At 47.6% G+C, this 141810-nt stretch overlaps 5 protein-coding genes across 10 annotated transcripts; 4 read left to right on the top strand and 1 right to left on the bottom strand.

Annotated features, from left to right (window-relative positions):
- The first annotated feature begins 33310 nt into the window (after positions 1–33310).
- Positions 33311–34439, top strand: LOC133251932 (olfactory receptor 1361-like). Its single transcript, XM_061424706.1, has one exon. The coding sequence runs from the start codon at positions 33471–33473 to the stop codon at positions 34416–34418; it is 948 nt and encodes a 315-aa protein (XP_061280690.1). The 5' UTR covers positions 33311–33470; the 3' UTR covers positions 34419–34439.
- A 23898-nt stretch (positions 34440–58337) lies between these two features.
- Positions 58338–83520, top strand: TPM4 (tropomyosin 4). Of its 4 annotated transcripts, none has more exons than XM_061421756.1 (9): positions 58338–58521; positions 64979–65104; positions 69629–69762; positions 73472–73589; positions 74152–74222; positions 75201–75276; positions 77493–77555; positions 77642–77711; positions 78699–82070. In XM_061421756.1, the coding sequence occupies exons 1-9, from the start codon at positions 58408–58410 to the stop codon at positions 78779–78781; spliced, it is 855 nt and encodes a 284-aa protein (XP_061277740.1). In that variant the 5' UTR covers positions 58338–58407; the 3' UTR covers positions 78782–82070. The 4 variants fall into 4 exon arrangements, with proteins under 4 accessions (XP_061277740.1, XP_061277738.1, XP_061277739.1 ...); XM_061421754.1 differs by lacking the exon at positions 78699–82070 and adding an exon at positions 82077–83520 and having other exon boundaries at positions 58345–58521; XM_061421755.1 differs by lacking the exons at positions 58338–58521; positions 64979–65104; positions 78699–82070 and adding exons at positions 65340–65632; positions 82077–83520.
- A 3915-nt stretch (positions 83521–87435) lies between these two features.
- Positions 87436–108029, top strand: RAB8A (RAB8A, member RAS oncogene family). Its single transcript, XM_061421758.1, has 8 exons — positions 87436–87623; positions 92923–92983; positions 95222–95282; positions 99376–99453; positions 101677–101766; positions 102326–102391; positions 103886–103936; positions 106680–108029. Exons 1-8 carry the CDS (start codon positions 87500–87502, stop codon positions 106770–106772), a joined length of 624 nt encoding a protein of 207 aa, XP_061277742.1. The 5' UTR covers positions 87436–87499; the 3' UTR covers positions 106773–108029.
- Positions 108030–108121: 92 nt separating this feature from the next.
- Positions 108122–120719, top strand: HSH2D (hematopoietic SH2 domain containing). Of its 3 annotated transcripts, none has more exons than XM_061421753.1 (6): positions 108122–110763; positions 114580–114727; positions 116784–116873; positions 118506–118671; positions 119139–119273; positions 120075–120719. In XM_061421753.1, exons 2-6 carry the CDS (start codon positions 114603–114605, stop codon positions 120585–120587), a joined length of 1029 nt encoding a protein of 342 aa, XP_061277737.1. In that variant the 5' UTR covers positions 108122–110763; positions 114580–114602; the 3' UTR covers positions 120588–120719. The 3 variants fall into 3 exon arrangements, with proteins under 3 accessions (XP_061277737.1, XP_061277735.1, XP_061277736.1); XM_061421751.1 differs by lacking the exon at positions 108122–110763 and adding an exon at positions 110945–112421; XM_061421752.1 differs by lacking the exon at positions 108122–110763 and adding an exon at positions 112059–112252.
- Positions 120720–122943: 2224 nt separating this feature from the next.
- Positions 122944–133553, bottom strand: CIB3 (calcium and integrin binding family member 3). Its single transcript, XM_061421759.1, has 6 exons — positions 133323–133553; positions 133061–133095; positions 131028–131139; positions 129731–129878; positions 128297–128492; positions 122944–123073 (listed from the first exon to the last, which is right to left on the bottom strand). Exons 1-6 carry the CDS (start codon positions 133371–133373, stop codon positions 123052–123054), a joined length of 564 nt encoding a protein of 187 aa, XP_061277743.1. The 5' UTR covers positions 133374–133553; the 3' UTR covers positions 122944–123051.
- Between the last annotated feature and the right edge of the window lie 8257 nt (positions 133554–141810).

Genomic DNA, 141810 nt, shown 5'->3' with positions numbered 1-141810 from the left:
GAGGAACTAAAGAGCCTCTTAATGAAAGTGAAAGAGGAGAGTGAAAAAGCTGGCTTAAAACTCAACATTCAAAAAACTAAGATCATGGAATCTGGTCCCATCATTTCACAGCAAAGAGAAGAGGAAAAAATGACAGGCTTTATTTTCTTGGGCTCCAAAATCACTGCAGATGATGACTGCAGCCATGAAATTAAAAGACTCCTGCTCCTTGGAAGAAAAACTCTGACAAACCTAGACAGCATATTAAAAAGTAGAGACATTACTTTACTTACAAAGGTCCATCTAGTCAAAGCTATGGTTTTTCCAGAAGTAATGCAGGGATGTGAGAGTTGGACCATAAAGAAAGCTGAGTGCCGAAGAACTGATGCTTTTGAACTGTGGTGTTGGAGAAGACTCTTGAGAGTCCCTTGGGCTTCAAGGAGATCAAATCAGTCAATCCTAAAGAAAATCAACCCTGAATATTCATTGGAAGAACTGATGCTGAAGCTGAAGCTCCAATATTTTGGCCACCTGATGAGAACTGACTTCTTAGAAAAGACCCTGATGGTGGGAAAGATTGAAGGCAGGAGGAGAAGGAGGGGATGACAGAGGATGAGATGGTTGGATGACATCACCAACTCGATGGACATGAGTTTGAGCAAACTCCAGGAGTTGGTGAGGGACAGGGAAGCCTGGCGTGCTGCAGTCCATGGGGTCACAGAGTCGGAAACAAGTGAGCAACTAAACTGAAACTGAAATATGTGGTATATACATACAGTAGAGTACTACCCAGATGTACAAAAAAAAAAAAAAAGAATGAAATTTTACCATTTGCAGCAACATGGATGGTTGCAATCACATGGTTTAAGTTATTAACTGTATAGAGTATGTGGTATGGGTTCCCAGGTGGCGCAGTGGTAAAGAGTCCACCTGCCAAAGCAGGAGATGCAAGAGACACGGATTTGATTCCTGGAGAGTGAAAATTCCATAGAGTAGGAAACAGCAACCCTCTCTAGTATTCTTGCCTGAAAAATCCCATGGACAGAGGAGCCTGGCGGGCTACAGTCCATAGGGTCCCAAAGAGTCAGACACGGCTTAGCGACTGAGCACACAATATGTGGCATAAAAATAATCTAAGGACAAATGTGATAACTGAAGAATACCTATTGAATTCACCTTAGCAATCACTTCAAAAAATAAATCCAAGAGATGTACCTAAAAATGTAAAAGAGGAGATAAACAGGAAATTTTAAAGATGTTTAATTACTTGAAAAGGGGCCTAAAAGGAAATAATAACAGATAATACAAATAGAAAGCAGAGAGCAACATGTTCAACATAATGCCTATTTTTTTTTGCAAGTTACATCAATATTTAGTAAAATAGATCCATATGACGGGTCATAAATCAAGTCTCAATGAATTCCAAATGACTGAGATAACTCCCAGTATAATCTCTAACTATGACATAAGTAAATTAGAAATTAATCAAATGGTTAATTAGAAAAATCTCCAAATCTGTGGAAATTAAATAACACGTTGCCTAAAAACAAAACAGGGACTTCCCCAGTGGTCCAGTGGTTAAGAATCCGCCTTGCAATGCAGGGGACGTGTGTTCAGGTCCTGGTCTGGAACTATGACCTGACATCCCACAGAACAACTAAGCCTGCATACCACAACTAGAGAGTCTGTGCACCACAAGGAAAGATCCCGCATGCCGCAACTAAGTCCTGACACGGTCAAATACATAAATACCTTTAAAAACAAAAACAACAACCCATGGGTCAGAAAAAGAATCACATGAAAAATAATTTTTAATTATAATGAAAACAATATATCAAAATATATGAGATTCTCATTAAAGCTTAGGTATGAATTTATAGCTTTGGATAGATACCTGGAAAAATAAAGATTTAAAAACATTGATCTAAGTGTCCATATTTTTTTAAAAAAAGATCAAGTTAAACTTAAAGTAAGAGTGTGTGCTCAGTATCCGACTCTTTGCAGCCCCATAGACTGTAGCCCTCCAGGCTCCTCTGCCCATGGGATTTCCCTGGCAAGAATACTGGAGTGAAGTTGCCATTTCCTACTCCATAAAGTAAGTAGAGACAGTAAAAAATAAAGAAAAGAGCATAAATCAATAAAGTATGTGGGAGGCAAACAACAGAGAAAATTTATAAAGCTAAAAAATGGTTTCTTTAAAAGAGTAATAAGATAAATAACTCAACAATATACTGACCAAGAAAAAAAGAAAGAGAAAACACAAATTACCAATACCAGTAATGAAAAGAGAGTCCATCATTACAGCTCCTCCAGACATAAACTGTGTATTATCAACAACTCTCTTCCAATAACATTAAGTAGATAAATTTTATTTATTTATTATTGAAGTATACTTGATTTACAATGTTGTGTTAGTTTTTGGTATGCAACAAAGTTATGTATACATATTAAACTTCTTTGACCAAAAAATTCATCCCTGTTTTCCCATAAGATGTTATAGGAAAACTCAAATTAACTTTTTGGCCAACCCAAAATATATATAACTCAGAATATTTTTGATTATAATTTATTACAGGATCTTGAGTATAGTTTCCTGTGCTATACACACAGGACCTTGTTTTTTAATTTATTTATTTATTTTAATTGGAGGCAATTACTTTACAATATTGTGGTGGTTTTTGCCATAAATCAACATGAATCAGTCATGGGTGTACATGTGTCCCACCATCCTGAACCCCTTTCCACCTCCCTCCCCACCCCATCTCTCTGGTCTGTCCCAGAGTACAGGTTTTAAGTGCCCTGTTTCATGCATCAAACTAGGACAGGTCATCTATTTTACATACAGTAATATACAAGTTTCAAACTCTCATATTGTCCCATTCTTGCCTTCTCCCACATAGTCCAAAAGTCTGTTCTTTACATCTATGTCTCTTCTGCTGCCTTGCATATAGGGTTGTCATTACCATCTTTCTAAATTCCATATATATGCATTAATATACTGTATTGGTGTTTCTCTTTCTGACTTACTTCACTGTGTTTAATAGGCTCCAGTTTCATCCACCTCATTAGAACTGATTCAAATGTGTTCTTTTTTATAGTTGAGAAATATTCCATTGTGTATACGTACACAACTTCCTTATCCATTCATCTGCCAATGGACATCTAGGTTGTTTCCATGTTCTGGCTATTATAAACAGTGCTGCGATGAACACTGGGGTACACGTGTCTCTTTCAATTCTGGTTTCCTCTGTGTGTACACCAGCAGTGGGATTGCTGAGTCATAAGGCAGTTCTATTTCCAGTTTTTTAAGGAATCTCCACACTGTTCTCCATAGTGGCTGTACAAGTTTGCATTCCCACCAATAGTGTAAGAGGGTTCCGTTTTCTCCACACCCTCTCCAGCATTTATTGTTTGTAGACTTTTTGATGTCACCCATTCTGACTGGTGTGAAATGGTACCTCACTGTGGTTTTTATTTGCATTTCTCTGATAATGAGTGATGTTGAGCATCTTTCCATGTGTTTGTTAGCCATCTGTAAGCCTTCTTTGGAGAAATGCCTGTTTAGTTCTTTGGCCCATTTTTTGATTGAGTCGTTTATTTTTCTGGTATTGAGCTGCAGGAGCTGCTTGTATATTTTGGAGATCAATTCTTTGTCAGTTTTTTCATTTGCTATTATTTTCTCCCATTCTGAAGTTTGCCTTTTCACCTTGCTTAACAGACTGGTTCCAAATAGGAAAAGGAGTTCGTCAAGGCTGTATATTGTCACCCTGTTTATTTAACTTATATGCAGAGTACATCATGAGAAATGCTGGACTGGAAGAAACACAAGCTGGAATCAAGATTGCCGGGAGAAATATCAATCACCTCAGATATGCAGATGACACCACCCTTATGGCAGAAAATGAAGAGGAACTAAAAAGCCTCTTGATGAAAGTGAAAGTGGAGAGTGAAAAAGTTGGCTTAAAGCTCAACATTCAGAAAACGAAGATCATGGCATCTGGTCCCACCACTTCATGGGAAATAGATGGGGAAACAGTGGAAACAGTGTCAGACTTTATTTTTCTGGGCTCCAAAATCACTACATATGGTGACTGCAGCCATGAAATTAAAAGACGCTTACTCCTTGGAAGGAAAGTTATGACCAACCTAGATAGCATATTCAAAAGCAGAGACATTACTTTGCCAAGTAATGTCTAGTCAAGGCTATGGTTTTTCCTGTGGCCATGTATGGATGTGAGAGTTGGACTGTGAAGAAGGCTGAGCACCGAAGAATTGATGCTTTTGAACTGTGGTGTTGGAGAAGACTCTTGAGAGTCCCTTGGACTGCGAGGAGATCCAACCAGTCCATTCTGAAGGAGATCAGCCCTGGGATTTCTTTGGAAGGAATGATGCTAAAGCTGAAACTCCAGTACTTTGGCCACCTCATGCGAAGAGTTGACTCATTGGAAAAGACCCCGATGCTGGGAGGGATTGGGGGCAGGAGGAGAAGGGGACGACAGAGGACGAGATGGCTGGATGGCATCACTGACTCGATGGACGTGAGTCTCAGTGAACTCTGGGAGTTGGTGATGGACAGGGAGGCCTGGTGTGCTGCAATTCATGGGGTCACAAAGAGTCAGACACGACTGAGCGACTGATCTGATCTGATCTGATAGTTTCCTTTGTTGTGCAAAAGCTTTTAATTTTAATTAGGTCCCATTTGTTTATTTTTGTTTTTATTTCCATTACTCTGGGAGGTGGGTCATAGAGGATCTTGCTGTGATTTATGTCAGAGAGTGTTCTGCCTATGTTTTCCCCTAAGAGTTTTATAGTTTCTGGTCTTACGTTTAGATCTTTAATCCATTTTGAGTTTATTTTTGTGTATGGTGTTAGTGTTCTAGTTTCATTCTTTTACAAGTGGTTGACCAGTTTTCCCAGCACCACTTGTTAAACAGATTGTCTTTTCTCCATTATTTATTTTTGCCTCCTTGGTCAAAGATAAAGTGCCTATAGGTGTATGGGTTTATCTCTGGGCTTTCTATTTTGTTCCATTGATCTATATTTCTGTCTTTGTGCCAGTACCATACTGTCTTGATGACTGTAGCTTTGTAGTATAGTCTGAAGTCAGGCAGGTTGATTCCTCCAGTTCCAGTCCTCTCTCTCAAGATTGCTTTGGCTATTCAAGGATTTTGTGTTTCCATGCAAATCGTGAAATTATTTGTCCTAGCTCTGTGAAAAATACCATTGGTAGCTTGATAGGGATTTCATTGAATCTATAGATTGCTTTGGGTAATATACTCATTTTCACTATATTGATCCTTCTGATCCACAAACATGGTATATTTCTCCATTTATTTGTGTCATGTTTGATTTCTTTCATCAGTGTTTTATAGTTTTCTATATATAGGTCTTTTGTTTCTTTTGGTAAATTTATGCCTAAGTACTTTATTATTTTCATTGCAATGGTGAACTGGATTGTTTCCTTAATTTCTCTTTCTGCTTTCTCATTGTTAGTGTATAGGAATGCAAGGGATTTCTGTGTATTAACTTTATATCCTTCAATTTTACTATATTCATTGATTAGCTCTAGTAGTTTTCTAGTGGTGTCTTTAGGGTTTTCTATGTAGAGGATCATGTCACCTGAAAACAGTGAGAATTTTGTTTTTCTTTTCCAATCTGGATTCCTTTTATTCTTTTTCTTCTCTGCTGTAGCTAGAACTCCCAAAACTATGTTGAATAGTAGTGGTGAGAGTGAGCACACTTGTCTTGTTCCTGATTTTAGAGGAAATGCTTTCAATTCTTCACCATTGAGGATGATGTTTGCTGTGGGTTTGTCATATATGGTTTTTATTATGTTGAGGTATGTTCCTCCTATGCCTGCTTTCTGGAGAGTTTTTATCATAAATGGATATTGAATCTTGTCAAAGGCTTTCTCTGCATCTATTGAGAAAATCATATGGCTTTTATCTTCCAATTTGTTAATATGGTATATCACATTGATTGATTTGTGAATATTTATGAGCTTGCCATTTATCTATTTTATATGTGGTAGTTTGTATTTGTTAATCCCAAAACTCCTAATTTATCTCCCTCCACCTCCTTTCTCCTTTGGTAACCTTTGTTTTCTATGTCTATAAGTCTGTTTCTCTTTTATAAATAAGTTCACTTGTGTCATATTTTAGATTTCACACATAAGTGACATCATATGGTATTGATTTTTCTCTTTCTGACTTACTTCACTTAGTATAATAATCTCTAGGTTCATCTGTGTAGCTGCACATAGTATGATTTCATTCTTTTTATGGCTGAATAATATTCCATTGTGTCTAGTCAAGGCTATGATTTTTCCTGTGGTCATGTATGGATGTGAGAGTTGGACTGTGAAGCAGGCTGAGCGCTAAAGAATTGATGCTTTTGAACTGTGGTGTTGGAGAAGACTCTTGAGAGTCCCTTGGACTGCAAGGAGATCCAACCAGTCCATTCTGAAGGAGATCAGCCCTGGGATTTCTTTGGAAGGAATGATGCTAAAGCTGAAACTCCAGTACTTTGGCCACCTCATGCGAAGAGTTGACTCATTGGAAAAGACTCTGATGCTGGGAGGGATTGGGGGCAGGAGGAGAAGGGGCCGACAGAGGATGAGATGGCTGGATGGCATCACCGACTCGATGGACGTGAGTCTCAGTGAACTCCGGGAGTTGGTGATGGACAGGGAGGCCTGGCGTGCTGCGGTTCATGGGGTCGCAAAGAGTCGAACACAACTGAGTGACTGATCTGATCTGATCTGATCTGTTTATATATACCACTTTATCCATTCTTCTGTCAATGGACATTTAAGTTGCTTCCACATCTTGGCTAGTATAAATAGAGCTGCTATGACCATTGGGATCCAATGTGTGTTCCCACCAACAGAGTAGGAGAGTTCTATTTTTCCACAACCTCTCTGGCATTTGTTATCTGTAGGATTTTTAATGATGACCATTCTAACTAGTGTGAAGTGGTACCTGGCCATAATCTTGATTTGCATTTCTCTAATAATCAGTGATGTTTAGCATCTTTTCAGGTGCCTATTGGCCATCTGTATGTTTTTGGTAAAATTTATTTAAAATTTTTTTAAAACTGACATAAGATATAGAAAACTTGAACTGCTCTATATGCTTTCAAAAGTATAAGGAAGAAATAATACCAATCTTACACAAATGCATCTAGTGAAGATAAAAAAAGATTTTAAAAAAAGTTTCACTTTGTGAAACCAGAAAACCCTGATACTAAAAGCTGGCAAAGACACTGCAGGAAAATAAAATTTAAAACTCAACATTCACATGAGCGTAGATGAAAGTTTTAAATAATTACAAACACAATCCAGTCATATATTAAAAGGTTAATACACCATAGCTATGTGAGGTTTATTTCTAGAATGAAAGTATGGTTTAATATTTGGAAATCAATCACTATAATTCAACACATGCAGAGAATAAATGAGAAACACGTGTTATCATCTCATAGATGTAGGAAAAACATTCGACAAAATTCAATACCCACTCCTCTTTAAAAACAAAAACAAAGCAAAAACAGTGCTCAAACCAGGAATAGCAGGGAACTTCTTAAATCTGATAAAGGATAGATTTTTAAAAAACATATCTAACATCAAATTTAATGTGAAAAACTGAATTATTTCCTCTTTAGATTGGGAAGAAAAGAATGTCTGCTCTCATTTATATTTGACATTGTTCTGGAGGTTCTAGGCAGAAAAAAAATAAAGTGATTAAAAACTTAAACTGCTTTTGTTTGCAGACAACCCGATTGTGTACATAGAAACCCGCCCCCCCAAAAATCTACAAGCTACTGGAACTAATAAGTGAATACAGCAAAGTTGTAGGAGACAAGGAAGCCTGGCATTCTGCAGTCCACAGGGTCTCAAGAAGTTGCACACTACTTAGCTACTGAACAACAAAGAGACAAGGTTAATATATTAAAACATCAATTGTATGTCCTCTTCTGGCAGCAAACAATAGGAGGGGAGAAAAACTTTATCAAAAGACACAATATGACATCTTAAAAACAATACTCAGTTCAGTTCAGTTCCATCGCTCAGTCGTGTCCGACTCTTTGCGACCCCATGAATCACAGCATGCCAAGCCTCCCTGTCCATCACCAACTCCCTGAGTTCACTTAGACTCATGTCCATCGAGTCGGTGATGCCATCCAGCCATCTCATCCTCTGTCATTCCCTTCTCCTCCTGCCCCCCAAAACAATATCACTTAACATCAAAAATATAAAATACCAGCAATAAATCTAATGAAATATGTGCAAGACCACTACAGTGAAAACTGCTAAGCTTTTTTGAATAAACTATTTTAAAAATAAATGACAAGATATACCATTTCCTATATAAGAAGACTCAAAATGGTTAAAAACGACAATCCTCTCAAAATTAACTTATAGAGCCAAAGCAACCCCCAACCTAATTCCCACCAGGGTTTTAATAGAAATTCACAAACTGAACCTAAAATTTTTATAGAAATTTCAATGACCATGAATAAAATAAGGCAATCTTGCAAGCGATGAAGTTGGAGGAGTCACATTATCTAATTTCCAGGCTTACTACAAATTTACAAAAGTGAAGATGTTTTCTCACAAATATTAGAATGGACAAATATATCCAAGAACAGAATGGAAGGACTTTTCTGGTTGTCCAGTGGCTAAGACTCTGCTCTTCTCAGTCAGGAAACTAGATTCCACATGCTGCAAAGAAAGATCCCTCATATCACAGCTAAGACCCAGAACAGCCAAATGAATAGACAAATCAATTTTTAAAAATAGAATAGAGAATCCAGAGATAGTCCCATGCATGTACAGTCAATTGGTCTTCTGCAAAAGCTCTATAGTTAAGGGAAAGGAAAGTCTTTCAACAAAGTGGCTAGACTTTGAAAGAAACCAGACACAAAAGAATACACAACCATTCAATTTACTGGAGTTTCCCCCAAAAAGCAAAATTCTGATCCACAATGGTAAAAACTGTAACAGTGGTTTTAGGTGATGGTAGGATGGGCTTGACTGGAAAGAAGGCAAGAGAGAGGCTTCTGCAGCAATGGGAATGTTCTATATCTTGATTTGGATGATAACATAGATAGATAGATTTGTCTAATTTTAGCAAGCTTAAGTTCGGTGCATTTTACTGTATATAAATGATACCTCAAAAAATTGAAGGATGGAGGAAAGGACAGTAGGTAGGAATGGCAGGTCAAAGACAAAGAACCATAAAATTAAATAACATATTGGTGCTTGAACAAAGTCTCCGTTCAAAGCGTCTGGAGCTGCACAGGGAGGGAGTGAGGATAAGGTGGCAGCAGCAGTGATTGATACCATCACTGAGGTGTCTTTCAAACATAGCAGGTAAGTTTATTCCTGAATCCCACTTGGGCTTCCCTGATAGCTCAACTGGTAAAGAACCCACCTGCAATGCAGGAGACACAGGAGACGCTAATTCAATCCCTGAGTCAAGTCAGGAAGATTCCCCTGGAGTATGGAAAGGGAAACCCATGCCAGTACTTTTGCCTGAAAAACCCCATGGACAGAGGAGCCTGAAGGGCTACACTCTAAAGGGTTGCAAAGAGTCAGACATGACTGAGCACAACCCCATTTACATTAATGCTCAACTCTTCTGAGGTGTGTATTCCAAATGGCTTGGGGGTGATAGTGTTTCAAAAATCCAGTACACTAGGTCATTTAGGAAGACTCTCCGGGGCATATTTCACCACTGGGCATTGATCCAGGCCCAGCTATTTCTTTCCTCAAGAATCAAAGCTGGGCAGTGCCTGCCCCTACTCTGAAGCTTCCCAGGAGAATCTGAAAGTAATTGCAATCAAGGGATGAAAAAAAAAAAAAAATGAAGCAGAGTTTTGTCCCAAAGCACAAATGGAAAACCACAAAACTGAAATCAATAAATGTTTAAAGAAATGACAACCAAGTGAAATGTTATATCAACTTCACTCATTGTTGGCTTTGATATTTATAAAAACGTCATTGCACCTACTCATATAAAAACCTGCACACAAGAAAGATAAATACTGTCTGATTTCAATCATTTGTGAAACTTAAAAATATCAAATTTATTGAAACAGAGGAAAATGGTGGTTTCCAGATTGGAAGGCAAAGACAGGGGAAATGTTGGTCAAAAGGTGCAACTTTCGGTTGTAAGACAAATAAGTTCCAGGGATCTAATGTACAGCATGGTGACTGCAGTAAGTACAACCATATTGTACTTGTGATTTGCTAAAAGAATAGGTCTTAAGCATTCTCACCATGAAAAAAAAAAAAAAAGATCGCTATGTGAAGTGATGACTGTGTTACTTACCTTGCTTGTAACAATCATTTCACAATGTATGTGTGTGTGCTACATTGCTTCAGTCGTGTCCCACTCTTTGCGACCTCATGGATTGCAGCATGCCAGGTTTCCCTGTCCTTTGCTATCTTCCAGAGTTTGCTCAAACTCATGTCCATTAATTCAGTGATGCAATCCAACCATCTCATTCTCCATCGCCCCCAGCAGTAGACATACATAATTTATGGGTAAGCATAAATATATGGTTCACATGCTTTTACTTATAAAGTCTGTGTCAAAAAATTAAAGTGGCCTTATCTAGGGATGGGAGCAAGGGTGGGATTTTGAGCAAGAGATGGGCACCACTGGCTTGCCACCATTAACCCAGAAGCACCAACCGAATTCTGTCATTTCTAGGACCCTTGAGGCGTGTTCTCCCCAAGATATGTGCCCTGGAGATAGAGGTCTCTTGCTACACCAAGCCTTGCAGAAGTGAAGGAGAAGGAAAAAGAAAGAAATGCTGGGTGTTGCTCTCTTTCCCCAAGCTGCTACATCCAGGAGTGGTTCCCTTTGGGGCAAACATTATTTGGCATCTGGATCCCTAACAAGGCATTTGGGGGCTAAGCCTGGCCTACAGGGATTGAGGTATAAATGTTAAAAATCTTTCCTAAGAGCCCTCAGACCCACTTCCCAATCCTTCAAAGCCTCCAGACCCCATTCTCCCTGCAGCCCAGCTTGCCACCCAACAGATACTTCCAAATCCAAAGAGCAGAGAAATATGTTCTACCCTTGGCTTAGTGCCTGGCATCATAGCTCACCTGCCAGGTAAGTGGGAATGAAGTAGAACAGTTGGAAGCTTAAAGAAAGAGCAGGAGTTCTGGGGTCTGCCAGATTTTAGTCCAGCAAGACTAAATAAAGTACTTGAGGAAATAACAGCTAACATCTTCCCAAATATGGCAAGAGAGAAAGCCTGGAAATTGAAGCTCAGTGAACCCCAAGCAAAATAAACCTATAGCAATCCAAACCAATATACATCACAATTAAATTTCTGGAAACTACAGATAAAAAATCTTGAGACTAGTCAGAATAATTATGCCTTATCTATAGGGGAAAAGCAATGAGGGATAGTGGATTATTCATCAGAAACCATGAAGCCAGAAGGAAATGGCACAGTATTTGGTTCAGATGCTGAGAGGAAAGAATTGCCAGTTCAACAAAATATCCTTCAGAAATGAAAAGGAAATGAAGACATTCTCAGATGAAGGAAAACTCAGAAAATTTATCTTTAGCAGATATATAGAAAGGATATAGAAAGGAAGTTCTCTGAACACGAAGGAAAATACATGCTTACTTGTGCATGCTGAACACGAGTATCCACAGAGATACATTTAGACAAAGAGTATTTTATCTGAGTACGCTCATCAAAGAGTAGCGACCCGACTTGTTTGCATCCAACAAAAATGAAAATATAAAATACTGCTAAGGTTTAAGACAGATGCTCCTCCACTGTGGAAAACAGCATGGAGGCTCTTCAAAAAACTAAATGAATTACCATATGACCCAACAATCCCACTCCTCAGCATGTATCTGGACAAAATTATGACTCAAAAAATACACACGCCCCTATGACCACAGCAGCACTGTTCACAATAGCCAAGACATGGAAGAATTCTAAGTATCCATCAAACAGATAAGTGGATAAAGAAGATGTGGTACATTCATACAACGGAATACTGCTGCTGCTAAGTCGCTTCAGTCGTGTCCGACTCTGTGCGACCCCATAGACGGAAGCCCACTAGGCTCCCCCGTCCCTGGGATTCTCCAGGCAAGAACACTGGAATGGGTTGCCATTTCCTTCTCCAACGGAATACTACTCGGACCTAAAAAGTAACGAAATAATGCCATTTGCAGCATCACGGATGGAACTAAAGATCATCATACTCAATGAAGTAAGTCAGAAAGAAAAAGACAAATGTCATGGGATATCACTTATACGTGGAATCTAAAACATGACACACATGAACCCATCTACAAAACAGAAACAGGCTCACAGATGCCGAGAAAAGACCTGTGATTGCCAAGGGGGATGGAGGGGAGGGGCAGACTGGGAGTTTAGGGTTCAGTTCAGTTCAGTTCAGTCGCTCAGTAGTGTCTGACTCTTTGTGACCCCATGAATCGCAGCACGCTAGGCCTCCCTGTCTATCACCAACTCCCGGAGTTCACCCAGACTCACGTCCGTCGGGTCGGTGATGCCATCCAGCCATCTCATCCTCTGTCGTCCCCTTCTCCTCCTGCCCCCAATCCCTCCCAGCATCAGGGTCTTTTCCAATGAGTCAACTCTTCGCATGAGGTGGCCAAAGTACTGGAGTTTCAGCTTTAGCATCAGTCCTTCCAAAGAAATCCCAGGGCTGATCTCCTTCAGAATGGACTGGTTGGAGCTCCTTGCAGTCCAAGGGACTCTCAAGAGTCTTCTCCAACACCACAGCTCAAAAGCATCAATTCTTCGGCGCTCAGCCTTCTTCACAGTCCAACTCTCACATCCATACATGGCCACAGGAAAAACCATAGCCTTGACTAGATGAACCTTTGTTGGCAAAGTAATGTCTCTGCTTTTGAATATGCTATCTAGGTTGGTCATAACTTTTCTTCCAAGGAGTAAGCGTCTTTTAATTTCATGGCTGCACTCACCATCTGCAGTGATTTCGGAGCCCCAAAAATAAAGTCTGACACTGTTTCCACTGTTTCCCCATCTATTTCCCATGAAGTGATGGGACTGGATGCCATGATCTTCATTTCCTGAATGTTGAGCTTTAAGCCAACTTTTTCACTCTCCACTCAGAGGGATGGTATGGGGAGGGAGGAGGGTGGAGGGTTCAGGATGGGGAACACATGTATACCTGTGGTGGATTCATTTTGATATTTGGCAAAACTAATACAATTACGTAAAGTTTAAAAATTAAATTAAATTAAAAAAATAAAACCATTTCAGTATTAAATAAATAAATAAATAAAAGTCAAAAAAAAAAAAAAGAGGCTTTTTAGTTCCTCTTCACTTTCTGCCATAAGGGTGGTGTCATCTGCATATCTGAGGTGACTGATATTTCTCCCAGCAATCTTGATTCCAGCTTGTGTTTCTTCCAGTCCAGCATTTCTCATGATGTACTCTGCATGTAAGTTAAATAAACAGGGTGACAATATACAGCCTTGACGTACTCCTTTTCCTATTTGGAACCAGTCTGTTGTTCCATGTCCAGTTCTAACTGTTGCTTCCTGACCTGCATACATATTTCTCAAGAGACAGATCAGGTGGTCTGGTATTCCCATCTCTTTCACAGTTTTCCACAGTTTATTGTGATCCACACAGTCAAAGGCTTTGGCATAGTCAATAAGGCAGAAATAGATGTTTTTCTGGAACTCTCTTGCTTTTTCCATGATCCAGTGGATGCTGGCAATTTGATCTCTGGTTCTTCTGCCTTTTCTAAAACCAGCTTTAAGGAAGTTCACGGTTCACATATTGCTGAAGCCTGGCTTGGAGAATTTTGAGCATTACTTTACTAGCGTGTGAGGAGTTTAGGGTTAGCAGACGCAAATTATTACATATATAATGGATAAACAAAAAGATACTATTGTTTAGCACAGGGAACTATATACAATATTGTGAGATAAACCACAAAGGAAAAGAATATAAAAAGGAATGTATATACATACATGTATAACTGGATCACTTTGTTGTACAGCAGAAATTAACACGACACTGTAAATCAACTATACTTCAATTTTCAAAAAAGATGCTGCAAGGTCTTTGTAATAAGAATCGTGCAAACTTCTTATAGATAGAATTCCCAAGTTTCACTTAGGGCATCAATTCTTAACTTTAACTATGATTCTAATCATTGTAGTTTTCTGAAGTTATTGATATTCCCAACGCTTCCTATTTCCTCGTTTGTGTGCATTTCTTTGTGTGTGTGTGTGTGTATGTGTGTAATAAAATTTTATTAAAGTATAAAGGAGAGAAAGCTTCTGACATAGGCATCAGAAGGGGGCAGAAAGAGTACCCGCTTGCTAGTGTTCACAACGAAGTTATATACTCTCCAATGAATCCAAAGAATGTCTGGAGGTTGTAAAGACCTCATCAGACCTATTCCCATAAGTTACATTTTAAGATAACAGAATTGGCCAGAAGGTTTAATCCAAAGACTGTCCTTAGGCAAGATACATTATTGTTATATAATCCTAAGGAATGTGGAGAAAGAAAAAAAGTTTGTCCTTTCTTCCTCCTTGAGAATTCCAGACCCCTCTCTCCTTGGGGACCCCTAGACTCTTTATCAACCTGCCTAGGAAATGACTCTCTCATTCCCCCCTTTTCTTTTAGAATTATGTTGCCTAGGGAAAAGGGGCGTCGTTCTCGTTCCATAACTGCTTCCGAGCTGACAAGGAGCGTTGTCCCTAAATTGGTGAGGCAACATATTCTCCTAATCCTCATATTGAGGATATCTGATCCAGGAGCCCCAAATAGTAGCTGGAGGAAGTTACAGCAGTAGCAGGAGTTTGAGCAACCATTTGTAACTTAAAAGTTTTCAAGCGGCTAGAAACAAATCCAGTTATACAGTTACAGAAGTTAGAGATCAGATGTAAAGCACACATATGTTTAGCACACATCAAACGCAAAATAAACTATAGCAATATTATGATGGCTATTGTTCCCTGCTTCCCCAGCCTAAAGAAAAGAACATTAGAAAATGTGTAGGACTTCTCTGGTGGTCTAGTGGCTAAGAATGTGCCTGCCAATGCAGGGGTTATGAGTTCGATCCCTGGTCCAAGAAGGTCCCACACACCTCGGGGAAACAGCCCACATGCCACAACTACTGAGCCCACGTGCAGCAACTACTAAAGTCCGAGCACCCTAGAGCCTTCTGCAACAAGAGAAGCCCCCAGCTATGTGCACCACAGCTAGAGAAGACCCACGTGCAGCAACAAAGACCTACTGCGGCCAAAAATAAATTTAAAAATCAATTAAAAAAAAATGTGTAGGCGAACAAACTAAGTAAATGAGGTTTTGGGGGCGGGCGGTGGGGGTTGGCTGCACTGGGTCTTCACTGCAACATCTGACCTCTCCAGCTGCAATGCACAGGCTTAGTTGCCCCACAGCATATGGGCTCTTCGTTCCCCGACCAGGGATGAAACCCGTGTCCCCTGCAGTGGAGGGCAAATTCTTAACCACCGGACCACCAGGGAAGTCCCAGGAAATGATTTTTTTTTTAAGGAACCTTGGAACCTCAAAAATAAAGAACCTGGTAAAATAATATGAGTAAATAAATATACTTTCCTTCTCTCCAGGAGTCATCTAAATTATGTTTGATGCAAAAATTATGACACTGTGGAATGCAGTTCTAAATGTATTCTATGTGGAGCATTATTAATTAATGTATTAAATATTAATACAGCATTAAAATCAATAATCCTTTTTCACATATATATGAAAGTATACTCCCAGCCTGTAAAGTTTTTCACAGATGCTCATGCCATCATTACCAAGGCATTCCTCAATTCCTAATGGAGGGGGTGTTCTCTGAAACCTCTTGGGGGTTTAAGGTAATGATGAAAAGTGGAAGAATTCCACATAATAAACACACTTTAACTTTCCTGTTTCCGTATGCTCTTTGATTCTTACCTTTATGTCGTATCAAGCTCCTGAATTTCAGTCTTATTAAATGTATATCACAGTGGTGTCCAAGTTTCTGTTACGCAAACTATTATAAAATTCTTGGCTACTTGAACTCAGTGTCTCTGATAATTGTTGCTATTGTTGTTCAGTCACTGTTTAACTCTTTGTATCCAACTCTTTGGATACATGGACTGCAGCATACCAGGCTCCTCTGTCCTCCACTATCTGCCAGAGTTTGCTCAAACTCATGTTCATTGAGTCGCTGATGTTATCCAACCATCTCATCATCTGCCACTCCCTTCTTTTACCTTCAATCTTTCCCAGAATCTGGATCTTTTCTAATGAGTCAGCTGGCTAAAGTGTTGTAGCTTCAGCAACAGTCCTTCCAATGAATACTCAGGGTTGCTTTCCTTTAGGACGGACTGGTTAGACCTCCTTGCAGTCCAAGGGACTCTCAAGGGTTTTCTTCAACACCACAGTTCAAAAGCATCAGGTTGCCATTTCCTTCTCCAGTGGACCACGCCTTGTCAGAACGCATCACTGTGACCTGTCCGTCTTGAGCAGTCCTGCACGGCCTGGCTCATAGCTCCACTGAGTTAATGCAAGCCCTTTGCCGTGACAAGGCTGTGATCCATGAAGCGGTTCTGATAACTGCATTCATATAAATAAATGCAGATTCATCCAACATTATTTTCTCTCTTCCTTGATATAGAACATTTAGAATTGTTCCCCAGTCACATTCCCCTAGGTTTCTTCTTTTTTTTTCCTCTCATTTTTTATTTTTATTTTTTTAATTTTCTTTATAATTTTAATACATTAACATCAATATATATAATACAAATGCTCTTTGACATTCTAATTAATTTTTTTAATTTTATTTTATTTTTTAACCTTACAATATTGTATTGTCCCCTAGGTTTCTATAACATAAATTAGCAGAAGTTTATGGCTATTTTGATGTGAAATCATCTTCTTCCAGATCAGACACTTCAGTAAAATATCTCTTGCTAGCCATACCTATTTGGTTTCTGTGTTTCTGTAATGAGTTTGGGGTGACTCTAGAAATAAAAAAACAGCACAGTATCAGAATCTATCGAGTCTCTGAGTCGTGGATAAGCAGAATAACGACCCTCATCCAAGAGGCCCACATTGTAATCCTCAAATTCTGTGAACATGCTAGGTTACATGACAAAGAGGAATTAAGATTGCAGATGGGATTGTTTGCTAACCAGCTGAATTTAAAATAAGGAGATTACCCTGGATTGTCCAGGTGGGTCCAAATGTAATCAAAAGTGTTCTTAAAATTTTGAGAGCTGTTGCATTTGAGTGATAAACATATTAAAGTTCATTGTTAAACTCTCTCAATGTTTGTATCCATTAAAAAGTTTTATAATAAAAAATTAAAAATAGTTTTAAATGTTCAGTGTCATGAAAGACCAAGAAAAGTTGAGGAACCAAGAAAAGGCTCAGATGAAAGAGATATAAGAAACATGACAATTAGATGTACCTGATACTGGACTTGGATCAATGAGAAAAAAATATTGCTACAAATTATAGACATTTGGGAGACAGTTGGAGATACTGACGTCTAGATTATCTATTAGAAAATAAAACTGTCAATGATTAATTTTCTGTACTTATTATTCTGTACTTATAAATTTATTGTAGTTTTTAGGAGAATACTCTTGTTCTTAGGAAATACACAGTAAAAGTATTTAGGGATTAAAGGGTAATATATCTGAAACTTTCCCTATTATATGTATGTGTATGTGTGTATATATATATATATGTATATATATATATATAGTGAGAGAAGAGCAACTTAAAAAAGCGGGGAAAAAAAGACTGACAACTGGAGAAACTGGGGGGGGGGGGGGACAGAGAAGTTCTGAGTAATATTATTGCAAATCTTCTGTGAGTTTGCAATTATTTTAATTTTATATTATTTATATGTTATCCATCAAGTTACTAGATGTACATCAAAACTTATCTGATTGTTCAAATTTGTGTGGTTTCTCATATACTGATGACATCTAGGTAGTTTAGAAATTAAATAAAAAATGAGGAGGGAACATCAGGCACAAAGGCAGAAAGGGGTGTGAAAGGAATGCTGTATTGGGAGGGAAGGACACTTGCTTCTAGTTAGAGTTTGGGTTTCATGGAGATAGGACAACTGTGAGAAGAGTGGGGGAACTGGGAGGTCATCATGGTTGTCCAGTTCAGTTCAGTCTCTCAGTCGTGTCTGACTCTTTGCGACCCCATGGACTGCAGCACGCCAGACTTCTCCGTCAGTCACCAATTACCGGAGCTTGCTCAAACTCATGTCCATCCAGTCGGTGATGTCAACCAACCATCTCATCCTCTGTTGTACCCTTCTCCTCCCGCCTTCAATCTTTCCTAGCATCAGGGTCTTTTCCAATGAGTGAGTTCTTTGCATCAGGTGGCCAAAGTACTGGAGTTTCAGCTTCAGCATCAGTCCTTCCAATGAATATTCAGGACTGATTTCCTTTAGGACTGACTGGTTGGATCTCCTTACAGTCCAAGGGACTCTCAAGAGTCTTCTCCAACACCACGGTTCAAAAGCATCAATTATTCGGCGCTCAGCTTTCTTTATAGTCCAACTCTCACGTCCATACACCATGGCTGTAGGTTGACTTTTCAGCCGCACTACGTAGGTTATGATCTACACGCTCACAGAACGTATTTCCCAGTTCGGACGCTCGGGGGCGCCAGGACAACACCGCGCCAGTAGGTTTTCTAGAAGACTTGGAAAATAATCCATCACCCGAAGAAAAAATTAAAAACCACACAATCTGATGATGGGAAACATAAAAGGAAGCTGAACAAAACAAAATCAATAAATATTTGAATTAATTGTCTTCTTAAACTCATAGGACATCGATTTCATTCATTGTTGTCTTTAACACCAGGACTTCCCTGGTGGCTCAGACGGTAAAGAGTCTGCCTGCAGTGTGGGAGAACCGTTTAGACCCCTGGATCGGGAAGATTCCCCTGGAGAAGGCAATGGCAATTCACTCCAGTATTCCTGCCTGGAAAATCCCATGGACAGAGGAGACTGGCAGGCTACAGTCAATGGGGTCGCAAAGAGTCAAGACACGACTGAGCAACTTCACATTCTTAACATTCTTACAAAATGTCACGAAGTTGGAAAGTTACTTGTGGGTTAGGAGTGCTCCGTTTGCAAGCATTCCTGCAAATGCAGGATGAATGATGCTGTATAGGGGTCCTGAATGTAAAAAAAAATGAAGACCTTTCATTTTGCATTCATTTTTACCTCCCAAAAACTTTTAAAATAATAATTATTAGAGAACGGACAAGGACTTGAACACCTGTACACGTCACCAAAGACAATACACAAAGAAGGACATGAGAAGATGTACAACATTGTTAGTCATTGCTGCTGCTGCTGCGGCTAAGTCGCTTCAGTCGTGTCAGGTCACAATGAAATGCCATTACACACCTATCAGAATGGTTAAAATATAAAACACTGACAAAATCGAGCATTAACGAGGATGCAGAGTAATCAGAAGTCTCATAGGTTACTGGTAGGAATGCAAAATGGTTTGGAAAAGAGTTTGACAGTTTCTTATAAACTTACATCTACCATGTAACCCAATAATCTTAATCCTAGGTATTTACCCTGAAGAAATGAAAGCTTGTGCCTATGAATATTCAGAGCAGCTTTATTTGTAATAGCCAAAAGCAGGAAACAACTTAAATGTCTTCCAACAAACAGCTGTTCATCCACGCAATGAAATGCTACTTGGCATTAAAAAAGATCGAACTACTGATAACATATAATGACCCGGATGATTCTCTAGGGTTGTTGAGTAAAAGAAACCAACCTCAAAGGTCACAAGTCTGTACAAAATTATTTACATAACATTCTCAAAATGACAAAATTATGGGGGTTGTGATTGCCAGATTATGGTTGCCAAGGGTTAGGAAAGTGTGGGAGTGTTGATTACAAAGAGGCAGCGTGAGGGAGTTCCTTTGGAGGATGGAACAGTGTTGTGTCCTGATTGTGGTGGTGGTTACTTGACTGTGACAAAATTTCACAGTGCATTTCACAGCAGTTGCGTGAATATTAAAATTGGTGGATTCCAAATAAGGTCTTTAGTTAATTATTAGTGTCAGTGTCAATGTCCCGGTTTTTATAACTGCCTATAATCATGTAACTACACATGATATTTATATGTAAATATATAATGCATTATTATATTTAAATTCATTATATGTAAACATATGTTGTGGTGGTTGTTTTAGTTGCTAAGTTGTGTCCAACTCTTTGTGACCCCATGGACTGTAGCTCCTCCATCCGTGGGATTTCCCAAGCAAGACTACTGGAGTGGGTTGCCATTTCCTCCTCCAATGTATATATATATATATATAAAATGATATAATTGTAAAAAGTTTTATTGGAGGAAGCTGAGTGAAGGATACACAGGACCTCTCTGTATTATGTTTTTGACTTTCATGTGGGTCTAAAATGATTTCAAAATAAAAAGGTGTAAAAAAAATTAAAATAGTATGTACTTTACTAACAGTTTTTATTTCTACCAGAGTGATTCTAGCTTTCAGCCTATTTTGGTGTGCATAACACAGTTTCCGTGTGCCCAAACAGGTAGACCTATACATTGCATTATCCATTTTTATCTCAATCAATCATCAAAAATAACTCCTGTGACATAAAAGAACACAGGTTGACCCTAATGCCAGCCCAAAACTGTGGGCAGAGACTTCTCGACCCCTAAAATGTCTTCTCTCTACGTTAGACACATTGTGAGGAGGAAAGGCAATGATGAAGAATCCAGTAGCGACCAGAAACAATCAAACATTTTTCAATTATCAAAAAGCACATTTGTAATAGAGGTTTCCATCCATGACCCTTAATAATGAATTTTGTCCCAGGATACCTTGAAGTATTAGCTAATATTAGTGTTACTGGTGGGCTTCCCAGGAGACACTAGCGGTAAAGAACTTGCTCGCCAATGCAGGAGTCATGAGATATGGGTTCGATCCATGGGTCTGGAAGATCCCCTAGAGGAGGGCATGGCAACCCACTCCAGTATTCTTGCCTGGAGAATCCCATGGACAGGGAAGCCTGGCCGGCTATACTCCACACCTTTGCAAAGAGTCAGACATGACTGAAGCGACTTAGCAGGCAGGCAGTGTTACTGTCAGGGTGATTTGAAACAACCAAGAGTTTATTTCATTCTAATAGCTTCCCCTTTTCACTTAAACTTGGGAGCCCTGTTTTATAATGTTGATAATGCTACTAGTTTTTAAATATTCACATAGTCGGGGGTATGTGCCCAAATATATTTTATCAATAGATATGCAAGTTCAAAATTATTTGGAATATAAAAGACGGTCAAAGTGATTATTCATCAGGGAAATGAGAACCACAACCACAATGAGACACCACTTCATACCACCCATTAGGGTGGCTGTAATTTTTTAAAAAAATGAGTGTCAGTGAGGATAGGAAGAAATTGGAACTCTTGTGCATGGTCAGTGGAAATAGAAATTGGTACAGGCACTGCGGCATACAAAATTAAAAATAGAATTACCATATGACCCAGCAATTCCACTTATGGGGGTGTGTGTGTGTGTGTGTGTGTGTATGTGTATATATATATATATATATCTCCAAAGGAAGTGAAAGCAATGTCTTGAAGAGATATGTGTATGCTCATGTTCGTAGCAGCATTATTTACAATAGCCAAAATGTGAAAGCAATTGCTACATGAACCAGCAATCCTGGTTCTATGAATGTACTCAAAAGAACTGAAAACAGGGACTCCAACAGATGCCTGTAAGCCAGAGTTCACAGCAGCACAAGTCACAGTAGCCAAAAGTGGAAAGTACCCAAATGTCCATCAACTGGTGAATGGATAAACAATGTGTGGTCCATTCATACAATGCAATATTTTTCAGACAGAAAAAGGAATGAAGCATTGGCACATGCTACAATGTAGATGTGGAGAAGGAAATGGCAACTCACTACAGTATTCTTGCCTGGGAAGTCTCATGGACAGAGGATCCTGGCAGGCTACAGTCCATGGGGTTGCAAAGAGCTGGACATGACTGAGCACGCACACACACGTAAGGTAGATGAACCCAAAAATGTTATGTTAAGTGAAGGAAGTCAGATGCAAAAGGTCACACACTGTACGATTTCATTTATGTGAGATGTCCAGAATAGGTAAATCCATGGATCTGGATTCAAGGTTGGGGGGATGGGAAATGGGGATTGACTGCTAATAGGTATGAAGTTCCCTTGTAGGAGGGTTAAAATGCTTGGGAACTAGACAGACTTGGTGGTTGCCCAACATTGTGAGTGTGCTAAATGGCACTGAACTGTTTACTTTTAATAGTTAATTACTTTTTAATGGTTAATTTTATGTCATGTGAATCTCACCTCAATTAACAAGTAATGTTTGCAGAGAAGGAGAAATAACACATGACATCCCTTATATGTGGAATCCAAAAAGAAATGATACGCATGAACTTACTTACAAAACAGAAAGAGACTCATGGACATAGAGAATAAACTTAGGGAGCTTACAGTTGCTGGAGGGGGAAGGGTTGGGGAGAAGGGATAATTAGGGAGTTTCGGGTAAACATGCACACACTGCTATATTTAAAATGGGTAACCAACAAGGACCATACAGCACATGGAACTCTGCTTAACCTTATGTGGCAGCCTGGATGAGGAGAGTTTGGGGGAGAGTGGATACACGCATATGTATGGCTGAGGCCCTTCACTGTTCACCTGAGACTGTCACAACCTTGTTAATTGGCTTGCTGCTGCTGCTAAGTCGCTTCAGTCGTGTCCGACTCTACTCGACCCCATAGACGACAGTCCACCAGGTTCCCCCATCCCTGGGATTCTCCAGGCAAGAACACTGGAGTGGGTCGCCATTTCCTTCTCCAATGCATGAAAGTGAAAAGTGAAAGGGAAGTCGCTCAGATCTCGAAGTCGCTTCTCGATCCCATGGACTGCAGCCCACCAGGCTCCTCCATCCATGGGATTTTCCAGGCAACAGTACTGGAGTGGGGTGCCATTGCCTGCTCTGGTTAATTGGCTTACTCCAATACAAAATGAAAAGTTTTTTTTTTTTAAAGAAATAATATCTGCAAACCATTGTTCCCATCAGTAGGAAGTCAAGGACATACACTAGCGGTCAAGCAGGTCCCCCAGAGCTGGGGGAAGTCTTCTGAGCCCAGAACTTACAGAGAGTTCCCCCAGAGAGGCCCAGAGTCACCTTGATCCTGAGCTCAGGGGTAAAAGAAAAAGCCCAGAACAAGATGTGGTCGCCATCTTTCCCAAAGAGACGAGCCATCAGGGACAGAGTGTAGAGCAGACAATTAGCAGGTGCCCTAACAAGACACGAGGGACTGAGCCTGAGGTGTGAGGATGGACGGGTAAATTGGGCTCTGCCGGGTTCTCCTGCTCTCTTCTGTGGGGCCAAAGACCTCACTCCATGTGGCAGGCAGCCCAGGAGAATCCCAGCAAAAGCTGTGTCACCTCCTGCCAGACATCTCCAAAGCCAGAGGAGACACCTGCCACAGGTGAGTGGGGAGAGAGGGAAGCAGACAGGAAAAGAAACTAGCAAGATGGGGGCTGTGCCTCTCCAGCCAGGCTGCTATATGACCTTGGGAAAGTGACTTTGCCTCTCTGAGCCTCCGTTCATTAGTCTGGATAATGAGTACCAAAAAAATGGGAAGCAAATGTTATGTGGCAGCCCGGATGGGAGGAGAGTTTGGGAGAGAATGGATACGTGTATAAGTCTGGCTAAGTCCCTTTGTTGTCCACTTGAAACTATCACAGTATTGTTAATTGACTATACTCCAATACAAAATTAAAACTTAGGGGAAAAAAAAAAGGAAGCATCCTGTGTGCACAAGGCCTGCTAAGAGGTTCCAACTTCTGAGTCCTTCATCGCAGAGTTTTAAGAGCTTTGGAACAAGTTCAGCTCAGTTCAGTAGCTCAGTCGTGTCTGACTCTGCGACCCCATGAACCGCAGCACGCCAGGCCTCCCTGTCCATCACCAACTCCCAGAGCCCACCCAAAACCATGTCCATTGAGTCAGTGATGCCATCCAACCACCTCATTCTCTGTCGTCCCCTTCTCCTCCTGCCCTCAATCCCTCCCAGCATCAGGTCTTTTCAAATGAGTCAGCTCCTCACATCAGGTGGCCAAAGTATTAAGCTTCAGCATCAGTCCTTCCAATGAATATTCAGGACTGATTTCCTTTAGGATGGACTGGTTGGATCTCCTTGCAGTCCAAGGGACTCTCAAGAGTCTTCTCCAACACCACGGTTCAAAAGCATCAATTCTTCGGCGCTCAGCTTTCTTTATAGTCCAATTCTCACATCCATACATGACCACTGGAAAAACCATAGCCTTGACTAGACGGACATTTGCTGGCAAAGTAATGTCTCTGCTTTTTAATATGCTGTCTAGGTTGGTCATAACTTTCCTTCCAAGGAGTTAATGTCTTTTAATTTTATGGCTGCAATCACCATCTGCAGTGATTTTGGAGCCCAGAAAAATAAAATCAGCCACTGTTTCCACTGTTTCTCCATCTATTTGCCATAAAGTGATGGGACCAGATGCCATGATCTTAGTTTTTTGGATGTTGGGTTTTAAGCCAACTTTTCACTCTTCTCTTTCATTTTCATCAAGAGGCTCTTTAGTTCTTCTTCACTTTCTACCATAAGGGTGGTGTTGTCTGCATATCTGAGGTTATTGATATTTCTCCCAGCAATCTTGATTCCAGCTTGTACTTTCTTCCAGCCCAGAGTTTCTCATTATGTACTCTGCATAGAAGTTAAATAAACAGGGTGACAATATACAGCCTTGATGTGCTCCTGTTCCTATTTGGAACCAGTCTGTTGTTCCATGTCCAGTTCTAACTGTTGTTTCCTGACCTGCATACAGGTTTCTCAAGAGACAGGTCAGATGGTCTGGTATTCCCATCTCTTTCAGAATTTTCCACAGTGTATTGTGATCCACAGAGTCAAAGGCTTTGGCATAGTCAACAAAGCAGAAATAAATGTTTTTCTGGAATTCTCTTGCTTTTTCCATGATCCAGCAGATGTTGGCAATTTGATCTTTGGTTCCTCTGCCTTTTCTAAAACCAGCTTGAACATCTATCTGGAAGTTCACGGTTCACGCGTTTGGAACAAGAAAGACTGTAAAATGTTGGGTAATGGGTTATTCTCTCCAAGCCTCCTTATCCTATAAGTGTGCCTATCTTGGATTAAGCAAGAGGAAGCATGTAGAATTCCTTGTCTTGGTGTTGGGTGCAAAAGGAGCATGTGAGAAATGTTAGCTAGGCTTTCCCTGTGGCTCAGTGGTAAAGAACCTTCCTACAATACAGGAGACACAGGAGACCTGGGTTTGATCCCTGGGTTGGGAAGATCCCCTGAAGGAGGGCATGGCAGCCCCCTCCAGTATTCTTGCCTGGAGAATCCCATGGACAGGGAAGTCTGGTAGGCTACAGTCCATAGGGTTGCAAAGAGTGGGACACTACTGAAGCAACTCAGCACACGTGCATGCAAGAAATGTTAGCAAGGGACTTCCGTGGTGACCCAGTGGTTAAGAATCCACCTGCCAATGCAGGAGACACGAGTTCAGTCCCTGATCCAGGAGGATCCCACATGCTGCAGAGCAACTAAGCCTATGCACCACCACTTCTGAGCTCAAGAGAAGCCACAGCAATGAGAAGCCCATGAACGGAGCTAGAGAAACCCTATTTACAGCAAGCAACAAGGGCATGGTAAAGATAAACAAATAAAGTTTTAAAAGAACTGTTAGCTATTGGTCGCAGAGTAATAGGGATCCAGTGCAGGATTTTAAGCTAGGGAGAAGCAGGTCATCTCATCCTGGTAGAGGCCATTGTGGAGGTTGAACCAAAAGAGCCAGCCTGGAGCCAAAGTGACCAGAGAAGGAATGGGTTTGGAATCTAACAGTGACAAGATGAGAATCTGGTAGGATGCTGGGAACGAGAGGAGGAGTCAGGAAAAAGAGGGGGGCAGGTTAAACTGTAAGTTTGATGTGAGTGGGGTTGAAGGAGACCTGGCTGCTGCCCAAATCTCTGGCCCAAGTGACGGGGTAATGAGCAGGGTCACTGCTAAGCTTAGCATATAAGTGAAAGAACAGGACTGAGGGTAGACGCTGAGCAGGGTTTGCTACAAGGTTTGTGGGGACCTGGGCACGCTCGACAGAAACAGACACCCAGGAGGTGTGTCTGGACCCTTGGGATGGGAGTTCGAGAGACAGTGATCTTGACCACAGAACAGGGTGGCATCCATCACTACTTGCCCACTCATCTGGGGCCTCTCTCTCCTAGTGAGTTCCTTGAGGATAGGAGGGGACCATGATAGGTTTCCCAGATGGCTCAGTACAGAACAATCAGCCTACCAATGCAGGAGACGCAGGAGACCCGGGTTGGATCCCTGAGTCAGGAAGATTCCCTGGAGAAGGAAGTGGCAACCCACTCCAGTATTCTTGCCTGGAGACTCCCATGGACAGAGAAGCCTGGCAGGCTACAGCCCATGGGGTTACAAAGAATCAGACACAGCTGAGCAACTGAACATGTGGACCGTGGTGTGTGTGTGTGTGTGTGTTGTATGTAATATATCAGGCATGCAAAAAAAAAAAGCATAGATCATAACTCATGCTGGAACACAGCTGTATTCACCACTCAACTTAAGAAGTAGAGCATCCACGTGCATCTCCCTACTCCCATGTTCTTGTTTGCCTCCTTCTCCCTCTTCTCCCTCTCTGCTTGTCTGTCTCTCTCTCTCCCCTCCCCTCTCCCCATCTCTGAAATAACCAACATCCTACATAGAGTCTTTATAACTCCCATGCACATTTTTCATCTTTACTACACGGGATGTGTCCACCAACAACATATAGAATTGTGCTGCATGTTTTAAGCTTTACATATACATGGCATTATTCTGCATGGATTCTTCTGTGATGGTTTCCTCATGCTTTTGACATTCATCCAGGTTGGTGCGAGCTGTCCCACATTTGCCCCCTTTCTGTGACTTATAGTGTGCGCTAAGTACCAAGTCGCTTCAGTCATGTTCAACTCTTTGCAACACTTTGGACTGTAGCCTGCCAGGCTCCTCTGTCCATGGGGTTTTCTGGTCAGGAATACTGGAGTGCATTTGTCGTGCTGTCCTCCAGGGAATCTTCCCGACCCTGAGATTGATCCCACGTCTCTTTTCTCCTGCATTGGCAGAGGGGTCTTTATCACTAGTGCCACCTGGGACTTACAGTAGCATCCACCGAATGGGAACATGGTAGCTGATGGATGCACCTCTATCATGAACGAATGCTTCTCTTTCCAAACTTCCTCGAGCATGCCTTAGAGTGCACCTTCAGAAGAATTCCTCTGTGGTAGAATTTCAGGTGGAGAGAGGTACTCTGTCTTTGTCACCAGCTCAGAATTACTGGCCACATGCTGGGGAACGCCTCAGTGAAAATGTGCAACAAGTGGTCAGTGAGTCAACAAGAAAGTGAAATAGGACATGTAGACTCCCGGGGCAGGAGAGGAGAGGAACAGAGCAGCAGGCAGATGGGCTCAAAGGGAAGGTTCCTCCCCCAGGCCCAGAGAACACAAGTCGTCAGAGGACCAAGGAATGAGCAGTGACTGCGCACTGATCTATAGGAGAGAGAAGGATTTGAGATGACTTGTGGAAGCCAGAGCTAAGTCCTGAAGGAAGAGCCTTTGAGGCAGAGAAAACAGCAAGTGCAAAGGTCCTGAGGTAGAACCAGTCTTGGACCAAGAGACCCGTGTGGCTGGAAGACAGTGAACAAATGGAGATGGGAGAGGTCAACAGGGGCTAGACGTCACAGAAGTTGAGATTTTTTTTTAACTTTTCCTTTTTAAGATTCCACATATACGTGATACCATGAAGTATTTGTCTTTCCCTGTCCAGCTTATTTCACTTATCATAAGGTTCTCAATATATCTATATTGTTGCAAGTGGCAGGATGTCCTTCTTTCTCATAGTTGAATAATATTCCATTGCATATATATATATATATATGTATATATATGTAAAACACCACATCTTCTAGAAGTTGATCAACTTCTATCCATTCGTCCACTGTTTCCATATCTCAACTATTGTAAACGATGCTGCACTGAACATGAGAATACAGGTATCTCTTTGATGTCCCATTCTTATTTCTTTTGGATGTATAACTACGAGTGGGATTGCTGGATCATATGCTAGTTCTATTTTTAATATTTGAAGAAACTGCATATTGTTATCCTTGGCAGTTTCACCAGGATTTGGAATTTTACTCCAAACTTTGTGGGGAAAAAAGTGCGATGTGAAGTCAGTCAGTTCAGTCGCTCAGTCGTTTCTCACTCTGCGACCCCGAGGACTGCAGCACGCCAGGCTTCCCTGTCCATCACCAACTCCCGGAACTTGCTCAAACTCAGGTCCATTGAGTCAGTGATGCCATCCAACCATCTCATCCTCTGTCATCCTCTTCTCCTCCCACCTTCAATCTTTCCCAGCATCAGGGTCTTTTCCAATGAGTCAGCTCTTCGCATGAGGTGGCTAAAGTACTGGAGTTTCAGCTTCAGCATCAGTCCTTATGAATATTCAGGACTGATTTCCTTTAGGATTGACTGGTTGAATCTCCTTGCAGTCCAAGGGACTCTCAAGAGTCTTCTCAACACCACAGCTCAAAAGCATCAATTCTTTGGTGCTCAGCTTTCTTTATAGCCCAACTCTCATATCCATACATGACTACTAGAATAAACCATAGCTTTGACTTGACAGACCTTTGTTGGCAAAGTAATGTCTCTGCTTTTTAATATGCTGTCTAGCATATTAGTCATAGCTTTTCTTCCAAAGAGCAAGCATCTTTTAATTTCATGGCTGCAGTCACCATCTGCAGTGATTTTGGAGCCCCCCAAAAGTGAAGTCTGTCACTGTTTCCATTGTTTCCCCATCTATTTGCCATGAAGTGATGGGACTGGATGCCATGATCTTAGTTTTCTGAATACTGAGTTTTAAGCCAACTTTTCACTCTCCTCTTTCATCAAGAGGCTCTTTAGTTCTTCTTTGCTTTCTGCATCTCTTGCATCTCCTGCATTGGCAGGCAGATTCTTCACCACTGTGCCACCTCAGCCTAAAACGTAAAATAAAAAGTTAAACTAGAAAGCAAAAACAAACTTGTACTTTTCAGAAACAATTAAAAAGTATTGAACACAAAAAAGTAAGTGATGAAACAGAAATGCAAGGTAATTATAGAAATGAAGAAGTGTGATATACCATTTGAAAACCAACAAAATAAATATCAATCCCAGGTATGTGGTAGGGGAAAGCTCTTAGGGGGTCTACTACTAAATCTTAGGAAAATGAATTTATTGTTTAATGACAAGAGTAAATTTAATCTATTGAATCCTAGAAGTTGATCAAAGTATATCCATGAAGCTCTATGGAACAAATCTTAATGAAATTAAGGTGATTAAATAAATAAGACAACTAAACCATTCTTAGGCTTCCCTAGTGGCTTAGACTGTAAAGAATCCACCAGCAGTGTGAGAGACCTGGGTTCGATCCTTGGGTTGGGAAGATCCCCTGGAGAAGGGCATGGCGACTCACCCAGTATTCTTGCCTGGAGAATCCCCATGGACAGAGGAGCCTGGGGTCCATGGGGTTGCAAAGAGTTGGACACAACTGAGCCACTAAGCACAGCACAAACCACTCCTAGGACTTAATTGCACCAAGAGGCATTGAATACATAAAATTCTCAGACAGGGTTATGAGAGGTAGGACTTTGCTTTTAATTTTAATTCTGTTAGTTTAGTAGAAATTAAGAGAGAACTCAGCACCTTCAACAATGCTATTGACATTAAAAAAAAAAGCAAGAATTTCAAAGGCTGCAATAGACCTAGTGGTAATCACCTTCAGGTCTGTCCCTCACTTCTCATTTCTGACCTCATCTCCTGTGCCCATTCTGGTTTCTTGAATAAACCAGAGATGCTCCTTCCTCAGGGCCTTTGCACTTGCCGTTCCCTCTGCTTAGAACACTCTTTCCCCCAGGATGTTCTTATAGCTCTGTTTTCTACTTCTGGCCCGTATAGTAATATTTCCCTTAATCAGGAAGGAGGAGCTTGAACAAAAGTAAATTAGGTCTTACCCTTCAAGTTTCCAATACCAAAGAAAGGCAATGCCAAAGAATGTTCAAACTACCACACAACTGCACTCATCTCACACATTAGCAAAGTAATGGTCAAAATTCTCCAAGCCAGGCTTCAACAGTACATGAACCATGAAGTTCCAGATGTTCAAGCTGGTTTAGAAAAGGCAAAGGAACCAGAGATCAAATTGCCAACATCTGATGGATCATCAAAAAAGCAAGAGAGTTCCAGAAAAACATCACCTTCTGTTTTATTGAGTATGCCAAAGCCTTTGACTGTGTGGATCACAACAAACTGTGGAAAATTCTTAAAGAGATGGGAATACCAGACCACCTGACCTGCCTCCTGAGAAATCTGTATGCAGGTCAAGAAGCAACAGTTGGAACTGGACATGGAACAACAGACTGGTTCCAAATCAGGAAAGGAGTACGTCAAGGCTGTATATTGTCACTCTGCTTATTTAACTTATATGCAGAGTACATCATGTGAAATGCCAGAATGGATGAAGCACAAGCTGGAATCAAGATTTCTGGGAGAAATATCAATAATCTCAGATATGCCTCTGGAGAAGGCAATGGCACCCCACTTCAGTATTCTTGCCTGGAAAATCCCATGGACGGAGGAGCCTGGTGGACTGCAGTCCATGGGATCGCTGAGGGTTGGACAAGACTGAGCGACTTCACTTCCACTTTTCACTTTCATGCATTGGAGAAGGAAATGGCAACCCACTCCAGTGTTCTTGCCTGGAGAATCCCAGGGACTGGGAGCCTGGTGAGCTGCCGTCTATGGGGTCGCACAGAGTCAGACACGACTGAAGTGACTTAGCAGCAGCAGCAGCAGATATACCTTAGAGATTGAGCCCATTCCCCTTGCATTAGAAGCATGATGTCCTAACCATGGAGAAGGAAATGGCAACCCACTCCAGTACTCTTGTCTTGAAAATCCCATGGACGGAGGAGCTTGGTGCAGGCTACTATCCATGGGGTCGCAAAGAGTTGGGCATGACTGAGCAACTTCACTTTCACTTTCAAACCATAAATGTTATTGGTTTTCCTACCTTTTCATGCCAATTTATTCCATTAAAAATACAATGAAATGTGCTTTTAAATCCTCAAAAAAAAAAAAAAAAAAAAAGAAGCATGGTGTCCTAACCAGCGGACCTCCAAGTCCCAATTACCCATATTTTTATTTTTAAAAAATTGTTTTTCATTCTAAAAATATAAATTAAATGTCACAGGTTCTAGTGAGTCTTACACAGTCATAAAACTGTTCCAGGTTGCCCAGACTTCTGCAAGTATCAGATGTTCCAAGACTGCTATTCACTGGGAATATCATTTCTTCTCTGTCCATCCACAAATACAACAGAGTACTGTTTGCAACATTTAATAAGAACATTACCCAAGCTCTTTTGCCTCTTCATTCTGCATGCTTTCTTTTCATAATTTCTTGTAAGCTTTTGATTTTATAATCATCAGAACATTGCACCTACAAGTTAGACAAAAACTACAGGGCACAAGCAACCCAAGTAAACCTTAACTATTTGAAACCAAGACCAGCCTCAAAATTCGAAGATAATGTTTACTCAGACTGAAGAGGAATGAAAGTGGGTCATTTGTAGATGTGGATGGATCTAGAGTCTGTCATACAGAGTGAAGCAAGCCAGATAGAGAAAAACAAATGTTGGATATTGCCACATGTATGTGGAATCTAGAAAAATGGTACAGGTAAACTTAGTTCCAGGGCAGGAATAGAGGTGCAGATGGAGAGAAGAGATCTGTGGACACAAGAGGGGAAGGAAAAGATGGGACAAATTGTGAGAGTAGGATTGACATATGTACACAGCCATGTGAAAATAGCTAGCTAGTGGGAAGCTGCTGTGTGACACAGGGAGCTCGGCTTAGCTCTCTGTAAGGACCTAGAGAGGTGGCCTGGGGTGGGGGCTGGGGAGTGGGAGGGAGGCCGGGGAGGGGGTGTATATGTATACATATAGCTGATCCCCAGGTGGCGCTAGTGGTAAAGAATATACCTGTCAATGCAGGAGATGTAAGAGACACGGGTTCGATCCCTAGGTTGGGAAGATCCTGTGGAGGAAGGCATGGCAACCCACTCCAGTATTTTTTTTTAATTTTATGGTTATTTATCTTTTTAATTGAAACATAATTGCTTTACAGAATTGTGTTGGTTTCTGCCAAACATCAACATGAATCCACCATAGGTATACATATGTCCCCTCCCTCTTGTCACTCCAGTATTCTTACCTGGAGAATCCCATGGACAGAGGAGCCTGGTAGGCCACAGTCCATAGCATCGCAAAGAGTCAGACACGATTGAAGTGACTTAGCACACACGCATAGCAGAGTCACTTCTTTGTACAGCCGAAACTCATACAATGTTGTAAAGCAATTATACTCCGATAAAATAAATAAATACTAATAAATATAAAAAATGAAGATAATGATAAATTGGTACATCTTGCATAGCACAGAGCATTTTATAGGCACACAACACACTGCTTGCAGTTGTTGTTGCTATTTAGACACTAAGTTGTGTCTGACTTTTTGTGACCCCATGGACTGTAGTCTGCCAGGCTCTTCTGCCCATGGGATTATCCCAGTAAGAATACTGGAATGGGTGGCCATTTCCTCCTCCAGGGGATCTTCCCAACCCAGGGATTGAACCTGCCTCTCCTGCAGCTCCTCCATTGGTAGATGGATTCTTTTCCACTGAGCCATCTTAATCTGAGTTCTCCCCAAAGCAGATTCTGAGTCAAGAACTTGAGTGCAAATATTTATTTGGAAAATAATCCCGGAAGACTCAGTGAGTGTTTGGGGAAAGAAGGTGTGGATGAGTAGGGATCCATGTGAGAACACACCCCAGAGCTCCCTCACTCAGAAGGGATGAAGCTGGGACATTCACCCAACAAGCCCAGTCCCTGGCTAGCCAAAAGTCGTTCTTGGGATGTCAACTGCCAGCACTTCCTCGTTACACCGTGTGCAGGTTAAGCCTGCTCCAGTGATCAGATAAAGCCTTGGTGCACAGAGACACGGGTGGTAGAGGTGAGAGATGGTCAGTGTGCTTAGGAGCTGTCCACCAAGCTGCTAGTGACACCCTGCAGGTGGGCTGTGAAGAATGAATGGTGTGTTTACTGATGGAAATGATCCAGCAAATGGGTGGGAGGATTCAGCTGCAGAAAGAGTGGGAAGAATTGATAAACGGCTGAACTAAGGAGAGGGGATGAGATCCAGGGTGCAAAGGAGGGGCTGCCTTGACCAGGACCCTGGACAGCTCCTCCGTTTCCTTTCTGATTGATTCAGGATGGCTGAAATTGGGGCAAATCTCACCCTGGTCTCTGAGTTCCTGCTCCTGGGCCTCTCGGAGGACCCCAAGCAACAGCGGCTGCTGTTCATTCTCTTCCTGAGCATGTACCTGGTCACACAGCTGGGTAACCTGTCCATTATCCTGGCCATCGCCACTGACGTCCGGCTCCACACTCCCATGTACTTCTTCCTGGCCAACCTGGCCTTCGTGGACATTTGCTTCACCTCCACCACCATCCCCAAGATGCTGGCCAACCACGTGTCAGGACACAAAGGGATTCCTTATGCTGGCTGCCTGGCCCAGATGTTCTTCTTCATCTGGTTCGCTGGCATCGACAGCTTCCTGCTGACCGCCATGGCCTATGACCGCTATAAGGCCATCTGTCACCCTCTACACTATGCCCTGTCTGTGACACCACAGCTCTGTAGCGTCCTGGTGGCAGCATCCTGGACTGCAGCCTTCGGGAATGCCCTGACCCACACAGTATTACTGACCCGTCTCTCATTCTGCACCCACAACCAGATCCCCCATTTCTTCTGTGACCTGAGCCCTCTGCTGAAGCTCGCCTGCTCTGACACCTTTCTCAACAATGCAGTGGTATACACTGTGGGCGCCCTGCCTATCATCACCCCCTTTGTGGGCATCTTGGTCTCCTACACACGCATCTTTGCTGCCGTGTTGAGGATACCGTCCACGAGAGGCAAGCGGAAGGCTTTCTCTACCTGTGGCTCTCATCTCTCTGTGGTGTCCCTGTTCTACGGCACCATCATTGGGGTTTATTTCAGCCCCATGTCCTCCCACGCAGCCCAGAAGGACACGGCTGCTGCAGTGATGTACACTGTGGTCACTCCCATGCTGAACCCCTTCATCTACAGCCTACGCAACAGCGACATGAAGGGCGCCTTGGGGGCCCTCATCAGCAGGAGGCCAGTTTTTATTCAGTGACCACAGCATTGCGACATCTGAGTGTCCAGATTCAGCCCCCATCTGTCCTGAACTTTCCTGCACAGTCCCAATCTTAGACAGTTCCTACATTTCACTCTTGGTTCATTTGTTTATTACTTTATCCTTCCAACAGATACTTATTGAACATCTGTTGCATTTTACTATTGGTTGGTTACTATTTATACTCTTTCAAGAGTCTGGCAGGGGACAAAGAAAGTCTCCGACCTTGTGGCACTTAAACTGAAGTCTAAAGAACTCATCATGGTCAAAAAGAAGTACTCTAGAAACCAGAGAGACCAGGATTCAAGTGCTATTTTGTGTTAAGGTCAGGTTAAGCTGCTGTAACAAAGAGCCACAAAGGCAAAAGCTCAAAGGGTGTAAGGTTTTGCAGATTCTTGGATTTTTTAGCAATAGAGTTCCTTCAAAAAACAGCAGACATCTGGTCTAGTACTTCTAGTTGCTAGGAACCATATACAGTGTTTTTTTCCTAGCCAGAGTTCTAAGTCTATTTAATTTACAGTATTTGGTTTCTTGAACTACCTACATCTTTGTCATTCTCTGTTAACATTCATTTGAAACAATAGCCCTGGGCATGAGGCAAAATCCCTATTTAAACTGTTTGAGAGAAGAGAAAGCTGTTGGCTCTTCCAATTGCGCGGTATTTCTGACTTTCAAAACTGGCTTGTTCTTGGGTCAGATCACCTCTTTCTTGTGATTCCTTGCTGTTGCAGCAAGGAGCGGTCAACTTATGCTGGCATTCTCACTCTTCCCAATCACTTCTAGAAACACAGACTCAGTAGACCTATGGTCTACATTTCCGGTAGGTTATACCAGATGATGACATTACCAAATATTGTTATTTGACATAACAAGGTTCACCAGCATTCCAGTCTGCAATATTTGTGTCCTTGCCACCAGGTCACTAGACTAGTGCAACTGATTTTTTATTTTTGTGATTAGAACACTCCACTTCTGATACTAATTTTTGTATTAGTTAGGATGAATAGCCTATTTGCTATATTAGGGTTTCTATAATAAAAATACCACAAATTGTCAACATATGGCTTAAATAAAAGAAATGTGTTATCTTGCACTTCTGGAGACCCTCAGTCTTAAATCAAAGCAGTACCAGTTTGCTTTCTTCTGCGGCATAAGCGAATGAAGTTCTCTTCCGTGCCTCTCTCCCCACCTGGTGGTTCACTAGCTCTCTTTGGTGTCCCTGACTTGTAGATACCTGCTTTCATCTTTACATGTCATCCTCCCTGTGTGCATGGCTATCTCTAAATATCCCCTTCTTATAAGGACACCAGTTACTTTGGATTAGGAATCCATTTTACTCTAATATGACCTCATCTTAACTATTATATCTGCATGCATGGGTGCTCACTCTGTCATGTCTGACTCTTTGTGACTCCCTGGACTGTAGCCTGCCAGGCTCCTCTATCCATGGAATTTTCCAGGCAAGAATACTGGAGTAGGGTGTCATTTTCTACTTCAGAGGATCTTCCCTACCCAGCGATCGAACCCGCATCCCCTATGTCTCCAGCATTGCAGGCAGATTCTTTACCGTTGAGCCATCAGGGAAGCCCCTTTATACGTGCAACAGTCTTATTTCCAAATAAGGTCACATTCAGAAACATTGAGGGTTAGGATTTCAACAAATGAATTTGGGAAATGGACATAATCCAATCTATAACATCTGCTAAAAACAAAAAAAAAGACAAAAAGTAATGACTCAAACAAAATAGTTTATTTCTGTCTCATGCAACAGTCAGAATTCTAGGTCAGTGGCTGATTCTGCTCCTTTCAAGCATTCAGAAACCCAGATTCTTTATATCTTATTTCTTGCCTATTTCCCAGGACATTATTATTGTCTGTAACATTGAAGCTGTGAACCCTAGATTGTCAAAAAATAATCAGAGAGCTCAGGGGAGACAAGCCCATTATCTTGAAGTGCTATGTACTTCTCACATTCCACACTGGGTTATGAAAGTGAAGTGTTAGTCACTCAGTAGTGTTGACTCTTTGCAACCCCATGGACTGTAGCCCACCAGGCTCCTCTGTCCACAGGATTCTCCAGGTAAGAATATTGGAGTGAGTAGCCATTCCCTCCTCCAGGGGATCCTCCCAGCCCAGGGATCAAACCCAAGTCTCCTGCATTGCAAGCAGATTCCTTACCATCTGAACCCCCAGGGAAGCCCACAGTGGTTTATAAATAGCTGTAAAACAAGCAGGAAGGTTCTTTACCGCTGAGCCACCAGGGAAGCCCAGGGCTGTACATCAAAATTTCATGTTATTGATAGTTACATAATCCAAATATGTGTCATCATAGTGGGTCTTGTGACCCCTGATAAGATCAAGAAGGAATGCAATCTTTTGAAGAGTTGTCTAATTAATGCTAGGAGCATGTTGCTCTCTACAGCTGAGCAGGTACTCCTATCAGTGGAGAGGTTTGGTGTATAATGCACAGTTGCGTTACACAGTTACACAATCACAGTTGAGGGGAGAGAGGAGGTCAAAGGACAGAGACGGCTTTTTATGTTTAAATTGTTATTGTCTTGTCGTAAAATATGAATTGTACTTCACATCACATTTCAAAAGAAGACTCTGGAGAGTCCCTTGGACTGCAAGGAGATCCAACCAGTCCATCCTAAAGGAAATCAGTCCTGAATATTCATTGGAAGGACTGATGCTGAAGCTGAGGCTCCAATACTTTGGCCACCTGATGCAAAGAACTGATTCATTGGAAAAGACCCTGATGCTGAGAAAGATCAAAGGCAGGAGGAGAAGGGGACGACAGAGGATGAGATGGTTGAATAGCATCACCGACTTGATGGACATGAGTGTGAGCAAGCTCCAGGAGTTGGTGATGGACGGGGAAGCCTGGCATGTTGCAGTCCATAGGGTTGCAAAGAGTCGGACACGACTGAACTGAACATTTCATGGAAGGAGATACCCTTTTGGGAACTCTACAGCCATCATCATCTGATTCCTCTGGTGTGATTTAGGGACCTGGGCATTACTTTAAGGCTCAAAGAGGCATAAGCTCAGTGCATGGTTTCAAGATAATTCTCTGTAACACTCAGCAGGCGATTTGCTCCCAGGCAGTAGCCATACCCAAAGCTTTTTCCTGGCCAAAGTATTTGTATTGCTTGATTTACCCAGGTCTGTTTATCACCTGGTGTCTGGACCAGCCCTTGTGGTTCTTACGATCGCAAGACACACCTTAGCAACAACCACTGGGCAACTTTGTAAAAATAAGATTTTTTATTCACAGGTCCTCAAGGGTATAGGATGCACTAGGGGCCACATAGTGAAATCACAGGTAGAGAGACAGCACAGACATGGTGCTCTGCCCTTATTAGAGTCCAAGGAGCGGGGTGCCAGAGGTTTTTCAAGTTCACTCTTTATTGTCTAGTTTAAAACCTAAGAACAAGAATGAGGGTACAGGAAGGGAGAAGTGGGGCCACTCAAGCGGTCAGTTATCGAGGTTACCCAGAACTTTCTGCAAGGAGAGCTTCATGGCTGGGGCTGATACCAACCAAGGTTCTTAGCTTTCCCCAATCAATAGAAACTTAAAGAAAAAGAAACAGAAATTCAGGCAAGGCTCTACTGAGGCTCCTGCTGTAACAAAGAGGAGTGAGAACAAGTAACAGTTTCCCTTGCTTGCTCAATGCCTTCATGGGTGAGCTTGCTTGGGAGCTTGTTCTTTGTATAGGGTGAGGGTACAGGTGCATCCAGCGGCTAGCCAGAGAGGTGGCTTAGGTGGTTTGCCCACCCTTTTGGTGGTGTTGAGGGGGCATGCACAGTACCCTGGTTTTGCTCCTGACACCCACTTTTTGCTCCCGGCTCTTCAGAAGTGGCAGTAGGGGTTCTTTGGTCTTTTTGTGTCTTTTGTTCATTTGCTGAAACTGTGCTTGAAAGAAAGTGAAAATGAAGACGCTCAGTCGTGTCTGACTGTTTGCGACCCCATGGACTGTAGCCCACCAGGCTCCTCCATCCATGGGATTCTCTAGGCAAGAACACTGGAGTGGGTTGCCATTTCCTTCTCCAGGGGATCTTCCCGACCCAGGGATTGAACCCAAGTCTCCTGCATTGCAGGCAGACACTTTAACCTCTGAGCCACGAAGGAACTGTGCTTACCTGCAGCTATTTTTAATCCCATATAGTTTTGTTTTTGTTTTTGTTTGCTCTAGGAGAGGTGTGTCCAGTTGCAAACATTGCAGCTCTGCAGTAAAGGGTCCCAGGTCCCAGCCTGTCTCAGGGCAGCCTTGTTCCTCATCTGGTTGTTTATCTTAGTAACTGTGTCATACAATTGCCAATATGTTTATCCAAGATGGATGAATTACTATTCAGGCGTAAAAAAAGAGGGAAAAAAATCATGCCATTTGTGACAATATAGACCTTGAGGCAATTATGCTAAGTGAAATAAGTCAGACAGGGAAAGAAAATACCATTTGATCTCATGGCAACCCACTCCAGTACCCTTGCCTAGAAAATTCCATGGATGGAGGAGCCTGGTGGGCTACAGTCCATGGGGTCGCAAAGAGTCGGACACGACTGAACGACTTCACTTGCACTTTCACTTTTCACACAATTATATGTGGAATCTAAAAAACAATATCAGGAACTTCCCAGGTGGTCCAGTGGCTAAGATTCATGCAGGGTCCCAATGCAGGGGACCAGGTTTCAATCCCTAGCCAGGGAACTAGATCCTTCGTACTGCAACTAAGACTTGACTCAGTCAAATAAAGAAATAAATATTTTTTTTTAATAAAAAAAAATCAACAAAATGAACTCATAGATACAGAGAACAGATTGACATTTACCAGAGGCATGGAGTGAGTGGTAGGGAAAATGGGTAAAAGTAGTCAAAAGGTACAAACTTCCGGTTCTAAAATAATTAAGTCATGAGGTATAATGTACAGCATGGTTCACATAGTTAATAATACTGTACAGTATATTTGAAAGTTGCTAAGAAAGTAGATCTTGAAAAGTCCTTTTCAAAAAAATATTTTGTAAGTACTTCTGGTGATGGTTGGGTCTTTCTGCTTGTTTTTATTATAGTTGATTGTATTAGCTTCACGCATACTGCAAAATGATTCAATTATACATGTATGTGTATGTTACGTATCAGTTATGAGGTAGGAGATAGATGGGCTCCAGGTTGGGCATTTACAATCAGCCAGTCTCCTCTTTGAATTTCCTGAGGCAAGAGATAGGCAGGCTCCAGCTGAGGAATTTACAACCAGCCTCTTGTTTGCTTTCAGAAATGGAAGCAACAACAGATACAGGGTAAATAGCCATTAAAGGATGTTTACAGGCCTCCTGCAAACATCTCAAGGGAATAATTATGGCAAAGATAGAGAGAGGGAAAAAAAACCCTGTTTGAGTAAAGGATAAGGGAGACACACAAGGGCTCCTTGGAGTCAAAAGTCAGGAGATAACTCCAGGCCATAAAGAGTCTTGCTCCTCCCAGAAGCCTTCACTTCAAGATCCATCTTAGCTGAAGGGTGTGTGTGTACCCCAGGAGAGGGTCCCAGGGTAGAGCAGGTGTGGAAAAAGAAACCCAGATAGTTGGCCTGAAGGAAGACAAAGACCAGGAGAACCGACCTATATAAATGACTTAACTGCCTCTTTGCCGTGCGCCTAATCACTAAGGGGAACGCCCACACCCTGTCCCTCTGGCTGTGCATCTCTGCCTTGCTTCTGTCTCAGCTAAACCAACTCTTTCTCTCTGTGCTCTCCCACTTGTTGTTGCGCTATGTCTCTAATAATAAACTTTGTATCTGCATTCACAGTTTCTGCCTCCACGATAAATGCACTTTTCAGTGGGGACAAATATCCAGAGAAAATTATCTTCTAGCTTGTAGCCCTTGCTGGTCTGGTGACTTAGGATTCCTGGTTCTCATCCAGACTACCCAGGTTCAATTCCTGGGCAGGGAATTAAGATCTTGCTTCATGCCACTGCTCCCTGCTGCCTCATTGAGATCAGTTATACATGTATATCTATATTTTTTTAAATTCTGTTCCATTATAGTTTACGGGGATGGTTGTTAACTAGACTTATTGTGGTGGTCATTTCGTAATATATACAAATATGACATTATGATGCTGTGCACCTGTATGTTACCTTGGATATGTCATTTCACCCTCTAAGCTCCGGTTGTCTCATGTATAAAATAAGGGTAATAACACCTAGTGTAAAGGGATGTTAGGAGGAGTGAATGAGATAATATGGTTCATGAATGATAGACAAGCAAGGTGATTTTAGATGTGGAATGAGGACTTGCCTGGAAGTCCAACAGTTAGGACTCCACACTTCCATTGCAGGGCACAAAGGTTTGATCCCTGGTAGAGGAACTAACATCCCGCGTGCTATGCATCTTGGCCAAAAAAAATTTTTTTTCAATTTTTTAAAAGTGTGAAATAGACAAACACATTTTACTTGAATGTAAATCAGGAGAAAACACAATTGGCACCTAGAGCCTGCACTATGATGAGGCCAAAGACGTTATCTGAGATTATTTTTAATTGTCTATGGTAATAATATGGTGGTGGTTTAGTCACTAAGTCGTGTCCGACTCTTGCGACCCCATAGATTGTAGCCCGCCAGGCTCCTCTGTCCATGGGATTCTCCAGGCGAGAATACTGGAGTAGCTTGCCATTTCCTTCGCCAGGGTATCTTCCCAACCCAGGAATCAAACCCGGGTCTTCTGCCTTGCAGGCAGATTCTTTACCAACCGAGCTACAAGGGGTAATCAAAACAATGTAAACGAGTGTTTTACAACCACACTCCCTACAAAGAACACCTGAAAAGACAAATTTCGTTGCCTTCTCAAAACTTTGTCCCTTCATTAATCATTTCTAGTTGGAGACACTTTTTTTTTTAACTTTTTATTTTTTTTTTCCTCCTCCTCACCCCCCCTCCCCCCCTTTTTTTAACTTTTTAAAAGACATGTTTGTTGAAATGGAATTTACATTCAGTAAAACTTGGTTTGAAATTTGACAAATGCAATCATCATCATAGTTAAAGTGTAGAACAGGTCTTCAGCCCTGTAAACTTTAACAATATGCACATCCTAAAAGTTGAGAACTACATTTTACTGGGTGTGAATTTTTAAGATAGTATCTCAAGTAACCCTGAGAGAACTGCTCTGAAAAAGCGAGGGGGGAGCCAGGATATATAGAAGCTTTGCAATGAAGGATAGGTAGTCTGAACATCAAACGGTTATTGTTGATGAAAGAAAACCAGACATGTCAACTTAAGGAATTTAGCACTTTTCTTTGTATGATTTTACTTGAATGTAAATCAGGAGAAAACATATGAAATCATTCTTTTGATAAACACCTTAGCTATCTAGGGCCAGTATCTTGGGTTTTCACATCCTGAGTTCCTCAGGGCTCACCATAGGGAGTGGTTGCAATCTGATGGCTGCTAGATGGCAGGTATTCTTTCCTTCCTGAGTTCCCTTAGAGCTCACCAGATCACGCTGGAGGGCTGTAATTGCTGATGACTGTGACATCCTTTGTTTACCAATATGGCAGGCATTATTCCATTTATTAGCCCCCCCAACCCCCACCCCAAAACCCTATGCAACCAACTCTTCCCTGATTCTTAAGAATCCACTGATTTGTCAAAGGGGTCAAGTTTAATCATTAAACTGATCACAAATCAGATCAGATCAGATCAGTCGCTCAGTCGTGTCCGACTCTTTGCGACCCCATGAATCGCAGCACTCCAGGCCTCCCTGTCCATCACCAACTCCTGGAGTTCACTCAGACTCATGTCCATCGAGTCAGTGATGCCATCCAGCCATTTCATCCCCTGTCGTCCCCTTCTCCTCCTGCCCCCAATCCCTCCCAGCATCAGAGTCTTTTCCAATGAGTCAACTTTTCGCATAAGGCGGCCAAAGTACTGGACTTTCAGCTTTAGCATCATTCCTTCCAAAGAAATCCCAGGGCTGATCTCCTTCAGAATGGACTGGTTGGAGCTCCTTGCAGTCCAAGGGACTCTCAAGAGTCTTCTCCAACACCACAGTTCAAAAGCATCAATTCTTTGGCGCTCAGCCTGCTTCACAGTCCAACTCTCACATCCATACACGGCCACAGGAAAAACCATAGCCTTGACTAGATGAACCTTTGTTGGCAAAGTAATGTCTCTACTTTTGAATATGCTATGTAGGTTGGTCATAACTTTCCTTCCAAGGAGTAAGCGTCTTTTAATTTCATGGCTGCAGTCACCATCTGCAGTGATTTTGGAGCCCCAGAAAAATAAAGTCTGACACTGTTTCCACTGTTTCCCCGTCTATTTCCCATGAAGTGGTGGGACCAGATGCCATGATCTTCGTTTTCTGAATGTTGAGCTTTAAGCCAACTTTTTCACTCTCCACTTTCACCTTCATCAAGAGGCTTTTTAGTTCCTCTTCACTTTCTGCCATAAGGGTGGTGTCATCTGCATATCTGAGGTTATTGACATTTCTCCCAGCAATCTTGATTCCAGCTTGTGTTTCTTCCAGTCCAGCGTTTCTTATGCATATAAGTTAAATAAGCAGGGTGATGATACACAGCCTTGATGTACTCCTTTTCCTATTTGGAACCAGTCTGTTGTTCCATGTCCAGCTCTAACTGTTGCTTCCTGACCTGCATACAGATTTCTCAAGAGGCAGATCAGGTGGTCTGGTATTCCCATCTCTTTCACAATTTTCCACAGTTTATTGTGATCCACACAGTCAAAGGCTTTGGCATAGTCAACAAAGCAGAAATAGATGTTTTTCTGGAACTCTCTTGCTTTTTCCATGATCCAGCAGATGTTGGCAATTTGATCTCTGGTTCCTCTGCCTTTTATAAAACCAGCTTGAACATCAGGAAGTTCACAGTTCACATATTGCTGAAGCCTGGCTTGGAGAATTTTGAGCATTACTTTACTAGCATGTGAGATGAGTGCAATTGTGAGGTAGTTTGAGCATTCTTTGGCATTGCCTTTCTTTGGGATTGGAATGAAACCTGACCTTTTCCAGTCCTGTGGCCACTGCTGAGTTTTCCAAATCTGCTGGCATATTGAGTGCAGCACTTTCACAGCATCATCTTTCAGGATTTGGAATAGCTCAACTGGAATTCTATCACCTCCACTAGCTTTGTTCATAGTGATGCTTTCTAAGGCCCACTTGACTTCACATTCCAGGATGTCTGGCTCTAGGTCAGTGATCACACCATCGTGATTATCTGGGTCATGAAGATCTCTTTTGTACAGTTCTTCTGTGTATTCTTGCCACCTCTTCTTAATATCTTCTGCTTCTTTTAGGTCCATACCATTTCTGTCCTTTATTGAGCCCATCTTTGCATGAAATGTTCCTTTGGTATCTCTGATTTTCTTGAAGAGATCTCTAGTCTTTCCCATTCTGTTGTTTTCCTCTATTTCTTTGCATTGATCGCTGAAGAAGGCTTTCTTATCTCTTCTTGCTATTCTTTGGAACTCTGCATTCAGACGTTTATATCTTTCTTTTTCTCCTTTGCTTTTCGCTTCTCTTCTTTTCACAGCTATTTGTAAGACCTCCCCAGACAGCCATTTCGCTTTTTTGCATTTCTTTTCCATGGGAATGGTCTTGATCCCTGTCTCCTGTACAATGTCATGAACCTCATTCCATAGTTCATCAGGCACTCTATCTATCAGATCTAGGCCCTTAAATCTATTTCTCACTTCCACTGTATAATCATAAGGGATTTGATTTAGGTCATACCCGAATGGTCTAGTGGTTTTCCCTACTTTCTTCAATTTCAGTCTGAATTTGGCAATAAGGAGTTCATGGTCTGAGCCACAGTCAGCTCCTGGTCTTGTTTTTGCTGACTGTATAGAGCTTCTCCATCTTTGGCTGCAAAGAATATAATCAATCTGATTTCAGTGTTGACCATCTGGTGATGTCCATGTATAGAGTCTTCTCTTGTGTTGTTGGAAGAGGGTGTTTGTTATGACCAGTGCATTTTCTTGGCAAAACTCTATTAGTCTTTGCCCTGCTTCATTCCGTATTCCAAGGCCAAATTTGTCTGTTACTTCAGGTGTTTCTTGACTTCCTACTTTTGCATTCCAGTCCCCTATAATAAAAAGGACATCTCTTTTGGGTGTTAGTTCTAAAAGGTCTTGTAGGTCTTCATAGAACCGTTCAACTTCAGCTTCTTCAGCATTACTGGTTGGGGCATAGACTTGGATTACTGTGCTATTGAATGGTTTGCCTTGGAGACAAACAGAGAACATTCTGTCCTTTTTGAGATTGCATCCAAGTACTGCATTTCGGACTCTTGTGTTGACTATGATGGCTACTCCATTTCTTCTGAGGGATTCCTGCCCACTGTAGTAGATATAATGGTCATCTGAGTTAAATTCACCCATTCCAGTCCATTTCAGTTCGCTGATTCCTAGAATGTCGACATTCACTCTTGCCATCCCCTGTTTGACCACTTCCAATTTGCCTTGATTCATGGACCTAACATTCCAGGTTCCTATGCAATATTGCTCTTTACAGCATTGGACCTTGCTTCTATCACCAGTCACATCCACAGCTGGGTATTCTTCATGCTTTGGCTCCATCCCTTCATTCTTTCTGGAGTTATTTCTCCACTGATCTCCAGTAGCATATTGGGCACCTACTGACCTGGGGAGTTTCTGTTTCAGTATCCTCTCATTTTGCCTTTTCATACTGTTGTTCATGGGGCTCTCAAGGCAAGAATACTGAAGTGGTTTGCCATTCCCTTCTCCAGTGGACCACATTCTGTCAGATCTCTCCACCATGACCCGCCCATCTTGGGTTGCCCCATGGGCATGGCTTAGTTTCATTGAGTTAGACAAGGCTGTGGTCCTAGTGTGATTAGATTGACTAGTTTTCTGTGAGTATGGTTTCAGTGTGTCTGCCCTCTGATGCCCTCAAAAATTGTAAGCACACACAAAAAAAGTTTTTAAAAGGATCCTTTGAAACATACAATCCTTAGCATAGTCAAAAGAATAGAATTTAAATATAACCTTTGTAAATTGAAGCAGGTGACAGAGTTGTCTTAAGATAGTGGTGGGATAAATAGCTAATCTAGTTATTGCATCCTGCTTCAGGCTGGGGTTGGTTGGTAGAGAAACTATTTTAACTAATGGAGTTGAATTCTACAGAAATTCTCTCAGGGACAGATACACATTCTTAGATATTTGGCACCTTCTCAAAAGTTCACCCTACTACCACCGTGGAAGGACAAATGGTACCAAGCAGGGTCCTGTGGGGTTCCTGGGCACGGAGCCTTTCTGCTTACAGGAAATAGCCTTCATTCAGCCTCCAGCACCTTCCTCGAGGCCCAAGGGGAAGATTCAATCTGTTGCTAATTAGGGAAGGGAGGAGAGGCAAGACCAGGGAGAAACAGTCAAGAGAAACTACGGTGCAGCTTTGGGGAAAGGCCCTGTCTCTCAATCAGTGGGTACACACACAGTATCTTTGAGCTGTTTTGCAGATACTGAAATGCCCTCCAGGTGGGAGAAGTTAAGAATGGTATGCTGCTCACAAGCACATAGACCCCCCGACAGTTGGAACCTGAAGGTTAATGATACTGACTCCCACTTACCTAACCCCCAGCCAATCAGAACAATGTCCACACAAGCTGATCACATCCTCTTTGAATCATTACTGTAAAACTTCTCATTATCCTCTCCAAGTTGGAACACACGATTTTGAGGGCATTAGCTTGCTATGGCCCCCTTTGTCTAGCAAAGCAATAAAGCTGTTCTTTTCTATTTCACCCAAAACTCTGTCTCCAAGATTTAATTCAGTATGGGTTTACAGAAGCCAGGATTGGCTTTACAAAGAAAGCAAATCATCTATGCTCTATATATCAGTCATCACGTCTTCAAATACACCTCATCTCCTTGAGCCAGGAGATGAAGAAAACCAGCCTTGAAGTTTGTCAGCATCTTAAATTAGACTAAATCAAGTTACAAGCCGCTGCCGAAAAAGATCTAGTTGAAGCTGTTATGTTATGCTTTGTTTTAACTTTATTGAAGTGTAGTTGACATAATCTTGTGTTCATTGCTGTCACATAGCAAAGTAATTCAGTTATGCTTATATACATTCTTTTTCATATTCTTTTCCATTATGGCTTATCACAGGGTATTGAATATAGTTAGCTGTGCTGTGCAGGAGGACCTTGTTTATCCATTCTTTATATAACCTTTACCTCTGCTGACTCTCAATCCACCCTTCCCCCACTCCTCCTCCCTCTTGGAAACCACAAGTCTGTTCCTACATCTGTGGCTCTGTTTCTGAAAAGTTCATTTATGTTATATTTTAGATTCCACATATAAGTGATGGCATATGTTTTTTGTGTTTCTGACTTAATTCATTTAGTAGAATCATCTCTAGGTCTACCCTTGGCATTATTTTATTCTTTTTTGTGGCTGAGTAGTGTTCTAATATTCTAGTTAGAGACACTTTGGAGCAGAACAAGATTACCTCCTTTAAGCATCATCCATCCCAGTTGGGTTTTTTTCACTTTGTTTTAGAATGACTCCCTCTTCATCATCTAATACAAGGTTTCTGGGGTGCTGGAGAAGACTCTTGAAAGTCCCTTGGACAGTAAGGAGATCAAACCAGTCAATCCTAAAGGAAATCAACCCTGAACGTTCATTGGAAGGACTGATACGGAAGCTGAAGCTCCAATACTTTGGCCACCCTGATACATAGAACCAACTCATTAAAAAAAGACTCTGATGCTGGGAAAGCTTGAAAGCAAAAAGAGAAGCAGATGACAGAGGTTCAGATGGTTGAGTGGCATCACTGACTCCATGGACGTGAGTTTGAGCAAACTCCTGAAGATAGTGAAGGACAGGGAAGCCTGGCGTGCTGCAGTCCATGAGGTTGCCAAGAATTGGACACAACTCGGCAACTGAACAACAGCAAAGGTTTCTATACTCATCAAAACCAATGACACTGCCCTCTATATGCATACTCACTTGCTCATAAAGTCACATGTGAACCCGAGATCTCTTTTGAAGATGATGCGCTGCATTGTCACCTTCTGCGGGCTTTGGCTCTGACCACAGCACACCATGGGCTTCCCTGGTGGCTCAGACAGTAAAGAACCCCTCTGCAATTTAGGAGACTAGGGTCGATCCCTGGGTCAGGAAGATCCCCTAGAGAAGGGATTGGCTACCCACTTCAATATTCTTGCCTGGAAAATCCCATGGACAGAGGGGCCTGGTGGGCTATGGTCCATGGGGTTCCAAAGAGTTAGACGTGACTTAGCGATTAAATCGGAGAAGGAAATGGTAACCCACTCCACTATTCTTGCCTGGAGAATCCCATGGACAGAGGAGCCTGGTGGGCTGCTGTCCATAGGGTTGCACAGAGTTGGACGTGACTGAAGCGACTTAGCATGCATGCATGTATAAAGAAAAAAAATATCAAAGAGGACTTGCCTGGTGGTCCAATGGTTGAGAATCTGCCTGTCAAGGCAGGGTATGCAAGTTCAATCTCTGGTCCAGGAAGATCCCACATGCTGTAAAGCAACTAAGCCCATGTGCCACAACTGCTGAGCCTGTGCTCTAAGGCCTGTGCTCCACAAGAGAAGCCGCCGCAATGAGAAACTCATGAGCTCAGTCATTCAATCATGTCCAACTCTTTGTGACCCTCTGGACTATAGCCCGCCATTCTCCTCTGCCCATGAAATTTCCCAGGCAAGAATAGTGGAGTGGGTTGCCATTTCCTACTCCAGAGAAGCCCATGCACCACAGCATAGAGTAGCCCACCTTTTGTCAGGGAGAGAAAGCCTACACACAGGAGTGAAGACCCAGTGCAGCCAATAAATTAATAAATAAAATTTTTAAAAATCTTTTAAATATCAAGGAAATGATAGTACTTTTAGTAGACAGACATGGCCTGAGCAGCCACTGCTGATGACCCCTCTCTTCAACCCCTCATAGTTCACCTTCAGACACTTCCCATCACATGCCAACAACTTCTGATACAGAGTGTTCTTGTCCTCATGTATGGCTGACCAGACACACTAGGGTGTTAATGTCCAGATAGTAGCCATCAATCACTGATTGTGAAGCGTTGGTGGGCGGGACTTCCCTTGTGACCCAGGGGTAAAGAATCTGCCTGGTAATGCAGGAGACCCGGGTTGAATCCCTGGTCCAGGAAGATCCCACATGCCGCAGAGCAACTCAGCCCTTACGCCGCAACTACTGAGCCTGTGCTCTGGAACCCCGGAGCCACAACTGCTGAAGCCTCATGTCCTAGAACCTGTGTTTTGCAACAAGAGAGGCCACTGCAATGAGAAGCCCATACAGAGGAGGACGAGCCCCTGCTAGTTTCTCTAGCCAAAACTAGAGAAAGCCCCAGGCACAACGATCAAGACCCAGCATAGCCAAAACTAAATTTTAAAAATTAAATAACTTTAAAAAAGAGTTGGCAAATACATCCAGCTTCCTGACCCTTCAGCTGGATGACTCTCATATGTCTTTAGAGCAGATGTCCGAAGTGGTTCAGAAGATCCGAAGTGGAACCAACCCCTGGCTGCCCACAGACTAGGCACTCATGAATAGGCCTCCTCTCCCTATCTTCTTTCCCCACCCCCTCACCAGGCTTCCAGAAACTGTTGCTGGCCAAAATCCTGGCCTTCTCTGCCCACGGAAGCCAAATAAAAGAATAGGGAGACAAGAGTTTGGAGGAAATAGAAAGGCACTTTAATCCTCAGCCGGCAGAGAGGGGAACGCAGTAGGCTCATGCCTCAGAGCTGTGCCCTCCCCCATCCATCCCTGAGGCCTCTAGGGGCTCATATAAGGCAAGGGCTTGCCGTAGGAATGGGTGAAGAGGGGAAAAGGTGATAGGACCTTGGCTGCTTCCTCTTGCGTTGTTTCAAAGACAGTCTGGCATCAGGAACCCAGTAACTGAGTCTGGCAGTTCAGAGCCTCTGCACCTTCTTTCTGATATGTGAAGGCTGTTGCAAGGGTAAACACCAGAGAGGGGATGTACTTAGCACAGAGTCAAAGGGAAAAAAAGGGAATTGTAGCTCCTGTACAGTTGGGAGACAGAAAAGCAAACTTGGTTACAGATATGCAGAGTTAGGAACAGTTAAAGCAAAAAAAAAAAAAAAACTAGGAATGTTCAGGGCTGCTCACTGTTCTCTTAATCTTCTTTCTTCTCAGAAAAGGGAAAGAGAAAAACTCATTCCTCATTTTTTGCTTTTCAGTGCAACAGAACCACCTCCCACACATCCTCATTTTGGGTCTCCTTTGGGAGAAACCCAGAGTAAGGCATGGACAGAAGCGTGGAGGTGACGTGGGAATGACTGAAGTTTGTAAACCCTGAAATAGCGCGTGGAAAACACTCAGCGCCGGGTGCATAATGAATACTCCACTGATGCTATTAGTTGCTTTGTTGTTAATTTTTAAAATTGGGGTTAAAATACACAAAACATAAGATTTACCATCTTCTTTTGTAAGTGTACTGTTAAGGAGCATTAAGTATCTTCATGTTACTGTGCCCCCATCACTACCAGCCATCTCCAGAACTCTTTTCTTCTTGCAAAACTGGGACTGTCTCCATCAGAAACTTGCTCCTCATTTCCACCCCTCAGTCCCTGGCACCCACCATTCTGCTTTCTTCCATCTCTGTGAGTTTGACTATCTAGGAGCCTCGTGGGCTTCCAACATGGAGCAGTAGTAAAGAATCCACCTGCCAGTACAAGAGATGCAAGAGACCTGAGTTTGATCACTTGGTAGGGAAGATAGCCTGGAGTAGGAAATGGCAACCCACTCCAGCATTCTTGCCTGGAAAATTCCAGGACAGAGGAGCCTGGTGAGCTACAGTCCATGGGGTCACAAAGAGTCAGACACAACTGACTGAGCGCACGCACACACACACACACACACACACACAGGGACCTTTTAAAGATGAATCAAGGATTTCCCTGGAGCTCCAGTGGCTAAGACTGTTTGTTTCCACTGGAGGGACCCAGATTCAATCCTTGGTCGGGGGACTAAGATCCCTCACGAATCATACCATACTTTTCCTTCTTTTGACTGGCTTATTTCACCTTAGTATAACGTCCTCAAGTGTCATTCACATTGCAGCACGTGTCAGAATTCCTTTCCCTTTTTAAGGTTGAATGACACTCCACTGTGTGGATGAACCACATTTTTTTCATCCATTCATTCATCAGTGGTCACTAGGGTTGTTTCCACTACTTAGGTCTTGTGCATCATGCTGCCACGAAAGTGGGTGTACAAGTCTATTGTTACTTTTTATCACTTACCCATTAACTCATTCATTCATGCAAAGTTCCAAGACTTCCAATATGCCCATGTTCAAACTGAGAGTATTCTAAGTATTCCATATAATTTGGGAGTAAAACAAACAAACTAACCCAAAAAAAACAGACTCCCTAAGACAAAGGAAGGCAGCTTTTCGGTGGTAAAGAATCTGCCTGCCGATGCAGGAGACATGGGTCCGATCCCCGATCTGGGAAGATCCCACATGCCTCAGAGCAACTAAGTCAGCGCGCCACAGCTGTTGAGCCTGTGCTCTAGGGCCTGGGAATCACAACCACTGGACCCTGCACGCCTGAAGTCCGTGCTCCACAGCAGGAGGAGCCACCACAATGAGAAGCCTGAGCATCGCAACGATAAATAGCCCCTGCTCGTGGCACCTAGAGAAAAGCTGACACCACAGTGAAGACCCGGCACAGCCAAAAATAAATAAATAATTTTAAAAAAAGAAGGCAGATTTGCTAGATGCCCCAATGTCAGGCCTTCCTAAAAGAAGTGATTCTCAACAAGTAGGAGGATTTAGCCCACCATGGCTCAGACAGTAAAGAATCTGCCTCCAATGCAGGAGACAAGCATTTGGTCCCTGGGTCAGGAAGATCCCCTGGAGAAGGGAGTGGCTACCCACTCCAGTATTCTTGCCTGGAGAATCCCATGGACAGAGAGGAGCCTGGCAGGCTACAGTCCATGGGGTTGCAAAGAGTTGGACAAGACTGAAGCAATTTAGCACGCATGCAACACACACACACAAGGCACATTGCCAATGTATGGAAACATTTTGTGTTGTTAGGCCTGGGGGTGAGGGGCTAATGGCACCCAGTGGGTGGAGGCCAGGGATGCTAGTCAACATCCCACAGTGCACAGGATAGACTTATACTACAAAGAAGTCCAGTCCAAAAGGTCAATAGCACCAACATTAAGAAACCAACCTTAAAGGATGACATGTTTTAACTCTTTACCACCCCATTCTGCATCAGGTCAGAAAGACAGCAGCAGAGGTACCTAGATAGGCTAAATCCAGGATACCAGGTGAGACATCTTGGTGTCAGGTAACATCACAGAGAGAGAGTAAATAGGTATCTAGAAATGTGAAGGGTCTGAGACTTTACTTATAAGCTCACAATTTTTTTTTTGTTTTAGTTTTTGAGACTTGGTAATTTATAAAGTACCATATGGGCTTCCCTGGTGAAAGCGAAGTCGCTCAGTCGTGTCCAACTCTTTGCGACCCCATGGACTATAGCCTACCAGGCTCCTCCATCCATGGGATTTTCCAGGCAAGAATACTGGAATGGGTTGCCATTTCCTTCTCCTGGTGACTCAGTGGTAAAGAATCCATCTGCCAAGGTAGGAGACTCAAGTTCAATCCCTGGGTCAGGAAAATCCCCTGGAGGAGGAAATAGCAACCCACTCAAGTATTCTCCCCCAGGGAAATCCCGTAGACAGAGGAACATGCAGGCTACAATCCATGAGATTGCAAGAGTTCGATCTTCCAGACCCAGGGATTGAACCCGTATCTCCTACATCTCCTGCATTGCAGGTGGATTCCTTCACTGCTAAGCCACCAGGGAAGCCCCATATAATTATGTATGTATCTTCCTAATCTTGATTATATGTGTCTTTTAAAATTGCTCACTTATTGAATTTTATTTTGAATTATATTGTAAACATTATGAATATATTTCCTTTAACACTATTGATTATTTAATCTTTATTTTCCTTTTTTTTCCCCAAAGAGCTTAAGCTTTTTTTTTTAACCTGCCAGTTTCATGGATGTTGACAGAAGACACAAGACTCCAGGGTCAGAGACCAAGGACTTTATTTCTCACAGCACAGCATGTGGCATGAACTTCATGTTTTTGCTTTTTCCTCCAAGTCCCCAGCAGGGACAGTCCAGGTGCACATTGGGTTTGCACCTCAGCTGAGTAACTCTGAGTTTAGAAACTTCTGTCTTTTCTGTGGACTATGAACAAACCTGTCCTACCTTTATGTCAGAAGGAAGCATTAACCTTATATGGACAGCAAACAAACCTGCTCTCTGCTCCAGAGCAAGAAATCCTATCTTCCAGGGCTGTTTGCTCTACAAACATCCTTGAAAAGATAGCCAGAAGGCAAGCCATCCACATCCTTGCTCCTGAGCTGTATAGAAATACCTGGGACTCACAGAGGATCCTCTCCCGATAGCGGTAGCTCTGATACCCAATAGACAGTGGTTGTCGTCTGTGAAGGTAATTTGGGCTGGACACCAAGCGTATGAGGTGGCTCTTCAGTACAAGTGTTCAGCGTGGAAACTCTGCAGTAAGACAAGCCTAAGTTCAAATCTTGATTCTGCCTCTTTTCAGCTGTGTGACCTTGAGCAACTTTCTTGACCTCTCTGTGCTCCAGTTTCTCCTGCTGTAAAAATGGGACTAATAACAGCCCCTATCTTATAGGTTTACTGTGAAAATTAATATATGAGCTTATATATGTGAGGCACTCAGCACAGGCAGATTGAGGGCCACGTCAGTGTTCACTGTGATTATGATTCATTATTATGACAATGCCTTAAAGCTTGTGGTCATGCCTGTTTTTCAGCATTTGTGGGCAAGCTCTGTAACCCACACAGTTCCCTTAGAGTCAGTCTCCAAGAATTTGGGCAGGACACAGAGCCCCTTGCTCCCTCCTCCCCACACTGGCTCCTCCCCCAGTGATTCTTAATGAACAAGGGAGCAGGGCCAAAGCAGTGGTGGTTTTAGAGTCCAGGGAAATCAGACAGACTCAAATTCAGGTCCTGACTTTGGGATGTGAAAGCTGAGCAGCTTCTCTGCTGAGGGGACTCCAAGTACACACAGCACAGAGCTCTCAGTGAAGGGGGAACGAGTCCTCGATCTCCGCCCACCCCACCCCCACATGCTGCACACGGCCCACTCAGAACACGCTCTGGGTCATCTTTAGCCAGTGGCATTTCAATCATTATCTTCGTCATGTTATTATTGAACGAGCCAAACTCCATCGAATGCAACCTAAGAACATCTTTGCTCTTTTCCTTCAGTATTCCGTAAATTCATTCTAGCCCCTCAGTCTCTCTGTGTGTTTCAAATTCCAGCAGAGATCTTGGGGGGAGTAGGGGCAACCCCTTTACAGTCCTCCTTCAGACTTCACCTCAATCGCCACCTCCCCAGGGAAGCCTTCAAAACTAATCAAGGGTTCAAAAAGACAAATGTATCTCAATGTTCATCATAGCACTACTTACAGTAGCCAGGACATGGAAGCAACCTAAATGTCCAAAGACAGACGAATGGATAAAGAAGATGTGGTACATGTATATACAATGGAATATCACTCATCTATGAAAAAGAAGGAAATCAGGTCATTTGTAGAAGATGTAGCTGGACCTAGTGTCTGTCAGACAGACTGAAGTAAGTCAGAAAGAGAAAAATAAATATTCCATAGTAACAGATATATGTGGAATCTAGAAAAATGGCACAGATGAATCTATTTCCAGGGCAGGAACAGAGACACACAAACAGACGTATGGACAGGGTGGGAGGAGAGAGTGGGATGAATTGGGAGATTAGAACTGACATATATATACACTACCATGTGTAAAATAGATGGTGGGAACCTGCTATAAACCATAGGAAGCTCAGTCTGGTGCTCAGTGATGGCCTAGATTGGTCAGATGGGGGGCAGGGGGGCCAGGTTCAAGAGAGAGGGGATATGTGTGTACATATAGCAGATTCACTTCACTGTACAGCAGAAACTAACAAAGCATTGTAAAGCAATTATCCTCCAGTTTTAAAGAAAACAGAATGAAAAAAACAAAAACTAATCAGGTTCCTACACCAAGGGCTTCCTTCTCCCAGCAATTATGCAGGGGCAGAGAAACAAGGGAAGGGTCTTTCTGCAGCTGCTGAAGCTGGAGGTGGCCCACACAAAGGCCAGATAGAAGGCTGGCATATCAGCACGCCCAGGGGCTTGCAGGACGGGAATGGGTGGATAAATGCTCCAACTCCTTCCCCGCTGGGTCCTCAAACTCCAAAAGGCATGCTCTCTGCTGCCTCCTAGAGGTCCCTTGTGGGACTGTGCCCCAGGCTCAATGGTAACTGGCTTCCCCATAAAGGAGACTTTATCAGCCTCCTTCCTTTCTGTCCACTTTCCCACCCCTTATCTGTGTGTCTTTGGATAACCTCCCAAATAAAGTAATTGCTCTTGGATTTTTGTCTCAGAATCTGCTTCTGGGGAATCCCAACCTAAGACAGCAGTTTGCCCTATCCTACCTAACAAATTCGGCAATGGTTTGCAGACATTGGTCTCTCCCCACTGGGCTGAGTCATGTCCTTGTCTCCAAAGCCTGCACAGTGCCTACATGCATAGGTGTTCAATAAGTGACCCTGAGTCTCAGGGATGTGAGGTCTCCAGGTGGCAGCATGGAGCGCTGCCCCCACCCCGGTCCTCAGGACCCCCAGTTGGAGAGTGATATTCAAGAAGGGAGCTCACTCCTTCTAAGCTATAAATGTCAGGTTTCATCCACCTCATGCCCCAGGCCATACAGTCTGGAGAGCTGGACCACAGCCCCCAGGGGCCAGGAACCCCAGATGACCCTTCCGGCCCTGCCCACGACTTCTGGGGTGTCCCTGGGGCAGATACACAGAAAGCACATAAGTCCAGTCCTAAGGGTGTAGGGCAGGGGGCAGGGCTGGGCTCTAACACCATTCCTGACCACCTTGTCCCCTCCTTGGCATCGGATTCCACCTGCGGGAGCTCCCTGAACAAGTGGCTATTCCAGGGACAAGGGTCTACCCTACAAGGCCATGGAGCGAGCCAGCATCTCCTGGGGGAAGGATCCCTTTTTGGAGTCGGTGGTGTCAGGACTGAGCCTCACCACCTGCGATGAGGCTGGGTCCCAGGGTCTCCCTGGGGGACGTCAGGGGTGTAGAGAGCTGACCTCTGATGACCTGCCCTGAGACAGTCAAAGGATGGGAGCTGGGGGGTTTGAAGATACGGTGGGAGGGTAGGGTCTTAGGACTTCAAAGTCAGCAGGGTCCGGTGACTCGCAAGCTCGGGCACCCTGCATGGGGTACTCTGGTCCTCAGTTTCCTTTTCTATAAAATGAGAATAAAAACAGTCCTCTACTTGTTAGGGTTCAGGGAGGCTGACATGTACACACTGCTGTATTTGAAATGGATAACCAGCAGGGACTGGCTGTGTGGCAAGGGGAACTCTGCCCAATATTATGTAACAACCTAAGTGGGGAAAGAATTTTTTAAATTTTAATAAATTATCTATTATGGCTGTGCTGGGTGTTTGTTGCTGAGGGCTTTCTCTTGTTGCAGCGAGTGGGGGCTACTCTCTAGCTGCAGGGCACAGGCTCCGTGTGGTGACTTCCATGGGCTCTAGGCACGTGGGCTCAGTAGCTGCAGCTTATGGGCTTAGTTGCCCCACAGTATGTGGGGTCTTCCCAGACCAAGGACTGAACCTGTGTCTCCTGCACTGGCAGGTGGATTCTTAACCACTGGACCATCAAGGAAGTCCAGGGGAAAGAATTTGCTAAAGAACCCATACATGTATATGTATAACTGAATCACTTTGTGGTACAGCTGAAACTAACACAACACTGCTAATCAACTCCAACATAAAATGAAAAGGAAAAAAAAAAAAAATTCTACAATTCTTTAAAAAAAATCAGTTCCCTAACTCTTGGTTCAGGGAGGTTTCAGTGAGACACTGTGAGTCCAGTGCTGAGTATGGTGTCCCGCACATGGTGTACAATTAATGGGCAGTATTCCATGATTTATCTAGTGTCCTTTAATTGTCACTGAATTCTTCAAGATGCAATTATGATGGTATGCTTTTATCATAAGAGGAAGCAGTCTGCACAGCCAGGACATAGGGCTGGGTGAGATAAGGGAGGCGGATGGAGAAGAGAGTTGGGGAGGGGTCTGGGTTGAGCATCTCAGCTCCTGAACATGGGGAGAAACGTGTCTTTGAAGCATGAGAAAGGTTCTAGAATATTCTGTGTGCTACCATTTTGGCCCTTGTGCCAGTGGCGGTCGGGGCGGGGGGGTGTATGCAGGGGAGATGATTTCACCCTGATCTCACCATGACAAAGAAAAGAAAGCTGGCTTAAGGGGAAGTGAAGGAATCAGGAGGTGGCAGAGAAGTGCTGGGGACTCTAGATCTTAGCCTGACCCCCACACTCCCCAGTGGTGCTGCCTACTGCCCAATGCCTTTATTTCACTCCCTCTGCAGTCTTGGGCAAGAAACACAGAAGCCTCACTACCTCCACTCCATCCCATATAGAAGTCTTGATGCTGGGCTGGGGGTCCAGAGCTCTGTCCACAGTACAGGAGGGCTTCCTGGAGGAGGGGGCCATCTGATCTGGGTTTTGCAGGATGAATAGAAGTTTCCTAGTTAGAGATGTGTCTCTGTGTGAATGTGTGAGCGAGTGCGTGACTGTACAGAGGGAATTGTTCATTTGAATTAATAAGGACTTTCTGATCTTCCAGGGCTGCATTCAGAGGGCCACAGACAAGACTCAGGCAACAGGACTTCCCCAAAGCTGCTCACAGTCCAAAACAGATGATCAAATAATAACAATAATAGGAATGCCCTGCTTGGGAAGCAGTGGAGGAGCTGAGTTGAGTGGGAGGAGAGCTAGGGGTGGGAGTGGGCAGGAGTCTTGAGTGAGAAGCTGAGGAGGTAAGCCACTTCCTGTTCCTACCAGTGCTGGAGAGCCGTGGCCAGATTCTGAGCAGGGGAGGGAGAGGGTGAGAGTTAAGGAAGGCGTTCAGAGTCTGGTCTGGGCCTGCCTTGGCCTCCCAGAGATTCCTAGAGAAAGACAGCCCGGGTCCATCTAGCCCTGGTGAGCCAGATCCACAGGGGCAGGTGAAATGACAGAGAGAGACAGAGACATAGAGGAAGAGACAGAGAGGGGGAGAGAGACAAAGATACAGAGAAAGTCCAAAGGGGAAAGGCCCAAAGAGATGGGGAGACAGGAAGGGGAAAATGGAGAAAGATACAGAGAGCCAGAGAGACGGAGACAGACAGGACACAGAGACAAAAAAAGACATGGAGAGAGACACAAAGGCAGAAGAGACAGAGAAATGGAGAGAGACACAAGAGACAGTCACCGAAAGGAAGACAGAAGATAAAGATAAGGAGACAGGCTGGTCACAGAGGTGGGAGTTATCCAGGGAGGCCCCCAGGGGTGCAGCCCTGATCCCCAGTACCTGGAGCAACCCAGAAGGAGGAGGGAGAAGGGAGAACAGAAGCCGCCTCTGCCCACCTCACTCCTCCTCTCACCCACCCACCCTCTTCAGCCCACCCAACCACAGATGGGGAAACTGAGGCCGGTGCGCAGGCCAGCCTCATCCTCCTGGGCCAGCGCTGTGCCCACTTGCCCACGCGGGACCTGTATCACCAGGTTAAAAATGGAAATGGGTCTGGCTTTTTTTTTTTTTTTCCCTTTGAGAAAATCCTAGGCCCAAATAAGGCGAGGGCTGCAGGGAGGCCGGTGAGCTGGCCAAGTCCTCCTGAGCAAGCAAGCAAGTGGCGGCTGGCCCAGGCGGCCTGCATTTGGGCCTCCTCCAAGACTCACCCCGCAGCAGGGCGGCGCACCCCGGGAGCCTATAAGGGCCTCTCCGCCGCCCTGGCTGCTCACTTGACGCCACAGCCGCTGCAGCCCCCTCTGCGCCCACTGCCCCCCACCACCCAGCCATGGAGGCCATCAAGAAGAAGATGCAGATGCTGAAGCTGGACAAGGAGAACGCCATCGACCGGGCCGAGCAGGCGGAGTCGGATAAGAAAGCTGCCGAGGAGAAGTGCAAGCAGGTGATGTAGCTCCGCTGGGCCGCGCCAGGCTGTCCAGCACCCTCTCTGAGCTGGTGAAGTTCTGGGGCGGAGGGTGGGAATCTCAGGAAACCTTAGGACTTGGGAGACCGGGGCTGAGACAAGGGGTGATGCTCTGGCTGAGAGAGAGTAAGGGGACTATTGTCTTCCCTGGAGGGGTCCCTGGGCTGGGAGAGAGGGGGCCGACTGGACCCACTTCCAACAAGGCCAGTGGAAGCAAAGTGAGTGAGAGAGAGAGAGTGGGAAAGTGCGTAAGAAAGGGAGGGGCATTTGTGTGGGCTGCTTGTGTGTGTGTGTGCAAAGACGAGAGTCTGAGGAGGTGTGTTGGGGTGAGGGGCTCACCATGCGGGGTGTGTTAGAAGGGGTGGTTTAGGGCTGCTGTGTGTATGTAGAAGGTATTTTGTGTGTGTCTGAGCATCTGTGTGTCTACGTGTGTTGTGTGCGTTCTGGCTCTGTGGAGACCTGAAGGTGACTGAGAATATGTGTGCCGAGGAAGGCCTGAGTGTGTAGCTGTTGACAGTGGGTGTGAAAAAGTATGGATGTGTTTGTGAGTCTGAGTGTGTGTTGATGCTGGTATTGCCCTGGGTTTTAGGGGAAGAGACTAGCTGTGTGTTCTTGTACACATGTTGACCTGATATTGAAATTGTGTGTGTCAGGGTGAGTGTGTGTGTGTTGAGGTGACTGCATTTGGGCTGGCATGGGTGTGTGTGTGTGTGTCAGGGTATGTGTGCGCCTATTGCATGATTGTTTCTGTTGGGGTATCTGTGTCTGTGTGTGGGTGACAGATCGGGAAGTGTGGCCAAGAGTATGGGGTGTGTGGTGGGGCAGCTGTGACTGGCTGCAATGGCAGCTGATGAGCGTTTGGGGGCTAGGGTGGGTAGAGATTTGAGGGTGAACTTGAGAATCTCAATGTGTCTCTGAGGGTGCCCTTGCTGCGAGCCTGGCAGGGGAAGGTGGGGGTGCCTCTGGCAGGCAGAGGCCCTGGATTCAGAGCTTTGGGGATAAGATTCCCAGGGGGCCTGGACAACAGGGATCCATCAGAGAGCCAATGGAAGGGGGCTGGGCTGGATAGTCCCAAGACCTTGGCGTGGGGCAGAGAACACAAGTCAGTTGTCTGGGTCTGGGTGGTCAGAGCAGCCAATAAGAGGAGGGAAGGGGGTCTTGATCCCTCCCACAGTAGCCTGCCCGACCTGGGGTCAACTGCCAAGCCCTGGGGAGCTTCAGGGTCTCAGATAAGCCCCAGGAGACGCCCAGGATGGTGACACCAAGTGCCCAGCCCTGCCCATCCTGGGCGCCAGGCCAGCTCAACAGGTGAAAGTGCAGGCTCTGAGCTCAGATTGGCCAGGTTCACAGTTCAGGCATTGGGCATGCTTGCTGCATGCTAAGTCACCTCAGTCATGTCTGACTCTTTGTGACTCTGTGGACTGTAGCCCGACAGGCTGCTCTGTCCATGGGATTCTCCAGGCAAGAACACTGGAGTGGGTTGCCATGCCCTCCTCCATGGGGTCTTCCCAACCCAGGGCTTGAACCCAGGTCTCCTGCAACGCAGGCAGATTCTTTACCGCTGGGCCACCAGGGAAGCCGGCTTCACCTCTCTGTGCCTCTGTGGCTACATGTGTGAAATGAGGAAATGACAGTGTTGCTTCCCTTACCACCGTGGGAGGACTAGAGGTGACTAGGCAGGTGGAGCCCTTGGCATGGTACCCGGCATAGTGTAAGGGCTCCATTAACTCAGGGTTCTTTCCTACCCCACCCTACTTCCCCTTTGGGCCTCCCCATCCCCCAGTGTCCCGGAGCTACCCTAAGTGCGCTGTAACATATCCGCACAGGACAGCCCCACCCCCAGTGCTCCCTGCCACAAACCCTCCTCCCTCCCTGGCAAACACAAACGCCCATCCTGTGCTGGCCCTGAGCTGCGGCCTCCATCCATCATTTAGCACTTACCATGAGGGCTTTGAGGCAGGGCATGGCAACCCATTCCAGTATTCTTGCTTGGAGAATCCCCATGGACAGAGGAGCCTGGTAGGCTACATTCCAAGGGGTTGCAAAGAGTTGGACACTGCTGAGCGACTAAGCATTCAGCATGAGGGCTTTAGCCAGGGATTCAGATAAAAGCAATTTAATGGCTCTAATTCGCACTAAGGCGTGAGTGACTGATATAGCATATTCTACCAAAGCAGTTGTTCAGTTGCTCGGTCTTGTATGACTCTTTTGTGACTCCATGGACTATAGCCCGCCAGGCTCCTCTGTCCATGGGATTTCCCAGGCAAGAATACTAGAGTGGGTTGTCATTTCCTTCTCCAGGGGATCTTCCCAACCCAGGGATCAAACCTGAATCGCAGGAGAATTTTTTTACCACTTAACTATGAGGGAAGCCCCAGGGCAGACACAAGTCCCAAAAGAGAAGGCTCCTCAAAGCATCCCACCAGCTGCATGGCCAAGGAGGCAGGGATAGGGTCTCTGATCTCCAACTGGATTTTCATTCTGTTCTTTTTTTTTTTTTTTTTTGCCCAAAGCTGCCTACTAGGGTGGTGCATGCATGCGTGCTCAGTCATGTCCAACTCTTTGCTACCCCATGGACTTGTGCTCACCTCCAGGCCAGATCATCTAACTCTGTAACTAGGGCACATTGCTGCTGCTCTCTCACTGAGCTCCTTCAGTGTTCTCATCTGAGAAATGGGGGCAAATGATGCCTTCTGATAGAGAGTATGTAAGATTCCAGAGGTGCAAAGCAGAAGCCTGAGCCCTATAGAGCAGATAGCCCATTCTGCCTGGGAACAAAGGCAGGAGATCATGAAAGGCTAAGCTTATTCAGAGTGCCTTATGCTTCAGGAGGCCAGAGAGCATGGGTCTTGGGCCAGCCTGACATTCAGGGATCCTGTAGCAAAGCCCCCATTCCAAGCCCTCTCTGCACAGTATGGGAATGGGCTGGGCCTCCCTGGCCTGCTTCCTGCCCACGCCCCTCGCAGGGCAGTGACATCCGCCCCAAACTGGCCTTTGACCTCACATCCTGCCTCAGCCCAGCCCAAAGGCCCCATTTGCAGGGACTAAGGTCTGCCGTCCACGACCTTCCTGGCCATTTTACAGGCAGAGAAACTGAGGCTCCAAGAAGGAAGTGACTTGAGGGAGACCTTGGAGAGCCAGTGTGAGCCTCAGCCTCCCCAGCAAGACAGCACACATCCTAGGTGCTTTGTGTGTGTGCAATTCAGAGGGACAGGAACCCGACCCGTGTCAGCTTTACTTATTTTTTCAGACCTGGCTCCATTATGCAAACTTCTCCTGGGATTCCATGGTGAACATCGAGCCCAGTTCTGTGCTGGGCGATACTGGAGCCCAGAGTGACGTAAGCCTGTTTCACTAAGCGCTCCAGCCCCAGGGGGTGGGCTGTGCTTTGTCACTCAGTAGAATCCGACTCTTTGCAACCGTTTGAACTGTAGCCGCCAGGTTTCTCTGCTGCTGCTGCTAAGTCACTTCAGTCATGTCCGACTCTGTGCGACCCCATAGACGGCAGCCCACCAGGCTCCGCGGTCCCTGGGATTCTCCAGGCAAGAACACTGGAGTGGATTGCCATTTCCTTCTCCAGGTTTCTCTATCCAGGGGATTCTCCAGGCAAGAATACTGGAGAATTTCCTCCTCCAGGGGATTTTCCCAACCCAGGGATTGAACCCACATCTCCTGGGTCTCCTGGACTGTGGGTGGATTCTTTACCAGCTAAGCCATCGGGGAAATCCCTAAGGGAGACAGAGCCAAACACAGAAGCATACCCTTGCCCCAGGGGTCAGGGTGGGGCCAGAGGGTGGGACAGGGACTAGGGGCCTGTCTACTACAGTGCAGACTACCCAGGGGAGGGACCTGGGTGGGGAGGTCAATAGGAGGAGGGCTTGCTGGGCCGTGCACACAGCCTAGCCTAGCGGTCAAGCAAACCAGCTTTGAAGTCAGTCTGACAAGGGTTCAAATGCCCTCTCTAAAGGGCCTCAGGCAGGTCCCATTTTCATTTAGGGACTGTTTACCCTTTTGAGCTTCCCTGGTGGCTCAGATGGTAAAGTGTCTGCCTGCAATGCGGGAGACCTGGGTTCGATCCCTGGGTTGGGAAGATCTCCTGGAGAAGGAAATGGCAACCCACTCCAGTACTCCTGCCTGGAGAATCCCACAGACGCAGGAGCCTGGTGGGCCACAGTCCATGGGGTCGCAAAGAGTCGGACACGACTGAGCGTCTTCACTTTCACTTTCACTTTCCCCTTTTGTGACACTGGCACATTCTAACTGCTTCATAGCCCCCTGCCCACCTTATCACAGTCTCCACCCTTTATTGTCCAGAAAAAGTCATCAAAAACAATCTTGACACCCGCCAAACGAGCCGACACTGCAGAATTTGCCCTCAGTCTTTCATGTTAAAAGAGCACTGTGCCTGGCACACAGCACCAGGAAATGCTGCTATAGAAAAAAAAATTTTTTGGCCACCACAGGCAGGACCTTAGTTCCCTGACAGGGATCGAACCCATGTCCTGTAGTGGAAGCACAGAGTCTGAACCGCTGGACTGTCAGGGGAAGTCCTGCTGCTAAGTCACTTCAGTCGTGTCCGACTCTGTGCGACCCCGTAGATGGCAGCCCACCAGGCTCTGCCGTCCCTGGGATTCTCCAGGCAAGAACACTGGAGTGGGTTGCCATTTCCTTCTCCAATGCATCCTAGCACCTAGGGAATGCTGTACTGTACAGGGCTGGAAGGAAGTCAGGTGGATGTTGGGTCAGGCTGACCGTTTCTTTAAGGAAACTGGCTCATTTTCTCCGTGAAAGCGGAAGTTCAAAAGCAGCTGCCAGGGTGCTGGGAGACCACCAGGTCAAGGCTTCCATTTTGCAGATGACGACAGAGGCCAGAAAGGGGGACAGGGTCAGACAACGGGGATTTGGAGCCTTCCGGGCTCCTTGCCTAGATATCAAGGTCAGGGCCGGTGGACCCTGTTGTAGGTGGAAGCTGCAGCCACCCTCCTCCTCCTCGGATCCCTCACCCCTTTTCCATTCCTCAGCTCATCAGTAAGACACTCAGAAGTCCTGGGAATGGGAGGCTGGAATAGCAGCCCTTTTAAGAATCTGCATGTGTACACACACGCATACATGAAACACATACACAACACACACAGCTCCTGGCACATTTTGCACGTTGTCTCAGGACTGAACAGGAGCAAGCCACTGGGGGCTGCAGAAAAGTAGGTCGGTTAGGAGGGCTTGTTCAGATGTGGGTTCAAATCCAGTGCTGTATGACCCACCGATAGTCACTCCACCTCTCTGGGCTTCCTGCCATCAGGAGGAAGCAGGAGGAGGATGCAGGGCCCATGAGGGCTGTGTGCTCACCTTGGCAGCATGAATAGGACCAGGGGTCAAACCACCTGAGACATAAAGTCAGATCAAAACTTGAGCGGGACCGAGCACCCCAGCCCAAAGTTAGGGGCAGGAGGGGGAGGCGCAGAGGGAAGGAGGGTGACAGAGAAGCTTTCTGAGTTGGCCCTTGACTGGTGTGGTGGGGGGTGATGGAAAGGTTAAGGGGTCTTCATATTCCATCGGACTTCTCAAACTGGGGGTGCCAGGAGGGGGCAAGACTCTCTGGATAAATGAAAAGGACTGAAAATTTGGGGAGTGTTGGGGACATTTTTATTAAACACAAGCCAGACTGGAAGAACTGAAAAGCCCTTACCTGAATCTTCCAAGAAAGTGATCTCTAAGGAGTAGCTCCCTTCCAGTAAGCTTCACAAAGTCCCAGGAGTCGGGGACGGGGGCAGGGGTTGAGCCTTTCAAACCTTCAAGGTATTTTGTGAGAACCACTCTCTTGGGCAATAGGGAACCATGGCAGGTTCCAGGGTGGCTCCTTGGATCAGGAAGATCCCCTAGACAAGGGAATGGCAACCCATTCCAGTATTCTTGCCTGGAGAATTCCATGGACAGAGGAGCCTGGTAGGCTATACAGTTCATGGGGTCACAAAGAGTGAGACACGACTGAGTGGCTAACACTTTCATTTTTTCACTCTTTTGGGCAATAGGGAGCCATGGCAGGTTCTCACCAGAGGTAGGGTCTGGCTGCCAATGTTGGGAAGGTTGAGGGTAGGGGGATGGTCCAGGCCAGAGTATGAGACTCCACCCGGGAGGCTGCAAAATTGAACCCGAGTTTCTAGAAAACGTGGCAGGACTTGTTTCTCAAAAGCTGTGATAGATTCTGCAAGAGTACTGGGGGACCCCCCCAAAATGATAAACACAGCTGGTCCCAGGACAAGGGAAGGATGTGAAAGCCATGTTAACAGGTATGAGTGTTGCATTTAGTGAGTGGGGCAGAACAGTTTTCTCCCTGTTTCACAGATCAGGAAACTTGGATTCTTGGGAGTGTGGGGGGCGCGTCTGCACCGCCAGGACGGGGCCCCCCAGGCTGATGCGTCCCCCGATCTGTCCCCAGGTGGAGGAGGAACTAACCCACCTCCAGAAGAAGCTTAAGGAGACGGAGGATGAGCTGGACAAATATTCCGAGAACCTGAAAGACGCGCAGGAAAAGCTGGAGCTGACAGAGAAGAAAGCCTCCGACGTACGTGCCCAGTAACTGGGGCGCCCGCGGCCGGGCCGGGCCGGGCCGGGCAGGAGCCCGGGGACCGGGCGGGCGGGAAGCGCTCGAGGAAGAGGAGGAGGAAGAGTAGAAGGCGGTGCCTCCCGGCGCTTTCTCCAAATAAGTCCAGAAAAGGGGCACTTTCCAGCAGCTGCGGCCAGCGGTGCCGACGTCAGGCCCTCCCCCAGCGGTGCTGACGTCGGCTGCCCGGCCGGGTGACCTCATCGCCCCGACGGCGGCCGGGCCGGGGGCGGGGAGAGGCGGGGGCGGCCCCGGTGCAGGCAAAGGCTCGGGGGCCGGGGCGCGGCTGCTGCAGCTCTTGCCGGAGCCGAGCCGAACCGAGCGCCCGCCGCTGCCCGCTGCGTGCGCCTCCGCGCCATGGCTGGCCTCAACTCCCTGGAGGCGGTGAAACGCAAGATCCAGGCCCTGCAGCAGCAAGCAGATGAGGCGGAGGACCGCGCGCAGGGCCTGCAGCGCGAGCTGGACGGCGAGCGCGAGCGGCGCGAGAAAGTGAGAGCCCGCGCCCTGGCCCCGCGCGCCCGGGCTCCCGCACCCCCGGCCCCGCCGTCACCCTCCTTTCTTCCCTTTTCCCGGTGCCACCCGCTTCTCGCGCTCCCCGCCCGCCATCCGCTGTCGCCCTCTCCTGATCCCACTTTCAAACCCTCGGGCCCCAGAGCTCCGGATCGCGGACCGGCTGCAGAGACCCCATCCTCCACCGCCATTCTCCTTCCCTGGCCTGGGACGGGGGGAGGGGGCGCCGCATCCGGGTCGGGCGGGGCTGGTGGAGCGGGAAATGGGAGAGATGGGGCGGGGGGGTGGTAAGGCGAGGGTGCGCGATCCAGGAGTGGGGAGTGGAGGTAGGGGGCACCCTGCTGCCTTCCGACTCGCCGCCGCCGGCGCCCGGGTCCGGGCGGGAGAGGGCGGGGAGCTGCGGCTCCACCTAGGAGCGGGAAGTGAGAGTGAAAACGTTGAGCTTCTATTGTCTGGGGTTGGACCGGCCGATACTGGAAGAGGGGGTGGGGGTGCGGGCGCCGCACTTTCTCGCCACCTCCAGGGCTTCCCGGTTCCTGCCGAACTTTCTCAGCTGTTCCCAGGGGCGCGGCGGCGACGTGTCTGCTCCAGGCGGGGGGCGGAAGTTCAGTTTCAGAGCCGCCGGCCTTTCCCTCCCCAGCTGGTCCCCTGCGGGAACGAGGGCCGCGGGACCCTGCCTGGCTCGCGAAGCCCCTTGGAATGTTAGCTCGGGCCCCTAGACCCACGGTCGTTTTGTGTGCGGCCGCTGCAAAATGCGAAGCCTGGGGCTGAATGGGGGCGGGGGGGTCACCGCCCTCTCTCTCTGTCCCTTGATGACCCCTTGGGACGGGACGGGTGGTGGCCACCTCTGGGACTGGAAAGAGATCTGTATTCCAATCCCATCCCATCCCACTTAGTACTTGACTCCTAGGAGGAGCGTGTCTCCGAAGTCGAGGTGACAATAATGCCCTCCCCCCGGTAGGATTGCTGGAAGGGACTGTGGAGGAAAACCTCTCTGCCTGGCACCTACTAGATGCTCTATTCCTGCGCTATTCTCCCCGCATTCTCCCCGTAGAGGGGCTTACAGCCTAGTGGGGGCAAGGGGAGTCAGACAGATAAGGCTGATTACCATGGCGGGCCGCGGGGGTTTGTGTTCTGTTAACTGGGAGCATGACAGGAAGAACCAGCCAGTGGGATAGGCTTCACTATGGAGGGTGAGCAATCTTAGAATAAGTAAGAGTTTGCTGGGACAAGAGACTGCAAAGACTCAGAAAGAAAGTTAGGGGAAGAGTGTGGAGGCCCAGGGTATCAGAAAGCTGGAGTGTTGAGACTCAGGGTGGGGACCCCAGAAGTGGAAAAGATGCCCAGGCAGAGGGCACTGCTGTGGGGATGGACAGATCTGGGTAAGAACCGCCCCCCACTCCCCCAAAGACTTGTTTCCGTGCTGGCTGGAGTCAAAGCCTTTAATCCTGCAAGGGCCGCCTTGGCGTGAAGAGCCCTCAGAAACCTGGTGTAAGCCTCCCAACAGTAGCTGGTTTGGCCTCTTTCACACACGTAACCGGCATAACCCTCCCTCTGATCTCATCCCAAGCCATCTCGCTGGAGGACAATTACTCCTGCTTAAAAATGGCCCTTAGCTTGGAGCCAAGACTTAGGAGTGGGACCATCCAGTTGGGAGGAAAGATGTTTTTGGAAAAGTTTCGAACTTCTTAAAAAGTTCACTTTTCAAAGCGTGCTTCTCTTGGTCAGGAAAAGGGGAGAAAGCCTTAAGAAGGTTCCTGGGCAGAAGTAATGAAGCCCAGTGGGGAGGGGAGGCCTTTTTCAGTCTCTTGTAGAGAAAGCCAAGAGCCGGCGTGTGGCAGACTTCTGGGTCTGCCTCCCGACAGCTGGTTTAGATTTTTGTGTGATTAACCGACATCTTCCTGTTGCTTTGCCACATGTATCTAGCAAGCCTCTTTTACCTTATAAGGAAAATCCTTTGTAGCGTGTAGAAGCTTTGATTGCAGGAAGGGGTGGAGCCCAAAATGACTAGCAGTGACTAGCAGTTTTTCAAGAATACATATATATGTATATCTGTACATAGAAGAATGTATCTCAGAACTATTTCCGTTCCAGATAGTTGAAAATGTGCCAAAAGCATGGTTGTCAGGATTCAGAATCCTCCATAAAAGGAGGGGCTCTTTTAAAAAAAAAAACAAAACCTACTCATGAATCAGGCACCACCGCGTGATCTGAAAAATCAGTGCCTTGACTACTGATGGGTGTGAGGTTTCTTTTTGGGGTGACAAAACTTTTGGAATTAGATGGTGGTGTTGGTTACACAATTTTGTGAGTGTACTAAAAAAACTTGAGGGGAGGAGTCCATTCCTGCCCCAGTTGCTGAAGGAGTGAAGATTCGTCTAATTTTAAGAAGAATAAAAGCACCCACTCTTTGGAAGGAGTGGGTGACATTTCTTAAAATAGCTCATCAGTGGTTTAAATGGATTCTCCAAACTGGTGTTCCGGAGGAAGCTGTGATCAGAAACACCTGGGGGAATTTCCTCTCCTTCCGCAATTAGGATAGTGGAGCTGAGAAAAGTTTCCTGAGTCTGTGTTTTTTCAGCAACTCTGGCCTCATTCTGTTACTCCACTAATTTTTTACAGCCCTCCCCCGTTCAGAGATTCTTTGTCTTGTTCTGAAGAAGCCAGGGTGACTTTATACTTCTCCTGTCGGTTGGGCCCCGTTTTAACCAGTTCTCAATATTCCTAAGTGTGAGGCCTCAAAGCCCCCACAGGACTCAAGAGTGTAGATTTGGCAAGGGAAGAACCCTGGTCTAGGGCTCAAGAAGCTGTTCCCTGCCAGCTCTGAGACACTGAAAAAGACTGTTTCACTTCTCCTGCATCTCTCAGTTTTCCCAGCTGCAAAATGGGTGAGATCCACGAGGATTAAATGGGGGAGAAATCATGGCAGCAAGAGCTGCCCTTTGTGGGACTTCCCACATGCCAGCTGCAATGCCACACCCTTGCATTACAGTCCCCAGAAAGGTATGAAGGAAACAGGCCCTGGGATAGGCTCAAAGCAAGCAGGGAGGCTGCCTGCTCCGTGCCACATGGCTGAACGCTTGCGGAGCAAGGATTCTGACGAGTACGTTTTGATCCTTGAATTGTTGCTCTTATGCATGCCAACGTATTTATTACATTCCTTGTAGGTGAAAAGCCAGTAAAACCGTTCCGCCACCTCTCAGTGCCTGTAACCACATTTTCTTTGCTTTCTTGTATCATTTTGTCCCAACATCTCTCAGGCAGCCTTGATTAAGGATGGAGTTCCAGTCAGGCCGCCCCCACTCAGCACCCCCACTCCCCACTGCCCCAACTGTACGGTCAGCATATAACTGAGGCGTCCAGAGTCCTGCATTTGTCTTACCATTCAGGTGGCTAGGAGCAGACCTTATATGACAGAGTGAGCCGGTTGCTTGGTGGCCTTGCTCTCTAGAAGTCCCATGGAGAGGCCAGCACCATCCTCTTGGAAGATAACAGCTTACTTCTCTCTCTGTCCTGTATTGACTTGAGTGTTGTGCTCACTTGTGTTCAACTCTTTGCAACCCCATGGACTGTAGCTTGCCAGGCTCCTCTGTCCATGGGGATTCTCCAGGCAAGAATACTGGAGCGGGTGGCCATTTCCTCCTCCAGGGGATCTTCCTGACCCAGGATTGAACCCACGTCTCTTGCATCTCCTGCACTGGCAGATGGATTCTTTACCACTGGTGCCACACCAGGGAAGCCCGTAATGACTTGACAGCCTGTCCTGTTGTGGGGAGTGTTCACTGACATTTGGCGGAAAAGATCATATGGAAAATTCACATTGTCCAGAAGAGACAGTCTGAATTCCTTACCGCCTGGATTCCTGGGTGGGCTTTGGTGGGGGAAGTGTGTTAGCTGGAGAAAAGGGCACTGTGTGAGTGGAAGGCTAGCTGACCTTTTTCCTTCTTAACCTGGTTCCACCTCTGACCTCCCTAGGCCGAAGGTGATGTGGCAGCTCTCAATCGACGCATCCAGCTCGTTGAGGAGGAGTTGGACAGGGCTCAGGAACGACTGGCCACAGCCCTGCAGAAGCTGGAGGAGGCAGAAAAGGCTGCAGATGAGAGTGAGAGGTAAGGACGCTTTGAACCTGGTGGCATGAGCGTTTACTTCTGGGAAATTGAGGTCCTGCCATACTGCCAACCTCCCGGAGCTGGGGTGAGAGTCAGTAAGATCCCAAGGACACACGTGTGTACACATACATATAAATGGGCAACAATACCTTGTAAACCATCATGCTGTGTGTGGAGGCATTTGACGTGGCAGTTATGAAGGAAAACTACCACCAGACAGAGGAAGGCAAAAAACGGGCAGATATAAGGCTGTAGCTGCGACTGTCGTCGGCAGTCTGTCCTCAGAGCGCCGTGTCTCCTGTTGTCTCTGAAAGTCACCGTGCATGTGGTTGTCAGCATTCTCAAGACATCGGTTTCCAGGGTGATATGAGAAGACGGGGGATGAAAACTGGAAATGGGCTGTCTGCATGAATGATTATTAGCAGTGCTTCAGGCCTTGGGTCACTGGACAACTGTGTGTCAGGGACATGCACAAAACCACTCCAATTAATGTATTTGCAACTGATAGCACTTCTTACCTCCAGGGCATCCTCCTGCTGCCTCCAGCAGGGTGCTGTGTCCTCTCAAGCAGCACGCCTTGGAGCAGGCTCTGGAGGACTATGGGCAGATTGTGTAATTCACAGAAGTGGCCATCTCTGTGCGATGGTCAGTGGGTTCCTTGTGTGGTGGTGGTGCGGGCTGGACCAGTGGTCCTCACGTATCTGCCACAGCATCACACCAGAAATCTCACTGGACTCATCCACCATGGTTTTCAAGTTTCCCAGGTGGCGCTAGAACCCCCCTCCCAGTGCAACCGATGCAAATTCGATCCCTGGGTCGGGAAGATCCCCTGGAGGAGAGCAGTGGCAACCCACTCCAGGATTCTTGCCTGGAGAATCTCATGGACAGAGGAGCCTGGCGGGCTACAGTCCACAGGGTCGCAAAGAGTCGGCCCTGACTGAAGCAACTTGGCACTCGCGCACCGTAGTTCTCTGGTATAAACTTCTCCCATGGATCCATTCCTGATGGTTCTGTTGCACCCTTACAGAACCTAAAGAGGGGCTAAACCAACTGGAGAATCTTGGAGACTGACTTTCTGAGTTGCCTAAGCGGGAAGTTTCTTTGCCGTACAGTGGAATGGCCCTTAGGGAGGGCGCAGGGCGCAGCTCGGCTCTGCTTCAGCCACTTCATAGAGTGAGAGGGCGGGAGCTCAGGGCAGCCGCCTGGGAGTATGAAGGATCCAGTCACAAGGTGTTCGCAGCTGTGCCTGGGGCCTCAGCTAAGGTGCTCCCCTTGTTCACCGTCAGACCGGCCTGGCCAGGTGTCTCACTCACTTCTCGCACCTCCCCGGGTCAGAAGGCCCCTCGCTTGTCGGTATCATGTTACCAGTAGCCTTTGATGGCACCCTTGTTAGAGACTACTGTTTAGGTGGAAAGAATTCTATACTTGGGAGCTGAAGAATCTAGATTTAAGTCCTTCCACTGCCATTTACTATGGGGCCTTGCTGCTCCTGCTGCTGCTAAGTCGCTTCAGTCGTGTCCGACTCTGTGCAACCCCATAGACGGCAGCCCACCAGGCTCCCCGTCCCTGGGATTCTCCAGGCAAGAACACTGGAGCGGGGTGCCATTGCCTTCTCCTATGGGGCCGTGAGCTAGTCCCTTTGATCGCTCCTTGACTGCAGAGGATTTTCCAAGCTTGCTGATCTCAGGGCCTGGTACAGACACGCATGCTCAGTTGTGTTTGACTCTTTGTGACCCCATGGACTGTGTAACCCGCCAGGCTCCTCTGTCCACAGAATTTTTCAGGTAAGAATACTGGAGTGGGTTGCCGTTTCCTATACTAGGGGATCTTCCCAACCCATGGATCGAACCCAAGTCTCTTGCGCCTCCTGCATTGGCAGGCAGATTCTTTACCACTGTGCCACCTGGAAAGCCCAGTATGGGCCTGGAGAGTGTTTAGACAGTTAGCTGAGAAGGGCAGTGACAGTCCGAATGGAAATGTTTATTAGAAGTATAATAATGGTCCTTTGCTGTGGGCAGGCCCGACACACACTGATACATTATACTCGTTGGCCTCTTCTTTGGAGATATCTGAGTTTACCGTGTCCACTCCACAGAGTGCAGGCCACGGTGAGCTCCATCTCATGGTCAGAAGTTGTAGGCCACTTCCAGCTGTTCCCAGGACAGCGTCCTTCCCCCAGTGGACATATCCACTTCACCTCAGGCCATCCTCACCCATCACTTTGTGGATATCTGCCTCTTACCTGGTCTTCCCGCTGAAGTCCCAGCCACCATTCTGCTTTCCATTCACACTTGTTTTTGAAACCTTCCTGTGGTTCCCTGTTCCTTCGGTGCAAAACCCTTAGCCTGTCATTCAAGCGGCCTGTGGTGCAACCACCCTGACTTCCCTGCCATATTCTTTGATTCCTCTGGGGCTTTCTCTTTTTTTGAACTTTTTATTTTGTATTGGGGTGTAGCCAATTAACAATGTTGTGATAGTTTCAGGTGGAGAGCCAAGGGACTCAGCCCTACATATACATGAATCCATTTTCCCCCAAACCCCGCTCCCTCCCAGGCTACCACATAACATTGGGCAGAGTTCCCTATGCTATACAAAAGGTCCTTGTTAGTTATCCATTTAAAATCTAGCGGTGTGTGTATGTCCATCCCAGACTCCCAAACTATCCCTTCCCCCCACAGCAACATAAGTTTGTCTTATAAGTCTATGAGTCTCTTTCTGTTTTATAAGTTCATTTGTATCACTTCTTTTTAGATTCCACATATAAGGAGTGTCATACAATATGTCTCCTTTTCTGTCTGACTTGGGCTTCCCTTGTGACTCAGGTGGTAAAGAATCCACCTGCAATGTGGGAGACCTGGGTTTGATCCCTGGGTTGGGAAGATCCCCTGGAGAAGGGAAAGGCTACCCACTCCAGTATTCTGGCCTAGAGAATCCCATGGACTGTATAGTCCATGGGGTCACAAAGAGTCAGACACGACTGAGCAATTTTCATGTCTGTCTGACTTACTTCACTGAATATGCCAACCACTAGCTTCATCCATCTTGCTGCGAATGGCATTATTTCATTCTTTTTAAAGGGTGAGTAATATTCCATTGTATGTGTGTATCTCATGTTCTTTATCCATTCTCTGGGGCTTTCTTGTATAGCTCTCTCTCTCACTGAAGAATACCTTTCCTCTCCTTGTTCACTTGTGGACTCTTTTCTGGGAAGCCCCTTGTGACATACAAACGCACCCTCCCTACCCCACTTCCCACCCCAATGCAGCAGAATTCATCATTCCCACAGCCAGGCCAGCCCAGACTTTCGATCAGATCCTGGTAACTTGGCGTACAAGTCCCCCTTGTTACTAGTTAGTGAGAGACTATAGGAGTGTGGACTCCGGACCCACATCACCAGGGTTTGAATCCCAGCTCTGCCTCTTACTGGCTGTGTAACCTTGAACAAGTTACTTAGCTCCTCTATGCCTCAGTTTCTTCCTCTGTAAAATGGGGGTACTGTACCTATTTCTAGGGATGGGGGTTGTGACATTTAAAAAATGGTGCCTGGCATCCTGCAAAGATGCACGTGTGTGTGAGCAGCTGTAGTCTCCTCTTTGGAGTGTGGTTCTTGGTAGGTGTCAGTGAAGTGTTTAGATGAGCAGATGCCTGGAGGTGTGCAGTGAGGTGGTGATGTGTGTTTGGAGGCAATGACAAGTTCTGCTCCTCGCAGAGGGATGAAGGTGATAGAAAACCGCGCCATGAAAGATGAGGAGAAGATGGAGATTCAGGAGATGCAGCTTAAAGAGGCCAAGCACATCGCCGAGGAGGCTGACCGCAAATACGAGGAGGTGAGTGGCAGGGAGTGGGGCTGGTGAATGGCAGTAGCAGGAAGTGGGGAGGAAATGGACCTGTGATAGGGAAAACCCTGGGGCCGCCTAAAGGAAGCTCTTGGTCAGCTCAGCTGTCCTTCTGCATCCACATCTGTTTTTTTCCGAAGACAGCCACTTGGCTAGGAAACCGTATCTCCACAATGCCAGAAGTCCTGGGAAATTCTGTGACACTCAGACAAGTGGGGACTTAGACTTAAAGGGGAAACGAAGTGATCAGATCCCTTTTTTTTGTCCTCCAGCTGGGCGTTAGGCTAAAATGGGGAATTGTGGTCCCTGGCTGTGGGTCTTCAGACCACGAAAGCTCAGTTGCTCCTTCTGCCTGTCCGCACAGCCCCGTCTCTTCCTTCCCCTTCCTGGGGCCCACAGGAGAGAATTTAGGTTTGGAAATTAGACCTGGAGCAGCAGCAGAAAGCCCCAAGGTTGCTGGATGTGGCCTTGCTGTTTGCGCCAGGTGGGGGTGGGGTATCCTATTAGATGTGGGCCTTGGGGGTGTCTTAATTGGTCCTTCCTGTTTCTGCAGGTAGCTCGTAAGTTGGTCATCCTGGAGGGTGAGCTAGAGAGGGCAGAGGAGCGTGCCGAGGTGTCCGAACTGTGAGTGGCAAAGCGGGGTTGGGTGGGGCCCAGCTCAGCTCTGGACATGGTGGATGGCGGGTGGTAGGGGAGCTGGGAGGGAGTAAGTTATGTTGGGAATTGATACCGACCAGGGCCTCTGGTCAAGTGGATGGGTGTCTGGGACTCATCCATCAGTCCCTCCTCTTTGCTTCCCTGGCTGACAGAGAGTGACAGGCAACCGTTTGTTCTCACCGCCCTGGGAAGTACTGCCCACGAGTTGACTCTTACCACAGAGGTATTGGGAATACCTTTGTGTGTCGGGCAGTAGCGAGAAGCCCAGAAGTCCCATTTTCCCAGAGAGGAATCCTTAGGAGGCTGTGCCTTCTTAAGGGAACACTGAGGGCAGACTGCCGTGTCTGTGTCTAAATGCCTTGTTGTTGATGTCATTGTTTGGCTAGGACACATTCTTGGTGGCGAGGAAAGGTGAGAAGCTTGACCAGAGTCCCCACAAGCTCCCCTCCCCCACCGCCACCACGAAACCCCAAAAGCCTCTCCCCTCAGACTCGGGTGAGGAATCAAGCTCCCCAGAGCATTCCCGCAGTGCTGAGAGAGATCTGGTTTCCAAAATCCGTTCCAGGCCTGTTTCCTGGCGTGTCCGGTGTAAACTCGGATTGCCTTCTCCCAGCCTCCTGCACTGCGTCTCATTCTTAAACACCTTCCGGACTCAGCCTCATCAATCGTGGATTTCACAAGTCCCTGTTGCCTCAGACTTGGCAGGAGCCCAAGTCCCAGGAGCTTTACAAACCTCCTAAATACTCCTTGGCCTGCCGCGCCTTTGCCTGGCACGATGGGGTTTTGACAAGTACTGTGTCTCAGAGAAAGCCATTAACATTTTCCCCCACATTCCTTCTGGGGGCCCCTGGCAGTGCGGATTCCTCCTTTTGAAAACTTCTTTTAGGAGACTGCGGTTTGTACAAAAAGATAAGACACCAAAAATCCTCTTTTGTCTTTGGGCAGAAAATGTGGTGACCTGGAAGAAGAACTCAAGAATGTCACTAACAACCTGAAGTCACTAGAGGCCGCATCTGAAAAGGTTGGTGGTTGGCTTGAGCTGGAGGGTGATTTGCTGGACTTTTTTCTTCCCCCTAGGAACGCAGGAGCATGCCAGCGTATCGGGGATCTGACCTGTATTTGCTAACAGTAGCTTTGGTACCCAGCAGCCAGGTTTTTTTCTCCTATAGAAAAGGGTGTCTGATGGCTAGATTTCCCTCTTTCATAGGGTCTTAATGCCAGCTTTTATCTCAACCTCCTACGAAGGTGGACTGATTTATCTATTTATTTATTTTGGCCATACAAGGCAGCATGTGGGATCTTAGTTTCCCGACCAGGGATCAAACTATACTCCCTGTAGTGGAAGTGAGGCGTCTAAACCTCTGGACCACCAGGGAAGTCCCCTGAAGATGCATTTAGAATCTGAGATCGGGACCTGGTCAGGCTCATATTAGGGAATTCTGAGCCTCATCATATAAATACAGAGCCTCTCTCTCAACCAAATCCCCAGGTTCCTCCAGAAATACTTCTTAGAAGGTTGAGCAGCAATCACAGGTGGAATTGGGCTTTTTTGTTGTTGTTGCTGAAATAGTACCCAAAGCAGTCATTACAGGAGAAAGCATTAGTCATTACATTAGAGAGAACGTACAGACCCGTCCGTGACCTTCCTTCCCTCCCCTCCCAACCCCTGCTGTTGAGTTCCCCTTTCTCAGCTCTTCCTCACTCTCCCTCCTCCTACTCCCCTCCAGTTGCATTGAACTTCAGTTTCACAGACATTCCATGTTGGTCACTTCCAGTGCTTTCTTTGAACCTTCTGTCCAGTCAGCCTGGAGTGGCTGCTCCCTTTTCTCTCTGCTTGGCAACCCCCTGTTCACCCCTCCCGGATTGCTCATCTAGGTTAGGTATTTCTCAGCTGCATAGCCCCACCTACTTCTTTCCCTATCATGAGGGTTGATCACATTTATTATAATTAATTGCATGCCTTCCTTGCTAGATTGTAGAGACCGGGACTCTGTTGGTCTCATTTAGAGCTGTGTCATTAGTCCCAGTGTGGTGCCTGGTGGGTATTTCATGCTGGGATAGTTGGTGAATAAATGTGGGTATGCCAGAGACTGGTCACTGGGAGAGATGCTGCGGTGATCTTCTGCTCTTAAAGAGCTTGTAGTCTAGTTGAGTAGAAGGGTTGACAAAGTAACCAGGGTGTGGTAGGGCTTCCACAGAAGGACTCTGGAAAAGCTGCGAAAGGTGTCGCAAGGAGGTGACCCTAGAAAAGACCGTAGAGGCTTCCCTGGTGGCTCAGTGGTAAAGAATCCGCCTGCCAGTGCAGGAGACAAGAGTTTGACCCCTGATCTAGGAGGATCGCACGTGCAGCTACGTTTATGCACCACAGCTACTGAGCCTGCGCTCTAGAGTCAGGAGCTACAACTGCTGAAGCCTGAGCGCCCCAGAGCCTGTGGTCTGCAACACAAGAAGTCACCGCAGTAAGAAGCCTGTGCAGTGTACCTAGAGAGCAGCCCTCCTCACTTGCTACAACTAGAGAAAGCCCTCACAGCAAGGAAGACCCGGCACAGCCAAAAATAAGTAAAATTATTAGAGGGGGAAAACAGAAACTATAGAGCAGGATGCCGGCCTGGAGCTCATATTCCAGAATCAGGTTCGAGCTGTGGTTTGGTCAGGTGGTAGCCATGTGACCCTTGACAAATTAGCTAGCTTCCGTGACTCTTTCCTAATCTGTACACTGAGATTGGTGCTAACGACACAGCTGGCAGATGATGAAGGCTGGCTAATACTCACCTGCGTTGAGCCTTGAAAGGCAAACATACCTTCTGACAGACAGTAGCAAGGAATGGGACATTCCATGCCTGGGGGCCCAGACATAGGCAAGGGCTGGGAGACCAGAGAGTACTCCGAAGAGGGTTAGGAAGTGGCGGGAAGCTGGTGGGAAGTGGGGTTGGAAACCCAGACTAGGCCAGCTGCTGTGGAGGGCCTTGAGAGGCATGTTTCCATTCACTCATCTGCCTCTGTCTTCATCACACATGTATCTTGAGTTGTCAGCTCAGGTCCTGAGATCAGTCCCATCCCAGAGGGATCCCCTCCCATTTCATCTGCCTGGAAAGGTGCCTGTCTCTACTTTGCTTCTTAGGCAGGTTCATAGCTTCAAGCATGCACTTTTCTCCAAGCATCAGGGAATGTGCATTCTCTTGTGCTTTCCTCCTGCTCCCTCCGTTTTAAAAAGTAGTGTTTTGATCTCTACCGCAGTATTCTGAAAAGGAGGACAAATATGAAGAAGAAATTAAACTTCTGTCCGACAAACTGAAAGAGGTGAGTGTGATTCCCACCCAGCTGGCTCAGGATTCTCCTGGGGTTGGTCTTGAAGCAGTCCTGGTGACTCCTTTCTTCTGCCCTAGGCTGAGACCCGTGCCGAATTTGCAGAGAGAACAGTTGCAAAACTGGAAAAGACAATTGATGACCTGGAAGGTATGAAATCACCATCTAATTGTGTTTGCTCTGCCTCCCCCTTACACAACACATCCACAGTCAGGGGAAATCTGGAAAGGCTGGTTTGGGCTTCATCCACGTCAGGGGAGCAGAGTGATGTCACATCTGGAAGTCTGGAGCCCTGGGACGGGACAGTGCAAAATCAGATTCAAACTAGTGTTGCCATTTTTCCAGAACTAAAATATTTCTGCGTAATTAACTCCATATGTAAGTACAGAGATCCAAATATGGCTGATTTTTTAGCTCTTTCGAGTTTCCTTCAATTTGCTCATTTCTGAGACGCCTCACATTTTTTAAATGCCTTGCATGTTTTATGGAAACTCTCTCCCAGAGAGCGCAAAGCTTATCACAATATGAGAAAATGGAAATTTAGAGACCGTAGAGACCTGAATAAAGACTCCAGTCTGTGAGTCTGGTGCCCACGTATCCCAGAATTTCTTGAAGTGTTTCATCTTTAAAAAAAATTCTGCCCTGTGCTCTTCGCGGAGTCACCCGGAAATTCCAGAATCCTGGAATTTCAGTTCTCCCAAACTGCCTGTCCCACCCAGAAAGGGTACAGAACTCGTTCTTCAGACCCTGTGTCCCAGTATTTGGTTTGAGAAGTGAGGTTTCCATATAAGGCAAAATGCCCCCATTCCAAAGTATGACCTTTGGACTGGATGACATCACTGCAAAGTCAAATAACCTGGGATGGGAGACTGGTGGGGAGAAGCTCTCACCGGTTCTAGTCACCACTCTTTCTAAAGTTTCATTATGGCTGGTCCCCTGCAGAGCTTCACTCCACTTAGAAATCACTCCGTAGGTCTTATGTTTTCTCGTTTGTTTCATGAGACGCAACCTTGTCCTAGTTCGCGCTTTGTTCTCTGTTGTTTTCTTCCTCTCAATGTGTGGCTCTCCATTCCAACCCTCGCCTTCTAGCCCCTGTACGTCTTCTGAACTCTCTCCTTGGGGACCTCTGCGCTCTAGATGAGCTGTACACTCAGACGCTCACATACAAAGCTACCAGCGAGGAGCTGGCCCATGCTTTCACCGACACGACCTCTCTCTGAGGTGGCTGGGGTGCCACCCTCTGTCCTAGCAATACTGAAGTCTGCCTTCTCACTGTGGTGCCTCCACTCCTGGGGGCTTCTAGAAGTTCCAGTTTCCTGCCTCCTGGTTTGATCTTTCAAGCCTGCTGCTGCTGCGTCTGTGACTGTGTGACTGAAATAAAGACAGACCATCCTCATCTTCATGCCCTCTCATTTTCATTTTCTCCACTTGCTGCCTTTGAGCCATAGCCTGAGGGATTGCAACCAAAAGTGAGTGGTTCACGTGAAGAGCTGGTTTCAAAAAAGAAAATTATGCTCATATGATTCTTTTCTGACAACATAAAAACAAGAGCCAACTTGGCCTGAGCTCTCAAATGCAGTAGCTATCTGTATCTGCATGCCACTAGCGGTTTTTCCCTACATAGAAATTGTTTTGAATGGAGACTCATCCAACCTCTTGAGCAGCTTAAGAGAATCAGCAGAACATGCAAAAACCAGCGGGCTTATCTCTAAAAAAAAGCTACCTTGGGATGGAACTTCATCTGTGCATTCAAACAGCGGCAATAGCATTTTGGTCTCCTTAGTCCTTTTCTCTTGTTTTTTTCTGTGTTATACTTGAAGAATGGTGTCTGGGCTTCCCGATGTCTTCATTGTTCATGAAGCACCTCTTCAGCTCCCAGTTGTGGGAGGCAGCTCACCAGAGAAGCTCACCTCTATTCCTTACCCTTAGAAAACAACTCTGTAAGGAATTAAAGGGCATCCCATAGCAGGGCAAGGGAATGGAAGCTGCTAGAATGCTGAACAAAGGAACTGAGGTGATTCTTGAGTTCCAAAGCAACTTTCCTGAGCAACACGTATCTCCCCTCATAGTTAACTAGAACCAGGAACTTTGGTTTAGTGAGGGCTCATGAAGTTTGTGCAGAGAAGGCAATGCCACCCCACTCAAGTACTCTTGCCTGGAAAATCCCATAGACGGAAGAGCCTGGTAGGCTGCAGACCATGGGGTTGCTAAGAGTCGGAAATGACTGAGCGACTTCACTTTCACTTTTCACTTTCATGCACTGGAGAAGGAAATGGCAACCCACTCCAGTGTTCTTGCCTGGAGAATCCCAGGGACAGGGGAGCCTAGTGGGCTGCCGTCTATGTTGTCGCACAGAGTCGGACAGGACTGAAGCGACTTAGCAGCAGCAAGCAGCAGCATAAAGTTTGTGTGTGGGTGTTAAAAACCTCTAGCGACCAAAAGCTCATCAGTTTCCCCAAGAGAATCCACAAATTTCAAATAATCTATCCGGTCTTCCCCTGTACCCCACCACCACCACTGCCTCAAATTGTCCCAGAAGCACTAACATTTTGAAGTCCAAGCCATCTTCTAGATTGCCCCTTGAACCTGAAGGTGGCATGAAAACCTCTGAGTAGATCATTTATTTTTGGTCACCATAACTTATTCCTCATCCAGTAATTTTTTTATTCAGGTGGGAACCTTTGTCACAATTCTTTATGTCCATTCCTGCAAAATACAACTTTACTAAACTACCCACACCCTTCCACCCCCAACTTTGCTCTGTTCTTACCTTCCCCCCTGAACTTCTGCATAAACCACTCCCCTCACATATTGCCATGAGTGTGACCCTGGAAAGATTAAATGGTATAGGGGTGGATGTTTTTTGTTTGCTCATTCCACGTATTTGTTCCTAGGATTTTTCCAGACATATGTAGCCTCCACCCTTTGAAATAACTGCAGCCCTGCCTATCCAGTCATTCTACCTAACTAATCACCTAGGTGGAACTTCAGAGATTAGGGCTATGGTCGATCTGCTACTACCTGTTGACAGTGTGGTGGGGTGGGTGGAGGGCGGGGTTTGCTGTCACACTTGTCAAGGGCAATTAACACTTTAAGGGACTCTTACTTTCTCTCAGACCTAATAACAAAGTAGAGGCCAGGGAATCCAAGTGGCAAGGTGAAGTGAGGTCGGGATTTGGAGTTGGGATACCTTGCTTTGCACCCCAGCTCTGCCATTTGAGCTGTCTAGCCTTTTTCTGCAAAAATAAAAGTGATAGCTGAGTTCTTGCGGATTAAATGAGATAACTGAGAAGAAATGGGTTTGCATGCAGTAGGCACTCAGATAGTGTGTTAACCCAGGTCTCTATTCTCTGACAGAATCCTCCCAGACCGTAAGGCACTAGTTTTTTCTTAAAGGATCACATCGAATGAAAGTTCAGTAGGTGTAGTTGAAAGGTGGCCATCTTTTGCAGTCGTTTTCTTTCTGAATATTTCCAAGCTGATCATATCACATTTTATGAGGTATTTTGCTTTCCTCTGGTATTTTAATGAGTCTTGGCCTAGTCCCTTATCAGCCATTCCTCATTGCAAACCAGTTTTCTCTCGTGCTCTGTCATGCATAGCTCTAGGTGGCATCTTAGAGTTTTGTTGATTTGTTTAGTTTGGGGAGGGGGGGTTGTTTGCTTTTTCATTTGTTTCATCAGCTCAACCATTTAATAACGTACCACAGAGTTGGACACAACTGAAGCGACTTAGCAGCAGCAGCAGTCTGGCTTAAATTTCAGTCATTTTGCATTTACCTGGAGTTTGACTGCTGTAGACACATAGATGGACATGTAGAAACAGTAACACAATTATTCCTGGAATTTAAACATCTATTCTCAGAAGCTCCAAAGGAAAGATGGGTTACAGGATTATATTTCCCTTCCATAAGTTCAAGGACTAACCAGCACTAGAGAGAAAATGTATTAACTCATCCGTATCTCAGACTAAAAGCTTATGTTTGTATAGCATTTTATAAGTTCTGAAGCATTTCTCATTTGTTTCTCATAATAACCCTCTGCCACACAATGGTATTACCCTCATTTGACAGATGGGGAAACTGAGACCTAGAAAGTTTAAATGACTTAGGTTAAATGGCATTTACTTCATGGGGCTTAAATCCAGGTGTTCTGACTGTAGGATTGCCAGATTTAGCATATTAAAATACAGGGCACCCAGTTAAATTTTAATTTCAGATAGGCAATGAATAAATTTTGAGCATAAGTGTATTTCAAGCAACATTTGCAATACACTTCCATTAAAAATTTTATTTATATGAAATTCAAATTTAACCAAGTACCCTGTATTTCATTTTCCAACCCTATCTAACTCCCAGATTTGGTATTTAGTATCCAGAAGTTCATGGTGTTCTATGATTAAAATGCAAAGTACTTTCTCTGCTCTTTCACTCTGACAATATGGAGTTTAGAAACTCCCCCCCCTTTTAATAAAGATGCTTATTAATTTTTTTCCCTCATTCTTAATTTTCACCAGAAAAACTTGCCCAGGCCAAAGAAGAGAACGTGGGCTTACATCAGACACTGGATCAGACACTAAACGAACTAAACTGTATATAACCAAAACAGAAGAGTCTTGTTCCAACAGAAACTCCAGAGCGCCGTGTCTTTCTCTTCTCTTGTAAGAAGTTTCTTTTGTTATTGCCTCTTCGCTTTGCTGGAAATGTCAAGCAAATTATGAATACATGACCAAATATTTTGTATCAGAGAAGCTTTGAGCACCAGTTAATCTGTTCCTTCCTGTTTTTCAAAATGACACCAGTTTTTTCAGGTCTATTTTTATCCTTAAATTGCATCTATTCCTAAGGTAGGCAGGGTATTTCATATTGAGCATACATACTCTCTTTTAAGACTGAGGGCATTTGGTTCCTGGGAGAATAGACAACCCCACACTTTGAAAACACAGATTCTGATGTCTAGTCATGGGTCAGTTTAAAATGTTGGAGAATGTCCACCGTTGGTCACGTGATAGGAGGCCAGGGATCATCACATTAAAATGGGTGGGGATTTTCCATCCAGACCCAAAAAGGCGGGGGTGGGGTTACTGTGGGAAGTCATAAACCACGGACAGGTTAATCTGATCATCCCGGCTCTTTTCCGCACCCCACCATGCAGAACAGAACAGACATCCTCTGAGCAGTCAGCATGAGAATGCTTAGAAAAGAGTCATAATAATTACCCAAATGTGTTTTGGGTAGATCCTTGATATGCTCTTCTATATGTTTCTTTCAATCTAAAGTTTTTTGAGGAGCTGATGTCTTATTCCAATAATGACCCATGCTTATCTGCTCTGATATGAGGCCATCTACTCAGGAGGAATGAATGTTGGAGAATTCAGTCCTATTCAGAGAAGCAGTCTTTTTCAAAACCATCAGTAATTGAGCAAGACTGTTTTTCTGTGAACAAATATTAGGCAGAATGGCTCTCTCAGACAGCAAAGTAAAAACTAAAAAATTGGCGTAACTTCATCTCTATACTCGAGAGAATGGCAAATTGGAGATTTACTTATCTAGAATTTTAATTCCTTCTTCAGGACCAAGTTAATGAAAGACCAAGAAACTCCTGATTAAACTGGATATGGAGTATTTTATACACAGGGCTGCACAAAATGTGTTATATTTTGTTATATTTCTGCTTTCTCCGTTAACATCTCAGAGCTGAAACATTCCACATTCCCCAGCAGTGTGGGGGCCAACTCAAGTTTACAATTCTGACTAAAAAAATCACCCTGCTTATAGCTTATCTGAATCCTCTGCCCCTCACTCCTATTTATTAAGCGCCACACTACCCAGGAGATACACTAGCAAATTGTGCAATTGAATAAAACCCACACTTTCCATTTAGATTCTTGCAACTGTATCATATGTAATAGTATCACTTTTTCTACATTTTGGTCAAATAAATTTTTACATAAACTCCAATTTGTGTGAATTTTAGAATGTGTGGGGACAAAACACAGCATTTTGGTTCAACAAATGTGAATGGGAAAATGCCAACAATTCAACAAATGTTATTTGCTGTTTACATGACTACCTGATATAAGGATTATGATCTCTATATTACAGAGGAGAGCTCTTTGCCTTAGTAACTCAAACCTCTGGTCCGCTGTCATCTCCAATCCTGCCTACACCAGACTAAAAGGATGAGAAAGGTTTTAATAGGTAAGACAGGAGCAGGAAAGATGGTCCCTGTCGCTTGAGTCAGGAAAGCACAAGGCGGGCCTGAGTAAGGTTTTCTCTATGTTAACACTTATAAAGGAAGGGAGTAGGAAAGCTGGAAGGTAGGCAGTGTCCATGTTGATGAGAGCCTGAACTTAATTTGGTTAGGAGTGGAGAGCCACTGATCAGTAATCAATAAATTGAAGAAATTACTTAGGAACATCCACTTAGCATTCATTGTCAGAGGACTAGAGTGAGGGTAAACTAGAGACAGGAAGATGAGCTAGGACAGTATTTCAGTTAACCCAGGATATTGTGCTTGCCATAATGGAGTAAGAAGGGAGAAGTGATCTGAAGGAAAGTAATCTGAAGACTTAGTTTATTGGTTGGCAGGAACTTAAAGAAGAACCTAAAGGAGAAGACTCTTGAGAGTCCCTTGGACTGCAAGGAGATCCAACCAGTCCACCCTAAAGGAGATCAGTCCTGGGTGTTCATTGGAAGGACTGATGCTGAGGCTGAAACTCCAATACTTTGGCCACCTGATGTGAAGAGCTGACTCATTTGAAAAGACTCTGATGCTGGGAAAGATTGAGGGCAGGAGGAGAAGGGGACGACAGAGGATGAGATGGTTGGATGACATCACCAACTCAATGGACATGGGTTTGGGTGGACTCCGGGAGTTGGTAATGGACAGGGAGGCCTGGCGTGCTGTGGCTCATGGGGTCGCAAAGAATCGGACGCAACTGAGCTACTGAACTGAACTGAACTGAAAGAAGAAAAGGTCAAAGATGACTGCAGTTTCACTACCTGAATTGCTTTGATATTTGCTCTAAGATCTGATCTTGAGGAAGGAGAATAGGGAATCAAAAGGAGAAATGAAAGCCTTTAAGATATTAAGGCAAACAATTTTTTTGTCACCTAGTACAATCAAAAACATTTCCTTCATTTTAATTCAAGTTACGCTGACACTGTGAGCTTGTTAAACTGGTAGATCGAATGAAGTATAATGCAGTCCTCTACCCTACCATTGCTAGAGTGCCCTACCGTTGCTAGATTGAAGTTCCTTATCTCCCCCCTACCCCCTTGGGCTGTCATCTAATCTCAGTATACCGTTTTAGTCATCCTGGTGCCTCAGCACTTAATACAAGTAATGTTTGTTAAACTGACCTGTCTCAGCTCTTCGGGAGTACCCAATCCCATGAAGTGTGAGTGGGACAGAGGTGAGGTTAGGACCAGATTGTGAAGACTTTATCCTGCCGATAGACCATGGATGGATAAGGGATAAATGTTTTAGACTAAGCACACTGAAGGGCAGACTCTGGATTAGACAATGATTGGGGAGACGAGTGGAGAGATGTGATCTGACAGGCAACAGAGATAGAAGGACAAGATTTAAGAGCCATTTAGAACCTCTAAAAACCAGGCTGTGAAGGATGAAAAAGTATCAAAGCAACTTAGGTCTCACTCAGAAGCTAACTCAAGCTAGTATGAGTAGAAGATAACAAGTTCAGTTGTGGATATGATGAGTTTGAGGTATCTTTTAACAGATACAAAGGCAGATACCCAAAAAGTAGTTGGGATGTGGAGGGATGGTTCAGCTATGGGCTAGAAAATCACCTAGCATGAAGATAATAGGAGCCAAGGAAGTGAATAAGATCACCCCGGAAGTGAGAACAGAGAGAGAACCATGAGGAACAGCAATATCTAAGAGACAAGCAAAAACCCCTCTAAAGACTGCAATGAAATCTGAGAAGCAGCACCCAGAGAAGAGGTGGTGTGGGTAATAAAAATAACGGGAAAATAAAATGGGAACAGTACCAAGGACCACCAGAGAATGTGGTCAAAGTAGCAAACAACACAGGCAGAAACCTGCGAAGTGACCAATGGCTCTGGCTGAAGCTCTAGCCATAGCAAGATTAGCAAAAAAATGTGCTGCAGTGGGAGGAAGGAAAGGTAGGGGGCATCTTTTATAAGTTCTTCGGGCAAGTCTCCAGGCATGATACCCCCAGAGCGACACCTAGCGGTGGCCATGCAAATGGTATGTAAGTGAGTGAGTGAAGTCACTCAGTCGTGTCCGACTCTTTGCGACCCCGTGGACTGTAGCCCGCTAGGCTCCTCTGTCCATGGGATTCTCCAGGCAAGAATACTGGAGTGGATTGCCATTTCCTTCTCCAGGGGATCTTCCCAACCCAAGGATCGAACCCGGGTCTCCTGCATTGCAGGCAGACACTTAATCCTCTGAGCCACCAGGGAAGCCCTGCAAGTGGTATGGCTCATCTCAATGGTGCAGGAAAACATCGTGATCAAGACCTCAGCCTCCAGACTTCCCTGGCGATCCAGTGGTTAAGAATCTGCACTCCCACTGCAGAGGCATACCCGGTCAGGGATCTAAGGTCTACACATGCGACATGTACGTGTGTGTGTGTGTGTGTTAGTCGCTTAAGTCGTGTCGGACTCTGTGCAAGCCCATGGACTGTAGCCCTCCAGGCTCCTCTGTCCACGGGGATTCTCCAGGCAAGAATGCTGGAGTGGGTTGGCATTTCCTCCTCCAGGGGATCTTCCCCACCCAGCAATCGAACTCAGGTCTCTCGCATTGCAGGCAGATTCTTTACCATTTGAGCAACATAGTGCAGACAAAAAAAAGACCTCAACCTCTGAAGCTGATCCCTTTGAGTTCAAAATCCAGCCTACCTGGTTAAGACCGTGGGAAAGTCATTTAACCTATTTGGCCTCGGTTTCCTCATCATAAAATGGGGGGACGACAATAATACCTACCTCAGTGGGTTGGGGTGGGGATAAAACACTATGTAAATGCTGACAACACTGGCAGGCACAGAACCAACGCCCGTTAAGTATTCCCTATAATTCACACTGTGCTAACTCCTGAGGTTTCCGAAGCCCCCAAGGTGCGCCTCAAAGAGCTGATTGGTTTGCCGCAGGCGAGGCTCCAGGGTAAGACTTAGATAACTTCTAAACAGGTTTGTGGGCCCGTCCTGAGGAGTCCTGCGGGCCTCAGGGCGCAGCTTGGTGAATGAAGTCTGGGTATCTCTAGGTAGGTCCCCTGGCCAGCGCCGAGGTCCCTCAGCAGGTCTCAAGGGGACCTCGCTTCGACTATGACGGCGCCCCTGCTCTCCTTTGCTCTTTGGCTCCCCTGGAACGACGCACACGCCTCCACACCGCACGACCACAGCCACTCTGCCTCCCAACACTTGTCCGGGCACCAACTGAGGCTGCGCGGGTCTTGGAGCGCGGGCTCCACAGACCCCACGCGCGTGCGCCCTCTGCTGGCGCCAACGGTCTTCCCGGCGCGCGTGCGCACAAGCTCCAGACAGGCCCCTGGTTTGAGGGCGCGCGGAGCCGTTGACCAAGCTCCCGGCTTATCCCCATCCCATCGCGGGGCGGGGCCGCCCCAGAGTGGAGGGAAGAAGGCGGGGACAGGGGATGCCACGCCTCCTCCCTGTCCGTATTTGAAGTTCCTTGACGTCTCACCGCTGGCCAATCGCAGCCCGCCTTGTCCTGAGCGCCGGCCAATGAACGGCGCGTTTGGGTCGCTTCCGGCTCTGCGCCCAGTTCGCCCTTTCCCCACGTCTTCCCGAGGCGGGCGGGGTGCGGGGGCTGGCGTCGGCCGCGGTGACGCGCGTCGGGCCAGGAGCCAATCGGGGGCGGGATCCGCGCTGATGGACGGGGCTAGCGGCCAGTGGCGAGGCGCTAGCAGCACTTCCCGTCGGGGAGAGAGTGTAATATGGCGAAGACCTACGATTACCTGTTCAAGCTGCTGCTGATCGGGGACTCGGGGGTGGGGAAGACCTGTGTCCTGTTCCGCTTCTCCGAGGACGCCTTCAACTCCACTTTCATCTCCACCATAGGTAGCGGGGCTGGGGAGCGGCCGGGGGCGCGAGAGGCCCGGGCCGGGCGCGCCCCTGAGGAGCTGGGGCTGAGGGAGCGGCCGGGCGGGATGGACCAGGGATCTCAGAGGATCAAAGGGAGGCAGAGGGTTAAAGAGCAGTCGCCTGCATCATCGTTTGGGGGTTCCCCGGACATGGGAGGGAGTGGGGACCAGGTGCCCATTTTGCAGATGGGAAGACTGAGGCCCCAACCCTCAGCCTGCTCAGAGAGTATATGTCCTGGTTGAGGTCTTGGCCCCCGTCGTCTTGTTCGGTCTTTGCAGCAGCCCTTGAAGAACTTTTTGGTTTCCTCGTCTTACTAATTGGAAACAGGCATGGAGAATTTGTCTATAGGGAAAGGACAGCGACAAGTGACATCTGATCTTATTACTCATTCACTGTGTGCCAGGCTCTTTATGGTGCATTATCACACTTCCGAATGCTCTGAATTAGGTGCTGTTATTAGTTCATTTCACAGATGAGGAATTTGAGGCTCACAGAGGATACTAGACTTGCCTGTGGTCACACCATCTACAGGTGGCAAGGATGGTATTTGTTCCCAGATATGTATGAAAATCCCATGGATGGAGGAGCCTGATAGGCTACAGTCCATGGGGTTGCAAAGAGTCAGACAGGACTGAGCGGCTTCACTTTCACTTTATGTCTGAACCCAGAAATTAAGGCTCAGCCATCCCAGAGAGATGTGAGCACACACCCCCAGGACAAGCACAGCTGATCCATCTCAAAGCCAGGACTCCAACCCAGACATCTCCTCTTCTTTCCTCTGGAATATTCAGGGGTTGCATCCCTCTCCCTGACCTGTTTCCCCCGTGGATGAATTTCTTCTAGAAGGAATGGTAAGAGGGAGTCCAGAGACTTTCCCTGCCCGTGCCCAGCCTTCCATCCCACTCGAGGGTGACAGAAATGGCGATTGATAGCTGTCTGCTCTGGGACCTGTCATCTCGAGGCGGATGCCAGATAAAAGCTTCAGTGAGAAACCAAAATCAGCCGCTGCCACTGACAGCCCTGACTTCCCTATCGCTCGGCCCAGGACACTGGTTGTCACTTTGCAGAACTGCCCTTGCCTGCAGGGGCCAGCCCACATTGTGGTGGAACAGAGTTGTTGCTTCTCAGTTCTGACATCCATGAAAGTGGGGCTGACTTCTCCCCACCCCACAAAAATGACCGTTGTCCGCATGAAAGGGCTTGACCTGAAAGTAACATCCATTAAGCTGATAGCCTGTAAACTATGCAGCCTTGCTGTGGAGTGGGGAACTGGGAGAAAGATCACTAAGCCCAGGAGTTGGGGAAAAAACCTAGGAAATGGGCTTTGCTTTGCCCCTGTGTGCCTTATCTCCCTAATCCCCATAGTGCGCTGCCGATTCCATCTTTGCCTTCTTCCAGAGCTGCACTTTGCAAGACATTTAACTGCCAGATGGAAAAAGAATGGGACTGGCAGTCATTATTCTGATGTCCAGGTGCTGTTTGCCCTTGAACGAGCACTTCACCTCTCCGAGCCGTGTTTATTCAATTTGGGAGTGGTGTTCTCTGTTTTGGCCAGTGCCTGGATGGTGGAGGATCAGAGCTGTACAATGAACAGGGGGCTTTCTCCACTGTCAGTGGCCATCTAGAGGAAGCACAGTGTCTCCTACCGTGACAGCATCCTTCCCCAGACACAGGTCCTTCTGATTCCTTCCCTTCACTAACACCAAGGTCAAACTTTGGGGTTTTACCTTTGCACCCCCACCAATCAGGAAGTGATATTCACTCCTGGTAGACTGTGGCTCGCTCTCAGTCCAGACCTCAGTTTCCCAGAGTCAGAACCTTCCTGGTGAGAATTTGGAGGTTGAGTTTTTTGTTTGGTTCTTAATTCTTGACAGGAAAACCCAGTCTAGTCTCTGAGGAGGCCAGCCTCCACTTACAGGTGAGGATGTAACTTGGGCAAGGTCATCTAAGGCAGTGGGCGTGGCACTTAAACCCAGGATCCCGCCCCCCGACCTCAGGATCCTCATTACATGTGTAGCCTTCCTGCTGGCCTCTGTTTTCTAGGAAATTTTAATTCCCCGTGACCTTGAAGGTATGGCCTCATAACTCTTAGGCCTTGTAAAGTTTACACTTCCTAATAAAACTTGGTGTGTTAGTAAAACCCAAGAGGCAGATAGAGTGGTGCTTTGGGTTCTGTCGATTGGGCAGTGCTTCTTGATTTCATACATTCCCATTGTATGTGGGCTTTCCTGGTGGCTCAGAAAGTAAAGAATCTGCCTTCAATGCAGGAAACCTGGGTTCAATCCCTGGATGGGGAAGGTCCTCTGGAGAAGGGAATGGCAACCCACTCCGGTATTCTTGCCTGGAGAATCCCGTGAACACAGGAGCCTGGAGGTCGCAAAGAATTGGACACGACTGAGTAACACACACACACACATGTATAACAGGAGCAGAGGATGTTTTAGGAAGACTTTTAGAATGTTTTAAGAAGCCACTTGCATGTGGCTTAGTCCTGAAATACAGCCTAATGCATAGAGGCGATTGGCACTGAGCATGCCTCTGTATTTTCTTTATAGATTGGGGATTAAGTGGCTTTTCATTTTCTGCCCAGGTTACATTTTGCCAAAGCCTGCTCTCATAAGCTCCATCGATCATTTGTGGTGTGAACTTGGACCCGTGGCTCCTGGAGTTAGCTCTCCCCAGCCTGGCTCAAGCCCTGGCTTCTCCTTAGAGTCCCATTCATTCATTCCTTCAGGGAGGCGGATGATATACGTGTAAGTGCTTGCTAAACCACGCAGCACCACGTAGATCTATTGCTCTTACTTTTTTTTTTACGCAGCCATCTTTTCCCCAGTGCCTGCTGCACACCAGGCATCTGGCTCAGTGTAGGAGCTGGAGGGGTGACTTGGATGGATCAGGAGGAAGCGGAACTGTTAACTAACTAGGCCTGCAGTCAAAGTTTGTGTGCAGGACTAAGTGATCAGCTTCTAGCAAATACATACTCAACCCCTGCTGCACTTGGTCATTTGAATTGCAATCATAAATAAAGAGCACCTGCCCTCCTGGAGCTTATGTTCTAAAGGCCAGTACTCAGATGCAGGCTAACATTCCCTCTCGTCCACAGGACAGCTCCTAAGGCAGGCAAGGATGGAATTAGCATTCCCCTGCAGGGTTCTGGGCTTCCCAGGTGGCTCAGTGGTTGAAGAATGCACCTGCCAATGCAGGAGACGCAAGAGACCAGCTTCAGTCCCCAGGTCAGGAAGATCCTCTGGAGGAGGAAATAGTAATTCGCTCCTGTATTCTTGCCTGGAGAATCCCTAAGAGGTATTCTAGCGGGCTATAGTCCATGGGGTCGAAAAGAGTCCGACCGCAACTGAACATCTGAGCACACACACGTGAACCCTAGGTTCTAAGGGTCAAGCCAGGCCTCAGTCTCAAAGGTTGACAGGTGGAGATTAAATATATAGATATAGATATAGATTGATTGATTTGGGTATACCAGGGCTTAATTGTGGCGTGTGAACTCTTAGTTGCTGTGTGTGGGATCTAGTTCCCTGACCAGAGATCCAGCCTGGGTCCCCTGCATTGGGAGTGCAGTCTCAGCCACAGGATACCAGGGAAGTCCCCACAGGTAGAGGTTCAGAATTAACTCCTAGGGGCAGGGACTGGACTTAGCTGTTACTCCTCCACACAGGCCATTCAGATCATCACGTTTTGCTCCTAGCGTCATGGAGTGAATAAACAATGTCAGGGGTAATACATGAAGAAGATGAAGCAGGTTGGAGGGGAGAGGATGGTTAGGAAGGCTCCCCAAGGAGGTGACTGGAACAGAGACCTGAGTGAAGGGAGAGGGGAGCCAGGTGGCCATGAAATGAAAGAACATTCCAGGAGGGGAAAGAGCAAACCTAAAAGCCTTGAGGCTGAAACATGCTTGGGCGATGTGGCCAGAGAGGAGGCTGAGAGCCATGGGTTCTGAGGGGGCCAAGTTAGCGCACTTGGGCAACTGTTTTCACTTTATCTTGGGGCCAAGGAGTCAGTGGGAAGCCACTGAAAGGTGTTGGGGGAAATTTTTAAACAATCTTATTATGGGAAGTTCCCTGGTGGCCTGGTGGTTAGGATCCCAGGGTTTCATTGCTGTGGCTCATTTCAGTCCCTGGTCGGGAAACTGAGATCCTGCACGTCGTATGGCATGGCCACAAAAAAAAAAAAAAAAAACGTTTTATTGACATATAATTCAACTCACCCATTTAAAGTGTATAAGTCAGTGGCTTCAGACCCATTTACAGAGTTGTACAGCCATCATCACAGTCAATTTGAGAACATTTTCATTATGACAGAAAGACAGCCCACACCCCTCAGCAACCAATAGTCTCCTTTCTGTCACTCTGGATTTGCCGTTTCTGGATGTTTCGTGACTGGGATTATATACTATGTGACCTTTCCTGTCCGGCTTCTCTCACTCAGTGTCATATTTCCAGAGTTCATCTGCGTAGCAGCATGTGTCAGGGCTCCATTCCTTTTTATGGCTGAGTAATATTCCTCTGTAGGGATGGACTGTGTTTTGTTTATCCACTCGCGTGCTGGTGAACACACTGGAAGGTTTGGAGCCGAGGTTAGCTCAGTGACATGGTTGAGTGTGTGTTTTGGAAGCTCGGGAGGGGATTGAGGGAACAGTGGTGGGAGAGCCTGGAGGGCAGTTAAGAAGGCTGAGAGGTCGCCCTGATGCTGGGGAAAGGGGCCTGGGGCCAGAGGGTGGGAGAGAAGGAGGGCAGGGTCAGGAAGGCTTCTTGGGAGGGGGTCTTTCAGCAGGTTTTGTCAGGCTAACAGGCAGGCAGGTGGGGACCACTCACAGAGAAGGACCTACACGTGTAAATGCCAGCCCTCCATCTGCATCAGGCACATCTCAGGCCCAGCGCCCTTGTGCTTGGAGGGCCAGGTACGGGTGGCGGGAAGTGGGAGGCTCTGGCACCCATTCCATGAGGCCGCCGACCAGGGAAGGGAAGAGAGCAAGGCTTCGGCACCTGAGCTGCCTGGGTTTGCCCGCCAGCCCTGCGCCTCGCCAGCTTCCTTCTGTGCAGCTCCATTCTGTCCTCTGAGCCTCAGCCTCCCCTTCTGTGAGAGGAGAAAGTTCACCAGGCACCTCCAGATTTGTTTGAGGGGTTTAGAGATCCTGCCTGCCCAAGCGCCAGCAGGTGCCCCCGAGACTGTGACTGCACAGGTTGGCAGCACCCACCGCAGATGCAGCTTGGGAGAGAGGCTGACAGTGATGTGCCTTTTTTCTTTTCTTTTCTTTCAGGAATTGACTTTAAAATTAGGACCATAGAGCTCGATGGCAAGAGAATTAAGCTACAGATATGGTAAGCATTGTGGCCTTCATCAGCCCCTCCGCCAGCAAGTGCTTTGAGCTAGAAGCCCCTGGTTCCGCGCCCCGCACCACCCGACCATGGCCCTCATCTCTTTGTGCCTAGCCCAAACACTTTGGGCTTTCTTCAGAAGCCCCAGGTGAAGGGACTTCCCTGGTGGTCCAGTGGTTAAGACTCTGCACTTCCACTGCACGGGGCATGGGTTCAATCCCTGATCAGACTAAGATCCCACATACCCAGAAATGTGAATGTTAGTCGCTCAGTCGTGTCTGACTCTTTGCGACCCCATGGACTACAGCCCATGAGGCTTCTCTGTCCATGGAAGTCTCCAGGCAAGAATACTGGAGTGCGTTGCCATTCCCTTCTCCAGGGGATCTTCCCTACCCAGGGTTGAACCCAGGTCTCCTGCATTGCAGGCAGATTCTTTACCATCTGAGTCACTAGGGAAGCCCCATATCCCCAGCTATATGGCCAGAAAAGGAAAGGAGGAGCCGACAGAAGCCCCAGGAACGGTGCTTTGCTGGTTGATGGGGCTTAGAGTCAGTGTCCACCCGCTCTGAGGACATAGCCACCAGACCCAGCTCACATGTGGGCACACACTGCGCCTCAGAGCAGCCTGCTCCCCTTGAGCTCTCAGAGAACCCTCGTGGAGGCAGTGAAGGCCGCCAAAATAGCAGGATACGTCTGCCCGGCCTCTCCATGAGCCCATCAGCTTGATGAAGGAGGCCTGACATCACTTCCTCTTTTCTCTCCTGGGGACACCCAGGCCTCTCTTCCTAACATGCAGACCTGAAACCCCAGAACCAAAAATGAGCTGAGGCCAGGCCCAACAGTGAGATCTGTTTCTGTTCGGCTCACCAGGGACTGACTTCCTGTGCTCCATAAAATCAGAATTTGTGAGTCCCCATCACGGATTGTGGTCTGTAGGCTACCGGCCTTGGAAAGGCTGGGCTCAGGTGGTCAGATGTAGGAGAGCCTCAGCCTGCAGCCCCGTCACTCGCAGGGGAAACACAAACCCTGAACCACACAGAGAGAGGTCACATTGGGGAGGGTAACTCAGTCCTTCCAATCCAGGCACATTCCTGTGTGTGGGATGGGGGCTGTGAGATGGGCTGCGGAGCCCCCTCCCTGCAGCTCATCTCCCCAGCTCAAGTCTCAGATGCTGAGCGCTGCCCCATCTGCCTGGCGGGTCCCCTCAACTTCAGGGGTCTCCACCTCTGAGCCCGACTTCAGAATTGAATTCTGTTTGTGGCCTAACTGATCCTCCTGAGCTCGGGAGGCAGCCGGTCTCTAGCCGCCTCGTAAGTTACAGGCCATTCAGGTTCCTCTATTTTACAACACGTTGGCTCCCTGGCAGCCTCAGTGCCCAAGTTCAAAGGGACACTGCACCAGCAAGGAGGAGTTGTGCTTTCTTTTCCTCCCCTCCTCCTGCTTCTGCTCTTAGCAATCACAGTGGGGTTAATGACTGTCTTAAAACTCTTCTAGAACAGTCGTAAAATCATAACTGATCATAACCGCTAACGTCACCTGCTATTGGCGGCCAAAAGTCAACATGGCCCCAAATCAGGTGTGTCTGTCTGGTCCGGACATGCCGAGCCCTGAGCAGAGGGTGGTGCAGGGTCGCAGGAGGAGCCCTGGGCCCAGAGACAAAAGCTGTGGTCTTGTCCTGGCTCTGCCACCGGCCAGTTGTCACCTTCAAACAGAATAATGAATACCCTCCGTGCCAGGACCTGGCTGGGCAGGGGCATATCTGACCCAGGTGTCGCCACCGTACCCACAAGGAAGGCCTTTCCCCCGGGGTCTCCACCAAGATGGTGAGCATGGAGCTGCTTCCTGAGCTTCTCGGGGCTCCCCTAATTCAGTCTACCAAGGAGGGCTGTGTCCCCCTGCCACCTGACCAGCCCCTTCCACACACCTGGCCCCAGATTTTCAGATAATACCATCCAACCTTGGCTCTTCTGGGGCCCATAAACCCTGGGGGAAATCCCCAGGAAGACAGGGTATGGAAGAGGAGTCATTCTGCCATATCCCTGGCCAGGAGACATCAGACAGCTGCCCTGGCCGTGGTTTCTTTCTCTAATGATGGGGGGCAGTGCCCCACAGCAGAGTAATGAATCAGGAGCTGATGGCCCATGAGAAAGCTGGCTGTCCGTCCTGGGTAAATGCGCCTCATTCTCACTGTGATGATTGTTCTGCATCACTGCTAATATCCCTTCTCCTTCTCATCGTTAGGGACACAGCTGGTCAGGAACGGTTTCGGACGATCACAACGGCCTACTACAGGGGTGCAATGGTATGTATCGGTTTGCGTGGGGTTTGAGGCTTTTTTTTTTTCAAGTCAAGTGAACATCTCGTCCTTAGACACTGATACCTGAAGTTTCTGAAGAGCCCATGGTCTGGCTTCTCAGGGGTCCTTGGTTCCAGGTTAGTTTTAGGAAAAGGCTCTGTGCCCCACCTCCACCCCCTTGTCCATGCATCCCCTTCCAGCTCCAGAGACAATGCAGGGTTCAAGGAAACCTAATTCCCCAGGAATGAAGGAAGACACAGGAAGCTGGTTCTTCCAGGTAAGGTCAGGTAAATCAGAGCTGGCATGCCCCAACGCTGAGGAACGCTCACGTGGCCCACGTCAGTCTCTGTGGAATTTGCTACCGAAAACTTGAAGATCTTCCAGGAGCCGACTCGCTCTGGGTTGTTGTCTGTTATATCTGCTTCCTGGGCCTGAGGCGGAATGAGGCGACTGGGGACACTTACTCTTCATCCATCAGATATTTTCACCAAGCACCTTCTCTAGGCCAGGCCCAAATCAGATGCAGAGAGCAACCTGGCCTGGGCCAGGGTCCTGTCCTCAGGATCTCCAAGCAGGTCCTGCACCTGTGAGGAGTGTATACAAAGCAGGGTGCCCAGGGGCTGCGGGGAGTGGGAGGAAGGTTCACAAGACGTACTCAGCCACCTGGGTTGCTCTCTGAGCACGTTCGCCTTCCTTGGAAAGTGGTACAGAGAACAGGAGTGTCCCAGGCAGTTGTGAGCATAGATGGCCAGTTCCCCGTTTCCAGCTCCAGCTTTGCCCCATCAGTCAGCTGCTTAGACCTGTTTCCTCCACTAGGCCGAAAGCTCCAGGAGGGCTGGGCTGCCTCTGGGTCCCCGGCACATGCCCGATACCTGGGACCAAACTGAGGGTGCTAGGAGCTTGGGAATTGCTGGCAGACAGCAGCAATGAATAGAAGCATTAAGTATTTAGAGCATCCCACACAGCATCTGAACATAATAGAAACTCAATCATGTGGGTTGCAACCTTAGTGCTCCTCATTAAAATTAATTTACTAATTTTCCCCTCACCTTGCTGTGCTCTGGTACAGCAGAGGTCTTGGGGCACTTGGGTCCTGGGGGAGCTTTTGCTGTGTGGCCTCAGGCAGACCCTGTCCCTCTCTGGGCTGAAATAATACCCCCACCCACCAGCCACTTACCCCATTCGCCAAACCCTTCTCTGCAGCTGGCAGGGGGCCTAGGTCTTGACCATAAATCCCTGAGTGTAGGTGCCATGATCGTCCCCATTTTACAGATGAGGAGCCTGAGGCTTGGCACCATTTCAGGCCCTGCTTAAATTCACACAGAAGATAAATGTCTGGGCCGGTAGTGAGGGGCTCTTCCCAGCCCTCGTGTCCTCAGCGAGCTCCCGAGAAGGCGGACTGAGCCATCTGTGAGACCCTGTCCAGCCCCAAAATGACTGTGTCCTCCCAGACCTACGCTAACTCATACGGAAGCTGCCAGCTGGGTGTGGCCATTTGAATCTAAATCTGTTAACGTTGGCAACCCAGGCCCTCAGTCGCACCTGCCACACTTCGGTGCCCCAGAGCCTTGTACAGCCAGGGGTGACCATAAAGGATGGGGCGGGGAGCGTTGCCACCGCTGCAGCCCGTCATCACCTTTCCTTTGTCCTTGTGGCACTAGACCCTTGGGTCCAAAGTTTGGGGAGCATCGGACATCCGGTGTCCAGTTGTAAGCTTGCAGTCAGGTCTGGGGAGCTGTGCCCTAACAGGCCAGGAAGAAGCTCACTGGAGCCTTGAGGGGAGCTTCAGGGAGGCCCAGAGATAGAGTGATCCTGTGTTTTTGGTTTCCCTGGTGACTTAGCGGTAAAGATTCCACCTGCCAATGTAGGAGACGCAGGTTCGAGCCCTGGGTCGGGACGATCCCCTGGAGAAGGAAGTGGCAACCCACTTCTTACACAGAAGACTTTTACCTTCTGTAGGAATGTAAAGAGGTCTTCTTGCCTGGAAAATCCCATGGACATAGGAGCCTGGTGGGTTACAGTCCATGTGGTCGCAGAGAGTTGCACATGACTGAGCAACAACAGATGTTTTCCAGGGACTCCTGTGCCTTCCTGATAGAGTTGTATTCATTAACCACCCCCCCCCCCCAAGCCCCTACAGGTAAAAATCTGGGACCTGATTCCAAGGCGCCAACCCAGCAGTGGTGGCTGCAGAATCCTAGGCCATCAGAGGGGCCAGTCCCTGAATAAAGGGGCAGAAAGGCCTCCCAAGCCTGTGGTGTTTCTTGCCCCATGGGTAGAGGCCCCAGTGATGCTCGATTCAGAGTGTCCACCTGCCAGAGTCGTCTTCTCACGCTCCCCTTGGCTGGAGCGTGGCGCACATCACAGCCACTAAAAGCTCCTCCAAGTCTTCCTGTCCGCAATCTCCGTTTAGTCTCTGCAAGAGACCACTGAACGAGGGTTCCCAGGTGGCATTTTTGAGAAGTCTTGGCTGTGGCGGGCTATACGGCCACTTACATAGCCTCACAGTCACAACGGGGACTGGGAATTGCAGTGGCTTGCTTGCCCTCTCTGTGGTTTTGTCACAGCCTCGCCCTGTGGTTATCTGCCCAGGACACATGGCCCGCGTTCTTACTCTGCAAATTCAGGCGGCCTTAGAGACATCTTGGCCGGCACCAGAGCTTGTGAACAGAGGGTTTAGGCCCCTGGAGCAGGTTGTGCTTGTTTAGTTACTAAGTCGTGTCTGACTCTTTGCAACCCCATGGGCTGTAGCCCACCAGGCTCCTCGGTCCATTGGATTCTCCAGGCAGGAATACTGGAGTGGGTTGCCATTTCCTTCTCTGGGGGATATTCCCAGCCCAGGGATCAAACCCACGTCCCCTGCATTGCGTCGCAGGCAGATTCTCTACCACTGACCCCCACCCAGGGAACCATGTAACGTGATGGAATGGAGTGGGCCGGGCCTCGGCAGGACAGCTGGGGCCATGTGCCTCGGAACCCAGGGGCTGAGCCTCATGGGGCCGGAGATCCTGTTGCAGGCTGGCTCACCACGTGCCCTGTGGGGATGTCCAGGGCAGCAGGGGGCCTGTCACAGGGTGGCCCTGAGCACTGCTGGATCCTGTGGAGGGTCCAAGGCAGTTCCTGTCATCAGCTGCATTAGAGCCGGGTTGGAATCATAAAGGTCACTTCTCTCTGTACTTCAGTTTTCTCTTTTATCAAGTAGGGTATTTGTCCTTCTTGGCGATGGCAGATTGTAGGCTCAAGCGAAGGCGGGTTCACTTTGCAGCTGTTTCAGAACCCATGGACCATCTCCCAGTTGCTCACATGTTGGTTACAGAACCACAGAGGCCTCAGCGTTGTCTGCCCCAGGGCTTAAAGCCAGCCCAATAATGGTGGGGTTGTTGGAAGGCACATGGGCATCAGGGTTTGTCCCCCTAGGCTTAGACTCCAGTTGGGTCCTTTACTTTCTCATGTGTCCAGAGAGAGGGACCTAGCCCCCCTCCCCCCGCTCCCACTTGCAGCCTCAGGGTCCCCGTTCTCACAGTGGGGACAGTGGGGCACCCGACCTAAGCCTGTGGGTCTCAGGGAGACCCTATTACAGTGCCCAGCTCATGGTGGGCACCAGATGAGGGGTGATGCTGGGATAAACAGAGGAGGCGGCCCTGGCTGAGTCTAGGAGAAGGCTCGGCAGGGTGCGTGCGGGGTGAGTGGGTGTGGAAGAGGCCGAGCATCGCCAGGGATGGCAAGAGGGGGAGCACGGTGGGCATCAGGACCACGGAGCACAGTCTGTAGAGCAGGGGCTGCAGGAGGCGAGGTTGGGAGGCCAGCCACTGGGACCTCGCTGGCTGCCAAGGCATGCGAGCTTGTGTTTTTCCTGCCTGCAGGGCTCCTCTGTAAGCATGAGGGTAGTAGTGTCTGGGCTTCTGAGGAAGGGTCACATTGGTGGCCAAGGAACAGGACTAGAGCCTGCGCCACCAGGGGGAGGCTGGTGCCTGAGCCCAGCAGAAGGAAGGGTCCGGGAGGGTGTCCTGTCGGGTCCCTGCTGCCCGCCTCCTGGGTCCTCCCTCCGAGAGAGCTTGCAGCTTGTCCAGAGCCTGTGTGTCTGTCTCCCCCTGCTCAGGGCATCATGCTGGTCTACGACATCACCAACGAGAAGTCCTTTGATAACATCCGGAACTGGATTCGGAACATTGAAGAGGTAAGTCTCCAGGAGCGCCCTGGTTTACCCATGAGATCCCTGAGCACAGAGGCACCTCGAAGTAACTCACTAGGAACAAAGAGGGACGGGAATCCACACAGTCGACCCCAGAAACTACCCAAGTGTGGCTTCGTCACAGAGCAGCCCCGAGAGCCCGTTCCGCCAGCCGGGCTGTCTGGTTTGGGCAGCCCCAGATCAAGGAAGAAGGATACCCAGGCCCCGTGAGCACTCTGCTTTCTAGAGAAGGAAAGGTCTCAAAGTGGCGTGACCTTTGTACTTGGAGGGTGTGGTGAGGGCATGTCAGGCCAGACTTTGAGCTGCCACGGAGCGGGCTGTGAGCTGGGAGGAGGGACCCATGCTCAGGCCGACCGTGCTGGCCCCGCAGCAGCCCGTGGGAGGAGACCTTGAGCCCCAAGGGAAGAGAACCCCAGGCCCCCCTTCCTGCCCCACTGGTCCCAAAACCAGTGTGGTCATCTTCCTGCTCTCCAAAGAGCTTGCCCTCACCCCAAAGCCTCCCCCAATGACAAACTTGTGGCTTTTGATGACTCACCGGGTGAGGCTTCCGATCTGAGAATTTCATGCACCTGTGAAGCCAGGGCTGAAGGTCCCAGCACAGTCGGCACCTGTGGACAGGTGCTCTGGGCTGAGGACCCCGTGTGTGCTGGCAGGCAGGGGCTGCAGCCTCTGGAAGCTCTCCATTCTGGCCAGTAGGCAAGAGCCTTCCAGTTAGTAGGACGTTTGGGAGCAGCAGAGGGCGTTTTTCTGAGGCCAGATCTGAGCTACAGCAAGAAGAACCTTTTCTTTTTTTAAAAAAGTGTATTTACTTATTTACCTAAAGCAATAATGTTAAACCGTTCTGTGCTCGAATGAAAAAGCACACACACTTTTTGAAAAAGAACTGTATTTTTGAGAACAGAAAGGTTCTGTTTTCTTTAGTCACCTTTGACCCACTTTTTAAAGATAAGAAACATTATCACTTCATTTATAACACCAAAATGGAGACCCAGGGTCAGAGTGGTGAAAAGCGACACTGTCAGTGGTGGCAGAGCTGAGGTTCAGACCCTCCTCTGTTTTTCTGATGTTTCTGATTTAAAGCGAGTAACCATGAAATCAGCCCACTCTTTTTTTCCCTCCTTGAGAAACTAGATAGGCTTGATCGTGGGTCTGGATAACTTTCCATTTCCTGTACTTTAGGGACCTTTTGAAATCCTCCTGTAATAGTTTGCACGCTGGTGTATCTCTAAGGGCCTCTCATGGCCTAATCCTTCAGGAAGTGAGGCCCACTGTGGATTGTAGAGGAGAGATGGAAGAAGGAACCATTGTCAGGCATGAAGTGAAAGTGAAAGTCACTCAGTCATATCTGACTCTTTGCGACACCATGGACTGTAGCCTGCCAGGCTCTTCTGTCCATGGAATTCTCCAGGCCAGAATTCTGGAGTGAGTAGCCATTCCCTTCTCCAGGGGATCTTCCCAGCCCAGGAATTGAACCCAGGTCTCCCACTTTGCAGGTGGATTCTTTACAGTCTGAGCTATCAGGGAAGCCCAAGAACACTGGAGTGGGTAGCCTATCCCTTCTCCAGCGGATCTTCCCAACCCAGGAATTGAACTGGGGTCTCCTGCTTTACATACAAATTATTTACCAGCTGAGCTACCAGGGAAGCCCTTTCAGGCATGAGTGCAGAGTTAAGGAAACACCCTTAAGGCAGAGCACCCAGGGCTGGTGACTGCCAAGGGCTAGGACCACCCCGGGCACAGCCTGTGTCTGGAGCCCAAAACAAGGGGAGCTGGAGCCAGGCAGACAGTCCTAGGACAGCAGCTGACGCCTCTAGCAGGGGAGCCAGGGAAGGAGAGAGGCAAGCAGGGGTCAGGACCTGGTCACTTGCCTCCCATAGGAGGTCACTTGCTTCCCATAGGCCAGACACCGCCAGGAGTCCAAGGACAAGCGCGGTAACCTGGTTGATGCAGCCCATAGAGAAGGCGTCCTTGGCCGCCAGAAAGCGTGCGCTTGGTCGGGGTGGCAGGCAGAACCCTGTGCTCGGCCCTGGCACTGGCTCTCAGACACGGGACAGGCCCCTCGCCCTCTCTGAGCTGCAGCCTGCCCTGTGTTTGGGGCGTGTCCAGCCGTCCGGGCCATGCCACTCTGGCCTTGGACACGGGTTGGCAGTGGGCCTACAGTCCAGTCTGCCTCACCCCTCCCCTCCCCCACCTGCCCCTCCTCCCCAGCACGCCTCTGCAGACGTCGAAAAGATGATCCTTGGGAACAAGTGCGACGTGAATGACAAGAGACAAGTTTCCAAGGAACGGGGAGAAAAGGTGGGTGTGGTGACCAGTGTGGGCCTGGCACTGCCAGATGCTGTGGGGCAGAGGGACCTCAGGGTCTAGAGTTTCCTGCACGGAGGCCAGCCCTGCCCTGCCCCAGATGGGCCCCCTGATGGGGTTGGGGGGCAGGCTTTAGAAGGGGAGAATCCCTCACCATCTTTATGAACAAAGGTGACCCACCCTCCCGAGATGCTAGGCTTCGCTAAGGCACACAGTGGAGTTGGATGTCAGTGGGCATGTGCCGTGGGAAGGGAAGGTGGGACGCACATGCCTGGCCAGGCTTCACCTAAAGATTGAAAGCAGCGAGGGCTTCCTGGCGTGCCCTGCTGCCCCCACCCCACATCGCGTGAGTCCCCGTGAGGCCGGAGGGGCAGAGGACAGAGCCACAGTTTGAGCCAGGCCCCGCAGCCCTCCTGCCAGGGACGCTCACCACTTGCTCTCCGCCGTCCCCAGCTGGAGGGTGTAGGCCCCCCTCACTGTTACCCACTTACGTGCTGTTTGGGGGTCAAAGCCCAGCAGCTGATGTTCACATGTGTGTCTCCCTCCCTCCCAGCTGGCCCTGGACTATGGAATCAAGTTCATGGAGACAAGCGCAAAGGCCAACATCAACGTGGAGAACGTGAGTCCCAGGCTCGCAGCACCAGCCCCTTTGGGCCGAGGTTCAGATAGTACCCTCCAAGGAGGCTCTGTCTCGGGGACCGGCCACAGGCTCCCGCGGCCTCTAGACTGATGACCGAGAAGTTCTCCTTGAGCAGCACCATGTGCCAGGCCCCCAAGCAGTCTGGGGAAATCGCCCCCTTGTTCTGACACCGGGCTGGTCCCAGCTGGGTACCTGGGACAGGATCTCACTGGCTCTCGGGCCACACTCGGGGAGCAGGCGCGGTTTTGTGGGTGGGGGGACCGAGGCGCAGAGAGTGCTCCAGCGACCGGCGCCCAGCCCCGCCTCCGGGTGCGTGCTTTCATTCACAGCGCCCGCCCATCCAGAGCAGGGGCCCTGCCAAGACTTGGCCAAGGCAGGCCTTCCTCTCTGCTCCACCAGCCCTGTAGCTCCCCTGCCTTCTGCTGCATTTTGCCACTTCTGAGATCTTTCCAGAATGGATCTTCCACGCCACTCCCGACCTCAGCCACCTACAAGAGGCACAGAAGGCCGTCCCCAGCTGGCCCAGCCAATGTGTGTCGCCCATGACTCAGGCCTCACCCACCTCTCTCTGTCCCTGGCCCCCTGGGCGGTGCCCTCCTCCAAGCCTTCTGTGGTCCCGTCCCCCTTCCCTTTCCCATTAGGGATGAGCCTATGCAGCCCCTCCCCCAGGAGGCCTGTGCCATCCCCCAGGCCCTTAGGCCCACCAATTTGGGGATCCCCAGCACCCCGAGACCCTCTCTACAGCAGAACTTGACCACATCAACGAGTCTTCGGTGAGACTCTGCCTCTCCCCAGACCAGGAGCCCCTCAACAGCACATGCTAAGGCTGATTCATCCCTGTATTAGGCCTGGGGCAGGGCTGGTGCCAGAGTGGGGTTTGGAAGTGTTGCCCAGATGAGGGAAGGGAGGAAATAAATGGTCAGGAGACTGGGACCAGCAGCAGCCTAGGGCCAGGTCAGCTCGAGCCTTCACCCATCCTGGGAAGATGAACCTTTGACCCTACCTACCAGGCCTTTCGGGGCAGCAACCCAGAATGAAGCTTGTTTGGCCAGGGAGCCAGCCACTTGTCTTTATGCCCTGCCTCTGACTGTTAGAAGCAGGGCAGAGCAGGCAGACAGAGCACAGGGGTCAAGGACGAGAGCTCAAGGAGTCAATGAGCCACTGGCTGCCTTGGGACAAGTCACGTGGCCCCCTCCAAGCCTCAGCTTCCTGTCTCACCAGTCAAGGGTGATCCCACCTCCCAGGATCATTGGCTCAGGGGAAGTGGTGGTCTGGGTGAGGGGGGTATCCCTGCAGTGACAGGAGATAGATGGGGATGGACAGGTGAGCCCCATGCCTGGGTCTCTGCCCTAACACTGTTACACGCACTGGCTCCACCGTTGAGCCACACGCATTGCGTGGCAGAGGCCAGGAGCCAGCCAACCCCCATCTGCCTCCCACCCCCAGGGTGCTAACTGTGTGCTTACTCCACAGGCATTTTACACTCTCGCCAGAGACATCAAAGCAAAAATGGATAAAAAATTGGTGAGTGGGTGTCCCTGTTGGAACGGGCCAGCATCGCCACCAGTGGTGTGATGCATCCCTGGGCCCGGCCCTGCTTCTGAGGGCTGCACCTAGTAGGGCATCGCTAGGAAGGGGGGCGAGTTAGCAGGTGGGGTGGGGCATCCACCCTGAGCTTGCTCATCAGCTTCATGTTTTTTTCACGAATGGCATAGTTGTTTTTGTTGTTTTTAATTTATTTATTGTATCATTTATTTGGCTGCACTGGTCTTGGTTGCAGAGTTGGAGGCTACTCTTAAATTATGGTGCGCTGGCTTCTCTTACAGTCGGTGGCTTCTCTTGTGGGTCACGGGCTCTAGGCTCGAGGGCTTCAGTAGTTGCAACGAGCGGGCTCGGTAGTGGTACACGGGCTTAGTTGCTCCACAGCATGTGGCATCTTCCCAGATGGGAGATCGAAGCCGTGTCCCCTGCTTTGGCGGGCGGATTCGTATCACTGTGCCACGAGAGAAGTCTGTCATAAGCTTCATCTTTCCTCTGGCCGAGAGCTACTCAGTAGCACCCACTGCTCACTAAGCCCACCAGCTGGCTGGGGACACACGGCCCTTTCCTCCCCTCTCAGGAGCCAAGCACGCAGGAAGATGGAGGGCCTCCTGCAGAAAAACCCGCCAGGCAGGCTTAGAACCACAGTCTACCCAGTAGCAAGGCCCCCAAGCAAGGCTTGTGTCTTGACAGCTGCTGGTTTTCCACCCTGACAAGTCTGGCAAGTTGATAGGCTTTTTCCTTCCAGCCTCAGTCTGCAAGTTGTGGCAACCTTCGGTGCATCCCAGGGCTCTGAGGCTTCTACGAGGTCCTGCCTGAGTCCCTCCCCATGCACCCTTTGATTCATCTCCAGCTTGTTGGTTTACCACACGAGCAGTTTCATGGTCCCAAAGCATCACTCGTGCTTTCTTGGTGGGGTCTGAACGCTGAACTGTGTTTTGGGCATGTTCAGCACCTACATGCTGTCGTGAGTCTTGCTCCAGGGCCTCTGTTCCAGGAACCATTCTTTTCCTGCCGAGTGATGCTTCCTATTGTCTGATAAAGAGCTTGAAGCACTCTCTTTATGACCCATTCTACATCTGGTCATTAATTCTAAGATGCTCTGAATTGAATTGCAGGGCACATGATCGATAGAGTAGCAGCTCTTTAGCCAAAACAGCAAACAGTCTATGTAAGCCAACGTACTTTTAGAAAAATTTTCTTACGGTTGTAATTTTCTTAGAATGCTTTTCTCTTCAATATAACGGTAAAATTTTGATTCTTAAGCATCGTTCTGACTCACTTGGGCCCACTGGGAGTTACACTGGCCATCATGACAACACTTTATGCTTTTCTTTTTTTTATTTTATTGTACGATTATTATTTTTTATTTCGGCTGTGCTGGATCTTTGTTGTGGCACGTGGGTTTTTTCTTTAATTTCAGCGCGTAGGCTTCTCTTACGAAGCGTGAGCTCTGGAGTGCACAGGCTTAGTTGTCCCATGGCATGTGGGATCTTAATTCCCTTACCAGGGATCAAACCCACGTTCCCTGCGTTGGAAGGTGGATTCTTAAGCGCTGGCCCACCAGGAACGTCCCTGCCTGTGCTTTTCATCCGGGCCTGTTGGTTGCCTCCTTCCAAGGCATAGATTATGAGATGCTGATGCTCAGTGATAATCTGTGTAATTTCTTTTTTTTTTTTTAACTGAGTTGCAAATCACCAACAGTTAAACTCTGTCCAGTTCTTACTACCTTTGTTCATGTTCAGAGTGGCAGTCCCGGATCATTTCCTGTCGGTCTTTTTATTTATTAATGTAATTGACATGGGACATTGTATAAGTTGGGCATTGTTATAACATTCAACAGTTACTGTCGAATAAATTCAGATTTTACCTGAGAGCTGGAAGATGAGAAGAAATTAGCCAAAGAAACAGCACCTGTACCCTTCCAAACATGTCAGAAAAAACAGGATTTCAGATGTCGGGGCTGGCAGGGCCAGATTAGAGGCTTCAGATGCTGGGCAGCAGCACTGATGGGTTTAGAAGGGCTCGAGTTTAGGGTGCGCCTCACCTGCAGCAGGGTGGAGGGCGGACCGTGGGGAGAGGTGGGAGCCGGAGCCTTGGCACAGGGACAGGGAGGCCAGAGGGTGTGAGTGGCAGCGGGACCTGGGACGCAGCACCTCCACATCCCAAGAGGCAGAGCCTTTCGCTGCCCCTCGGCTGCCTCACTGGTAGGAGATGGAAAGGAGGGAAGGATGGGTGACTGGAAAGAAGGAAATAGGGGAGAAGAGCGTGAGATGGGTGAATCAGTGGTTGGAAAGATGTTGGAGAGGGTGGATGGGTAGATGAATGAGTGATTGAAGGAATACACAGTTAGAAGGAGTGATGGATGGCTAGTAGATGAAAAGCAGATCTACGGGGGTTTGAAATTTGAGTTGTCAGTTGGAGGGGACAGCTGGAAGGATTGATGGATGATAAAAGGGGATGGTTGGGATGGTTGGTTGGAAGGAGATGGATGGATGATTGGATGGAAGGGGATGGATGGAAAGAAGGAAGAGGGTATATGGATGATGGATGGGAGGGAGTGGGTGGTTGGATGGAAGGGGATGGATGGATGGTTGGATGGAAGGAAGGAAGGAGACAGGTGGACAGTTGGTTGGAAGGTGACAGATGGATACATTGGCTGGTTGATTGAGGGATGTAGAGCTCATGTTACTTGGCTGTAACCCCAGAAAACCCCTTGTGATTTCAGGAAGGCAACAGCCCCCAGGGGAGCAACCAAGGAGTCAAAATCACCCCGGACCAGCAGAAGAGGAGCAGCTTCTTCCGATGTGTTCTTCTGTGAGGAGTGCCGCCTTACTCTGAGCCTCGCTCGGCCCAGCTGACTGTGCCTGTCCTGAGTGAGCCCCTCACTCAGCCGGGGCCCTCCCCCCTCCAGCACCCTCAGCCGCACCGCGGCCACTGGGCCCATGGCCACCAGAACACAATCGAGAAATCGTTTATTTTAGCAACTGCTCTTTTTCAACTCTGGAGATGGAATGAGTGAAAAGAACCTGCTGTCTTTCCTGTGACGTCCGCTGAATGGGTCCACACAGTGTAACTAGAGAGAGAGATGGAGTCGCGGCGTGGCCGTCAGCAGCAGCCCACGCGGCAGGCCACCACCTCTGGGCCTCGACAGCCAGAGCCCCACTGGGAAGCCCACCCACCATCCACGTCCCCCTGCGGCAGAAGCGAGGCCCCCAGAGGCTGGCGACCGCTCCCAGAGCGCTCGGCTCCACACGCTGAGCACGATGAGCCACGTCAGGCCGGGAAGCACCCGCCCTGCACATCTGACGCCCGCTGTCAGCTCTTCTCTCGGTTTCTGGACAAGTGACAGAAACCATTATCCCCGGCCCCGCCCCGTTCCCCCCATCCCATCTCATTTTAACTGTCAAACCAAAGGGAAGCACAAATTAAGGAAATCCTGAGGAAAGAAGCATGGCGTGGCCTTTCCTGTTTACAGCCAGGTTTGGTCCCCTGATCCAGCCGGGCCTTGCACTCGGCTGGTAGGTCTCTCCCGCAGCCCCCCTGAGCGCTGAGGGGTCACGTGCGTGCCTCGGGGGCCCCACTCAAGCACCGTCTCCACTCAGCCCGCCCTCTGCCAGGGCGCCCGCTCCTCCTCCTCCTCCTCCCCCATCGTCTCCAAATTGAACGTTCTTGCTAGAGATTTTTATTTTTCCAGATCTGTAGTGTCAGGAGGTGATTCCGTTTTTGATTTACAATGGCAGGCCCAGGTGATCTATCGGGAACACACGCACACCCTTCCCGCGCCGAGAGCTCGGGGTGGCCTGCAGGGCCTGGCTGCAGAGCAGTCTGGGTGGGTTTTCAACTGCCGTCGTCGCCCACTGCTGTTTCAACAGCTCTTAAGTTCCTGGAGAGACAGCAGTCAGGACCAGGTCGCCAGGTCAGAGGGGTGTCACCAGGGAGCCTTTCTCTTTCTTTTTTGAATTAAAACCAACATACCAGCAATAGTCTGCTCTCCCCTGGAAATCTCTTTAACCTGTTCTGTTTACGTCGATAAATGCACTTACAGAAAACAAATTAAAGCTCATTTCAAAGCTAACGGATCTTTATGTCCGCATTTTCCGTGTAGGTACACGGATGTGGCCAGACTTGGGTTCACAGGATGCCTGCTATTTAAAATGCAGCCCAGGTCAGCAGGGGCCTCGGGTCTGGACGGGATCAACATGGAGGCGGCAGGTTAACCCAAGCTGGAGGAGAAGGTAGCCTCAAGCTCTGAGGAGGTGACACAATTATAAGAAGACTGACGGGAAAATAAGCTTTCCAGCACCCCCAAACACACATACACATACAGCATAGGAAAACAGAGCGCTCACTGCCAGCATCGTGCCCTCTACTGAGCCCACTGTGTCCACATTTACCCTGCCATGCCACCAAGCTTCTCTTGGTCCTGCTGACACCTTTTTTGCCAAGCTGAGCACTCCACTGTGAGCTCCCTCCCTCACCTATCAGGAGATCCTGCTTCAGACCCCGCTCTCAACCAGGGCTGAGCCTCAGTTCCCTCATCTGTAAAGTGGACAGTGTCATGGTCTCCACCTTACGGGATGGCTCTGAAAAGTCCTGAGGGCACATCCCTGACTTGCTGCTAAGGCCTCTGTCATTATCTGATTCATTACCATTAGCACTGTTAACTTGTCTCCCAAGAGCAAAGCTCACCTCTTGTTTTACATCTTGTCTAACAGGGACAGGTCATCCAAGTTACCAGCTTTGAGCTGTAAAGTATTTGCTCCATTATGCCCCAAGTTTCCATCGGTTGCTCCCACCCAGGTCAGGTGGGATCCTTAAGCTCAGTCCCACCTTGTATCAGCCTCCTGCTCAGAGAGTCATTATTTTTCCTTGTTTCTAAAGATCTTGATGAGGTGGCAGGTAGAGAATCAGCTTCTCCACTACCATCTCCCCCGCCATACAGAGACACACGATACCTCGGCTCTTTCTAATAACAGCTTCTGTTGTTGAGTCACCCAGTTGTGTCCAACCAACTCTGTGACCCCATGGACTGTAGTACGCCAGGCTTCCCTGTCCTTCACCATCTCCTGGAGTTTGCTCAAACTCACGTCCACTGAGTTGGTGATGCCATCCAGCCACCTCATCTGTTCCCCTCTGCCTTCGGTCTTTCCCAGCATCAGTGTCTTTCCCAATAACAGCTCTAGTGAGATGTGATTCACACACATAGCATTCACCCAGCGCAGAGTGCAGCGTTGTGCAACCATCACCAGTTTGGGAACATTTTTATCACCTGCTACCCATTAGCAGTCACTCCCCATTCCTCAGCCCCCAGCAACCGCTGATCTGCTTTCTGTCTCTATGGATTTGCCTGTCCTGAACGTTTCATATAAATAGAATCATACACTGTGTGACCTGCATCTGGCTTCTTGCGCTCAGCATAAAGTTTTGGGGATCAGTCATGCGCTTCATGCCGTTTTACAGCTGGGTAATATCCCACTGTGTGAATGGACCGCGTCTTTTCTGCGTTCACCTGCTGATGGATGTTTGGGTTGTCTCCCCCTTTTGGATACTTTGCCTGTCTGCTCTGCAAGCCTGCTGAGTTTGTTCCTCTCCCAGGACATTTCCCCTGCTGTTCTCTCTCCTGCCAGCCTCTCCTGCATGTGGATTTGCATGGCATCAGTCTCCTCATGGACCATAATGAGCTCCAGCAGGACAAGAACAGAATCTCTTTGGTCTTCTTTACCAGCATCTAGCGTGGAGAAGGAAATGGCAACCCACTCCAGTGTTCTTGCCTGGAGAATCCCAGGGACTGGGGAGCCTGGTGGGCTGCCGTCTTATGGGGTCACACAGAGTCAGACACGACTGAAGTGACTTAGCAGCAGCAGCAGCATGGTGCCCACAGGTCGGGCTCGCCAGTGTCTGTGGAATGAACGAATGAATGAATTGATAGAATGGAGGCATTGGAGCACAAACGTGAGACCATGAAGCCACGTGAAGCCCAGAGTTGACAGAGCCTAGTTGACAGGGCTTCCCCAGCCCTGACGTCCACAGCCCAGAGTGTCCCAGGGCTGAGACTCCCTTGTGGCCACTGCTACCAGAGAGCCACGCCACACGGGGTCCACTGAATGTCACACCAGCTGAGGGCTCCAGCGAGGATTGCAGATCCTAGAGTAAGGGGCTGACTTAAGGGGGTGGACAGGGGTTTTAGAGCCCCCCAGCCCTACTGTCTCCCTGCTGGTCCCCTTCTGGAATGTTCCTCCGAGGGCCACGTGTCTATTCACAGGTTCAAAGACTGGTCACCAAGAGGTGGGGGTGATTCTGTTGTGGCAGCCTCAGGGGAGGACTTGGCCTGTGAAAGAACACATCCCCCACGCAGTCAGCATCATCAGAGTGGCGCCCTTTATGGTGGGGCCTCAGGAAGGTGACCTGGAGACTGAAAAACCTCATGTTTCTAGAGACTGAGCTTCATGTAAATGAGGTCCCTGATGGTCAGACTTTCTGTGATAAAGGTCTGTTGGTCGATTCTGTCCCTCCACAACAACATTGCTCCCCTCCTCAAGGCTGGGAGCCCATCCATCGGGCCGGGGAAGGCATAGAGGATCCGAGAGGTGAAGTGGGGAGGCCAAGCTTGCCTCTCCCCCAGCCAGGAACAAAGGCATCAGCTTAAATCACAGTGAAGAGTCCCCGTGTTCCTCTTAATTGAACGCCATGCTGCATGCTGCAAGGTTGTCTCACCTTATCATCACGTGGCTCAGGAGGGCTGTCCCTGTGCCCACTTCACAGATGCAGAAACTGAAAGGGAGTCTGACTCACGCAAAGCCACACAGTGGGTGAGTGAGTGAGAAACCGAGCTCCACGCGTCTCCTATTTGAGCACAGTGGACTCACGAGCTCAGGACCAGTACCCCCAACTCCCGTCACAACCCCTGGTGCGAGGGGTCAGCAGGGGGCTGGGGGCAATCCAACTGGAGCCTTCAATTGGCGGTGGGGGTTGGGGGAGGCAGCTATCTAGACCAGCTGTACCAGGGCGATAGGTCCGCAGGGAGGCCCCAGCTTAGCCGCAGCGATCTGGGCCGTTTCTGTCTGAGAAGGTCAGAGGAAGTGGTTTTGCCGGGGAGGGGTGAGGTAGCCAGCATACATGTGGGGCTAGCTGATCCGTTAGGCCGGGTTCCCACCCTCGGGGCCCACAGTGTGTGTAGGATGCCCGTCAAAATGTCTTAGTTCTGTTTTTGTTTTAATCAGAAAAAAAAAATGGGTACAATAATAATGAAAATATAAAATGTATCCAGCCTGGCCTGCATTGGTCTTGATGTCAATGCAGTCATAAAGTAGAATGTTAAATGGGTGCTGTGTTTGTTTGCTTATGGAGGAAGTCGTAATGTAGCCCTGCTTATGCAGTGCGGCCTTTGCCCCTTCAGGCTCAGCCCTGCTGCCTCAGGCCCTTTGCTTCTGCTGTTCTCACCCCACCCTCACCCAGAGCATTCTTCCCATGCAACAACCCCCAAGTCAAGTTGACTCCAACCTGCTCCTCCCTAGCCCTTCCTCCAGATCAGTTTGGCCTCCTCTGGGGGTTCTTGCAACACCAGTTCCCCCTTCCTAATAGGCTGTCCACTTTAAAACGACGACATGAATCATTTCTCACTCCTCTTCGTTGCTTGCCAGGTTATCAATGCTGGGAGGGCAGGGCCTATGTGCCTGTCTTGGGGTCACCTCTGTGTCTCCTGAGGATCTAGCACACAATAGGTGTTCAGTAAAGACCTGTCAAGGTCTGGGCTTCCCTGGCAGCTGGTGGATAGGAATCTGCCTGCCAGTGCAAGGGACACGGGTTCGATCCCTGGTCTGGGAAGATCCCATATGCTGAGAACCCGCTAGGCCCGAGAGCTACAACTACTGAGCCTACACACTGAAGCTGTGGAAGCCTGCGCGCCCTGGAGCCCATGCTCTGCAACAAGAAAAACAGAAATGAAGAGCAGCCCCCAGCTCACTGCAACTAGAGAAAACCCACCTGCAGCAACGAAGACCCAACCAAAAAAAAACGTAAAAAAAGGAAAAAGACTTGTCAAGGTCTGGATGGAGGAAGGGTGTCCATCCGCCTGCACACAGCAGCTCGGCTGGCCTGCAGATGGGGCCGAGGGTGGGGGTGGGGGCCAGTTGGCGTCCTAGTCCCCGCCCAGGGCTCACCTACTTAAGGAAACAGGAACCACTTGGGGCAGAGTGCCCCGCCCTGCTGACGTGCAGACCCTAAACCGAAACCCAAGGCTCCTGTAGTTGCGGAGGCAGAGCCAGAGTGAGGGCCTTGGGCCCCACAGGGGTCTCCCAGGTACGTGCCTATTTCTGTGCCCACCCCATGCTGGGTGAGACTGGGGCCCCAAGAGCTTCAGCCTCATCTCCACCCTTGAGGAGATAACACATGGGAACCAGGCTGGACCAGAAGGAGAGCCAGGGCTGGCGGGGTCCAGAGAGGCAGGAAGAACCTTCTGGGGGCACTGGTAGGTGACCATTGGAAAATAGAGCTGGAATTTGGAAAAGAGCATCCCTGACAGGGGCACAGCTGGGGCAGACACATGGAGAGGAGAGAGCGAGCTTGGTCAATGTGGAGCAGAGCAAGGATGTGGGTGATGAGGATGTGGGTGATGAGGAGGAGGGGGAGGCTCCGAGGCTGTGGTCAGGAGCTTAAAACTTAGTATGACTTCACTCATCACCCTGCACCCTCCCCTGTGCCACCCTCTCAGTGCCAGGTGATGCTGGGGACCCAGAAAAATCCAAAAGAACCTAGCCCTGGACCTGATCCCCAAGAGCCCCTAATATGGGAGAGACAGAACCAGACACAGATGTTCCACGAGGCAAGGCTAAGGCAGAGGCGGGAATGATAGGAAAGATGGAAGACAGAGATGGATGCCAGGGCTTTGTCCTGGAGAAGAGGCAAGAAAGCTGCCTGGAGGAGGGATATTCTTGCTGGGTCTTGAAGGATAAGTAAGAGTTCTCCCAGGTAGCAAAAAGAACAAGCCTGTGAATATTTCCTCATTCTGCGTCACTACTGGATTCATGAATATTCATTATATGAGTACATGCTGACCTCTGTGCTAACTGTACCTTCTCAGGCAATTACCATCATTAGCCCCAAATGGCAGATGACAATTCAGGCACAGGGAGGTTAAGTGAGATGCTCAAGATCACACAGCAGCCAAGTGGGAGAGCTGCGGTCTGAACCCAGTTTGTCTGGCTCTGATTGGGCTCAGTTGATTTATCACCCTGCTTTATTAAACATTTCTTAATAGATTTCTTTAATTTCACTCACTACAGTTTCTTTGGGTTCTTCCCCAGAGGGTGTGCTTAGCATCTGTCTTCTGGCAAGAGAAAGTCAATATTGACTAGGTTGATAAACACACCCTCCCTGTAGAAACAGCTTGGTAACAAAGACCTTCTGAGATATTGAAAAATCAGACCAATGGGGAACGGGGGAGGGTTGAGCTCTGGTGTGGGCACAGAATTAAGGGTAAGAGTGAAGGGTCATGTGTGGACAACCAAGCAGGGCACAACCCTTTGGCTGATTCTTCACTCAATTAATACCATTTTGCGAATTGCTGCTGTTTTCTTTCTGTGTTTTCCAGCTCTGTGTCATTGCCTCATGAAGTCCATTGGTACCTGAGCTTAAAACTGTTGAGAATGTGTGTGAATTAATCATGCATTTGTCAAGTTATAGATGTGCCATCTGTAGCCGCCACCCTCGGTGACAACAGTGGCGGCGGCAGCTGTTTGGGGCCACATCTCTGTAGTGTTTAATGAAACCATGGCAACATTTTACGACACCCACTGTGTACCTGCTATTTCATTCATTCACTCATTATTTTGCCATCTCCACATCCCTCCTGGGAAAGTGATAGTTACTAAATTTAACCTTTACGTAAATTCGGACTTCTCTGGTGGCTCAGATGGTCAAGAAACTGCCTGCAATGCAGGAGACCTGGGTTCGATCCCTGGGTCGGGTCGCTGCAGTATTCTTGCCTGGAATACTGAATTCCATCCAATTGCTGAATTCCATCCAATTCCATAGACAGAGGAGCTACCATCCATGGAGTCGCAAAGAGTCAGACACGACTGAGTGACACAAGCTCAGTTCTTAAACTTAAATGGTGGTGGTTTAGTCGCTCAGGCATGTCTAACTCTTTGCAACCCCATGCTCTGTAGCCCACCAGGCTCCTCTGTCCATGGGATTTTTCTCGGCAAGAATACTGGAGTGGGTTGCCATTTCCTTCTCCAGGGGATCTGCCCTATCCAGGGATTGAACCCAGGTCTCCCTGCATTGCAGGTGGATTCTTTACCAACTGAGCCACCAGGGAAGCTCTAAACTTAAGTACATGTATGTATAAAAGGGGCTTTCTAATATTTGTAGTAATGGTACACATAATAAGAATAAAACGAAAAGGAAGAATCCTTGGGAGGGGGTTTTGGGGGAATGAGTCAATGAATGAATGTGCTTTAAGTGCCAACACATAGTAGGTGCTCAAGAAACAAGTCGATTTCAATCCTGTTGGCTCTGTCCAACCTGGAGGACTTCTCAAAGGAGGAGGCAGCATGAACTGCATGAATGAAGCAAAGGTGGGAAGTGGACCACACTTGACTCTCTTTCCTCCTTCCCATCACCAGGTCAGCCCTCACCCCTGGAAGCCATGACTGAGGCCAGAAGGCTGCCCCCACCACTGCCTCCACGACTGGACTGGTTCGTGCAAACGCAGGTGGACCAGCTGACCTGTGAAGGGGTCCCTGAGTGGTTCCACGGTGCCATCTCAAGAGAGTAAGGACACCGCCACACCTTCCACCCTGCCCTTCACCTTCTTTCCTGGTCTACCCCCACCCTAGGCAGGTTTTGACTTTAGGATCCTGGGCTCAGCTGTGCTAAGTGAGTTAAGAGGGTTAAATTCTGTCTCCTCCATGGACTTACTATGCGACCTTGGGCAAGTTACTGGACCTCAGCTCTCTCTATACACGTGGCCACCAGAGCAGTCCTGCCCAGGACCTGACCGGCCCCTTCCCCTCACCTCGCTCAGGCTGGGCTGCAACCTCACTGAGTCAGTGATGGTGAAACGCAGGTTCAGAATCTTTCTTTACACAGTGCCCCCCAAACAGCTGCTCTCTGTCCATCAGGGTTTAGCCAGAATGCACTTTCTACATCAGACTGAGCTCCTAGGACACGAACAAATCCACCTAGTCACCCCCAGGGGCTAGCTCTAAATAAACAGCGAAAAGAACCTTTATTGCCACATTCTAAATGCAGGAAGTTGAGGAAACCTTGTGAAAGCCACAGAAAGGAGGAATTGGGCATGGTTTCTAAGTTCTGGGGTGCACAGCAGAAGTATAATATAAGCCATGCACTGTAATTTTATGTCATTTTAGTAGCTTTATTAAAAGAGGTGAACAGAAAGAAGTGGAATTAACGTTAATCATATTTTTTTATTTAAACCAGTATATTCAACATGTAATTAGCCCTAAGTCCTTAAAATCTGGCACGTATTATATGCTTTTAGTATATCTCGATTCCTACCAGCCATATTTCAAGTGCTTGGCAGCCACACGTGGCCAGTGGCCTCTGTAGTAGATGTTAGTTGCCCAGTTGTGTCCGACTCTTTGTGACCCCGTGGACTGTAGTCCACCAGGCTCCTCTGTCTGTGGAATTCTCCAGGCAAGAATACTAGAGTGGGTTTCCATTTCCTTTTCCACTGTAGTAGATAGCTCATGTCCAAAATCCCCCTTCTGTCTCCTAGAAGGCTACCTCTCACTAGGTGTGAACCCAAGATAATAGTAATAATAATAGTGAGCACCTTGTGTGTTCCCACCAGCCGGCAGTTCCCATATGCATACCATGTGCATTTCATCTGTCCTCCCATGGGCCCTGGGAGTTAGGGTTTACTTTCCCCTTAAGGAAGCTGAAGGTCAGAAAGGGACTGACCCTCGCCAGGGGTCACACAGCTAATGAAAAACAAATGCATTTAAAATCAAATGCGTGTGGTGGTCCCATGGCTGAGACTCCGCGCTCCCAATGCAGGAGGCCCAGGTTCAACCTCTGGTCAGGGAATTAGATTCCACAAGCCTCAACTAAAGGGTTCGCAGGTCACAGCAAAGATGGAAGATCCCGTGTGCTGCAACTGAGACCAGCACAGCCAAATAAATAAAATATTTTTTTTTAAATTTTTAAATCAAAAGCATTTGAGAGTAGCTCCTGCTTTATTACCTGTGACACCTTGATCTACCCAAAGCTGTCTTTGATTTGCCTTCCAGTTGTTGGGAAGGCAAGCAGGGGCTGTGAGAGATGGTCAAGGTCATCAGAGACTTCCTACCACCTCTGGGAGAACATCCTTGTCTCTGAATATCCCAAGGTCTGAAACAACCAAGAAAAGAAGTGATTTTAAGCTGTTTGTTCACTTAGGAAATGGAAAACCATATGCAAGTGTGATGCATGAAGCAGGACATCCTAAGCTGGTGCCGTGTGACAACCCAGAGGGAAAGGGTCGGGGGGAGGGAGGGAGGAGCAGTATTCAGGATGGGGGACACATGTATATCTATGGCCGATTCATGTTGATGTACGGCAAAAACATCACAATACTGTGAAGTAATTATCCTCCAATGGACAGAGGAGCCTGGTGGGCTACAGTCCATGGAGTCGCAAAGAGTCGGACACAACTGAGCAACTAAACCACCACAATTATCCTCCAGTTAAAATAAATAAATAAAAATTTTTTTAAAAAAGAAAAGCACAGACCACTGTGGCTCAGGGGGTGCCACTACTGGGTGATTGGTATACCAGATGTCTGGCCAGTGTGTTTATCCATCTCTTTCCTGTATTTGCCTTCCAGGGATGCTGAAAATTTACTGGAGTCACAGCCCCTGGGATCCTTCCTCATCAGGGTCAGTCACAGTCACGTGGGCTACACACTGTCTTACAAGTAAGGCCTGGGCTAGGGGAGGCAGCAGGGGGACTCTGGGGCCTACTTGGAGGGGGCATGGGTGCTTCACACCACAGCTTCTCAGGGAGCAATCACTATGAGGGTCTGGTAGAATCTAACTGAAGAGTGGGCAGCTGCAGGTATGGCTGAAGCCAGCAGACGTGAGCTTGGTGGTAACTGAGACTGTGTGATAACAGGGATTGCGTGAGACCCAAGAGTAGCTATTGCCTTTCCTCTAACTCCCTCTCCCCAGCCATTTACATGGCAACTCCCTGGACTTCCCTGGTGACTCAGTGGTAAAGAATCCGCCTGCCAATGCAAGAGATGCAAGAGACACGGATTCGATCCCTGGTCTGGGAAGATCCCATATGCCATGGAGCAGCTAAGCCCGTGTACCACAGCTATGCTCTAGAGCCCAGGAGCCGCAACTACTGAGCACCATAACTGCTGAAGCCCACGCTCTAGAGCCTGCGCTGTGCAATAAGAGAAGCCACTGCAATGAGAAGCCCGGGAACCAAAAGTAGAGAGTTGCCCCCGCTCTCCACAACTAGAGAAAAGCCTGCCCAGTATAGAAGACCCAGCACAGCCAAAAATAAAATTATTAAATAAGTTAACTTAAAAATAAATAAATAAATGGCAACCCTCTGACTTCCTTGGGGACATGTTATGGAAAACCAGGGCAGCTCAGCTCCCTAAGTTTTCAATGCCTGATCCAGCATCTCAGTTAGAGGAGTTAGTAGCACAGACTACTTTTCAAAAGGATTCCAGGCCAAAGGAATTTTTCTTTTTCCAAAGGAATTTTTTAAATGGTCCTATCACAGAGTTACCCACAGAGGGAAAAGCTCACGCCTTCAGTCACTTAGGCAGCCCAAGGCTGCCAGTTAACATGCTGTGTGGTCTTGGACAAGCTACTCACTCTTTCTGTGCCTCCTTCCAAGTCCTCACCTCTAACATAAAAATGCTAAAGTTAATTCAGAGTCTTGATGTGAGGACTAAATGAGACATAACAAGCACATGCTTGCATTCATGCTAAGTCACTCTAATTGTGTCTGACTCTTTGCAGCCCTATGGACCATAGCCTACCAGGCTCCTCTGTCCATGGAATTTTTCAGACAAGCATACTGGAATGGGTTTCCATGCCCTCCTCTAGGAGATCTTCCTGACCCAGGGATTGAACCCATGTCTCTAATGTCTCCTGCATTGGCAGGCGGGTTCTTTACCACTAGCGCCACCTGGGAAGCTCAGTAAGCACACAGTGGCCAATCAGTAAATGCATTCATTCATTAATAATGAAACATTTTTGAGTATCTGTACCAATTTTCATTGTCATTTCTATTGATCAATTACCCTTGCCAGGCATGGAGCTAAGCTTTTACCTGCAGTAGATTTTTCCATCTTCACAAGAAGGCCTGAATAGCCTCCCATTATAAAGGGGGAAACTGAGGCACAGTACAGTCACCTGCCAAGTGTCACATGGCTAATGAGTGGAGGAGCGTACAAGGGAATCTAGGCAGCGGGCTGTAGCCATGATGCTGCCAGCTCAAGAGCTGGGGGTGGAGTGGGGAGGAAGGGTTGGGTTGGGAACCATATGATGGAGAATGGGATAGCCTAGCTCCAACCGTATCTCCACAGAGCTCAGAACTGCTGCCACCACTTCATGGTGAAACTGTTGGATGATGGGAGCTTCACGATCCCTGGGGAAGAGAGGGTCCATGACTCTCTAGATGCTTTGGTCACCTTCTATCAGCAGCAACCGCTGCGACCACATGGGGACCTGCTGATGCAGTCCTGCCCACAGGTGAGGATTGGGACCCCCCCAAGGGCCAAGCCCCCCAAACTCTTGCTCCTGCATGCCCCCTCTGCCTCTTGAGATTCCATCATTCTTGCAGTCCCTGTTCCCCTGGGGCCCCGCCCCTCCTGGTCCTTGTTCCCTGGGTCCCCAGGCTGGTTTTTTTACAGGGATTCATGTACCAGGTATAACCTTGTCTGACCTACCAGAATAGCATATTTCCTTATAAGCCTCAGTGGGTGGGGCCTAGCCCTGAGAAGCTGTTGTGGGAGGGGTGTGTCTCCTTATAAGGACTGATGAGTGTGGCCTAGGCCCTCAGAAACTGGCTGTGAGTGTAGCATAGTCCTTATAAGGCCCAGAGGACAGAGCCTAGCCCTCAGTCATTGCTGTGGGAAATTTTGTGGGTGGGACAGGACCCCAGCCCCATCCCTGTCCCCTGCCTTGGGACTGAGCTATAGGTCCCCTCTGCCTTGCAGAGGGATCCAGTAAATGTGGATTATGAAGATCTCTTCCTTTACTCCAACGCACTGATTGAGGAAGACTCCAGCTCTGCTCTTGGCTTCAGTGAACATCAGATTCCCTCCTCTTATCCCATAGCCCCACTCAAGGAGGTATGTGACAGAAAGGTGGCATCTCCGATCTGGAAAGTGGGAGGTGGGGTGGCAGGATGCAGGGGCAGAGGTGACCCACAGCTGCCAGAGAAGAGTCTCTAGAATGAAGATTAGATCCTGCTGTTGTTCAAGTCCCTAGGTTGTGTCTAAGGTGGAGCTTGCCGATGACTTGGAGGTGGAGGGTAAGCAGGGAAGAAGGTCATCGTCATGGTTTGAATCCCCATGCCTGCATGCATGCTCAGTCACTTCAGTCATGTCTGACTCTTTGTGACCCTATGGACTGTAGCCCTCCAGGCTCCTCAGTCCATGGGATTCTCCAGGCAAGAATACTGGAGTGGCTGCCCTCTTTGTGGCCCATGAGCTAAGTGCACCTTTTGTGTTTTTGAGTGTTTGAAAGAAATCAAAAGAAAAATAGTATTTCACGACCTGTGAAAATCAGGTGAAACCCACATTTCTGTGTCCGTATTTTGGGAACACGGACATGCTGGCTCACTGACTATAATCTCTGGCTGCTTCCCACAATAGCAGAGCTGAGTAATGAAGCACAGACTATTGGACTCGCAAAGCTGAAAACACTGGCTCTCTGAACCTTTATGGGAAAAGTCTGCTGCACGCTGGGGGAGACAGTGAAGCCCTTTACTGAGACAGGAAGGATGGGCCATGGGATCAGGTTTGGGGGGTTCTCTTGGGATCTTTGTCTATCCCGGGGTGTCTGGGTGGGACCTGGGTCCCAGTTTCTGGGGGAGATTCAGCGCTCTGGTGGGTGGGGTGGCCCCAGGTCTCATCTGTTCTCCGTTTCAGGCCTCTGCAAAGCCAGACCCGCTCCATCGGTCAAAGGAAAGGAAGCTGTCAGCAGGGCTGAAAGGTGCATCCATGGAGGGTCCTCTCGAGGAGGCTCGTCAGAAACTCTGGAGGAATCTCAGGATGCTCCCCAAGACGGGCAGGAAGGTCCAGCAGCAGCTGAAATCCCACCTGGCGACTTTGAGCTCATCGTCAGTGACCGACGGCTCGGAAACTGGGACAGGTGACACAGTCTGGGAAAATAACGTCAACAAGGACCCCTTTGTGGCCACGTCCCTCACAAGCCCCGCACAGCCCCAAGCTCCAAGAAACAGACAGGGCCCCTCCAGGAAAACCTCAAGGTCGGTCAGCTGGAACGAGGCAGCCTCGAAGGTCAAGGACTGGCACCAGACGGTGGTGAGGGTCCTGTCCTTACAGGCGTCCAAACCAGGCCCAGTGGACTTGAGAGAACCCCAGGACTCTCTCCCTGAGGAGTACCGCCCCCCGCCACCCTTCGCCCCTGGGTACTGCTAGGTTCGCCCTGGCTCTGGGACCCTCACTGCTGGGAGCTGTTCATGCCTGGGCCTCTTGCTTTCTGCCGTAACCCACTAGCCCTCAGGGACCTGAGAAATGTAATAAAAACATTGCTTGGGTCTGGTCCTATGATTGCCAGTGGGGCAACCTGGTCATTTTAATAATAATGATGAGGACTTCCCTGATGGTCCAGTGGTTAAGACTCCACACTTCCACTGCAGGGGGCACAGGTTTGATCCCTGGTTAGGGCACTAAGATCCTACCTGCCATGTGGCACAATCAAAACATAATAGTAATAATAACAATCAGTTATAGTGATGGGGCTAGGACACCTACTGTGCGCCAGGCCTCACACTAGACCCTCCACATTCATAATTTCTTTCACACCTCTCAGCAGACCTAGGGACTTCCCGGGTGGCTCAAATGGTAAAACATCTGCCTGCAATGCAGGAGACCTAGGTTCAATCTCTGGGTCAGGAAGATCCCTTGGAGAAGGGAATGGCAGCCCACGCCAGTATTCTTGCCTGGAGAATCCCATGGACAGAAGAGCCTGACAGGAACTAACACTTTCACTTTTTTTCACCTTCTGTGTAGGTGCACCAGGTAGGCTCATTCTGCATATTTTAAAGAAGAGGCAGGGGAATTCCCTGGCAGTCCAGTGGTTAGGATTCTGCTCTCTCACTGCCAAGGGCCCAGGTTTGATCCCTGGTCGGGGAACTAAGATCCCACAAGCCTTGAGGTGCAACCAAAAAAAAAAAAAAAATTAAATTAAATTTAGAAAATAAAGAAGAAGACAGGTTCAGAGAAGAGAAGAGGTATGGCCAAAGTCACACACACGGCTGGGGTGTCAGCACCAGGACTTGAAGCCAGGCCTTTGAACTCTTTCTCCGCATCCCCTGTGCCTGAGCACAGCTGTTCATGCCTTCCCCCTGGGTTTTTGTACAAATGGAGGAGATGAGACTTGAGGAAAGTGCGGCACAGTAGCATTCCTGACATCAGTGGCAGCTGTAGGAGAAGTATAGGAGGCCTTTTGCTTTAAGAAGGGAGAGGCAGTCCAGGGCTGTGGTTGGGAGTGGGCTCAGGAGGAAATCTTGGGTTGTGGGGCTGTGTGACCTTTGGTGAGTCACTAGGCCTCTCTGGGCCTGTTTCCTCATCCAGAAAATGAGAAGAGCAGTCTCTGTTTTCTCAGGATGAACCAGCAGAATGTGAATAAAACCTAGGGCTTTGGTGCACAGTTGGTGCTTAATAAATGGGGATTTGGGTTGGAGGGGGCACCCTAGAAATTATGCACAGTGGAGGTGTCTGGGAAGGTCCCTGGAGTCTGGTTTCAGTCATAAGAATGATTACTCCTTGGATGGATCAGAGCCATGGAATGGGTCCCCAAGATGACTCTAGGTGGAGCAGAGTGATGTGCTGTGCTGTGCTTAGTCGCTCACTTGTATCCAGCTCTTTGCAACCCCATGGGCTGTAGCCCGCCAGTCTCCTCTGTCCATGGGGTTTCTCCAGGCAAGAATACGAGTGGGTTGCTATGCCCTCCTCCAGGGGATTATCCCACCCCAGGGATTGAAGCTAGGTCTCCCACATTGCAGGCAGATTCCTTACTGTCTGAGCCACCAGGGAAGCCCAAGAATACTAGAGTGGGTAGCCTATCCCTTCTCCAGGGGATCTTCCTGACTCAGGAATCGAACCAGGGTCTCCGGCATTGCAGGTGGATTCTTTACCGGCTGAGCTACCAGAGAAGCCCAAGTGAAATAGTGTGTGGCTTCCCAAATCTGCAAGATGTAGAGGTTTGGGATCTGGAGTGAGGTGGGCCTGGGCTCAAGTCTGCCCCTGCAAATGACTTCAGGTGTGGCCTTGGGCAAGTCACTCCACTGTCTCTGAATGAAGTGGAGTGCTTCTCTGCCAGGGATGTCACAGGGAGTCAATGCAATGGCAGAATGGCAGGTGCTTCGTGACGATAAAGCACTGTGCCAGCCTCAGTGAGTGACATTCTTGCCCAGAGGCCTCCCCTGGCAGTTCTGATGATTCAACGAGGAGGTGAAGCTTTAGTTTCCTTGAGAAATTCAGGGATTGAGGGGGGGAAAGGGGGACTTGAGTAGTCATGTTCCACCCCTGGGGATGCCCTGGGGCGGGACACAGCAGGGGCCTCATCTCCTCTGCCCACCAGGTGAGTCACTTCCAGCCCTCACAGTGGAGAGATGTCCAGAGTCAGCCCTTTCCTTGTACAAATGGGAAGATCATGGCCCACAGAGGGTGCAGCCACACAGAATCACACAGTGAGGACAGAGGTGCGATCCCAGGCTGCCTCCCTCTGATCTACCAGGTTTAGAGGGGAAACACATTGTCCAGGCAGCTGTGACTCAGTGACGTGCATTTATTCCCGGAGCCCAGGGAAAGCAGATTTCACAACAGGATGAGGGGTCACCCCAACGTCCTCTGGCCCGGCTGCTCCTCCATGGTGCCCTCAGATGCGGATGTGGAAGGTGCTGGGTGCAAAGAGGAAAGGAGTCTGTCAGCAGGCAGAGAGCAGCCTCTCTTCATCCCCCTCCCCAACACTCCCACCGCGAGTCCACAAGGCAAGCAAGGAGCCATGGTGGTTGGGGTGAGGGGGAGATGGACCCCTTCAATAAACCCTAGGCCATGGTCTTCCTGGCCCCTACAGGGGTTGAGAGCACACATCATTTTGGATCAGAGATTACATCCTGGCTCTGCCCCAGACTCTAAGGCTACCTCTCTAGGCCTCCATTTACTTCCCTGTAAAATGAGGATAATGGCAACCTCCTAAAAAGGACTTATTACCTACAGTCATTGCACCTGCCATAGTTTGACCTTAGGCCGAACTACAGGGAGGGAACACAGCCCCACCCATCAGCAGAAAATTGGATTAAAGAGTTACTGAGTGTGGCCCCGCCCACCAGAGCAAGACCTACTTTTCCCCACAGCCAGTCCCTCCCACCAGGAAGTTTCCACAAACCTCATCCTCATCCATCAAAGGGCAGACAGAATGAAAACCACAATTACAAGAAAACTAACCAAACTGATCACATGGATCACAGCTTTGTCCAACTCAACGAAACTATGAGCCATGCCGTGTAGGGCCACCCAAGATAGATGGGTCATGGTGGAGAGCTTTGACAAAATGTGGTCCACTGAACAAGGGAATGGCAAACCACTTCAGCATTCTTGCCTTGAGAACCCCATGAACAGTATGAAAAGGCAAAAAGATACGACACTGAAAGATGAACTCCCCAGGTCGGTAGGTGCCCAATATGCTACTGGAGAAGAGTGGAGAAATAGCTTCAGAAGGAATGAAGAGGCTGAGCCAAAGCGGTAACAGTGCCCAGTCTGGAGGTGAAAGTAAAGTCAGATGCTGTAACGAACAATACTGGAAAGGAACATGGAATGCTAGGTCCCTGTGTGCTGTGCTGTGCTTAGTCGCTCAGTCGTGGCCGATTCTTTGCGACCGTATGGACTGTAGCCCACCAGGCTTCTCTGTCCGTGGGGATTCTCCAGGCAAGAATACTGGAGTGGGTTGTCATCCCTCCTCCAGGAGATCTTCCCAACCCAGGGATCGAACCCAGGTCTCTCACACTGCAGACGGATTCTTTACCATCTGAGACACCAGGGAAGTCCATTAATCAAGACAAATTGAAAGTGGTCAAACAGGAGATGGCAAGAGTGAACACTGACATTTTAGAAATCAGTGAACTAAAATGGCTGGGAATGGGAGAATTTAATTCAGATGACCATTATATCTATCACCGTGGGCAAGAATCCCTCAAAAAAAAAAAAAACATAGTAGTCCTCATGGTCAACAAAACAGTCCAAAATGCAGTACTTGGGTGCAATCTCAAAAATGACAGAATGATCTCAGTTTGTTTCCAAGGCAAACCATTCAATATCACAGTAATCCAAGCCTATGCCCCAAGAATGCCCCAATGTCACAGTGATCCAAGCCTGGAGAAGCTAAAGTTGAACAGTTCTATGAAGACATACAAGATCTTCTAGAACTAACACCAAAAAAAGATGTCCTTTTCATCATAGGGGACTGGAATGCAAAAGTAGGGAGTCAAGAGACACCTGGATTACAGGCAAGTTTGGCCCTGTACAAAATGAAGCAGGGCAAACGCTAACAGAGTTTTGCCAAGAGAACGCACTGGTCATAGCAAACACCCTCTTCCAACAACACAAGAGACAACTGTACACATGGACATCGCCAGATCGTCAATACAAAGTCAGATTGATTATATTCTTTGCAGCCAAAGATGGAGAAGCTCTATACAGTCAGCAAAAACAAGACCAGGAGCTGACTGTGGCTCAGATCATAAACTGCTTATAACAAAATTCAGACTAAAATTGAAGAAAGTAGTGAAAACTACTAGGCCATTCACATATGACCTAAATCAAATCCCTTATGATTATACGGTGGAAGTGACAAATAGATTCAAGGGATTAGATCTGATAGAGTGCCTGAAACTATGGATGGAGGTTCATAACATTGTATGTGAGACAGTGATCAAAACCATCCCCAAGAAAAAGAAATGCAAAAAGGCAAAATGGCTGTCTGAGGAGGCCTTACAAATAGCTGAGAAAAGAAGAGAAGCGAAAGGCAAAGGAGAAAAGGAAAGATAAACCCATCTATATGCAGAGTTCCAAAAAAGAGCAAGGAGAGATGAGAAAGCCTTCCTAAGTGAACAATGCAAAGAAAAAGAGGAAAACAATAGAATGGGAAAGACTAGAGGTCTCTTTAAGAAAATTGGAGAAACCAAGGGAACATTTCATGCAAAGATGGGCACAATAAAGGACAGAAATGGTATGGACCTAATAGAAGCAGAAGATATTAAGAAGAGGTGGCAAGAAAACACAGAAGAACTATACAGAAAAGATCTTAGTGACCTGGATAACCACGATGGTGTGATCACTCACCTAGAGCCAGACATCCTGGAGTGCAAAGTCAAGCGGGCTTTAGGAAGCATCACTGTGAACAAAGCTACTGGAGGTGATGTATTCCAGCTGAGCTACTTTAAATCCTAAAAGAACCACACTCAATATGCCAGAAAATTTGGAAGACTCGGCAGTGGCCAAAGGACTGGAAAAGGTCAGTTTTCATTCCAATCCCAAAGAAGGGCAATGCCAAAGAATGTTCAAACTACCACACAATTGCACTCATTTCACATGCTAGCAAAGTCATGTTCAAAATTCTCCAAGCTAGGCTTCAACAGTACGTGAACTGAGAACTTCCAGAAGTACAAGATGGATTAAGAAAAGGCAGAGGAACCAGAAATCAAGTTGCCAACATTCACTGGATCATAGAAAAAGCAAGAGAATTCCAGAAAAACACCTGCTTCTGCTTCATTGGCTACTCTAAAGCCTTTGACTGTATGGATCACAACAAACTGTGGAAAATACTTAAAAAGATGGGAATACCAGACCACCTTACCTGCCTCCTGAGAAATCTGTATGCAGCTCAAGAAGAAACAGTTAGAACAAGACATGGAACAATGGACTAGTTCCAAATTGAGAAAGGAGTACATCAAGGCCGTATATTGTCACCCTGCTTATTTAAATTATGTGCAGAGTACGTCATGTGAAATGCCAGGCTGGATAAGGCACAAGCTGGAATCAAGATTGCCGAGAGAAATATCAATAACCTCAGATATTCAGATGACACAACCCTTATGCCTGAAAGCTAAGAGGAACTAAAGAGCCTCTTGATGAAAATGAAAGAGGAGAGTGAAAAAGCTGGCTTAAAACTCAACATTTAAAAAACTAAGATCACGACATCTGGTCCCATCACTTCATGGCAAATAGAAGGGGAAACAATGGAAACAGTGATAGACTTTATTTTCTTGGGCTCGAAAATCACTGCAGACAGTGACTTCAGCCGTGAAATTAAAAGACACATGCCGCTTTGAAGGGAAGCTATGACAAACCTGGACAGCATATTAAAAAGCAGAGACATTGCTTTGCTGACAAAGGTCTTTATAGTCAAAGCTATGGTTTTTCTAGTAGTCTAGGATGGGACAGCTGGACCATAAAGAAGGCTGAGCCCTGAAGAATTGATGCTTTTGAACTGTGGTATTGGAGAAGACTCTTGAAGAGTCCCTTGAATACAAAGGAGATCAAACCAGTCCATCCTAAAGGAAATCAGTCCTGAATATTCATTGGAAGGACTGATGCTGAAGCTGAAGCTCCAATACTTTGGCAACCTGATGCGAAGAGCTGACTCACTGGAAAGACCCTGATGCTGGGAAAGAAGGAAGGCAGAAAGAGAAGGGGACGATAGAGGACGAGAAGATTGGATGGCATCACGGGCTCAATGGATATGAGTTTGGGCAAGCTCCGGGAGATGGTGAATTACAGGGAAGCCTGGCGTGCTGCAGTCTGTGGAGTTGCAGAGAGTCAGACACAACTGAGAGACTGAACAACAAAATGGGAGTAACAGCTATCCCTCCCTAACTGAACTGTAATGAGGGCTGAAAGAATGGAAAGTGTTTGTCGCTCAGTCTTTTCCAACTCTTTGTGACCCCAGGGTTGTAGCCGCCCAGGCTCCCCTGGCCATGGGATTCTCTAGGCAAGAATACTGAAGTGTGTAACCATTCCCTTCTCCAGGGTATCTTCCCCACCCAAGAATCAAACCCAGGTCTCCTGCATTGCAGGCAGATTCTTTAACATCTGAGCTTCTAGGGAAGTTGGTGGCTCAGACAGTAATGAGGGCTAAAAAGAGGCAAATATACAGAGCAGGATGCACATCAGGTACTCAGTTAGTGGCAAGGGACTCATCATGGCGTCATTATTCATGTCTCAGTGGTCAGGAGACCAGCCTTGTTATCCAAGGTAGAGGAAGGAGATCCTCTGGGCATGAAAGCCACAACAGTAACAATAGCGCACAGTTATTGAGCACCTGCTGTATGCAAAGAACTGCTCTAAATTCTTTCCATGTACTAGCTCAAGATCAGTCAACTTTCTTCTGCCAAGGGCCAAATGATTGATATTTACAACTTTGCACAATGACTCAACGTCACCTTAAAGCTCAAAAGAAGCTGTGAACACTATGAACACAAATAGGCATGGCTGTATGCCAATAAAACCAGCAATGGACATGGAAATATGAGTTTTATATCACTTTCATGTGTTGTGGAGTATGATTTTTTTTCCCCCAACCATTTAAAAATGTAAAAACCATTCCAAGCTCATGGGAGATATAAAAACATCTCCCGTGTATTCCCACCCACCCCCTGTATTAACTCATTTAATCTGTGCTGGATCCCCTGGAGAAGGAAATGGCAAGCCCCTCCAGTATTCTTGCCGGGAAAATCCCCTGGACTGGCAGACTACAGTCCATGGGGTCGCAAAAGAGTTGGACATGATTGAGCGACTGAACAACAATCCTCCCTAGAGTGCTGATTTTCCCTAGTGTTGCCAAGTACAGTTGTCCAGTCTGTTCACTGCAAAATGTTCAGGCAAGTAAGGACTGAAGTTCCAACCATGTTCTACTCACCCAAAGAGCTGTGTCCACCCACAGGAGGTGTCCCCAGGGTCTCTAATTAGCCCCATTCAAAAGACACAGCCTGAGGCCAGGGAGGTCAGGAAAGTTCCCCAGTGTCACAAATGAAAAAATGGAGGAAATTTCACAGTCTGTGGATCTAATCCATGAGCACTCCTCTCGTACATAGGAATGGATTGTGCAGGATGGCAAGGAATATCACCTGAGGAAGTCTGGTGCCCGAAGGATCATGTTCTGGAAGTCTTCCAGGGACAGCCGCCCGTCGTGGTCCCCATCGGCTTCATCCAGCACCTTCTCACATATCAGGCTCACCTCCTCAGTACTCAGCTCCCCCCGTGTCAGCTTAGTCACCGTCTGCTCCAGGTCCCACGCACAGATGTAGTCATCATTGTTAAAGTCTGCAAAGCAGGACAGGTGGGGACATGGGGGTGACCAGGCTGGGCCAGTGGTGAACACATCTTGTCCCCATGTGACAAAGGAAGAAACTGAGGCACTGGAGGGAACCCAAGACCCTGGGCTATTAGCCAGATCTTGCTTTGGAATTGGGTAGGTAACTGCTAGGAGGTCATTCATTCACTCAAGTATTAATGAGCACTTACTATGTGTCAATCTCTGGGGGCCTAGATGGTAAAGAATCTGCCTGCAATGCAGGAGACTCAGGTTCGATCCCCAGGCGGCAAAGATCTCCTGGAGAGAATGGCTACCCACTCCAGTATTCTTGCCTGGAGCATCCCATGGACAGAGGAGTCTGGCAAGCTGCAGTCCATGGGGTCGCAAAGAGTTGGACACAACTGAGAGACTAACACTACTATGTGTCAGGCGAGTGATCATTGTTTTTCATTCATTCCCTCTTTCAATAAGTATTTACTGAGTGCCTACTTTGTGCCAGGCACTGTGATAAATTTTCATTCATTCATTCAACAAGTATTTACTGAATACCTACTATGTGCCAGAGACAGATGGCAAACCAAACACTGCCACTGCTCTAGGGTCTCTTCAGAGAGAAAATCAATAAGATGTGAACAGAAGAATGAACAAGAAGTTAAGCAGCACTGCTCCATGCCAGGAGAGAAATTGAATGTGGCACGGGAGTGACTAGGAGGCAGGGACTACTTTGGACGGAGATATCAAGGTAAGAAGGAACTAGGGGAAAGGTATTCCAGACAAAAAGCACAGCAGAGGCAAAGGCCCAGAGGCAGAAAGGGTTTGATGTGTTGGGGAAACAGCCAGACCAGTGTTCAGTTCAGTTCAGTTCAATTCAGTCGCTCAGTCGTGTCCAGCTCTTTGCGACCCCATGAATCGCAGCACGCCAGGCCTCCCTGTCCATCACCAACTCCCGGAGTTCACTCAGACTCGTGTCCATCGAGTCAATGATGCCATCCAGCCATCTCATCCTCTGTCATCCCCTTCTCCTCCTGCCCCCAATCCGTCCTAGCATCAGAGTCTTTTCCAGGCCAGTGTAGCTGGATGGAATTAGCAGAGGGATAGAGTGGAGGGGGAGGTACCAAGTTGGGATGAAGGACAGGGCCAGGCAGGGCCTCAGAACCCTTGGTGAGACATATATGATGGCCATGCAGTCCCTGACCCAAGACCTGGGTTCATTCCCACTTCCCCACCCTGGGGTCTGTGCACGCACCATAAATTTTAAAAGCATAGTAGGCTTTGAGGTCACGGGGAGCCATTTCACTCATCACAGAAAACATGTCCAGGAAGTTGTCCAAGGTCATATGGCCATCCCCATCCTCGGAGAAGACCTGGGCGATCCTCTGACGGAAGGGGTTGTCCTAGAGACAGGAAATCCATCCCTTACCAGGTTTTCTGGGGCTCCGTGTGGTTTCACTGTCAGCCCCCACCTTCCTGGAAACCTCTGAGTACCCTTCACTAAGACTCTCTTCCTCCTATGATCCCTGGAGAGGACCCCAGACAACTCCAGTCTCTTCCTCTATGGCCTGGGTGCCAGTTAACCCCCATTCTGGCTTCAGAGGCAGTCACATGACCCCAGTGAGGCCAATCAGGGATTTCCATTCACCTGGCAATGGCGATTGCCTCTAGGATGATCATGTGACTCCAGATGGCCAATCAGAGGCTGCCTTGGGAGGGTTTCTGAACAGTTGGGGTGGAGGAACCTCATTTCTGCTTGTTGCAGAGCTGATGGGAGGAAATCTCGGGCAGTTGGTGTTTCCCTTCACTACCTCAAGAGATCAGGCTGCCTGAGACTGAAGCCTTTTCCTGGGAGAAGCTGAATTATGGAGGGCGATTCTGAAGCACAACACTTTCTGCCCCTCTTGAATGAGGCTTCTGTCCTTGTGATAAATAATCTCTATTCTCTGTCCTTTATCCCACAAGTCCCCTCCAGAGTCACAAACTAGTGTCAAACATCCTGCTGAGAAGAATCTGTCTTTAATGGCTTCTACTATGAAAAAGAAGAACTAATGTTCCTGAGTGGGCTTCCCAGGTGGCACTAGCAGTAAAGAATCTGCCTGCCAATGCTGGAGACATAAGAGATGCAGGTTCGATCCCTGGGTTGGGAAGATCCCCTGGAGGAGGACACAGCAACCCACTTCTAGTATTCTTGCCTGGAAAATCCCCATGTATAGAGGAGCCTGGCGGGCTTACAGTCCATAGGTTGCAAAGAGATGGACATGCCTGAAGAGACTTAGCACGTACTCAGTTCCTGAGTACTTACCATGTCACAGGCCCTGTGCTAAGCCCTTTACCTGCATTATCTCATCTCATCTTTCCCACAACCCAGAGTTTGAATTGTGTCTCTCTCATGTCCTAGCTGTGTGATCATAAACAAGTGTCTTAACCTCTCTGAAATTCAGTTTCTTCACCTGTAAAATAGAAATAATTGCAACAGTCACCTCATAGAAATACAGCAAGGCACATCCCTTCTTTTTTATCCCATGCCTGCCCCAGGGCCCCGGGCATACCTTCAGCTCAGGCATGCTGCCAATGAGCTCATAGGGCACCTTCACGTCAGGGCAGCTGGTATAGTCGAGAGGGACAAGCTGAGGGGCCAGGTCCTGGTAGCGATAGAAGAGCCTGGTATGGGGAGGGAAACAATGAGAAGGTCTGGGAGATGAGTGAGGGTGAGCTTGTCTCTACTCTCTCACTTTCACAGATGCTCACTATACACTGAAGGATGCTGAGCCATCAGCCCTGGGCCCAACCCTCACACAGAGACATCTTTATCTCCCTAGGGACAAGGCCAAGGTAAAGAGAGGACCCCAGGGACTTCCCTGGAGGTCCAGTGATTAAGAATCCACCTGCCAATGCAGGGGCCACAGGTTTGGTCCCTGGTCTGGGAAGATCCCACATGCCATGAGGCAACTACTGAGCTCATACACCACAACCACTGAAGCCCGCACACCTTTGAGCCCATGCTCCCAAGAGAAGCCACTGCAGTGAGAAGCCCACATATCACAACCAGAGAGCAGCCCCTGCTCACCAAAACTGGAGAAACCTACACAGCAACCAAGACCCAGAGCAGCCAGAAAATTAATTCATTCATTGTTTTTAAAATGTAAAAAAGAGAGAGAGAAGACCCCAAAGCTAGGGGAAACTAGAGTGGGAAAAGTAAGCCAAAGAGAAGGAAGGACTTCCTGGAGGAGGGGGCATGGGTGCTAGGTGCTGGGCTTTGAAGCACAAATAAGAGCTCAGCAGGCAGGTGGGGTTGACAGAAAAGAGAGTGCTTAAGGCAAGGTCATCTCACATTGAGCATTCAGAGACTCTGAGTCAATCTACGATTTGCTAGACATCATCACACTGTTGGCAAGACCCTCATCCTCACACTTTCCCTCTGTCCTTCCATAATGGGGGTTGCAGTTCCCTCAAGGGGCCAGAGACACAGTCTAATATTCAGGTTTTTCAAAGGGGTAAATGGAAGGCATTTTGCAAAACAGCAAAGGCCATACACACTGCCCAGATGGTGGGGTCAGGTGTCTACTCCAATGCCCTTGCCTGGTGATACCGTACCGTCACTGGAACATGCTGAGCAGTCACCTGTACAGACCATTCTTGATGGGCCAGAGATCCTGAAGTTGTTAGGGACGTCTCAGGGGGGGATATAAGCCTCTGGGTCATATGATGGCTAGGAACTGGAAGAGGGGTTATCTGGAACTTCACTGCTGGGTCCCTTCAGAGAATAGCCTGGGTTTGGGTTTCTGTATGGCCTCGAGTAAGTCCCTCTTCCCCTTTTCCCCTCTTTCTGCTCAGTAGGTCTGCGTGAGAAGCAAGAAGCTTGAGACACACAAAGTGTTAGCCTCAAACTCTTTGGGGCTCTACCCATCTACCCAGGGGTCTGAGGTCAGCCTCCCCTGTGTGAGCCTCAGTTTCCCCATAAGTAATCCAATCATGATGGTCAGGGTGACCCTGTGAACTGTCCTCACCCAGACAATGGGGCTTACTGGTGGAAGTTGTGCCCATCAATAATGGATGTCCTGCACCCACGCAATTGGGACCTTGGCCCTGATCACTCTGCAGTCAAACCCCAGCCAGCTTGGGTTTCACAAGTCAAAGTTCATGGGTGGGTCCGGAATCTGGATAATGGCTCCATGGGCTGAGTGATGCTGTAGGAGGATCAATGCTCACACCAGGAACCTGTAGTAGCCTGGGGCCACCTCTTCACCCTCTAACCTTGATGTCAACCCCACCACCCAGAGCTGGCTCTAGACTCTGCCTCCTGGGGTCCCAGCCTGTTCTCACTGGGCCTCAGGGGGAAGTTTTGATCTGCATCACCCCTGCTCACACACTCTCTATGACTCCCTGCCACCTTCAGGAGAAAGCCCAAGCTCGTCAGCCTAGAGGTGTGGCAATATGGCCAGATGGGACGTCTCAGCAGCCTTCCCATCTCTGCGTCATCCACCAACTGAGCACACGATTCCCCCATTAAGCATCGAGTGCAGTCAAATTGCAAAGCATATAGAAAGGGCCCAGCTCTTCTTCCCTTCCTCCTCAGACTGACCTCATGATTTCCTTTCTCGTGAAGAAGGTGCAGTCCTGTGGAGAGAGATGTTGGCTTAACCCAGACCCTGCCTGATGCGGGGGGTGCCTCCTTCCTCCCCCACAACCCATCGCTGCCTGAACCCACACACAGAGCCACCCCGGGACCTCTTGCTGACTGCGCCCCCCATCCCCCCAGGATGAAGGGATGCTGTCCCCATTTCTTCAGCCAAGAAAACAACCAGGCTTCCAAACCCACCGACGGCTTGGTCCATCACCCCTACCTGATAAGCTTCCAGTTGCTCATGAGTGAAGACTGTTTGCTTGTTGCCCATTAGTGGAGACCTCTGCCTGGACTCTGGAACAGGCTCCCAAAGCTCCCCAATCTCCTCAGGGCCACACCGGTTGCCAGGCTGCTGCTCACCAGTGTCTGGGCAAATCTCCCTGCCCTGGCTGTCACCTGCCCACCCTCCTCATCACCCCCAGCCTGGGTGAGACTCAAGTTACAGCCAAGCTCTCTGGGCAACGGCCTGAGTATATGTCCACAGTCATCAGGGCAAGGAGAAGGGCTCAGGGAGGTCACAGGGCATCCCTCAGTGGGGAGACCACACTTGCCATCACCAGTGAGACTGGTGTGGGGTGTGGGGCATCTTTGAGAAATGGGCAGGGTGATGGAGAGGCTGCCGGCACACTTCAGGTCAAATTCCAGCTCTTCACCCACTGGTCTTAAGCGGGTCACCTGGCCTCTCTGAGCCTTGTTTGCAAGATGGAAATTATATTAGTACCTACTTCATAGAGTAGTAAAGAATCTGCCTGCCAAAGCAGGAGACTTGGTTTCAATCCCTGGGGTCGGAAAGATCCCCTGGAGAAGGAAATGGCACCCACTCCAGTATTCTTGTCTGGGAAATCTTACGGACAGAGGAGTCTGGTGGGCTACGATCCTTGGGGTCACAAGGAGTCGGACAGGACTTAGTGACAAAGCAACAAAAACACAGAGTTGTTCTGAAGATCTGATGAGATCATTCACTCAACTTCCCCAACCAAAAGCAAAATTTTTTTGACCATTGAATGTAAGCCAATTGTAGACACATGATAGTGAACAAGCTAGATGAGGTGTGCATTGGAGATGATGATGAGAATGATGTTATGGCTTGAGAAAAGCAATCTAACGTCTAAGTTTGGGTTAAATTAACACCATAGTTCTTTATTGCAGGACTCGTCAGACCCTTTAATATGTTAATGTGCACCACGCATCCTCAAGGGGTAAATTCAGTAATTTCCCCTACGTATTGAATGAATTTCATTCCAAGAGCACGTTCTTAAGTCCAATTCATTCATTAAGTCCAACAAAGTTAGTCTAAGCACTCAACTAATACAATTGGCTTTTTGTACTGTTCATACAGTAATAATACTTTTCACACACATGGTACATACAAAGCAAACACACAAAATAAAACATTTCAAATCCTACAGTACAGTCCCTTGAAAAGTGCAGTAGTACAGTACAATAGCTGGCGTACAGGGGCTGGCATCAAATGAACAGTCAAGAAGAGGAACCGACTGGAGGAGGGAGAGGAGGGGAGACGTGGTAAAGCTGGAGGACTATCAGCAATAGGAGATGGAGGGCAAGCTGCAATTTCACTCCCGTCTGACATCGATGGCACCAATTCCGACTCCTTGCTGGAGCCAGATGCGGGTTCACATCTTTGAGTTTGTAACTTGAAGGTTCATATGTAGAGAACTTACTGGCAACGTAGCAGCTGCCAATGTTATTAAGACCCAGAATCCTCCTGGGCAGAAGGTCTGGGAGTCGGACGTTCCCAGCCTGGTATTCCCTGCCCTTCTGACTCAGGATCTAGCCTCCTTCCACTTTCCTCTCCTGCCTATCCACTTCCAGCCCCACACTCTAGACCCCCTGAACCACCCTTGAGGCTTCCCCTTCCCTCATCCCTGCTCTCCATGGCATGAACCATCACAATTCCTCCCACCAGGCTCCTCTGGCCCCTGCCTCAGCTTCCAAATATGCGAAGCCATCTTATATAATATGACTATGATCAAGCTTTAAAGAACCCCTGAGGATGATTTTTTGGGGAAAAAAAATGACAATACCAAGTACTGACAAGGATACAGAGCAACTGGAACTCTTATACATTGCTCATGGTGATGCAAAATGGTACAGCCACTCCGAAAAATGAGTTGGCAGTTTTTTAATAAAGTTAAACAGACACTTATACATGACTTAGCAATCCCACTCCTGGGCATTTGCCCAGAGGACATGAAAACCTATGTGTACACAATAATCCGCCCACAAAACAGAGACAACATTTGCCAATCACATAACTGGCAAGGGACTGGTCGCCAAGCTACATAAAGAACTGTCACAAGTCTACAAAAAAATAAAAAGAGGAGAAGGAAATGGCAACCCACTCCAGTACTCTTGCCTGGGAAATCCCATGACAGAGGAGCCTGGCAGACTACAGTCCATGGGGTCGCAAGAGTCAGACACTACTTAGAGACTACACCATCACCACCATCACAATAAAAAGGCAAATAACCCAAGTGAAAAATGGGCGAAGGTTAAGGGGAGGGAGGGATGAATAGGCGAAACGCAGGGGATTTTTAGGGCAGTGAAACTACTCTGAATGATACTATAATGATGAGTCTGCCTCGTTACACTTGCATCATTATACATTTGTCCAAACCCACAGAATGAACAACACCAAGAGTGAATTCTAATTTAAAACTATGGACTCTGACTGATTATGGGTCAGTGTAGATTCATTAATTATAACAAATGCACCACTCTGATGGGGGGTGTTGGCAACTGGGGAGATGGTACATTAGTAGGGCAGGAGATGTAAGGGAAGTCTCTGCACCTTCCTCTCGGTTTTGCTGTGAACTTAAAACTGCTCTAAAAATGTCTATTAAAGCAAAACAAAACGGTTGAAGGATTTGAATAGACGTCTCTCCAAAGAAGATATACAAATGATAAGCACATGAAAACATGCTCCACATCACTAGTCATTAGATAAGTTAAATGCAAATCAAAACCACACTCACTAGGATGGCTATAATAAAAAAAGGCACACAATAACCAGTGTTAACCAGGAGGTAGATGTATCAGAACCAGCATACACTGCTGGTGTGTGTTCATGCATGCGTGCTCAGTCACTCAGTCATATCCAACTCTTTGTGACCCTATGGACTATAGCCTGCCAGGCTCAGAAGTCCATGGGATTCTCCAGGCAAGAATATTGGAGTGGGTTGCCATGCCTTCCTCTAGGGGATCTTCCTGACCCAGGACTGAACCCACATCTTCAGTGTCTCCTGCATTGCACGTGGATTCTTTACCACTGACCCACTGGGGAAGCCCTCACACTGCTGACAAAAATGCAAAATTATGCAGCCACTTTGGGAAACAATCTGGCAGGTCTTTAAAAAGTTAAACTTAGAGTTACCATATGACCCAGCGATTTTTACTCCTAGGTGAAGAGAATTGAAAATCTATGTCCCCATAAAAACTTGTACGTGAATGTTCACTGCAGCATTATTCAAAACGGACAAAAAGTGGAAACAACACAAATGGCCATCAATCAGTGAATGGATAAAGAAACTGTGGTCTATCCATACAATGGAATATTATCCAGTCATAACAGGGAATGATTCATTGATTCATGCTACATCGTAGATGAACCTCAGAAACATTATGCTGCGTTAAAGAAGTCAGATGCAAAAGGCCACATGTTGTATGATCCCATTTATTTGAAATGTCCAGAAGAGACAAATCCACAGAGACAGAGAACAAATTCATGGTTGCCAGAGGCTGAGGGAGGGGGCATGGGGAGTGACTGTTAATGGCATAGGGCTCCTTTAAAATTTTTTATTTTATTTTTGCCTGTGCTGGGTCTCTGTTGCTGTGAGCAGGGTTTCTCTACCTGTGGCAAGTGGGGGCTGCTCTTTAGAGCAGTGTGCTCTAAAGAAGAAGTGTGCAGGCTTCTCACTGAGGCGGCTTCTCTTGTTGCTGCTCTCAGACTCCAGAGCGCAGGCTCAGTAGTTGTGGCACATGGGCTTAGCTGCCCCACGGCACGTGGGGTTCTCCCGGACCAAGGATCAAACCCGTGTTGTAGAATGTGTCAGAATCCCCTTCCTTTTTAAGACTGAATAATATTCCATGTTATGGATCTACCATGCTTTGATCATCTATTCATCCACCCATGGAGACTTGGGGTTCTTTCATTCACCTTTTGGCTATTGTGAATAACACTGCTGTGAACACTAGTGTACACGGCAGTTATGTCCTTTGTTCTGTTGCAGGATATTGTGTTTAATCACCATGTCTCCTTAGGCCCCTGATCAGTCTGTGGTTTGGGGTTTTGGGGAAGTTTGGTGGGTTTGGGGTTTTGGGGAAGTTTGGTGGGTTTTTTTCATTACTTTGATAGTCTGGATCAAACTAGTCAATCCTAAAGGAAATCAATCCTGAATATTCATTGAAAGGACTGATGCTGATGCGAAACTCCAATGTTTTGGCCACCTGATGTGATGAGCCAACTCATTGGAAAGATTGGAGACAAAATAAGAAGGGGGTGGCAGAAGATGAGGTGGTTGGATGGCATCACCAACTCAGTGGACATGAATTTGAGCAAAGTCCGGGAGATAGTGAAGGACAGAGGAGCCTGACGTGCTGCTGTCCATGGGGTTGCAAAGAGTCAGACACGACTTAGTGACTGAACAACAACAACAAAAACAGTCTTGAGGCGTACTAGTTAGAGCCTTTGTAGAATGGCCCTCATTTTGATTTGTCTGATGCTTTCTTATGATTGGACTGAATTTATGGGTTGGTGGGGGAAAGACCTCAGAGGTGATGTACCTAGCTCATTGGAACTGCACCAAACTTGGGTCTGATCCCCTGCCTGTAGTCAAGCCAATCTAATGACACCAGATTGTTCGGAAGGAAATTTCAGCGTTTATGGCAAGGTGCCCAATGCAGAGCCCAACAAGAAGCATGGGCAGCTCATATTCAAAAGACCTGAAAACCGTAATGCTTTTCAGGAAAGGGTTTTTAAAAGCAAGGTGAAAGAGCAAGTCACAGGGTGAATGGTCAGCTCTTGTATGTCCTTTTCACTGGGTGGTGGTGAGGTATCAAGGTGGCTATTTGGGGGAATCTCAATCGTCAACCTTCTGATTCCAACCAGTCTGGGGTTACCTGCTTGTGGGCAGCATACAGTTAACTTCTTCCACCTGCTTGGGGTTTCAATATCTGCTGTCTGTGCTGTGCTTAGTCACTCAGTCGTGTCTGACTCTTTGGGACCCCATGGACTGTAGCCCACGAGGCTCCTCTGTCCATGTGGATTCTCCAGGCAAGAATACTGGAGTGAGTTGTCATGCCTTCCTTCAGGGGATCTTCCCAACCCAGGGATCAAACCCAGGTCTCCCCGCATCGCAGCCGGATTCTTTACCGTCTGAGCCATTAGGGAAACCAAAACAGCTCAATTAGGGCTTGGAATATCATCTATAGTTTTTGAGGAGGAACTAAAGGTCTTTTACTATGTCAATGACTAAACTATTACTATTTTGTTTGCTTAACTGTTTTCCTTTCTTTCTACATTTTCTCACTTCTCTGATTAAGTTCACTCTTCAGAACTTGGGAAAGGCCTAGGACACTAAAACTTTTCTAAGAACAAAAGGCAGAAGACAAGAAGGTCTGTCTCAGGCAAGGCTCTACAGGGTCCTGCTCAATTTCATTACCATGTCATACCAGGGATTACTTTTTTTTTAAGGTTTTTTTTTTTTTTTAATGTGGGCCTTTTTTTTTTTTTTAAGTCTTTACTGAATTTGTTACAATATTATTTCTGTGTTGTGTTTTGGTAGTTTGGCCATGAGGTAGGTGGGACCTTAGCTCTCTGATCAGGGATCGAAACCGCACCCCTTGCAGTGGGAAGTGACGTCTTAACCACTGGGCCACCAGCGAAGTCCCACCAGGGATTACCTGAGGGCTGTGCCACGTTACCGACAACTCTGTCTTGCTTGGAAGGCACTATTTCCCCTGTTTCCCCACCATACCATATGTGTTTTTCCCCCTTTCCATACCTTATTCTTTGAAAACAATGCAGATTGTCTTAAAGAAATGCTCCTTGCAAGAATCCTTGATAGCACAGAGGGAGATGTCATGTGATAAAGCAAAGACATTGACAACCTGGGAAAGTTGGAAAGTGATTTTGAAGAATATACTCTCAGGATGAAGATGTTGAGGAAGCCCTAACTGATTCATTGTATTTTCTTTGTTTGTAGACAAAGCAGCAGTACATGATGAAAATCTTGAGACTCTTTAAGAGGATATAAATTAAGGGGTGGTGGTCTAGTCATTAAGAATCTGCCTTGCAATGCAGAGAACTCAGGTCTGATCCCTGGTGGGGGAACTACGATCCCACAGGCCTCAGAGCAGCCAGGCCCATGCACCGCAGCTACTGAAACACACACGCCCTGGAGCCTGTGAGCTGCAGCTACTGGGTCAGCCTGCCACAAAGAGTCCATGCACCACACCAAAAATCCGCAAAACTAAGACCCGACAAAGCCAAATAAAATACAAATGAAAAGAAATGAAATAAAAATTTTAAGAGATCAAAAGCATTGTGTCATAGTTTATTTGCCACGTTTAACCCCCTAGAACACAAATTATCAGTGAAATTAATCACCCTCAAGAGGATGAAAACTGGTTCGGAAGAGTAGGGGACAAGAAAACAAATATTTCAATAGGCCACAAAGTGGCCCTCCAAAGCTTAAACTTCCCTGACAAAATCTTAATTCATCAGTATTTAACTGTCTCTTTAAATTAAATTAAAGTGGTCTCTTTAGAAGGTAATAATGGGGAGTAAAAGTTGAGAAACACTTTCCTAAGATTTATAAAATAATGCATAGTCTTTATAAAAAGATTTATAAAAGTAATCCTCTTATTTGAGAGGATGGCCTCATAGTGGGTGACAAGGGCCAAACACTCAGTATGCATGGATTACATTTGTGCCTCAGTTTCTATACCTGTTAATATAAAACTAGGATGTTAATTAAAATTAGGTTTAGGGTTAGGGTTTTATTAATGTATAATTAGGATGATCAAACCAGTCAATCCTAAAGGAAATCAGTCCTGAATATTCATTGGAAGGACTGATGCTGAAGCTGAAACTCCAATACTTTGGCCACCTGATGTGAAGAACTGACTCATTGGAAAAGACCCTGAGGCTGGGAAAGATTGAAGGCAGGAGAAAGGGACGACAGAGGGTGAGATGAGACGGTTGGATGGCATCACTGGCTCAATGCTCATGAGTCTGAGCAAGCTCCAACAGTTGGTGATGGACAGGGAAGCCTGGCATGCTGCAGTCCATGGGGTTGCAGAGTTGGACACAACTGAGTGACTGAATTGAACTGAGGATGATTTACATAAAAGGGTGACTGTGAGAGTAAATGAGGTTATCCATATGAATTCATGTAAGTATTACCTGTTGTTGTTGTGATCATCATTCTCATTTTACAATAGAGGGAAGAGAAATTCAAAGAAGTCAGGCCACTTGCTCCAGGGCACACAGCCTTGGAAGTGACAAAAAGGGAGCTCCTAAGCCGCTGGGTTGCCTAGGGGAGAACAGATCTTCCCACCTGAGTCTGTCCTGTCCCTCCCTGAGAAGTTGGTATTACCTGGTTGCCGCCATGCGCTGGCATGGGAAAGCTGTTCCTTCCTTGGCAATCTCGTCAATTCCAGCTAGCCAAAGGTTGAGCCTATGGCTGGAAATTGGGCAGTCATTTGCTGCCCCCTGCAGGTAGAATGGGAAAAGGCTGACATCTTGCCCTCTTTCGTCAGGCCCCCTCTAGATTTATGAGAGCTTGCTTCTTTTCACTTTTTCTCCCTCTCCACACTGCTAATGCCCTCCCAAAAAAGTCCCTGGCACAGTTTGGGCAACAGAAATACAAATTTAAATGCATAAATGCAGATACTCTTGGACTCAGCAATTCCACTGCTACAGATTCAGTTCAGTTCCAGTTCAGCTCAGTTGTGTCTGACTCCTTGCAATCCCACGAACTGCAGCATACCAGGCCTCCCTGTCCATCACCAACTCCTGGAGTCCACCCAAACCCATGTCCATCGAGTCGGTGATGCCATCCAGCCATCTTATCCTCTGTTGTCCCCTTCTCCACCTGCCCTCAATCTTTCCCAGCATCAGGGTCTTTTCAAATGAGTCAGCTCTTCGCATCAGGTGGCCAAAGTATTGGAGTTTCAGCTTCAACATCAGTCCTTCCAATGAACACCCAGGACTGATCTCCTTTAGGATGGACTGGTTGGATCTCCTTGCAGTCCAAGGGACTCTCAAGAGTCTTCTCCAACACCACAGTTCAAAAGCATCAATTCTTCAGCACTCAGCTTTCTTTACAGTCCAACTCTTACATCCATACACGACTACTGGAAAAACCATAGCCTTGACTAGATGGACCTTTGTTGGCAAAGTAATGTCTCTGCTTTTTAATATGCTCTCTAGGTTGGTCATGACTTTCTTTCCAAGGAGTAAGTGTCTTTTAATTTCACTGCTGCAGTCACCATCTGCAGTGATTTTGGAGCCCCAAAAATAAAGTCTGACACTGTTTCCACTATTTCCCCATCTATTTGCCATGAAGTGATGGGACCGGATGCCATGATCTTTGTTTTTTGGATGTTGAGCTTTAAGCCAACTTTTTCACTCTCTTCTTTCACATTCATCAATAGGCTCTTTAGTTCTTCTTCACTTTCTCCCA

This window comes from Bos javanicus, chromosome 7 (assembly GCF_032452875.1).
Source record: "Bos javanicus breed banteng chromosome 7, ARS-OSU_banteng_1.0, whole genome shotgun sequence".
In the NCBI taxonomy this organism is placed as follows: Eukaryota; Metazoa; Chordata; class Mammalia; order Artiodactyla; family Bovidae; genus Bos; species Bos javanicus.
Note: the sequence above shows the minus strand (reverse complement) of the source record. Positions and strands in the feature narration are given on the sequence as shown.

Bases quoted from the DNA above. Each gene is read 5' to 3' on its own strand.
- LOC133251932 (XM_061424706.1), top strand. From the start codon at position 33,471: ATGGCTGAAATTGGGGCAAATCTCACCCTGGTCTCTGAGTTCCTGCTC.
- HSH2D (XM_061421751.1), top strand. From the start codon at position 112,343: ATGGGAACCAGGCTGGACCAGAAGGAGAGCCAGGGCTGGCGGGGTCCA. The intron at 116,874-118,505 runs GTAAGGCCTGGG...GTATCTCCACAG, and splicing joins GGCTACACACTGTCTTACAA to AGCTCAGAACTGCTGCCACC. The intron at 119,274-120,074 runs GTATGTGACAGA...TCTCCGTTTCAG, and splicing joins CCATAGCCCCACTCAAGGAG to GCCTCTGCAAAGCCAGACCC.
- CIB3 (XM_061421759.1), bottom strand. From the start codon at position 133,373: ATGGGCAACAAGCAAACAGTCTTCACTCATGAGCAACTGGAAGCTTAT. The intron at 133,096-133,322 runs GTAGGGGTGATG...CTCTCTCCACAG, and splicing joins AGCAACTGGAAGCTTATCAG to GACTGCACCTTCTTCACGAG. The intron at 123,074-128,296 runs GTGATATTCCTT...CTTTGCACCCAG, and splicing joins CGGGCACCAGACTTCCTCAG to CACCTTCCACATCCGCATCT.
- RAB8A (XM_061421758.1), top strand. From the start codon at position 87,500: ATGGCGAAGACCTACGATTACCTGTTCAAGCTGCTGCTGATCGGGGAC. The intron at 87,624-92,922 runs GTAGCGGGGCTG...CTTTTCTTTCAG, and splicing joins CACTTTCATCTCCACCATAG to GAATTGACTTTAAAATTAGG. The intron at 95,283-99,375 runs GTATGTATCGGT...CCCCCTGCTCAG, and splicing joins CCTACTACAGGGGTGCAATG to GGCATCATGCTGGTCTACGA.
- TPM4 (XM_061421754.1), top strand. From the start codon at position 58,408: ATGGAGGCCATCAAGAAGAAGATGCAGATGCTGAAGCTGGACAAGGAG. The intron at 65,105-69,628 runs GTACGTGCCCAG...TGACCTCCCTAG, and splicing joins CAGAGAAGAAAGCCTCCGAC to GCCGAAGGTGATGTGGCAGC. The intron at 77,556-77,641 runs GTGAGTGTGATT...CTTCTGCCCTAG, and splicing joins TGTCCGACAAACTGAAAGAG to GCTGAGACCCGTGCCGAATT.